The sequence below is a fragment of the Haliotis rufescens genome, unplaced genomic scaffold, assembly GCF_023055435.1.
Source record: "Haliotis rufescens isolate VD_foot unplaced genomic scaffold, xgHalRufe1.0.p SCAF_2, whole genome shotgun sequence".
Classification (NCBI taxonomy): Eukaryota; Metazoa; Mollusca; class Gastropoda; order Lepetellida; family Haliotidae; genus Haliotis; species Haliotis rufescens.
In genome coordinates, this window is record NW_025963890.1 from 11,793,982 (window position 1) to 11,901,130 (window position 107,149).

At 40.8% G+C, this 107,149-nt stretch overlaps 6 protein-coding genes across 20 annotated transcripts in view; 3 read left to right on the forward strand and 3 right to left on the reverse strand.

The window, feature by feature from the left end:
* Positions 1–2,451, reverse strand: part of LOC124111603 (RNA 3'-terminal phosphate cyclase-like) — a 15,249-nt gene extending 12,798 nt beyond the window's left edge. For both annotated transcript variants that reach the window (XM_046471363.2, XM_048399643.1), the window contains exons 1-2: positions 2,267–2,451; positions 499–599 (exon numbers count right to left, since the gene is read on the reverse strand). In XM_046471363.2, coding sequence (XP_046327319.1) covers positions 499–599; positions 2,267–2,317 — 152 coding nt within the window. In that variant the 5' untranslated portion in view covers positions 2,318–2,451. The remainder of the gene's footprint in view (positions 1–498; positions 600–2,266) is intronic.
* Positions 2,452–4,024: 1,573 nt separating this feature from the next.
* LOC124111592 (iron-sulfur cluster assembly 1 homolog, mitochondrial-like) lies at positions 4,025–10,695 on the forward strand. The gene is made up of 4 exons (XM_048399644.1): positions 4,025–4,130; positions 5,535–5,588; positions 6,388–6,493; positions 8,948–10,695. The coding sequence occupies exons 1-4, from the start codon at positions 4,047–4,049 to the stop codon at positions 9,094–9,096; spliced, it is 393 nt and encodes a 130-aa protein (XP_048255601.1). The 5' UTR covers positions 4,025–4,046; the 3' UTR covers positions 9,097–10,695.
* A 2,943-nt stretch (positions 10,696–13,638) lies between these two features.
* On the reverse strand, positions 13,639–19,550 carry LOC124111602 (exosome complex component RRP40-like). The gene is made up of 4 exons (XM_046471362.2): positions 19,358–19,550; positions 17,794–17,943; positions 16,340–16,491; positions 13,639–15,018 (listed from the first exon to the last, which is right to left on the reverse strand). The coding sequence occupies exons 1-4, from the start codon at positions 19,547–19,549 to the stop codon at positions 14,805–14,807; spliced, it is 708 nt and encodes a 235-aa protein (XP_046327318.1). The 5' UTR covers position 19,550; the 3' UTR covers positions 13,639–14,804.
* Positions 19,551–24,061: 4,511 nt separating this feature from the next.
* LOC124111601 (histone-arginine methyltransferase CARM1-like) lies at positions 24,062–54,962 on the forward strand. Of its 8 annotated transcripts, none has more exons than XR_006857465.2 (14): positions 24,062–24,197; positions 27,955–28,077; positions 29,249–29,349; positions 29,793–29,897; positions 30,588–30,698; positions 31,342–31,519; positions 32,711–32,801; positions 33,869–33,950; positions 34,077–34,252; positions 35,241–35,378; positions 36,164–36,411; positions 43,203–43,303; positions 45,970–46,094; positions 48,979–49,113. XR_006857465.2 is itself a non-coding variant. In XM_046471355.2 (14 exons), the coding sequence occupies exons 1-14, from the start codon at positions 24,065–24,067 to the stop codon at positions 49,093–49,095; spliced, it is 1,833 nt and encodes a 610-aa protein (XP_046327311.1). In that variant the 5' UTR covers positions 24,062–24,064; the 3' UTR covers positions 49,096–54,962. The 8 variants fall into 8 exon arrangements, 6 of the variants coding, with proteins under 6 accessions (XP_046327311.1, XP_046327313.1, XP_046327316.1 ...); XR_006857466.2 differs by having other exon boundaries at positions 36,164–36,336; XM_046471355.2 differs by having other exon boundaries at positions 43,203–43,307; positions 48,979–54,962.
* Positions 54,963–56,190: 1,228 nt separating this feature from the next.
* On the reverse strand, positions 56,191–67,855 carry LOC124111600 (mediator of RNA polymerase II transcription subunit 8-like). The gene is made up of 7 exons (XM_046471354.1): positions 67,748–67,855; positions 63,969–64,087; positions 61,876–62,020; positions 61,297–61,437; positions 59,005–59,089; positions 58,079–58,252; positions 56,191–57,012 (listed from the first exon to the last, which is right to left on the reverse strand). The coding sequence occupies exons 1-7, from the start codon at positions 67,751–67,753 to the stop codon at positions 56,933–56,935; spliced, it is 750 nt and encodes a 249-aa protein (XP_046327310.1). The 5' UTR covers positions 67,754–67,855; the 3' UTR covers positions 56,191–56,932.
* A 7-nt stretch (positions 67,856–67,862) lies between these two features.
* LOC124111598 (nuclear transcription factor Y subunit gamma-like) lies at positions 67,863–83,843 on the forward strand. 7 transcript variants are annotated; one of them, XR_007222160.1, is made up of 11 exons: positions 67,865–67,957; positions 71,217–71,349; positions 72,641–72,712; positions 73,901–74,014; positions 74,638–74,733; positions 75,240–75,519; positions 76,173–76,207; positions 76,660–76,908; positions 77,987–78,133; positions 79,027–82,653; positions 82,958–83,843. XR_007222160.1 is itself a non-coding variant. In XM_046471351.2 (10 exons), exons 2-10 carry the CDS (start codon positions 71,224–71,226, stop codon positions 79,129–79,131), a joined length of 1,224 nt encoding a protein of 407 aa, XP_046327307.2. In that variant the 5' UTR covers positions 67,865–67,957; positions 71,217–71,223; the 3' UTR covers positions 79,132–83,843. The 7 variants fall into 7 exon arrangements, 2 of the variants coding, with proteins under 2 accessions (XP_048255602.1, XP_046327307.2); XR_007222161.1 differs by having other exon boundaries at positions 82,993–83,843; XR_007222162.1 differs by having other exon boundaries at positions 79,027–82,441.
* Positions 83,844–107,149: the final 23,306 nt, after the last annotated feature.

Consider the following 107,149-nt stretch of genomic DNA (forward strand, 5'->3'; position numbering starts at 1 on the left):
TTTTTTGGGTTGAGTCCCGTCCGGGATTCGAACCCACACTTGCCAGTGTGAGGCACCTAATCGCCAGCACACAAAGTCAGCGATCTAACCCACTCAGCCACCGAGGCTTCCACAAAATGAAAGTCCGACGACTGGTAGTCTAGATCACGTACTTTGAGTACCCCTCTGACAAGTAAAAACTGGCACGGCTCCCATGGCCGAAAGCTATGAATACACAATGCCATTTAGAAAGTGGGCAAATGTAACAAATGTTATATTTGGGATAACACTTTCTTAGTAAAGTGCAGATTCTCGTACTTTTTTGGGTTGAGTCCCGTCCGGGATTCCAACCCACACTTTCCAGAGTGAGGCACCTAATCGCCAGCACACAAAGTCAGCGATCTAACCCAAACGGCAACCGAGTGTAATGTGCATTCAAACAATTGGAATATCATCATCACTTCATATACATGCTATTCATCGATGCAGCAAGACAATTCTGCAAAGTTGTTCTCTTACCGAAGCCCCGGAGTGCTCCTCCCAGCTCGGATGTTGTTGATAGTCACGGGCTGACCGAGCAAACAACTCAGTGCAGCAGAGTTACGCAGGATCTGACCGCCCTGGTAAAACAAGCAGACATCTTTATATCAGGGCACTGTTAACAACAACAACAACGACAACAACAGTCCATTTGTATGGCACTGTACTCCATGCTGGAGCACCCTCTAAGCGCTTAGACATTATTACCCTGGTCAATGGACCAGTGTGCACTCAACAAACATTCTCAACTCCCTGGGGAGTATACAACCCAAGCTGCCTGTTAGGCGCTAACAACAACCAGATTGCCATCTCATCCTACCGGGTACCCATTCACTGCTGGGTGAACAGAGGCACATTTCAAACACTTGCATCATTGTGGGGCAGGGCTGAAGCCCGACAAACTCTCAGGAGCCAAACTGCCAAAACGGGGGTCACTCATCCAAGGACATGGCTTAAGTTCACCTGATTTGTGACCTGTGTGCTGTGCATGGGACCATGTGCCACCATGTAATCATGTTAATTACATTTACTAAACTACTCTCAAGTTATATGTGCTAATGTCTGTGGGCTAGGTGTCAGGTTCTGATGTCTTTTTCAGACAAAATATCAGACATTATAAAAGTTCAAGATAAAAGATCGTATTTTCAAGTCTAATTTTTCATATGGGTAAAAAAGCCTTAAACATGACATTCATTACTGTGGTTACTATGCCTGTGTGAAAGCATTATGCCGCAGATAAAAGGGAAAAACCCAACACGGCTGTCAGACAAAAATAATTATCAGTTCACAAATGAATCCCCTTTTTACCAGCACTAGACACAATTAGCTGCATCCAATTGGTCCACAGGTCAATCCAGACTGATAGTTTTATGTAAATAGTAGATATGTATGATACACGATACATGTGAAGTTGACACTTGATGGGTTAATGTGACATTTTTATTATGAATGGATATGAATAGTAACCTAATTAAGATGTAATTCTTAGGTTTAACTTAATTAATAAAACAGTGGCTCTTGTACATACAAGGAGAAACAGTAAACATGTGTATGTTACAATCATGGATTCATCCTCCAAACTAAGAGCTAAGTGGCAGGCAATTTGGGGAAAACTTGTTTTACATGTATTGCTCAAATTGGTTGTGAAATACATGTCACTTCTACAAAGCCATAACATTAGCTATCAATATATAATATGAATTGGGAATTTGTAAATACAATTTGGGGCTGAACATCAGCCTCTAAGCAGGTCTGGATAAGTCCTGACAATATTATTTCATCCACTTCCACACAGCATTGTTATGTAGATACAAACTTGTGTTGTGTAACTTGTGTTGTATTGATATACATCTCCTGCCAATATGATGCTTTTATCATCATGATGCACCTAACATTTGGTGCATTGTTACACACCTATTTGTTTGTTGCCTTACGCCACAGTTAAAAATATTCCAGCTGTATCATTGCCACACTCAGAATTATTCACGTTACCCAACTGCAGTCTGTGAATCATCAGGTCTGTATGTGGTTAACATTATGACTTATGGACTAGTGTCCAGGTCTTACCTAATCTGCTCTACACTTCCGGAAACACATACAGAAATATTCCTTTACGTCTACAGTCAAGGCAAAGTGTAAACATGGCCAGAAATTAAACTGTTAATGAGGGTCTGAGAATCAATACTCACTCCTATTCAGATAATGCCAAGACATCAGAAAATGACTTGTCAAAATTCATTTTGCTTACCCCTTCCAACATGCCCCCATCTATAACAATGACATCTTGACATCCTGCCATAGTTATTCTTGACACGCTGTACAGTTTGTGGAAAAAATTACTTCTAGTCAGTGTGCCGAATTTGTGGTGTATTGTGTCACGAATGTGCAATCACCACAGCAGACAGAAAACGTGGACCTCGACTTCCTGTTTACTTGGGCATGCGTGGATAAAAATAATACAGTACTCGTTTATAGCTTACATCTGTCCTCCTACTAAACGTTATACGAATCTAGAATTCACAACACTAATATTAAAAATTGAAAGCGGACAATATCATATCAAGTTACCTGCAATAACGATAAAAGCTTACGTCGAATTGTTCGAGAAATTGTGTTTTCTACAGTTGGGTTGTATCGGAGACCATATAATAGAGGGACGACTATTATATGGTCTCTGGTTGTATCTTTCAGTTTGAAGTTTTCATACGTTTATACCAATTATTTGTTCGGACACTTGTCTGCAAGTAGACGGCACATTATTTGTTTCCAACAATGCGAGGTTTACGTTAAAATATAAGTACAACAGAGCCTTGATTATCTTTTCAGAATAAAATTCACGTCTGTACACTTTGGTGAATTTGGCGCAATTACACTCGCAATACTATACATATACATCTATACGTGTCTTCGTGTGTCAAGCTGACGTCGAAACATTTGGTTCCCGTGTTGACCTGGGGACAGAAAAGAATTCAAGCCCCATCACCAGCTGTTGTTTGAGCCGACTATATACGTGGTCACAATGGTTACCTGGCTGATTGTGTATCGGGTGGTCATAATAGGTTACCTGAATGATTGTGTATCGGGGGTTAAAATGGATAATCTGGCTTACTGTGTATCGGGGGGGGGGGGGGGGGGGGGGGGGGGGGGGGGGGGCACAAAGGGTTACCTTGCTGACTGTGTGCCGGGTGGTCACAATGGATCACCTGGCTTGTTGTGTATCGGGTGGTCACAATGGGTTACAAGGCTGATTGTGTGTGACTGTGTGCCGGGTGGTCACAAAGGGTTATACCTGGCTGATTGTGTATCGGGGGTCAAAATGGATCATCTGGCTTATTGTGTATCGGTTGGTCACAAAGGGTCACCTGTCTGACTGTGTGCCGGGTGGTCACAAAGGGTTACCTGGCTGACTGTGTGTCGGGTGGTCACGATGGATCACCTGGCTGATTGTGTGTCGGGTGGTTACAATGGGTTACATGGCTGGTGTGTGGTAATTAATAATGAAACCTAATTATGTATCGGGATAAGATATTAACAGCCACAGTTAGAAAACCAGATACATGTATTTACATTGATAAGCCTGATTTAAAAAAAAGAAAAAAGAAAAAAGAAAGAATGTTATTTTTGTGGCAGGCAACTTCGGTTTGTTTTCAGAAGTCTGAAACATAATTATTTCGATAAAATCCAAGCCCACCTCGCTGCAGTGTCTATAAGAGTCACATAAACGTCTCGTCTCTCGTGCAGACCCTAAAACAAAAACATCCGAAATCTCCAAGCATGTCTACAATGACTAGATTTCATCAGACTCTGAAATTGAAGAGATTCCCTTTCTGTTATAGATTTTATCAATAGACAATGAAACAAACAAAATCAGCCTGGTAGAATCCATTTCTCATAGCTATAAAGCATATGCTATCTGCATCAGTCCTATTCGGCATCGACAAAGATGCCGTATTGTTTGGTTAGAGTTTATAGTTGTAATAAAAAGTCTCTGTAGCAAAGTGCTTTGCCCTTCGCTCAACAGAAACAAGATGGCCGCCAGGGCGATTGGTAGGGCCACAGTGAGAGCTGTCACGTCAAAACGGCTAATCCCACAACGGGTACCGCTTGTTTTGGTAAGACAGAAATCTTGTACTTAAACATTTCTTCAGTTTAGATTGCTTTTTATTTTCATTTATCACCAAGAGCGTTTACAGCATGCTTCGATGGGGTCAAAATTTTGTTCTCGTTTATTATGCCTGGGGAAAAGTTTTACGTAACAATAACATGACATACCAGATCAAGATTTAATTTTAAAGTTTGACACAGAAATGTCAGTTTTGTTTTTTAGTCTCCTAAACCAGTAAGCAATACCACTTTATGGACCAACTGGCATGAAATTAGGCATGATCATAATGATGTAAACAACGCAATAAATTTATCATTGTTTCATCATTTTCTTTTCCACAAACTTGCAAGTGAAAGTAATGAGTAAATGTCTCATAATAGAAACTAAATGACAACAGTCCTTCCAGGATTTGATTAAAATGGGTCATATGGTCCGATGGAATTTTAAAACGGTGATGGGCATTTTTACAAATTCGAACATGAGACCCTTGTCTCCCATTTGACATTATTATTATATTAATCATCATTTAATAAGTCAGATAGGCCAAAGCCAAAGTGACGGCTATTGATAGCCCCATACTGATCCTTTGTATTAATTGTTATTTTGTTTGGTGTTATATAATAACAATACTTTTGAAGTACTTCTGGAAGAGTGGGGCTCCAAATTGTTTAGGGCCTTTTGCTCTATAACCCTTTAACATGTTTAAAACACAGATTTTTATTTATAAAGTGGGGCCCTCCAATATCTGCACAAAAATAGCCATAGTTTACTGGATTGATGATTTATATAGGTTTATGATGAATACATGACATTTTTTTATGGATAGCAACTTCTTGTATTCTTTATCATCATGATCATTTGTTTATGCCCATTATGAGAGATTGCTGTGCTTGTTTACAATCAATGAGCATACCAACACTTTATACATTTTGGAAAAAGATTCCAGATTGAAAACAAATAGATCTACATCATGTACATGTACCTGCAAAAAAATGTTTTCAATTTGAAGTCCTTATTCAAAGTTCACATTTGATGAAATAGAGTATGTATCGGGGGTAAGTATTAGGAAGAAATTGTACAAAAGATTTTGAAATTATTTTATGATCTAAGCAAAATCCTTTGTTGCCAATGGGAGATGCAGACATTATAGAAGTGCACATTAAATCCTATAATGTCACATTGGCACATTTTTCTGATGGGTTCCAATTGTGAGACATTGAAAATTTGAGTTGTGTTTAACAATAAGCAGATGAAGGGATGCAGTTGCCTCAGCTACAGTGAATACTACTAATATTTAAGTGTTATATGACAGAGCCTTGATGTGTAGGTATTACTGTCATAATAACAATATTTATCGTGTTTTGAGATTGCATTGAAGATAAATAAGCCTCTATTGTTTACTATGCTTCAGACACAGTCTGCTGTCGGCAAGCTGAAACAACTTATGGAGAACAAGCCAGAAATGGTAAGATGCTCTGAATTCATCGTTGATAGTCCTTGAATGTTGACACAGTTTGAACTGTCAAATTAGTACTTGCATAAACATGATAAATATTTGCCCCAAAAAAGAAGAAAGGGATTGTTTTGGTTGTATTTCAGAATGACAAACTTGCAGGGCCTATCACTCAAGTCTATAAGGCGTTGAACAAGGTTAAAAACATTCACAAATCCTAGTTTGAAAACTTGTAATGTTACATGTTACATTAACACATTCATAAGTCCTTGTTTGAGGACTAGTAATGTTATATGTTACATTAACACACCAACAAGTCCTAGTTTTAGGACTAGTAATGTTACTTAAACAACATCTTTGAATATCCAGTGTATCATCAGTGATCATTTCTTTGTTTTGTTATTTATTATAATTATTCTCTTGATCAGTTGACCCACATGTCACCATAGCTTTATCTCGGAAATAATATCACCATCTCAGTCTCTTAAATTACTAACTTTGCACAGAATGTCTTTCTCTCATCACACTCATGAGCTTAAACAAAATGCTCGTATGTGTGTGAGATACCATGCCACAGTTTAACATGAATACCCCACACAAACACAGTATACTGACTCCGAGCCAACCAGGCCTTCTTTTATCCCCTAAGTGCCGAACGCCAGCCAGGGTAAGAACAAGTTCCATCTCTTACCGTCTTTTGGTGTGATGTGGCTGGGGATCGAACCCCGACCTTCCGCGGTACTGAAATGAGTTATATCCTCCAACTTGGTACACATGCTCTTCTCTCTTGACTGTGAGACCTTGATTTCAGATTGGTGTGAAGATTGGAGTGAAGACACGCGGGTGTAATGGACTATCCTATACACTAGACTATGTCAGTGAGAAGGGAAAGTTTGATGAGGAGGTGCTTCAGGATGGTAATTATTCATGTCCTTATCATAATCATGATCACCTATTCCACTGGATACAATCATATTAAAGATCCATGAAGATCTGGGTTAGAATTGGTCTTCTGCAACCCATTCTTGTCATAAGAGGCAACTAAAAGGATCAGGTTTTCAGACTCACTGACTTGGTTGATACATGTCATTTTATCCTAATTGCATAGATCAATGCCCACAATGTCAATCACTGGATTGTTTGGTCCAGACTTAATTATTTCCAGACCACTGTCATACAGCTGGAATATTGCTGAATGCATTGTCAAACAACAAACAAACAATCATTAAGAATGTTGACACAACTGTGACAAGTCAACAGTCTTGATAGGTTATTGTGGTAGGAATACAGTAATATTTTGATTACTCATGATCATCTATGAACTGAAAATTGTCCACATCTTTTCCCTTCCCTGCATAAATAAGTCACTGGTCAGTATACACCAGATGCCTTGATATTTCTCAGGACAAGTAAAGATCCGGGGTAGAATAGGTCTTTAGCAACCATGCTTCTCACAAGAGGCAACTAACGGGGATCGGGTGATCAAGCTCGCTGAATTGGTTGATGTATGTCATTGTATCCCACTTGCAAGGATCAATGCTCATGATGTCAGTCACTGGATTGTCTGGTCCAGACACCATTATTTACAGACCGCCATCATATAACTTGAATATTGGAGTGTGGCGTTAAACGACAACAAACAAACAAAAATGATATTTCTCAGGCACTGTGTTATAGGTGGAGTATTGCTGACAGGGGCAGTACTGTGATGTACTGATATATGCAATCTCATTCAAATCAGATATTTGTTGTCTCAACTTCTACACAAAGCTTCATGTAGCAGTTTCAGTCATTAGGATCTGATTTTAGTGAAATTGTGCATGTCATATATGGATTGAATGAAGTCATGGAGACAAGATTATATATCATGATATATTCAATGAAACCTGGGCTTAGCAAGATTTTGAAGATCTCCTCTACTGAAATAAAGTAACACCTGTCCTCAAACATGTATTGTTAAATAAAGTAACACCTGTCCTCAAACATGTATTGTTAAATAAAGTAACACCTGTCCTCAAACATGAATTGTTAATATTAGTGCCTGATATATGATGAATACTTCATCACACTTTGATGCACTATGAACTGTATGCATGTTTTTGTTGAGAAACATCTCCCCAAATCAATACTATACAGCTGTCTTGCCTGTTCGTGGTGTTTATGATGCTGCTACAGTATAATGAAACAGCCGCATTATTTAACAATGAGATTACAGATAAGGATATGGCATGTAGTTTATATTGAACAGACACAGCTTGTGTGGATCAGTTGTGTATGACCGTCAGTATTATATTGCATTGTAAATGTATGGGAGTATGTGTCGCAATGTGATTGGTTGAAAAAGTTAAATGTACAAGCCAGAAAATCTTGTGGATTTAATACTGGGTATGAATACTGTTCTAAATATAGATCATGACCCAAGGTTGAAAAACATGGCATTCACCATTGTTCAACCATGAATATCACATCCATGCACTGATATCCAGATGATGCACTTACTCTTGTATCAATTCACATTTTAATTCTGTATTGTGTGCAGCGATTTGCCAAAAATATTATTATCTTACCTTTTGCAGCAAGTCAGCTTGATAAGTACTTGGTTCCAAATGAAATTTCTTGACATTGAATACTTGATGACATATTGAAAATCGGATAGAAATTTAATTTAATTTAGCTTACAAACATGACCGATGACATTGTGCTACAACTACATGTTGACACGAATTTCGTCCTAAACACTCATGACCATTCTGCATATTTTCATGCGATTTTCATCCCGAACAATCATATTATTATTTTTGTCATTAGGTAATATTTATATCAGGAGGCTAAATGCTTACATAACAAATTTTTTATTCATAATATAAGTTGTAGCAGGATCACGAGGGGTACATGGGTTTTTTACATTAGGGTTTATACCACGAGCCAGAGTGATCCTGCTACGACAATTTATCTTATCATCCTTTTATCCTTTTGATATGACATTGCAAAAGAATTAAAACAAATTCGAAATTGATATAAAACAGCTGTTCTTTTGAGCTGATGTTAGATTGCCCTATGTCACATGACTTCCATTGCCTCGTCGGAGGGGTGGGGGTGGGAGGGTGTGCAGCATTTTGCTTTGAAGTTGGGTTTAAGGGATTTATGCTGTCTCTCAGACATGTACCTCCTGACTTGCTCATGGTGGAGTATAAGAGATTTATTCCCCTCCAACATGTCCAAGGCGGGATACACAATATTTTATTAAGATCATGTGGACCAACAGATCTCATCATTTTGACATGGAGGTTGATAATATGATATATGATATGAAATAGGAAACACACTCGGTTAATGAGCACAACTCGTCATGTCTCCCTCTGTATTTCCAGGTGTGAAGGTTTACATCGACTCCAAGGCTCAGCTGACGTTGCTGGGAACAGAGATGGACTTTATTGAATCAAAACTGTCTGCTGAGTTTGTGTTCAACAACCCCAACATTACGGGTACATGTGGGTGTGGGGAGAGTTTCAGTATGTAGCACTGGGACGGCGTCAGTGCCAAGGCAGGTGTATGAGGTTGCAAGGAAGGAGGCCGTGTTCTCATATGGCTGGGATCTCATTGTGCACTCAAGTCAACTGCTTGATGATTCCTTGTGGATGTCTTTCTCAAACAGTTAGTTGTTCAATAGGGGGCATTCTGGTGTGATTTTTGTATAATGGTTAGTTACTTCTGTTTTTAAGGAAAACATAGTTTGTTTGTTTCAGCTGCATAACCAAGTAGTTGAGATTTCACATCTCTTCTGCCTCAGAAATTAGTTGTTGTTTTCAAGAATAGAGGAGAAAGAAAGAGATGAAAGTGTTTACTATGTTTACTTTTTCTATCAGTTTTATTCAGCTCTAAGTTGTAGCAAAATTGAAGCATTGAGAACTGGTTCAAAATATTAGCTCTCAAATGCTACTGGTCAATAAGGATTACCAAAAGTACCATCATTGGATTTTTTCTTGTCCTTAACACAATTTAGTAGTCACTGGCTTGCAGACTAGCATGAAATTTGAAGGCACTCTTGTTATTTTATATTAAATGGTTGTACTGGTTTCAAAAAATACATAATGTTTTATAATTGTTCCAGCAATGCAGTTTTCCACAACTATTAACTGAACAGTAGTCTGAATGATTGTAAAGGCGTGATTTATTTTAGGTGTGATCAACAATTTACAGGTGAAAGCATGGTAAATTATTTCTACTTTGTAAATATGGAAAATGCATTTATGTTTTGTGAATTCAGGAAAGTGTACAGTACAAGTTGGGGTGAAGTGTGCATGTTGTTGGTAGCGTATATAGGGATACAGACAGTCCCACTAAACAGTGGCCCTCAAAGTTGGTTTACATCACCATAGAAACATGATTTTCACTATTTTAGATTTGTATATTTTATCTTAACATGAAAATGTTCATCACAAATGTTCATGTGATGTAGAACATACAAATATTGAACTTTAAAATTTTGTTTTACAGCTTATGTTTAAGATGTGTAAATTGTATTTTGAGAAAGGATGCTTGCATTTCGTTTGGGAATACCACTGCAGTCATAGGCAATATCCCAGCTATGACACAGCAGTCTGCAGGTAAATACATCTGGACAAGACCCGCCCCGCCGGAGCCTCAGGACATGATTTGTGTGTGTGATGGTGCACAGCAGGGGCTCACGTTGAACAACTCAATCCCCATTTTAGTCAGTATGTTTACCTTGTGTATGTATGCTTGAGAGAAGCTGAATGTGGTGTCTTTATGTATCCCAGATAGTTGTGGCGTTCAGGTGCATAATCATGATATTACATATGTAGAAATGTTTTGAATAGTAACTGCTGGATCGAGTTTAAAAAAACAATAAAAACCCACAAATACGAAAATATGTTTCCCAGTTTACAACTGTGCTTTTTACAAGATGTGTTTTTCGAACATTTAAATGTGCCCATGGTGAACTCAGCGGCCTGTACATATTCTCGAGTTTGAATTCCTAATTTTTGTATTTATTTGAAACTCATGTTTTAGTGCTTGGTGTGTATTATGTAGCCATCAATGAAGATTTTGTATATGTTTGCAGAGAAAAGATTTTGAAATATATGTGAAACACTGACAGTCAATTCTGTGCATGTTTTATAGTGAAACAAGCAGTGCTTGTAGACACTCTCCAGAGCATGTGGATTTGTCAAGACACCGACGCAATGTGAAGGATGGACTGCTGATTCCAGCCATTTCAGCTCATGTATTTGCCTACAGACAGTTTTCACTTTTGTGCCTCAACATGTGAGTGAGTGAATGAGTGATTTGGGTTAACATCACTTCTAACAGTATTCTAGTAATATCATGGCAGGTCTCAGAGGTTTACCACTTTGGTGAAATCCACAAGCACCATAATTGGGGTGAACCGGGATTTGAACCCACAATCATAGGTTTCTGGTGTGCCCAAGGGACTCAACTCTGCACAGCACTCAATATTAAGACAATTCAAGTGTATCTGGAAAATGTATGTGGGTGTGTGCTGCAAATCTGATTGGTTGAAAAATGTTGTTAAATTGGATTTGAAGCCCTGACATCTTGTGGACACTTATCGTTGGGTATGAATATTCTTTATAGTCTGTATTATGTCTCAAGTTTGATAAAACTTGCATTCAGCATGGAAGAGTATCACATCCACAATACATGTTATGTACAGTGTTTGATAAGTACAATAAGACAATCTTTGATTTAATTGACTGTGCACATCATTCTACTGACCCAGCTGGTTTAGTTGTCATAGCTTAGGACAACCCATAACATCATCCATCATGACACATCACATTCATGAATAAGGTCATGCACATCTCACAGCTGTTCGTGTAGAGTGTTACAGAAAATTACATATAACTCTTTCTTTACAATGTGCAGAAGTGTCAAAATTTGGAATCTCTGGCTTACGTCGTCCGTTTCAAATATAAATTCTGAGCATAAAATATTCAAAAGCAATAATCAGTCTGAAGACATATGTCTATCTCTATATAAATAAGTACAGCCCATCCTGTTTCAGGAAATGAAATCATTTGTATTTATATCTACTTAATTTACCTTCCTTAATTCACCCACTGCAAAGTCTTGTCACTGTCAGCTTTGTTACATTTGTGTTTGTTGAAGTTAAAAATGTTCATGAGTTCACCACACCAGACACGGTAGAAAGCTTACAAGATCAGTCTTGTTCAATGTGTAATTAATGGACAATTCACTTCCGACATGTGTCATCATAAAGTTGACCTTGACCTGTTTATCTCATCATAATTTGTTTGTTGTCTTCTGCCAGTGTACATCATGTTCGATATACATTATATTATATTGATGTTCCTGTCATGCTATGCTCTGGCTCGAGACATACCAGAATTTAGACACTCGTGTTGTAAACATAATATGACATTAACACGAATATAATGTTCTATATATTACCAAAGAACATTTCTACATACAGAGACGAATTTAGAAACATCTTTTGCACTGATCACCACTGCTGTCCCAGGAAACCACAATTTGTCAAATGGCGTCGTTTCTAGTGGGATGTCATTCCGACCTTACATCACAATAACATTCAAAAGATGTCAACAATGCTGTCCGGATGACGGAAACAATACACTGTTGTCTCGTGACATGATATGACCCTAGGGCACATCTGATTTTTATGAACCCTGATCTGTTTGCCCTCGTAGGTAATAAATAGTATTATTATGATGGGCTGTATATCAAGCCTGGACCATATTTTAATCAATAAGTTTACCACGTGATCCAATTTAGTCACCTCTTTAGGATGTTAAGACAAGTAAGGCAAGTTGAAATAGGGTTTAACGTCACGTTCAAAATTATTGCACTTATACATAACGACGTGCATGCATTTGTGTATTTGGCTGCATGTACTAGTCAGGCCAATGCTGGTTGCAAAGTGCTAGCCCGGCCAATGCTGGTTGCATAGTGCTAGTCTGGCCAATGCTGGTTGCATAGTGCTAGTCCGGCCAATGCTGGTTGCATAGTGCTAGTCCGGCCAATGCTGGTTGCATAGTGCTAGTCCAGCCAATGCTGGTTGCATAATGCTAGTCCGGCCAATGCTGCTTGCATAGTGCTAGTCCGGCCAATGCTGGTTGCATAGTGCTAGTCCGGCCAATGCTGGTTGCATAGTGCTAGTCCGGCCAATGCTGGTTGCATAGTGCTGGTCCGGCCAATGCTGGTTGCATAGTGCTAGCCCGGCCAATGCTGGCTGCATGTACTAGTCCGGCCAATGCTAGTTGCATAGTGCTAGTCCGGCCAATGCTGCTTGCATAGTGCTAGTGCGGCCAATGCTGGTTGCATAGTGCTAGTCCGGCTGATGCGGGCTGCATAGTGCTGGTCCGGCCAATGCTGCTGGCATGGTGCTAGTCCAGCCAATGCTGCTTGCATAGTGCTAGTCCGGCCAATGCTGGCTGCATAGTGCTAGTCCGGCCAATGCTGGTTGCATAGTGCTAGTGCGGCCAATGCTGGTTGCATAGTGCTAGTCCGGCCAATGCTGGCTGCATAATGCTAGTCTGGCCAATGCTGGTTGCATAGTGCTAGTCCGGCCAATGCTGGTTGCATAGTGCTAGTCCGGCCAATGCTGGCTGCATAGTGCTAGTCCGGCCAATGCTTGTTGTTTTGTGCAAGCCCACTGAGATAAAATGCTGCAGCTTGACATGGAAACTTTACACAGACACAGTATGCTGATGCTGAGACAACCAGTCCCTTGTTCTATCCCCCTCGTGCCGAGCGCCAGGCAGGGTAACAACAAGTACCATCATTTCATGTCTTTAGGTATTATGCGACCAGGTGATAGAACCACTGACCACGAGACCAATGAGTGCTATCAATTCAGTGCTAGGGACTTAATTCCTGTAGACATAATCCATGTCAGGTAGTTTTTTCTGAAGGGACATGATTGTCTAGTGAGTGGGGATAGTAGATTGGACACTGTCAGACCCAACGATCACAATGATCTGGGATTCAACTCTATGGACAGCAGTTTCCTCTGTGTCAAGAAACCCTACATTTTAGGTCCTGTTTGGAGAATGTTTAATTACAGTAGCAATTTCTCAAAACTATGTCAGACAATAAGCAGATGTCAATGTCATAGATCTTTGTTAAATGTTATGGACAATAAATCAAGAACATGAAATTTCAACATCAGTGCTTGGGCAAGCTTCCCAACATCTGACAACGTGATGGTCATTGCATACCAAACCAATACACCATGCAGTGAGGTCTTCATTCCACCACAAAGCAATCATGGTACTATGTTTGTCTATTTGTTGTTTAATGCCGCACTTAGCAATATTCCAGCTATATGACAGCTGCCTGTAATTGACCAGACCATCCACGCCATCAGGGTACGATATCACACCAGTAACTAAGCCGCTGAGCCAGATCCATTTGGTCGCCTCTTACAACCAGCGTAGGTTACTGGGTACCTATTCTAACCCGGAATCCCTATGGGGCCTTGGCGCTGTGACTTTATTTTAATATAGATTCATGATGGCTTCAGCAAAGTCTCAACCAGAACAAGGCCCATCTAAATTGAAAGTGTTGATAGTGAGCAGCTGAGTCAATACTTTAACTTCGGGATCACTCCACAGTCAAAATAAGCAATAACATAACAGAGATTTACTGGATGCCAATTTTTTTAAATCGATGAAAACAATATGCAATGTACATCCACTAAGATGCAGAAAATGTGTATGCATGCTGGGGAATGAATGCTGCTTTTCATAATTTGGTACCACTTCCATAAATGAATTTCCATATAAAATCATTTAAACATACAATACACAGTCGGATGCTTCACAGTCTTGGGCTAGCACTTGTTGATTCGTTTCAGCTGGTTACCTCCAGATCTAATTTTCAGTAATGGCCTCCGAGCATGCAAATCTTGCATCACTTGTTGTAGAGTACTTCATTCAATTTTTTACACTTCTCTGGGAACCCAATCTTTTATCCTTGGACCCCAACAATCAAATGCTTTGAGAACCTGACCTAAGAAATTCCGTTATTTGTTTTGTACAGTTCTCAAATAGAATCGGTGACATGTCATCCAGCCCACATGACAACCATGATGACATGTATCTTCTTTACTTATGACACCACTTGACTCTGAAACCTACACAACATTTGACATCTGGCCAGTGACACATATCAGACATGGAAGGTCTTAGAAAACAGATGAAGTCAGATTCCAGCTATGGCATCGGCCAGTCTTTTCACCATTGCTTTTATCTGTGAGTCTGCCATGTGTTCCGACGCTGCTATGGCATTACAGATGGCTATTGTTTGATTCGTGGAACGTCCTCGGACCAAGATTCGGCCATTCATGCCAACAGTCATTTCATAAGGCAGGTGTTTGCCTAGAGTCTTTGAGAGAGCACATTGTGGATTGAGAACCCTGTGGAAACAAAAGGGGAATTGTATGGATTGCATTGTGTTTGTTCGTTGTTTAACACCGCACTCAGCAATATTCCAGCTATATGACGACGGTCTGTAAATAATCGAGTCTGGACCAGACCATCCAGTGATTGACATCATGAGCATCGATCCACCCAATTGGGACACGATGACATGCATCAACCAAGTCAGCGAGCCTGACCATCCAATCCTGTTACTCACCTCTTACGACAAGAACTGTAAAGTAAGTACCACATAAACTACTGCCTTGACACAAAAAGTGACAAAAGTCAAGGCACAAAGTTAACAGCACTGTCCATGACCAACACTTTCCCAGTGAGTGAGTGAGTGAATTTGGTTTCGTGCTGCTTTAAACAATATTTCAGTTCCATCACGGCATGTCAGCTTGATGAGGAAGGAAAGCCTAAAGTGAGAAAGTGAAGCAGGTCACTATGACATTTACAGCTTTTGTGAAAGGGACAAGCATGGGTATCTTGCTGACAAACCTAGAAACATAATGAAGGTGAATCTGGGATTCGAACCCACAATCACAGGTTCCTCACACACCTCGGTGACAGAACTGTGCAGAGCCTTAGATGCTGGGCCACCCCATGTCCCTACAAAACATCCATGTTCACAGGCCAGCAGTCAGTTGGTGTCCTGGGTTCTCAGTGGTTATTATCACTGACAGAGTCGGCTCACTCTGCTATGAGGCATCTTAGAAGATTTGTAAATAATTTTTTTTTTTTTTCAATTTAAAACAAAATCAAACTTTTTTAAAAGTTTTAATTAATGCTATGAGCAAATCCCACTGTAATGCCAAATATCCCCTTCAAAGCTTAAGTACTTTGAATATGGCTTTGTTGTAAGTAAAAAACAATTTGAATTAGACATTTGATTTATTTTCTGTTAATAATATTCAGTAAACTATTTTCATAACGAACACGCTTATGATTAATTGACGGATATAACAAACTGTTTTTGCTCAGGAGCCATGTGCTGTATATATGCTTATACTATACTATGGTCATAACTTACTAAAATTTGTTATAACCGTAGTTTACTGTATACAACTCACAAGAAGCTAAAGAACACATGATTCTTTCATATTACTCTCATGCCATGACAGATTAACTATAGTATGGAAGAACCAGGTGTTCTTTAACTTCTTTTGAGAGTTACATTTCTAACTAGAAAATGTTAAGCCAAAACTCACTGTCAGCCTTGACCTAGAAAAACTCATATCCTTACCTATTATCAAACAAATGCAAGCATTATCAAAATCACAACATCAAATTTTTATGACTGAACGGAACACTCACTTTCTTACTAAGTTGAGAGAACAGCTAAACATGAAACCCTCGTTGCGGATGACGCCCATACCACTGCTCCGTCCATGGCTGTCGATACAGACGACCTCCGGCTCCATGTCCTTGTTGGCTACCAGCAGACGGCAGAACACAATGTCCCCCACCTGGAACAGGACACTCAGGGTCATTACATTTCCTTTGTTGCTTCACGCTGCTCTCAGCAATATTCCAGCGGTATGAAGATGGCCAGAGAGGAATCAAGTCTGGACCATACAATCCAGTGATTGATATTGTGAACAAAGATCCATGCCGTTGGAGTGTGATGACAAGCCTTCAACAAAGTCACCGAGTCTGACCATAGGATCCATTTGGTTGCCTCTTACAAACAGTTTAAGTTGCTGCTAACCATTTCTAACCTTGATTCTCCAAGGGAGGTGTCATTACAAAACAAACCAGGGCAATAATCCTCAGTTATGTAGTGTATTATATGTTCATACTATTATAAAAAATGCCCTGGACCATTTACTAAATAGCTCTGCTTAGGAAGTAACGTCACCATAGTGATCGATCATTAGGAGCAGACATATTTTTAAGGGCAGGGGCTGGGGGGGGGTTTCAACAAAATATTCAAGCCAGTTGTTTACTGAGAATTAATTTTTCTACATAAGGCTTGAATTGGAAGAAAGAAAATAATGTCCCCTTTTTTCGCAGACTACTGTTCTTTTTTTTCATTTTAATGTAAAAATAAAAAAAATGATCACCTGTTCATGTTGGAATAATAATAAATGCTCTTCTCAAATCAAATTTCTCCTCCTCTTCCATCCCTACCCATAATTCAAATTATTGCTCCCTAGGTAACATCCAACAGAATTTCTCCTGCAAATAAGGCTATTTCTTGTGTTTAAGTGTTCCGATTGGCACCAGAAATTTGTTCGTGTCTCTATATATCACGTATATGGCTGTAACAATGTTGATGCAATTTTAACTCTGTCACACATGGGACTCAATATGAAGCTGTGGAAATGAATGGGGCCGTGTTATTTATCAGAATAGATTGAAGATACACTATACGATAATCCAGGATGATTAAATATTTTATCCACAGTGAGTGAGTGAGTGAGCTTGGTTTACACCTCTTTCAACAGTGTTTCAGTTATATCATGGCGAGACAGCTGAATGTTGGAGGAAAGCCTCAATTGATGCAGGTCTAGGACGTTTACCACTGTGGTGAACCGCCAATCACAACCATGTAAATCGGGTATTCAGACCCCGCTGATCTAACAACAATGGGACATAACTCTGCATGACAAGCTGGAACATCTGAGTCTGTGTCCCCTTTTATTAATAGCTATCACCTGACTTTTAACCATTCACTCGATGTTTCATATCCAAGTGAAACTGCTTAACATTTGACGATACCTACTTTCTCCAAAGAAACAAACATCAGTCCATTCTGAGATTGTTACCTTGACATCTGGTCGGTTCCTCTTGGTTGCCCCTTCAAAAGATAGATAGGACAGAGTGGCAAGCTCACTGCTGCCAATGTCGACACGGAACATGTCCCCAGCTTTCGCTGTCACCACACCCACTACGGAGTCCCCCTTCACTGGAACGTACTGCAACCATGACAATGTAACATCATCATTTTTACCAATTTTGTTATCATACTGACATGAGCAAATATTATCCTGGTAGTTAAAAAGGGGTTATAGCGAAAACGGCACCTCAGCAAAACGTCACCAGGCGAAAACGGCACCGATTGGCGAAAACGGCACCTCTACTCGAGCGAAAACGGCACCTCTACTCGAGCGAGAACGGCACCTTATTTATTTTTTTTACCTTGTCAAATAAATTATATTAAACTTACATTGTAACTTGCAAGCGCCAATAATTGTGAGATGTTAAAACAAATTTTTACATTAGATATTAGCCTCTACTCCAACTATAATCCAACTTAGCTTATACGCAACTAAACTTATTGTGAAAACATAACATGCATTGAAGAAAAATAATAGAAATTAAACTCACATCGTCTCTTACAAACACAACTAATTGTGAAATAAAACAAATAAGAAATTAGCCCCCTACTCCAATTTACTCACCGACTCCGATTGGGAGGCGTAGTTAACTTATTGTGAAAACACTATACGCTTTGAAGTTTTAAGTACCAATACTCAGGATGATGATGATGATGATGATGATGATGATGATGATGAAGATGGACATGTATATATGAACATATTTACTGAAAAGAGGAAATACAATGTAAATCACCAATCAAATACTATGTTTACTTATATCTCTGAAAAGAGGAAATGTAAATACATCACTAATAAAATACCATGTAAATAAACCCTATATATTACTACAAAAATCGTTGTTATCGTTATTAAAAATAGAGGTGCCGTTTTCGCCCGACTCATAGTAGCCGTTTTCGCCAGAGAAATCGGTGACGTTTTGCTGAGGTGCCGTTTTAGCCTGCACCCGTTAAAAAGTCACATTATTTTGAGAACTTATACTTGACTATTTGTTCACAATATCAAAATTCAACACTCCTGTCAATAACAGTATTCTGACCAATACGAATGGGTCCAACGACCTCCATGCTATCATGGCTATAGAAGTGACTGATTTACAATATATTAATCAAGACAAGCTGAATGTTATCTGCCAAAATGTCTGGACAGCTAGCTTATTTGCACATTCCAACATCGTTGTATAATTACACACAATAAACACACTCACTGTGCTACGTTTCTCACAGCGATAATAGCCATGTCAATCGTCATCTAATTTAGCAAACGCGCCTGACTTGTGTTAAATGGTGAATACTGGTAATATTACCAGCATATATCTCATTACAACTGAACAAAGTGGAACAAAAGGCAGATGACGTTACAACTAATGAATCCTACGAGTACCAATTTATTAATTCGTCACATTTATGAAGCTTAACGAAACTGGAATTAGATAATGACGACAATACATATGTAGACAAGACCAAGCTAAAAAGATCATTTCAATCTTTACTCTCTTCTGGTGGCAGTCTATCCAGTATAAATGTGGTTCTCTGTATCTGAGAATTCCAGGTTTTGTGACGTAAACATTTTCTTCGTCTAATCTTAAACCTGGACCAAGATTACACTTGCCGGAAGACTCAGAATACTTTAAATTTGTTAACTGATCCCCTGGCATAAACACTGAACCCACATGGTCCCCCATGTTGATGTGGTTTGATGAAAATTATGGATCGGCATAAACACGAAATAGCTACATTCAATAAACGTTGCTTTATTCGTCAGTAAAATTAGCAAAGAGGGGGCATCATTGCATTCTTTTCACTTTTCCCGATCATGTGAAATTTTGAAGTATGTGATTTAGAAAGTTTTAATGGGAATCGGACATAATATTGTACTGAAAGTAAGTAATAAGAGCAATGTCTAAATAGGTATACAGGATTTGGTTTTTTTAAACCAATTTTAAATGACAAAATCTTAATATCGGGTAAGTATTTTTTTTTAAATTTAAAGAAACTATTTAAGCAATTTAAAATCACGTAATAAGCTTTTAATGCATTGGTGATATTTAATATTACTTCAAATTACTTCAATTCACTTTTTCAATTTACCAGAATGGATGTTATTAGGTGTCGTTACAACATACTCGAGTTCTTTGGCAATCTCATATTAATTCTACAGAAAAATAATTACAAGGTAGACACAATTTTATGGATAACAAACTTCTTTAATGCTGCAAAAAGCGACGTTTCGGTATAGATCCTCATACCGTTGTCCTTGCTTGACAACGGTATGGGGATCTATACCGAAACGCGCTTTTCACAGTATTAAAAAAGTTGTGTCTACCTTGTCATCCGTCAACTTCCAAGTAATGCCTATCAAACAATTTAGAAAAATAATTGACTTAACTATATTAAAACAACTCTTCATAATTGTGGATTATCATACGTTATTAACAATTACGGAAACGATGGCTTCACATCCACTTTAGACACGACTTTAAAAAACCAATTTATACAAACATATGGCACAGTGATATAGCTAACAGATCGAAAGGCATCAATCATAAACTGCTTAAACTGACTGCCGAAGATAACCCGGAAACTAACCACGTGATCATAACTCAGTGATGATGTTTGTCGCTAACAAAGTGGATATTTCTTGAAAAGCGCATTTTGCATTTTTTTGCATTGTAAGTAATATCCCAGATAGGCTGAATGGCTTGCTTTCACTTTATAAATATTATAATACACGCAGCCATCTTCGTTTATTAATGTGGAACAAGATGACATGCATCAAAGAGCCTGCCCACCCGACTTAGGCAAGAACTCCTTAAACTCTACAACTCGGGTTAAAGATACTAATTGTTTTTAATGTTCGTTTGGAGTTAGACAGGGTTGCCAGTTGTCACCATTTTTATTTTCATTTTTTATTAATGACATTAAAGATTTTTTTGCAATAAGATAAGAAATGGTGTATTAGTATAGGTACACTACAGTTATGTGTGCTGCTTTTGCAGATGACATTGTAGTAATAGATAGTACAGTTATTGATCTTCAAAAGAGATTAAATAAACTTTCCCAATATTGTGATAAATGGCAACTGCAAATTAATAATGTCAAGAGTAAGGTAACTGTATTTCGAAAAGGTGGTCGATTAAAGAAATATGAATTTGTCTCTCAAAATGCATGCCCACTTGAAATTGTTTCAGTGTATAAATATATAGGTGTACATTTTTCAAGCTCTGGCTCATGGTTTAATACACAGACAACTTTAACACTCCAGGCCAATAAAGTTTTGCAGTCACTAAAAACAAACATTATTGACTTTCATAAGTTACCTTTACATGTTTTTATTCATTTATTTGATGTCAAGCTGTTACCAATTTTGTTGTATGGCAGTGAAGTCTGGGGGGTTCATCCTTCACCTGATATTAATACATTCCATGACAATTTCTGTAAATAGCTTTTACATTTAAGACGGAGCACACTTAATATTGTTGCAAGGGGGGAGATAGGTCGTTATTCATTCAAAGTAAACCAATATATGAAAATTATTAAATATTGGACTAGATTAATATTTCAAACTGGTACTCCTATTTTGAAACATGTTTATGATTATCAAGTGTCCTTGGCGGATAAAGGTATTGAATGTCGGGTTTTTCATGTAAATCAATTATTATCATCATGTGGTTTTGGTTCTGTCTGGTGTAATCAAGATGTTCCAATTGTAAATAAGTTTATTGTTTGTTTTAATCAATGATGTATAGATATAGACCAGCAAACTTGGTTATGTAAATTAAAAACATTTTCCAAACTTGAAATGTATGCACAAATTAAACCATGCATTGTATTAGAAAAATATTTAACATCAATACCTGTTAGAGTATACATGTATCAATTTGCTTTTAGTTCTTTCCGTTGTTCTAGTCATAGCCTAGTGCTTGAAGAAGGTAGAACAATTGGTCTTTCTAGGGATGAACGCTTATGTCCATTTTGTGTAGTCCGTGTAATTGAAACTGAGTATCATTTTTGCATTGAATGTCAATTCTATTCAGACCTAAGAAATAGTCTTATACCTAAATATTACCATTCACAACCTTCATTTGATAAATGTTGCCCTCTAATGTCTTGCTACAATGAACATGTGATTAATAAATTAGCTAAATATATTTTTCTTGCTTTTAAGAAATGACAACAGTTTTTCAAATGTATGCAATAATTCAATTGTTTCACTATGTACATCACGTGTATTGTCTGGCGCCTGCTATTGTTGTAATCCACTGTATCCATATTGTATAATGGGCCGGTGGCCTCTTTACTGAAATAAACTCATTCATTCACTCCGGTTAAGGAAGGGTTGTATCATGTTTAGTAAGATTTGTTTGTTGTTTAACGCCGCACTCAGCAATATTCCAGCTATATGGCGGCGGTCTGTAAATAATCGAGTCTGGGCCAGACAATCCAGTGATTGACATCATGAACATCGATCCACACAATTGGGATACGATGACATGCATCCACAAAGTCGGCGAGCCTGACCATCCGATCCCGTTAGTCGCCTTTTACGACAAGCATAGTCGCCTTTTACGGCAAGTTTGGGTTGCTGGAGACTATTCTATTGCTATTCTACCCCAGGTCTTCTCGGAATGTTTAGTAAGAGATGGTGAAACTGGGCCTCAGAGATCAAAACTTAATCAATGCAATGGAAACATCAAACATCACCTCCACCTTAGAATTTCAGACTCAGTCCTCGGGGAAGATTTTGGCTACAGAAGAAGAGGAAGTTTATTCGTGAATGAAGGCCACGTGGCCCAGAGTTCATTTACAGGAATAATATATACCATGCACATGCACACATTTTCTTACAACGAACGTTCATCTCTTTTTTACATTTGTATTTAAATGTCTTTTTAAATATATGGACAGGTTTTTAATAGCACAATCATTTCTGGTAAATGGAAGACTGATTAAGTTTGGGACAGATGGTTGCACATGGTGACATTTTGGAATTAAATTTTCTCTACTACTTTTATAAAAAGGAAAAATTAACAAAAAAATGTATTCATAAACTAAACGATGACTCTGTGGTTGTATTAAATCGAGTTTTCTGTACATTTAGATTATGGCTTAAACAATGGAATTTACATAAAGCTCTAAGAAGATCTCTTTCACATGCTAAAGTAGACAGATATTTTTCTAAATCGAATAGTGATTTATAAGATGAATAAACATCAAGGAAAGAAGAATTTGTGATTTTGTAATGCCAGTTTTGGATTATGGCCACATCTTGGTTTCAAGGGGAGTGGTAATCAAACGTTTACTGCCACAAATAAACATATCTTATTAAAAGTTTGTATCCACAAAATATACAAATTTAAAATCCAACTGGAGCCCTGAACAATGCTAAACAATGAGTCAATCTAGACTTGCCCAATCATTCTACACTTGAGCTGGGCTTCTTTTTTTTCATTTATTCACTGGGGTCGTTGAGACAGACAAGGTAAGTAGTAGTTGTAGACTATCTGTCAAAGTTGCATTGACAAGTCAGAATTAGGCCAACATGTAGGTCATACTGCTTATGCAAACTTTAGTGACCTGTTTATTTAAGCAGGGACAATACACCATCTGTATGTGTTTGACTTATAGTTTCTACCTTTGTGGACTCAAACAACGTATTGTACCAATATTGCAATATATAGTTTCATTGTGTACATAATTACAGAAATTTATATATTTCGACTCTGATGAGTGACTCTAAATAAGTCTTATATAAATAATAGATATTACTTGATATATCAGTTGTGAATGCTTTATAATGGTCTATTTCAAATTTAATTTTGGGTTGGATGGCATAAATAGGTCGGTTTCCAATCGGTAGCTTAGCTAAAGGTATTTCTGAAGCTTAACTAAATGTTATGAAATTTAATTTAGTTTAATTTAGGGAGGTCGGAGACTCCTTCCTCGTGAGAATCACTTTTCTCAAGGAGTTATTGTTCTAGCATTGTTAATTGTCTTTACTAATAATCATTTAAGCTCACAGGTGTTTGGAAATTGAATGAAGTGTGCAAAATCATCACTTGCAAAAACATACATTTTATAACTGCTACAGGTAATATGCGCTTTGGTTCGTTTTCTTTTTGCCACGTCTACTTTTTATGGCAAGACTCCGGTAGTGCTATTTTTAGACATTTTACCGCGCCTCCTTTTCAATTCCAAAAATGGCGACTGTGTTTGACAACGTGCTCCTCGCAAGTTGGAGCGAAAATGGACAGTTCGACTGCACATCGGAGGTCCCCCATCGAATGGAAATATCACGGCAAACTGAAAGTTTAGCGTTATCATTTTACAATGGTAAGTACTTCCTAGTACCACGGCTTGATGAAAAACAGCCGAAAAAGTTCGAATAGCGCCACTTTGTCATCTTTTACTGCATCATTCAGAACAAAGACACTTTGGATCACACAGATATTACTATTACACAATATTGACGCATATGTCTTCGGTTAACTTGACGGTTCTGTTATTTCAGATTTGGTTTATTGAGTCATCGTGCATGTATTGCTGAATGTTAGTTATTTCCACATGTAGATCTTCATCATGGTCAGTTATTTTGGAATTAGACGCCATTTATCAATAATGTGAATGTTATTACTTTGTAATTAGTTTGCTTATTCAGATTGTTGTATTGCATGTATCATGTACATTGACTTATAGACATAATTATAAGAACGTCCATCACTATGATCCTCTGTATTTGTCATCAGTTGACTTGTTCCAGGAATCCTTGAAATCAACTAATCATGGTAATATTCTATCACAACAAACTTTGATCTGTCCAGCATACAGTAGTTCCTGAATTTGTATCATCATCAAGTACACTTTATCTTTCTGGCGTATTTATATATAATCAAACGATTGTTATGATCCTGGCTGTAGACAGGGTAGATGCTATGTTGCACGTTCAGTATTATTTTGTATCATGTGTATTAGGTTGACATCAAATACTCTTCTGGTACTGTTGCGAAATAAGAGATGCCCTTGCCCACGTGTCTAAGGTGTCTAAATTCGCTGTGCAGAGTTGAGTCCCTTGGACATGCCAGAAACCTATGATTGTTGGTGCGAATCTGGTTCGCCCCAATTTATGCTTCACGCTTTGTCAGGACCATACATGGGTTATACCAAAGTGGTAAACATCTGAGGCCTGCACCTCTTCCGGCATTCCTCCCACATTAAAGCTGATTCACTGTGAAGCCATTTGACAGCCATGGGTGTTAGATGAAGCAACGGTGCAGACCTGACCTCTCTTGTTTGATGATTTGATATTGTACCCAGATGACAATTCCCTTCCCAAATTTCTACTCATGTCACAATTTAATATCTACAACAAACACATTAACATTAACTATGACAACTGAAGTTCCTTTTGTCATCAAAAATATTGTATAAACCTAATCAACAGCAAATTATTGCGAAGATATTGTATCATGACATTTGATGATGTTATGATTAACATATTGAGCTATATTTCATTAGGATGGAAATGGCACATGTAAGTGATCATTAGGAATTTTGGTCTGAAAAATCATACAGCCACATGTACTAAGGTAATGATCAGTGATGATGGTTACCATGGTTGCAGTGGTTACATAATGTTGCAATATGCTATTAAGAATATAATATGTCATGTATATTTTCTTATCATGTTTGAATGTACTTGTATTTGCGTGAAAGGAAGGTTTTAGCCATTATGTAGATAAAACATGAATATGCTAAAATGATGTAAGCCAAAATGGTCCATCGTAAAGTTTCAAGTGACGATACGATTAAGGTTATTTCCTTCAGACGATATTCTTGCTAAAATTACTTACTAGTACTCGTTTGATGACCTCCCAGCATTTTTGTCTGTCAAATATTGCAAAATGTGTTGTAACAATCAACAAGAACAATCAAGTTAATTAAGGCCAATTATGAGCTGGGCATTTGTGAATGGATTGGAAGAGACAAGAAGGCCGGCTGTAGTTGTTTACCTCTTGAACTCCAACATCTACCTTGAGACAAGTAAAACATCCTAGCAACTAACTAGAGCTGTGTATTGTCAAAACAATGGTACAGCCACAGGTGTCTTTATTGCCATATATTGGGAGCCAAATTGGGTGACAGTGATATACACAAATTGTACATGCAGAGCCTATGTTTTAGATGTTATAGTAATCCTTTCACAGTGAATCTATACTTTGAGTCTTTGATAGGGTGCTTTGTTGGTGAATTCCTCTGCACAAGGAGAGTTACTGGGATGTGTGGGTAACAACGTGCAATTGTTGGTTGTGATGCCAGATGATAATATTCAGATGAGACAGAGGTGACACTATAGCTGGGTAATGGTGACAGATGTGCATGGTTTAGTTATGTAACCCTGTGTATTTCACCACAGCTTTATACATTTACACTCATGACAACCAGCAGAGTTTTCTTCCAGTCGATTGTCACATTTATGTTTATTTTTGCCAAGGTGGCCCCACACCCTTTGATGTTCCCCTATTATTTCATAATTGGCTGCCACTTTAAAACATTAACTTTCTATTAGTATGCACAATTTTATGTTTCTTGTGGTAGAGTACTGCCTCCATATTGATTGGGTTTAAATGTGTGCTTCAAAGCATGGCTAAACAAGATTGGTGAATGGTGTTTGGCAGGGAAAGTTTGAGTATGTTGAAATGTAAACCAGTGGTAGAAACTAACCGTTTTAGTCCACAAGTCCTTATAACATATAGCAAACCCCTTAAAATCGCAAATTTCTACCAGTCCTTATGATACCTTTATTACTGGGCAGTTTGGCAAGGACTATAGGACTAGTGTCAATTTCTAACACTGCAGACAAGCATGAGTAATATTTAAGTAAGATATTACATATTAAATAAGATAAATACAAGCAAGGAATCAAGCTAGATTACTTAAATTAAGATTGTTATTTTCAATATTTGACATATCTCTGTTACTTCTTTTATTTTTTTTTACCTTGCCTGTCCCCCCACATCCCCCTCTCCCCCCAACACACACACGCACACATGCACACACACACACAATTAAGTTCGTGAGTCGGCTGGACCCCCTAAATACATAATCCAGGTACAGTCACTTCCTGAATTTCACAGCATTAGAGTTACCTCCCTTACATCAGTCAACCAGCAGGATATAAGATCATAAGTATTTGTGTGTAAACATGATTGTATTAGGCACATGACAACAAATTTGTTGCATGCTTTTAGGTCAGGTTAACTAATTGTATATGGAGCAATTTGAAATACATATATGATCTTGATTTTGGGGTATAGAATTGCTTGCCTTGCTAACAGGTATATGATCTATCTGTATATATAAGCATGTTATTGTTTGTTATTCAATGCTGCACTCAGAAATATTCAAGCTATATGATAGGGGTCTGCAAATATTTGAGTCTTGAACTGACAATCCAGTGACTGGCATCATGATTTACACATATGAGTTACAATGACATGCAAAAATAAGTCAGCAAGCCTGACCACCCGATCCCTTTAGTTACCTCTTATGAAAAGCATGGGTGGCTAACCCGACTCTTTATGGGGAATAATACAAAAAACTCTAACAGTCAGTTAAGTAGCCAGAGCTCCAGATAACTTTTTGGGCAAATTAAGTTTTTATTCAAGGGTTTCTATTTTAATTGGGTTATTACATTCTTCATTGGGTAACCATTATTTTGTCACTCATCTATTCATCACTCTATTGGGGTTTTCCCAACATTAGCAAACACTTTAAGATTTAAAAAAATGAAATGTTTTAGTTGCATATAATAGTTATACATTTGAGTTTTTCATTATGTATGATCTATCTAAACTTCCCTAGAGGCAATATATGGCCCAAGTCTTCAGCAAATCACAGTAGTTTCCTCTGAATTTGTGAAAATAAAGTCTGATTTTGAACAATATCGTCATTCTTTCCCCAATTTGCTTGCCATGGGCAGGTAGTATGGGATCCTAGATAAGTCCCTGGATATGGTATATTTGCTGCTTGCTACCGCCATGATCACCAGATTTGAACCATGATTTGTAATATCAGCAAACTTTCTCTTCAGGCCAGGTAGAAGCATCCACAGTGCCCATCAACAAAGACACCGAGTTTTCTCGGTTGGGGAAGCTGGGAATTACTGTCACTAATGATCAGACATCACTCCTCATCCGATTCTCCAGTATACACAGTAAGTGGGACTGTATACACAATCGATATATCATATTTTCAGATAAGCTGTATTTATATAAATATGACAAATCACCATTAACCAATTTATTGTGGAGTTGCTGGTATTCAAGTATGCATGAAGAATGTCAAGACCTATTAGCATGACATCAATATGCGTTGTTATATTACTTTCCAGATCTCAATTTACTGAACAAATGGAGATAAGACAGACACAAATAATACATGAACTGCAGCGGTAGAAACTAACAGTTTTAGTCCACTAGTCCTTATAATGATAACATATAGTAAAACCCTTAAAAATGGCAAATTTTCTAACAGTCCTTATGATACCTTAACTATTGGGCAGTTTGGCAAGGACTACAGGACTAATGCCAATTTCTATTGCTGAACTGCTGCACTGAATAATGCCAAATGTTATTTCTCATATAACATTATAACAATGTTATGTACAGTAACTTAGATGTGTATATTGCTGTTTTAATCCAATGCATGTGACCACCTGGTGCAGCACAAATCAGAAATCATTTGAAACAGCATTTATGTAGGAATTTTTTTGAAAAAAGGTCTAGCGTCTTTTTGAAATACCCTGTAGACTGGACCCAAGGGAGTAAAAACATATTGAAACCCAAAGAAAAGTATCCGTGCAATTTCCCTGTCCAACAGTAAATTAGTAGCCTGTTAATTGTTTGCTCAAATACTTGACATAGCTTCACCGAAACTCCAGTGTGTGGCATTGTTCCCATGTAGCCATTAAATTGTTAACATTCCTCTCACATTTTACAAAAAATACCAAAAGGAATTTGATTTTTTAAAAATCCAACAGAGCTCCAGATAAGCTTTTGGTGTTGTGGGTATTTTACCCATGCATTTTAAAATCATTGGGTATCAGTAATTCTATCTGGGTATTCAATATTTGATACGCTTGGATTTTGTTTTACTGCGTATTTCTGCATTTCTGATGCGTATTTTACACAGATACGCAGCTGTCCAACCAGCACTTTGGTCTTACAAAAGAATAATTGATACGTAGTAATATTGAGCAAAACATAACTGTTATACCCACTGATCTAAAAGGGAAGGCCTAAGCACTTCTGCTCTTATACGTGTAGAATTAGTTGTTCTTCTGTCAGCATGGTATCCAGGTGTTAATGTTTGGCTTCTGTCTGCAGCAATGAAGGCCTGCCTACATAAACTAAATGAATACAAGAATGGGACCAAATCTGCATTTAACGACAGAACAGATGAAGCATCAGCTGTCCAGTACTTCCAGGTAGGCAAGTTGAACCGTAGAGGATGGCAGCCATGTATTTCTGCTCTTACAGTTACACATTTACAGCTTCTCTTGTCATAATTTATCATTATACCTTCCAGTTGTCTTGTAGTGCATTGTTTTCATGAATGTCGGAGACACGGCATGAATGTTGTCTAAGGCACTGCAATTTGCTGTGCAGAGTTCCAACCTTTGGGCATGCCAGAAACCTACAACTTGAATCCCGGTTCACCTTGATTCTGTTTCTAGGTTTCTGGCTTCTAGGTTTCTTTAATTATATGGCTACCTGTGTGTCTGGCTGTTTCAGTTCTATGGATACCTGTGTGTCTGTCTGTTTCAGTTCTATGGTTACCCGTGTGTCTGATTGTTTCAGTTCTATGGCTATGTGAGTGTCTGATTGTTTCAGTACTATGCCTACATGTGTGTCTGTTTTTTTTCTTCAGTTCTACGGATACCTGTCCCAGCAGCAGAACATGATGCAGGACTACATCCGCACCTCCACCTACCAGAGAGCCATGCTGGCCAACATCGCAGACTTCCAGGACAAGGTACCAGCTTACAGCATATGGAGAAAAAGATTTCATCTGTCAAAATTCTTGCAGCAAAGTGGTTAACATGTTCTGAAGTGCATATTTACTGATGATGTCCTGTTCATGTGGTAATGATATTACTACACACAGGTATGTGTAAGGCAGGGTGGGGTGGGGTGGGGTGGGGGTAGGGGGGTGGGGTTAGTGTTAGCAATATTGCAAAAAGCGGCATAAAACCATACTTGTGTGTGTGCAATGCAGCAATGGCCTTTATGATGTCAAGTTGACAAATTGTTGATGGAGATCTATCCTGTTCTATTAATACAAGTGAAAGTGAGGTGTATCGCTGGTCCTGTTGCTGGCAAGATATTTGGTTATATAGTGTAACAGGCATTTATCTGGACCTGCTTAGAGGTTCGATGTTCGGCCCCGTGTCTGCAGCAAATGACAGTCGTGCTGTTAGGTTTAACTACTGTTATGGGTTTGTAGAGCTGTCTTTTATTTCACTGGTAGCAGGACCAATAAAGAGGATAGGCTATAATGCTTGGTTTAACATTATTGCATTGAATGCAGTGTTAAAATTCAATGTTGAACAAGATAACAAGATAATGTTTTTTCCTGCCAAGGGCACGAATCCTCGATAAATCCCCATAAAACTACCAGTTTATGACATTAGCACAGTCTGTATGATGTCACTTTCTTCCACAGGTTATTCTGGATGTTGGTGCTGGGTCAGGAATTCTGTCATTTTTCGCTATCCAGGGCGGTGCTAAGAAAGTGTATGCCATTGAGGCTAGCAGTATGGCCCAACACTGTGAGGTAGGGAGAAAATGTCATAGTTTCCTTGTTGGAGACTTGCTTGATCATTAATTTGACGATGTCCCCAGCAATCTACTCTGGTCATTTGTGGTGAAACAACAAACACATAAATTGTTGCAGACCCTGGTAGCAACCAATAACTTGCCCAGTTATAAAACCGATGAACTCTGTTGTTGCAGACTCCTGGTAGCAACCAACAATTCATCCAATTATATAACCGTTGAACTCTGTTGTTGCAGACCCTGGTAGCAACCAACAACTTGTCCAATTGTATAACCGTTGAACTCTGTTGCAAACCCTGGTAGCGACCAACAATTCATCCAATTATATAACCGTTGAACTCTGTTGTTGCAGACCCTGGTAGCAACCAACAACTTGTCCAATTGTATAACCGTTGAACTCTGTTGCAAACCCTGGTAGCGACCAACAACTTGTCCAATTATATAACCGTTGAACTCTGTTGTTGCAGACCCTGGTAGCGACCAACAATTCATCCAATTATATAACCGTTGAACTCTGTTGTTGCAGATCCTGGTAGCAACCAACTTGTCCAGTTATATAACCGTTGAACTCTGTTGTTGCAGACCCTGGTAGCGACCAACAACTTGTTCAATTATATAACCGTTGAATTCTGTTGTTGCAGACCCTGGTAGCGACCAACAACTTGTCCAATCGTATAATTGTTATCCCTGGCAAAGTTGAGGAAGTGGAGGTGCCGGAGCAAGTGGACCTGATCATCTCTGAGCCCATGGGATACATGCTGTTTAATGAGAGGATGCTGGAGAGCTTTCTGCATGCCAAGAAGTGGTTGAGGCCGGGAGGTAAGGAACTCTACAAGGATAGTACTAATAGCACATGACAACTTTCCCAGTCAAAACCCTCTTTGTCTGCTAATTTGAATTTCCTTCGTGGGTAGAAACCATTGGGCATATCCAACTCATTTTGAATTTGTGGTTATGCAAAATAATTTGATTTTGGAGAGAAGGAACTAGTCTGTTTAGGTCTTTTCAATAGTTTCAGACGAATGGACTAATGGTCATCTATATCCCTGGCTTGGAACCATGCTTTAACTTGAACTCGTAAACTTTATGGAAAAATCCATGAATGTGTGTTTATAAGGCAAACTATCAGGTTTTACTGTGTCGATTTTTATCCCCCGCCGCGCGAAAGCGCGAAGCGGGGGATATAGTATTCACGACCGTCCGTCCGTACGTCCGTACGTCCGTCCGTACGTCCCACCTGTTTGTTGCCGCGATATCTCAAGAACTAAACACTGGATTGTCTTCATATTTGGAACTATGGTGTATATACAGACTCCGCAGACACCAGTCGGTTTTGGTGACCTTGATCCCATTTTCAAGGTCACAGCAGACAAATCTGCTTTTAGAGTTGGAAAACGGTGTTGCCGCGATATCTCAAGAACTAAACACTGGATTGTCTTCATATTTGGAACTATGGTGTATATACAGACTCCGCAGACACCAGTCGGTTTTGGTGACCTTGATCCCATTTTCAAGGTCACAGCAGACAAATCTGCTTTTAGAGTTGGAAAACGGTGTTGCCGCGATATCTCAAGAACTAAACACTGGATTGTCTTCATATTTGGAACTATGGTGTATATACAGACTCCGCAGACACCAGTCGGTTTTGGTGACCTTGATCCCATTTTAAAGGTCACAGCAGGCAAATCTGCTTTTGGAGTTGGAAAACGGTGTTGCCGCGATATCTCAAGAACTAAACACTGGATTGTCTTCATATTTGGAACTATGGTGTATATACAGACACCGCAGACACCAGTCGGTTTTGGTGACCTTGACCCCATTGTCAAGGTCACAGCAGGCAAATCTGCTTTTGGAGTTAGAAAACGGTGTTGCCACAATATCTCAAGAACTAATCGCTGGATTGTCTTCATATTTGGTACTATGGTGTACAGGCGGGGGATATTTCGTCACTCTGTGACAAATACTTGTTTTATATTTGATGATTTATATCATTTGATGTCTTGTTTTCAGGAAAAATGTACCCATCACAAGGAGACCTACATATAGCACCATTCACAGATGAATCGCTCTACATGGAACAATATTCAAAAGCGAATTTCTGGTAGGTGAAGGATTTTCCTGTTGGTGGTTTTAGATTTCTGTGTGAAATGTGCTAACTTTTTTTATGGAACGCCTGACTCAACAATATGTCTTCATGATGATGGTGGTCTGTGAATAATTATTCCTTGCAACGTGGTTATTTAAGGGGTGTGAGTATGTGTGTGTGTGTTAAAATGGACACTGTCAGTTGGTGTGTCTGTCTGTGCTTCCGGGGCAGATCTTGAAGACCATACAATTTTACTTCACCAAACTTGGCACATAGGTAGGTCTAGTGGGGAACTGGTGCCTTTCGATAGTTTGGGATTTTCGTGTTTCCATGGAAACAACTTTGACTTAGTCTGAAAATGGCAGTAGTGGTCGTTTCTGGAGCAGATCTTGAAAATCGTACAATATTTATACACCATACTTGGCACATAGATAGGTCTAGTGGTGAAGTGGTGCCTTTTGATAGTTTGGGATTTTCCACAAAAAAAATTGTGTTTCCATGACAACAAAATATATGTATATAACTAATTGACATATTCATGACAAATATTTACTATTGCGGGAGGTATCGATGACTTTGTTGTCTTGTTAAGTTTGCATCCTCATCCAAACCAAGTCTGACTGCCCCAATACATTTTGTCACCTTGTGGATACCGGAGACCTGCATACACGATGATGGTCTATGATGACACACAATCAAACAATGATTTAAAAACATCGGATGCAATTTAGTCGTCACCTGCATCATGTAATGGAAGTGCCAGGGACCTGTTCTAACACAGGTCTTCAGGGAGTGTCTGTTGCATAGGTCGTATTTTTCCCACTCTCTACTCATCATTCTAATTCCAGCTAATGTAAAGATGTACCATAGTGTTCTTGTTATAAAAGACATGAATCAATTTAATTTTGAAACATTCAGAATATGTATATGAGAAAAGTGTTGTTTGTCACATTGTATTTACAAAGTAATGTGTTACCGCTTTACAAGTGCAGAAACTGTAGGGTGAGTGTGTAACATGTGTAAGAACATAATGAAAGGTAAGTTTAGGTTTTTACTTACTTTGTCTATTCAACTTATTTCAGGTATCAAGAGTCATTCCATGGTGTGAACCTTACAAGTTTACGAAATGCTTCAGTAGAAGAATATTTTAAACAGCCTATTGTTGTAAGTATTGCTGAAACATGTCTGCTATTTATAACTGGCATTGTTCTACATGACATTTGATGTTCAAATGACACGATTCTCCAAAGGTTAAGTGATTGATTACTGAGACATGTTTGACTATTCCAGGATACATTTGACATCCATATATGCATGGCCAAGTCCAACAAGTACGTTGTGGACTTCCAGACAGCGGACGAGAATGACCTTCACGTGATGGAGATTCCTGTTACCTTCAGTATGATGTCTTCAGGGATGGTCCATGGGTTGGCCTTCTGGTTTGATGTGGCATTCTTCGGCTCCGAGTGAGTACACAATACTGTTCAAGTGTCTGTATGTGAAACAATGGGACTAAAGAAACAGATGCCTTGTGTTTTGGAAAGGAAATAAATATTGTTCACTGGATTCATGTTGTCGTATCCCAAATGTGCGGATCTATGCTCATGATATCAATCACTGGATTGTCTGGGCCAGGCTTGATTATTTACAGACTGCCGTCATAGGGCTTGAAAATTTGCTGAGTGGTGTGTTAAACAACAAACAAACAAACAAACACTGGATGTCGTGAAAAAACTTGTGTTGTGGATATTGGGGGGGTAATTTGTTCATGAAATATGTATTGAATGTGGAATAATGCAATAATTGGTAACAGAAAGTGATTAAGGCATTTTAGTAAATTAAGTGTGGTTCTCGTATCCCATAAGGTAGCTGCAAACATAACGGACCCCTTACAGTCTGCCACTTAGACACTTGTCTAAAGCCCAAGGGACAATGGGGTAGCACTGTGGCTAAAGTGTTCGCTCGTCACACCCAAGACGCTGGTTCGATTACCCACATGGGTACAATGTGTAAAGTCTATTTTTGGTGTCCCCATAGTCATATTGCTGGAATATTGCTAAAAGCGGCGAAGAACAATGCTCACTCACTAACTCAGTCTATAGCCCAAGTTAATTTTTGCTGTCTAGTAAGCTCAGTTTATTTTAGCCCATATGTTAACATTAAAAGCTTTTAAAGTGTTGCTAATGAAGATGTTTGAGCTGGTGGACTCCCTCCCTCCGAAGTTATATGCGCTCGACTTACATGCTTGATTGACATGTTTGAACATAGTAAGAATTGTTTGACTTTTGCACTACTCTAAGGGGGGTCAGGTGGCTGAAGACCGGGGTTCGATTCCCGACATGGGTACAATGTGTGATGCCCATTTCTGGTGTCCCCTGCCGTGATATTGCTAAAAGCGGTGTAAAACCTCACTACTTTATGGTTTGAAATACTATTTTTGTCCTCATGTTGCAGGAACACTGTATGGCTATCGACGTCTCCGACTGAGCCCCTGACTCACTGGTACCAGGTGCGTTGTCTGGTGCAATCCCCTGTCCTTGTCAAGCAGGGCCAAACCCTCACGGGGAAGGTGACACTCACTTGCAACACCAGGTGAGACAGAGCATGTACCTCATGTAATCTCATTACTCTAATACGAGACCCGTGAAGATCCAGGTTAGAATTGGTCTCCAGCAGCCAATGTTTGTCGTTGGAGGCGACTGAAAGGATCGGGTGGTCAGACTCGCTGACTTGGTTGATGCATGTCATCGTATCCCAATAGCATGGATTGATGCTCATTATGTCGATCACTGGATTGTCTGGTCCAGACTCAATTATTTACAGACCGACGTCATATAGTTGGAATATATTGCTGAGTGCGGCATTAAACAACAAACAAACTACTCTCATACGATACCTCTCTGCATCATATCCTGAAGACGCCTCCATTTAGCCAGTTAGTGTCAAGGGTTCTAGATTGGTGAGGAAAACATTCAGACAAGCATATTTGATTTCTGTATTCCGAATATAATTGAGGAGATCCAGTTGCAAAAACAGTGATGCTGCACTATTATATTGTTGTGGACATTTATGCATTCTGCCATTTCTGAGCACCATGGCATCTAAACACAAACGGGTGTATTATCAATAGTATATGTCGTCTATAGTGGTTTTCTTTCGCTGAGATTGAAATTTCTAATTCAAGGTGATAAATAAATGAATTTTGGATTGGCTGAAGACTCGTATCCCAATTGCGTAGATTGACGCCCATGATGTCAATCACTGGATTGTTTGATCCAGACTTGATTATTTACAGACCTCTGTCAATTATGTGGGTTGTAAATTCATTAGATTTGTCCAGTTGAGGAGGAAACATTTTATTGCTATTTGTGTTTCAGGCAAAGTTATGATGTTGATATTGAACTAAACATACCTGGGACTTCAAGCAAGTCAACCAACACACTAGATTTAAAGAATCCATTCTTCCGCTACACTGGCCAGCCACCGCAGCCACCACCTGGCTGTAACTCAGCATCTGCCACAGATGTGTACTGGAATTCACTCGCTACAGGTGAGTACACCTCGTCCACCTCCAGCCGTAACCCATCCTCTGCCAGAGATATGACCTGGAAAACTCTATCTGCGGGTGAGTACTCCTTCTATCACTGTATCTGCTACAGGTATGTACTCGCTACGGGTGAGTACGCCTTAACCTCCTCACACACTTTCTACACAGTAGATACTCCAGTGGGGAGTCCAGGTTAGAAGTGGTCCCAAGCAGCTTTTGCTTGTTGTTGCTTGGCGACGATGGTCAGGCTTGGTGTCTTGGTTAGTGGTAGCATACACCGACAGCATGGATTCTTGCTCACAATATCAATCACCGATTTCTCTTTTCTATCCTTGATTATTTTATATTTACTATCTGCCGTCATATATTCCGGTTAGAATTGATCCCCAGCCTCTATGCTGGACATGAGAGGCAATCCAAAGTATCTGGTGGTCAGGCTCCCTGACATAGTTGGTGGCATGTCATTGAACCCTGATGGCGTGACTGATGGCGTGTTCACAATATCAAATACTGGATTATCTGGTTCAGACTTGTTTATATACAGGCCGTCGTTATAGACAGTCAAGTCAAGTCTTGTTAATCCGACTCACGTTAAACTGACAATCTGCTTTATCCAACACTAATGATGGGAACCGATTAAATCAGTGCTAGACCCTTTATTCCGACATTTTTTGCACATTTTTTGTGCAACGAATTACCGAATTCATGTCAGAATGGCTGTTTGCGAACTTTGACCGATCAATGAAATGACCAACAGGAAGTCAACATTTGCCTCAAAGAAAGCAGCTTTCAAAAATATTTTGAATCAATCATACACCCTGTAACATTAGTTCGGAATACCCTGTGTTAAGCTTTAGAGGTAGCATGATTAGAAAACATATTCTGCTAACAATATAACATAACAATATAAATACAGTGTATATCCTTTTCATTTTTTTTATTATTACAACGTGTATGTGTTGTTATCTATCGTGTAGTTGTCTGATTTTCAATCAGGAATGTTGATACTGCTTAATTGCGTTTATTCAACAGACTTGTTTATCCGACATAATCATGTACAACCAACCATGTCGGACTGACAGGACTTGACTGTAGTTGGAATTACATTAAGTAATACGTTACCACTGTTATATCGAGGCTGTTGTCTCCCACAACTGCTGCTATAGCGAAATCTACCACAGAGATCTCAATGTGCGTAGCCACCTAGCTGCCATGTGACACCCTTCACTCTTGTCTCTTCGCTTGCTCTAGCAAGACGTACAATAAACTGCTCAAGCGTTCCTGTTTCTCCGACCATTTGGTGATATTTATTACTGTTTATTCTCTCTAATAAACTGTGCTTTTACGGGGCGTTTGCTGTAACTACGCTTGGAAATATTTTTCCCCGCCCTTTTTTTCTATATACTTGTGGGGTGTCTCGTATGCACGTTGCGTCTTATGTTCCCCTGTTCTAGTATATCTTGGGTTTTTTACATCACTTATTCCTCTATATGTTATATGTGTATGTTCTATATTCGCATTGCTCGTTTATTTTCTGGTGAAAATACTCGTTTGTGACTATTTGTGGTGCCTGTGTTGTAACCATGTTTTGCTCTTTGTTCATAGTACAAACAAAATGTCTGACATGGATGTTTCGCCGTCCTCCTACCCCTCTACCCCCGCAACCAGGAGCTGCGGGGTGTGCCGCAAGCGAGCGCTACCGGCTGTATGTGCAGTCCATTTCCACCCCTGTGGTGGCCGGCTCGCCTGGTCGGGGTCCCCTTGCGGGTACCACCACCACGGCTGCGGCGGCCCGTGGGCTGTCCGGGGATTCTGTCGCTGCATTACTTGCAAAACTTGTGGACTCCAGGCTGGCAGCCTTATCTCAGGATAGGCCACTGGCTGTTCCGTCCCCGGCCACTTCGGTGGCGGCTCCCGTGGTCAACGGTCCTTCCCCCGAACCGTTGCTCCCGCTATCGGTTAAGGACCGCTTGGCCATGGTTTATGACCTCTTTGAAGACATGCCACGGCCCCGGCCGGTACCGCGGGGAATCCACGGCTCTGGTGGTTCCTCCGAGGTATACGATGAGTCTTCCGACACGGCTTTCCACCTTGCTGCGCGGTACCAAGCCTTCCTTGGAGAACGCCTTCGCGGCGGCCTCCGGTCGGGGTCTCCCGTTGCCTCCGATGTCGTGGAGAAAGGGTTTATTCCCGGTACATGACCTTGCCTTTCCCGAGGGTGGTCCTACTGCGGAGGCCCATGTTGAGCGGTTGGGTGTCCGTGCCCCACCGGCTGCTATGGTAACGCTATCTACCTTGCACCAGCTGGACTCAATGCTCCATGCTCCATGCTCACGGAGACACTTACTTGGCTGCAGCGGCCAGTCTGGTCGAAGGTTCTCCCACGGACCGTGACCAGCGCATTTACAAATGCCTGCTCAGTTTAAATGCTTCCCTGGAGTACCTTGATGAGGACTCTCGGCGCACACACTTGCTCTTGTTGGGTCCCTGCATAGGTGCCTGGGTGCTGCTCCTAACCGGAGCGCGCCCCAGGCTGCTGCGGCCGGTAGGTCTAAGGGGTCGGGTTCTCTCTTCCTCTGGGAAGAAGCCCCGCCCTGAGGGCTCCGGTATGGGCAATCAGCTGCCCTTTCGCGGGAAGACGGGGAACTGGGGGAAGCCCAAGTCGTCTATGGACGGCAAGGGCCCCTCCAGGTGACTCTAATTGGAGGGGTTCGTATGCCGACAACGCCAACTTCGGTTGGCCCTTAGGCGAACCCGAGTCACTTGGCCCTGGACAGTTGCGCCTGCCGCAGCCTGTCAGGGCCCCCTCTCCTTCCCCAGTGGGAGCCAGACTCCAGACTTACTGGGAGAATTGGGAACAAGTGTTCGACGACCCGTGGGTGGTCAACACGATTCGGTACGGCTATCGGCTAGATCTCAAAGCGATTCCGCCGCTCACCGTTGCCCCGTTGGCAGGTTTCGATTCGGAAACCGATCTTCTCATCCTCGCCGATGCCATCGGCAGGTTGGTGGAGAAGGGGCAGTACGGGAGTTAGCTCTACCAGATATAACACCGGGGTTTTACTCCAGGATATTTCTCGTTCCCAAGTAGGACAGTGCCGAACTCAGAATGATTCACACGTCCGCTCCCTGGCTGTTCACCCGGTTCACCACCCCCATAGTGGGGTTCCTCCACAGGAGGGGTGTCCGGTACTTCGCGTACCTGGACGACTCGCTAGTTGCAAATTGAATGACGGACGTGCTGTCTCGTCAGCTCAATTTTGCACTTTGGCTCTTGGAGCAATTGGGGTGGATTGTCAATCTCCCCAAGAGCGAGTTAACCCCCTCACAGAACTTGAAGTTCTTCAGAGGTCGGTTCGACACGGTGACCCATCGCCTCTTTGTCCCCCCAGACCGGTGGCACGAGATTCAGGCGATGATTGCCAAAGTCTTAGCGGTGCCACAGACTGTTCACTTATGGGAACAGCTGTTAGGGCTACTTGTGTCCGCCCTGGACTGAACCGATCGGGGTCGTCTCCAACTCCGCCCGCTGCAATGGTTTCCAATCCAGTTGTTAGCACAGGAGGAGAACAGTGCGACCGTTGCCCTCATAGATCGGCTCCGCCCGCATCTGGAGTAGTGGACGGTCCCTTACAATGTCTTATCAGGAATCTCTATGCGGCCCTACTGGGCCACGTTGAACCTGTATACAGATGCCTCTCTGTCTGGGGGAGGTGAGCTCGGGGCTGTGGTGCGTAGACGAACTAGGTCTTCACATCAATTGTCTCGAGTTCAAGGCAGTGATAAATGCAGTCAATCACTGGAAGCATTGTCTCGTCGACGCCCGGCTCATGCTGGCGACCGACAACACGACGGTAGTGTCCTATGTGAATAAAACTGGGGGGAACCCACAGTCACTCGTTACTCAATCTCACATCCCAGGTGTGCGGAACGTACTGGCCGACGCTCTATCGAGGCCTTGGGATCCGAGCCCCACAGAGTGGATGCTGAACCCAGTAGTGTTTCAGTGGCTGTGCGAACGTTTGGGTCGTCCGATGGTCGACCTGTTCGCAACCAGGTTCAACAATCAACTCCCGTTGTTTGTATCACCAGTCCCGGACCCGAGGGCCATCGATCACGATGCTCTCGCGTTAGACTGGACGGGCATGGACGCTTATGCTTACCCACCGACGCTGTTGATACCACTCATTCTAAGCCGGCTCCGAGGAGTTCGCTGTCAAATGTAACTGATCGCGCCCATGTGGCCGAACAGATCGTGGTATCCCGACTTGCTGACCCAGGTCAAGCAGTCGCCACTCCCACTGCCTGTGAGACCGGATCTCTTGATCCACCCTCACACCCGTCAGCTTCATCCAAACGCAGGGCAGCTCAATCTGCACGTGTGGATGTTGTCACCGAGCGTCTGAGGAGTAAAGGTTTTTCTCGTCGGGCGTCTCGGGCATACGTTAGTATGCATCGTGATTCTACCCAGAAGGTGTATAATGCATGTTGGGTTATTTTCACGAAGTGCTGTTGTAAACATCACATTCATTCGCCAGATAAGGTATCTGTGCAGGATATTGCTCGTTTCATGTCTCACTTACGAGAGACCCGGAAACTCTCCGGGGGTTCCATTGCCAACTATGTCTCTTCCGTTGCTACGGTAGGGGACGTTGCTATGGGTACCAGTCTCTCATAAGAGCCGGTGATTCGGGGTATTATCAAGGGTTTCAAACAGCAAGATCTTCAGAAAGGCCGCCTTCGGGCACCGGCCTGGGATCTTTCCTTAGTGTTGAAATTACTTACGGAAGCTCCGTATGAACCCTTGAGTAGTGCTTCGTTCCGGCATGTGACTTGGTAAACAGCATTTCTCCTCTCCTTTGACATGGGCCAAACGGAGAGAGAATTCACTGTAAGATCACTCAAGGAAATCTTACATCCTGCTGATACTGAGGACAGATCGCTGTGTCCGGTTAGGGCCCTTAAGTATTATCTTAAGGCTTCGAATGAACGCAGACAAGGGCATGACCGTCTGTTCATATCGTGTAACCCTAATCGCACTGCTGACATAACTCGCAACTTGATTGCGTTATGGCTTCGTTCTGTCGTCAATCTGGCGTACCGGTCTCTAGCGGCAACATTTGCCCTACACTCGAATATCTCTGTTCGCAGAATATTACGAGGTTGTTACTGGCGTTCTGACTCGGTTTTTGCCAATCATTACCTCAAACAGGTCGCTGATGACGACGTGGAGAGTGTGCACCGTCTTGGGCCGCTGATCGCGGCGCAAGCGGTCGCCTAAGGGGTGTGCCCAGCGCAATTCCGAACTCCTCAGGCGTCAGACCTTGCACGGTGGTCAATCTGTGTCGACTCCAATGTTCCCACTGCCGTGGGTACAGGAGTTGGGGTCCCGCAAACCAGCGCACTCCAGCAAACCAGCGGCTTTTTGTGTGCTTTGTCCTTATTTGTATTTTTACAATTATGTATTTAATTGTCTGTCGTGTATCCCAACCTTGTGATGCATGCTTACAAATACTGGAATTAGGTCATGCGCCTAATGCATACTTTAAGTAGGCTTGCTCTGGGATATACGGTCCGAATGAAATTAATTTCCCTCTTTTTGACTGTTTAATCGATCTAAGATTTAGCTCACACAGATACAGTGTTCTCATCCGCTGCGGCGATGAAATACCTATCCAGTGGGGCCGTTTGGAGTCTCCAATCGTTTTGGCAATGACGATTGAGCCTTACGGTATGCGCTTGACAGTGCTTTGGTATTCCTATAGGGTAACGCCTAGCTAGGTGCATGCGCAACCATTTCCTTGCCTTGGTGTTTACTGCCGCTGGTCGGAAGGAACGCTAGCAGTCAGGATTCGGGTTGTCGGTGCTCCCCACCGCCTACTGTGGTAGTCAGCCTCGGTATAACAGTGGTAACGTATTACTTAATGTAATTTGTAGAATTTTCCTATTCGGAATATTCTATAAGTAATACGTTACCACTGGGCTGCTGCCCGCCCGTCCGTCCCCCGAGTACTTGCTCTCGCAAGAGACAAGAGTAAAGGGTGTCGCATGGCAGCTAGGTGGCTACGCACGTGCTGCATGAGGTAATTGAGATCTCTGTGGTAGATTTCGCTATAGCAGCAGTTGTGGGAGACAACAGCATCGGTATAACAGTGGTAACGTATTACTTATAGAATATTCCGAATAGGAAAATTCTACAAATATTGCTTTAAACAACAATCATGAGTAAAAAGTTATTCAAAATCAAGTCCTGAGCAGAATGTTTATGAATGTTTACCTCAGCTGATTTACATTTATGGGGGGCACCAATGACATCATCTTCCCGAGGCAAGATAGTTAACTGACTTTAAAAGTCCAGTTTCCACCCTTGCCGAACTAGGCTGGAATTCCTGGGCTCGATCGTAGCGCCACCAGTGGCTATTACAAGTTATTGTCCCTTCTATGCCTCGCCTATGGACCAATCAAATTCCACCTCTTGTACCACTTGCATTTGCTTCAAACAAAATGGTGATGCCTGGTCAAGATGATTTCATTGATAATCAAGATCTATATTGTGATAAAACAGATTTTACATTGCGAAGTGCATCAAATCACGTAAGCACCTTTATTAAATACATGAAAAAGTTAGGAAAATATGTGTTGACGAGTTGGCGGTGCACATGCTTCTCGTGGAATTTTGCGAAAAAGTGCCATTCAAGCTATTTAGTCAGGGAGCCCAAATTGACTGTTCAGGTTTCCTGTCTGCAAACTACTGAGAATAATCATGATATGACTTTGACATAGTTTTCGTACCTTAAGCTTCAAGCCTTATTTAGTCATTGTCGAAGTTGAATTTATGACTACATGGTTAAACATGCTGTTTGTTTCAGGCCAGACCTCCACGTACATGAACGGCTTGATGAATGGCGTAGTTGACCAGGGTCAGTCCTTGCCCCAGCAGGGCGGAGCCGTACAGACAAACCTTATAGCAGTATGTAAGTAATGTATGCTGTTGTCTCTTGGCAGTGATTGCAGCATACTATTTTTTATATTCTTGTGAAAGTGACCAATGTTTTACTCAAGAGGTTAGGTGTGAAGTCACTTGTATTCCTCTTCCTGACAGCGTGTGGTGTGGGTTGAAGATATGGTCGATTGCATTGTGGCAGGTTTGACAGTGAAAACGCATGAAGTATTGTTTGCAGTTCTAATTTTTTATGGAACTTTGTTTATCAGGGCCATACTCATCAAAGCGATCTTAGAACACAGACATAACTCCGTGCTGTGCAGAGTTGTGTCCCTAAGAAGTGCCAGAAACCTATGATGGTGGGTTTGCATCCCACTCTGTTTATGTTCCAAGGTTTGTTAGCACCATATTGGTGCTTTTGGGTTTCAAAAAAGATTATTAAACATCTTAGAGCCTGAATCAATTTTATCTTTCCTCCTACATGAAACAGGGGTAGATTTAATAACAAATTGTATGTCGCCAGAAGGGCTTGCTCCTTTTAAAAGTTACTGGCCCTTCTCCGAACTAATGGGCCTACAACTATATGGTGGAGGCTGCGAAGTGGCCGAACCTGAGTCACATAGCCAACTAGCAGGGCCCTAAAGTTTTTAGAGCTCCTCACACCCAGAAGTTTTTTTTCTGCACTCTGAGATGAAATCTTGGCTTCCATTTGCCTCATTTCATGGCGATTTATGAGCAAATAGAGAAGTTGTTGTATACAACATTACAAAATGGTGGGAGGCACGGGTGACCCAGTCGTCTAAGGCGCCGCATTTCGCCGTGCAGAGTTGCGTCCCTTGGGCGCGCCAGAAACCTATGATTGTGGGTTCGAATCCCGGTTTGCCCTGATTATGTTTCTAGGTTTGCTAGCACCATACCCGTGCTTGTGGGTTTCACCGAAGTGGTAAACGTCTGAGACCTGCATCACTTGGGGCTTTCCTCCCACATTAAGCTGACACGCCGCGATATAACTGGAATATTGTTAAACGCAACTCACTCACTCACTACAAAATGGTGGTCGGTTGTGTTACTACCAAGATGATTCATTTAAAAAAAATTAAACATACACGGAGAAGGGGTGAAACTTTGACTAGCCAGACTGGCCATCTACTTTGTGTTTCAGCAAGCCCTTTGTAATTTTAACTGGCCACGGCCCAATGGGCCAGCAGTTAAATCGACCCCTGTCAAACTTACACACCATGATATAACAGAAGTCACTCACTGTCTCGCCCACACATTTACATTGACCTGCAATGGTGTTTCAAGATCGCTTTATAGAATGGCGCCCTGGACACACTGGTATTACATCAGGTACTTCAGGTTTCTGACTTTCAAGCATGGACAGTGTCAGATTAGGTTATTTATTTCTGTTTGTAAATTTGGAAAGGTGAGGAATTAGCAATATTTACACACAGATTTTTGGCAGAATAGGTCTCCAGTATGCCATGCTGGTCACAGTTCTAGCTATCTATCAGGTGGTCCCAGTGGTTGCTGTGTATGAACCGAACTTGGGAAAGTGATGACATTGTGAGATAGTGTCTCGCTGTATTATGGCATGGGTCGATACTGGTTTGTCAGCTCTGGGTTTTATCATTGCAATATTGGATACAATGGTTGATGATTAGAGCTTTATATGGGTGAGTGACAGAAAGATGATACAAACTCTGGTAGTGTGTCATTATCCATTGCTATTTTGTCAGCCTCAGACATGATGACTCTTCTCTTTTTCAAAAATTGTTTATGGATACACAAACCCTTAAAAATGACATGTGTTAAAAAAATAAAATGGGACATCTCCTTTATTTTGAATCCGCCAAATTGAATCAAACTGAAATGTGAATATGTCAAACTGAATGATGGACAACAACAGTTTGACGAACATGCAGCATGTAGAACAAAAAAATCTGAAAAGTCTTTCTTTATTCAATTTTTTTTTCAGGATTTTTTAACAGTTTACAAAGAAATAAACTAAATTGGTAAATTGGTCCTTGATGCAGTAATAACAGTAAGAAGTGGAAGGTCACATGCACACAAGTAGTTCAGTGAGAGCACTGTTATCATGCCACAGATCTAAACACACCTTGAAAGGTACAAATCAGGATCACAAGCCACCCATGGATATTTTTCAACTTGTTCTTGATCATAGATTGTAGAAAATATTTGTCAGTAAATAGAAATATCGAAAGTGGTGGGTCTAAGGTGGACGATACTTTGTTAGAAAGATGTACACGTGTCAAAGACTTGTTACTGCAGAATACAGGTGTAGTTGTGAACAAATACATTGGTATGACATGATAGTATTTTATAACTCAGTTTGTGGTCTTGTTTTAGTGAAGAACGAAACTTTAAACTAAGAAAATGTAGCCTTATTTCTAGGGAAATTGTTTCAGTCGAAATATGTATTGGAAGGGTTCAAGCAGTAACACAGTATTTTCTGTCAGGTCTCCTAGTATAAACAATCTGTTGTTCTTTGTCAGTAGGAGGGTCAAATAATAGTGTACTCTATCAATGTTAGATTCTGGTCATGGTTGTAATGTATCTGTCAAAGGGTTAACTCTTTTTATCATTTGCACAAATATATGGGCAGAAATTCTAAGATGTGTATTCAAGGGAAAATTGAAAAGGAGATATTTTATGGTAAATTTTTTTTCTAGCGAATGTCGTTGCCCCTATCAACCCTGGCAGTATTCCAAGCGTAGGGAGCCAAGTGTCCAATTCTAACGCACACCGGACCTCCATTGGTGGTGGTATAAGTCCCATCAACTTCACAAACTCTCAGGTAGGCCTAGCGGTAGTGAAGATCAATAGCTCCAAGCTCTTCTAGCTTGTTTAGCCAATTGCATGACATATTCTCATTTCAATTCCCAGTTTGGTTTGGTTTGGCGTTGCTTCTTACGTATGTCACTAATTGCATGGAAGTTATTCTAAGTTGTAGTTCTTTGCCGAGTAGATTGGTTTCCATTTTTTTCCTGGTATATTTTGTGGTATTTGCTGGCTTCTTTTACTTAATTTACATTTGTTTGGTTAAAAAATGCTTTTGTGTAACCATGGTAACATCAAGCAGAAGTTCTGGTTCTAGTGCACTAACCTGACTGTATGATGATCATAGTTGCACTGACAGCGAGAGCACCGTCAAGTATTTAAAAAAGAGGCTTTGCTATGTTTTTTGGGGGGTGGGACTGGGAAAGGGTAGAACAACCACTACTAGTGTTTAGAACAACATTCTTCAAGCAACACCGATGTTATCATGCCAGGGCACAATTGTTGATCACATTTGCATTCATGCTAGTTCTCACACTGGATATTTCATGTAACAAGACAACAATGAACGAGGTGGTTTGGTTGGTGTTTGAAATGAAAACTGCTGTTACATGAGATAGCTTGTAATCAGTGCTGGAAATAGAACAAGTATTCAACATGCCTGGCAGACCAGTAATGAAAAGCTTTGGATATGAGTTGCATCTGTGATCAGAGCTCAATATTTGTCATTCTAAGCTGCTTTGTGTATGGCTTTGAAGGGTTGAACACAGCTACCAAAGATGCCAACCATAACGATTTTGGTGTAATAGTTTACTGTTTTGATTTTTAGCTTATGATTATGCTATTCCGCTTGTCCTTCCCCCCAAAATTATGATTTTTGTCATTTTTTTCATGTATTATTTACTTGCATACAATATCACTGACAGCAAGTTGTTAATGGATCTGGGACATGAAGCATTCTACAGAGAGACCAATGACAGCCATGCTTTCAATTCTCATGGTGTTAAAATACCAATTTCTCAGTGATACAAGGTCTCTGATTGTTTGTTATGTTAAGACACGAAAATGATTTTATCTAATGAACTTCTAGTTGCATGTACACCAATATTCCTTCGGAACTCTGAACACCACATTGTCTTTGTGAAAGACAGTTAGCTAGTGTCACTAGATGAACTTGATGAACGGAAGGAACTTCCACCACATGGTTTACTTAAGTCTAGGCCTTTTAAAAATATCCAAGCAAAAACCCTCATCATGGTACTGTAACATTAAGGGGCGGTAGGGTAGCCTAGTGGTTAAAGCGTTCGCTCGTCACGCCGAAAACCCAGGTTCGATTCCCAACAAGTGTACAATGTGTGAAGCCCATTTCTGGTGTCTCCCGCCATGATATTGCTGGAATCTTGCTAAAAGCAGCGTAAAACCATACTCACTCACTCGCTATTGTAACATTACTCTTTTTCACATGAAATTGATTACTTGAAAGCTTCAATTAGGGTTGGCATCTCGGCTACTAGTCCTGAAAGCATTGAACATTTGGAAGGTCTTTTTCTAATATCTGGACGCTTGTAATTCTGTGGAAATTCTGGCTTAGAATTGGTTCCTCTAGCAACCTCTGTCGTCAAGACGACTTCATGGATCGAGTTGTCAGGCTCCTAGACTTGCTTGATTTCATGTCGTTGTACCCTGTGATGTGACCTGTTATGGGATGTAGTACTCAGATCTTTGTGTAGCAGTAGTGAGCACTAAGAACAGATTTTAATGACATTGCTCTTTAATAAAACTGAAATTATCATTGTAACAGTTATAAACACTGCAAGTGATTCCATGGCCTTTAATTGGTGAACAAAGCAATTTCTTTTGCGTTTACTTCCAGATCTCTTATTTAATTCCCAGTACTTTCCTCTTCTCTCTCTCTCTCTCTCTCTCTCTCTAATTATTCCCCCCCCCCAAGCCCACACCCCCCCCCCCACCCCCCACCCCCACCCCACCCCACCCACCCCCACCCACCCCACCCCACCCCACCCCACCCCTCCCCCAAGAATAAAAAAAATAAGTAATGCCACCTAATGGACTACTGTTTCTTGATTGGCTAATAATAGAATCGGTAGGGGCTTGTGTTGCATTATTGTGCTGAGTGATGTCCGTGATAATGTATCGTTCTTTAGTTTTCTTTGGTACGATAATGATTAAGTAAGCAGTCTGTGAAGTTATTATTGTTGATAATTTTTATATAACAATTGACATCAATTTTTGTTTTGTTCATGGAGTTAACATAAGTAAATGGTGTGCACACAGTATTCACATCGGTTTTTTCTTTCATACCTCCATAATAGCAAAAATTATATTAATCAATTCTTACATATACTGAACTGATTACTCTTAATAGTAGGAGCACATTGTCTAGTTGTCTAAGACGCAGCAATTCACTGTGTATAGGTTGCCTCACTTAGACATTCCAGAAAACTATGATCCTTGGTTTAAATTCCAATTTCGCCATGATTGTTTCTTTGTTTGTTAGGACCATACCCATGCTCATAGGTTTCTTCCAAAGTTGTCAGCGTCTGAAAACTGCATCACTTCAGGCTTTTCACCCACTTCAAGTTGCATTTATGTTCAAAGAGGCTTTAAACCAGACTCGCTCACCCACTCACTACATCAGTATAATAGAATGAACATGTTAAAGTGTTCTGATAAGAAAATGAGTAGTATTTTTCATGATGCTTCATAATGCTACACTAACTTTTGATAAGGATAGTCCTATTACTCAACAGCTAACTGCTTACCTATAATACTATTTTTTGTTAATACAAAGGATCCCTATCAAAGGTTGAGTGGTATAATTTCTTGACCCTTTATGACAGAAGTTTTTGAAATGTGTGTAAATTACTCTTTGCTTTTTTCAGAACGTGATCAGTGGCGGGATGGCACACTACCCCGTCAGTCAGCAGTTCATGATTGGCGACTATGTTATGCCTGGTAACGTTGTTGTGCCCACGACTACAGCAGTGGCCTCTGTATAGTCTTCACCAGAATCCACACAACAGTGTACAGTTGAGATATCTATTTATACCACATTCTCAGGTTTTCGCCTTCTGATGGACCGATGACGGTGCGTGTTCCGAGTGTGGGGGAGGAGTCACTTGTACCAACTGAATTATCTGTGTAGAACGTGAGGAATCAAATCGAGGACAGCAGAGTTTAGAGAAGATTTGACGCTAGATACAGATTGTTTGCTACCAAGGCAGTTATTTGACTTGTATCAAGTTTCTGGTGCTGTCAGTGTACTTCTTCAGTGGAGTCCATCAGCAAACTCCATTCTTGAATGACATTTCAAGGTCATAGGAAAAAGTGTTCTTATAGCAGTCTTTGTGAATAAAGGACTGGCATGAATACAGGTTCTGAGTCTTTTGCACATCCACGCACAGAAGAAATTTACTGTAATGTTGTGGCTCCTCCAGAGATGCTTCACTCGTTCCATGAAGGAGCCATCAGAGCGATTGACTGAGGTCCTGGCTGCCCTCTCCAGTGTACATTCATACGCTTTTGTAACCCGTCTTCTGCAAATGAGCACTGTATAACAGGAAACACAGACAAGACCACCACCATTCAACCTCATTTGTGGACTCTGACAAGGATAACTGACTAGAATAAACTAGTTATGCCCATTGTGATTCGACTTGTGGTAACGGAAATGAACTGTGCTTTTTGTTCCTGTTGTATTTACTTCCTTATGACCAGTGAAGATCCGGGTTAGAATAGGTGTACAGCAACGTATGCTTGTCGTAAGAGGCGACTTGGTTGATGTGGATCATCGTATCCCAATTGTGTGGATCGATGATCATGATGTCAATCACTGGATTGTCTGGTCCAGACATGATTACATACTGACCGCTGTCATATAGCTGGAATATTGCTGAGTGCAGCATTAAACAACAAACAAACAAACAAACTTCATTTTGAGGATATGCTTGCTGTTCATGCTGCTACTTTCTGTAAGATCGACTGTGTTGCCATCCTTCACCCGATCATGCTACCCAGTACTCACCAGTTCTCTCCCTCTTTCAAGATAAAATTGAGTTACCGGTATTTGGTTTTCAAAACGTGAAATAGATGTTTTGATCCAGGGAATTTGACTTGCTTTTGACAGAAAGTATCTTTTGTGAAACATTAATCTTGTATTCTTGACAGTTTGGATAACCAAGCAGGGTGTTCAATACCAAATTTTCCTACTTGCCTTGAACCTGATTTTCAATTTGCCCTGCTAAAGCAGAGAAAAGAAGAAAACTGTAATTTCAACCACAAAACTGTATTCTGAAGCAACAGCTTATGCGGTATAGAAAAACAACCAGTCAGGTGCTTCATCTGCAGTTGACAAAATCTTTTCGAAAGCACATGATGTATCTTCTAAGTTTCATAGTTATCACCTTTGAATTTTGTACTTGCCTGATGAAAACCAAATTATGTTTTCCCACTTGCTTGGCACTTGATTTGCATGGGTCAGGCATGTCAGGCATTCTAATTGAACACCCCTGCCAAGGTAACGGACAGAAACAAGTAGAACAGATAAATTTAGCTGTGCAATGCTGTGATTAGTTGCAAGTTATTGTTGACAACCAGTTGATCTCTTTCAGTTGTTGATGTGGAATCATAATTTTGCAGATGCATGGGTGTCCCAGCTGACTAAGACGCTACAATTTGCTGAGTTTCATCTCCCTTGGGCACGCCAGAAACCTATGATTGTGGGTTCGAATCCCGGTTCACCCCCACCATATTTCTAGGTTTGTCAGCACTGAACCAATGCTCTTGGGTTTCACCAAAGTCGTAAACATCTGAGACCTGCATCACTTGGGGCTTTCCTCCCACATTAAGCTGACATGCCGTGATATAACTGGAATACTGTTGAAAACAATGTTAGACTCAACTCACTCACTCCTCTGCTGCTTTCATAACAAAGTTATCCAAGTCCAAACTCATTTGCTCATTAGATTGATAAACCAACAATTGTTGTTTGAAGGTAATGCCAGCCTGATGGTCAATGGATAGTAACCTTTGTGATTGCCAGCCCTTGTGACTTATGAAACAATACTGTATATTTCTAACACAGATCAAAAAGACGTTAAACCCAACTCTCTCTGGGATCGGGTGGTCTGGCTCGCTGACTTGGTTGATGCATGTCATCGATCCCAAATGCGTGGATCGATGCTCATGATATCAATCACTGGATTGTCTGGTCCAATCCAATTATTTTCAGACCGCCGTCATAGAGCTGGAATATTGCTGAGTGCGGCGTAAAACAACAAACAAAACCAAAACCAACTCACTCTTACTGTAAACTGTTGGACTTGTCACTTGATCAACTGGTTGTCAATGCATTGTTTAATCCATTCTTTCCTTATGAATGAGGCAGTTTAGATATTTTCATGCTTCATTTATGAAGTTCTGTACTACCTGTGTGCACTTCTCCTGCATTTGTATATACCTTTCATGACATTGTAAATAGTGGCACAAGAAATCACAGTTTCCCTTTCCGCATGTTTTGAACTGAATATTTGATTCAACAAATAAAAGATAAGGATATTGACATACTTACTTTTCGAAGAAACAAATGAAAATATGACATTGACTTGCTTGGGGGATTTTTAAAATGGCATGTGATGAGTATTTCTTCGTGGCCTGTGTGTCATGCACAGGTGTATCCTATTGTACTTAATGTTTATTTACATAGACCAAACAAAATAATGTGTGTTTCCATTTTCCAGACCAACCCTAATATGACGCGCCTGACCCTAAGCAATCTTTCCTTGTTTTCAAGAGTTGCATCATAGCTTTTATCACCATCCTGGTATTGTTTATATTTTATGCAACTGGAGTAAATTTGTTGTGCTTCACTTTGTGCCCGTCACACTGACGACCCGGGCTTTATTCCCCCCCACATGGCGTACAATGTGTGAAGCCCATTTCTGGTGTCCCCTGCCCTGATATTGCTGGAATTTTGTGAAAAGCAGCGTAAAACAATCCTCACTTACTCATTTGCTTTAGAATAACCAGTCAATTTATCAATATATTCATCTGAAATAGGCATATTTTTTCAAAAAAGGAAAATCAAAAGTTCCTACCTACCTAATTTGGGATTGGCTGAATTAGGAAACACACGTTTTGTTTGGCCCATCAAGCATGACAAGGGGAGGCACAGTGGTCCAGTCATGCAGAGTGGTGTCCCTTATGTGCCAGGATTTGCTCTTTCTGGTTTTATTCCCCCAACTAGGAACCTTTATTGGTCATCATCATACTCCTCACTTGGACCATGGTCACTCGAGGCTCTCATGACATGATATGACTGAAATATGTACTTATCAAAATGATGTGGAACTTACTGAAGCGTTAAAATTTAGATAAGGAGTTACCGGCTTATTGTCTATGTACATGGTGTCTAGAATTTTGCCTGGTTTTAGAAATATGGTTGTGTGACAACTTACAATATTGCTTTAAAAAAATGTTAGAATGTTTTTGTTATTACCTGTCAACATGATCAACTTCAGTGCAGGTTTTGAAAAGAGATTTTCTTAGTTTGGTGATTATAAATCTTGGAATAAAATGTAGACTAAAACCTGTAAAAAGAACCTAGACGTACTTGTATATTTATGATTTTAAAGGTGTAACCATTTGAACATATGTACATATGCCATAGATGCTCAGCAAAAGCACAGTTGCTGAACATGCTGAAGGCTTTGTTATTTGGCTTGATTTGAGTGTTTTCAGTGAAAATAATCATTTTGGTCATGTGTTTATAGTCATAAAGAGTTCATTTCACCAGAGGATTACAATATCTGTTGAAATGTTTATGTTAAATCCTTTGCATTTTACGCAAAGATAGCCAGACGTGTGAGATCACAACTCGCAGTTTTAACTGTATTGGGAGAGGTAGATCATTGGCTCTCTGTAGAATGAAAAGGTTAATTTGGGGTTAATTCTGGCATTTCATTTGGCATTATTTTTATTTGTTTTAGCCTTCTTTCCCAGAGTAATTTGGATGTGCATTCCTACAGTGGAATAGCTCATCCTGTTCAGGTGTAATAAATGATGAATCCGGCAAATTAGTGATATTGGTTGTCTGTTAAGAAGTCATGACTGCACTGAAGATGACTTTGTTTGTATGTAGTGCTGTATGAGAGGTCAGTGTTTTGCCTACCGCGAGATATCTTATGAAGTTAGTGCACCTGTGACTATCTGATCAGACAATCTGATACCAGTAAGTATAAGGTCATTAGCATTGAGAGACACAGGGAGCCATTTCTATGAAAACATGGAGTGTTTGATATTCAAAGTCAAAACTGCAGTTGTCTGACATCATAAAGGTAATATATTACATTGATCTTGAAGAATTGACAATATTTAGTTTTAAAGAAATATCTTGGTCTCAGGTTAAAGTACTTTAAGTTGTGTAATGGAAGGTTGTCAGTCGGCAGTATAAATTTGATTTAAGTCAGACTGTCAGACTTTTTGCTGTCATGAGTTTTTGATATTGATTCCATGCAGACTACTTTGAAAACACGACCTGGCTTATAAGGCATGCATATTTCTCTTAGAAAGGTCTGTGTTTGCTGTACTTTTCCAGGTGTTCCAAAGTATGTCAGAGACTAAACCAACAGTCCACATCACAAAAGCACACATCACAAAAAGCACAATAACCTGACACTCTAATATTAATAGGCCAACCATGCTTATGAATTTTTGTTGCATGTTTATTTAAAGCATACAGACGAGGTTTGTGAAGTTGTTAGGGTGCCCAGTGTCACATGTTTGCAGAAGGCAATAGTGGGATCATTTGTTTGTTTGGGTACCATTGGTGAACTGATTTTGTGAGATTGGTTTATCTGTACCTGGAAATTCTTATGGGCTGAAAGAGCTGTTGCAAATAACATTCACTCTCTCCTCTGAGTGCCTCCGTGGTATAGTGGAGAGAGTCTACCCGGAAGGTCGGTGGTTTGATTGCCGGTGGTGTCATACCAAAATTAAGGGGATAAAACAAGGACAGTTTGGCAAAACAAGGACAGTTTGGCGTAAGTGTCCGAGTCAGTTATCAGGGTTAAACTATGGGATGGTATCTCAGTGGGCTAGCACAATACAACCAGCATTAGTCTAGAATAGGAATACTCCCCGATTATGTTTCTAGGTTTGTCAGCACCATACCCGTGCTCGTTGGTTTCACCGAAGTGGCAAATCTGCATCATTAAGCTGACATGCCGTGATATAACTGGAATACTGTTAAAAGGGGCGTTAAATACAACTCGCTCACTAGAATAGGAAAATAATAAACACATACAGTGTACATGCATGTCGCTATGTAAGTGCTATAATCTTGAACGTGACGTTAAACCCTTTCTCACCTAACTTCACTGCATAGAAAACATTTTTCATATGCTCACCAAATATGTTTTAAAAATATTTATCCCAGCAGCTTCTCCTGCAGACATTTAGGAGTCTTATGATTGTTTCTTGTGCATCCAATATTGATCATATTATGATAGAGGGTTACATAAAAAAAGGCAGAATTAATGTGAAAGACTCATCATGGCTTCCTTTGATTCCTTTTTAGTCCAGTTGCATCCTCCACTCATGACTGTTTCATACTGAAACAGATTCATTTCAACTAACTTTGGATAAGCAATAGGTGTTTGTTGTGATGTATATTACAGTGACTAGTACTACAATATATCAAATAGTGTATTTGGCATATCATGTGTACAGAGGCTGATAAAGTCAGTGGTAATAATAATGTTTTAATTCAAGGTGTTAGGAACCACAGGCTTCTAGATCATGATAGTTGGTTATTTCACGATAACTGTGTCAGATTTAAGATCCATGTTTGAATAAATATTCTTGACTACTCATTCACTCTGTTGTTTGTTTGATCTTTATTCTTTAGGGGCGGTCTGGTATTCTAGTGGTAAAGGCGTTCGCTCGTCACGCCGAAGACCCGGGTTCGATTCCCGACATGGGTACAAAGTGTGAAGCCCATTTCTGGTGTCCCCCAGTTGTGATATTGCTGGAATATCGCTAGAAGTGGCGTAAAACCATACTCACTTTTTGTTCTTTACTTCAGTTTGTTTTGGGGGCGATGGTATAGCCTTGTGGTTAAAGCATTCGCTTGTCGTGCCAAAGATGCAGGTTTAATTTCCCACATGGGTACAATGTGTGAGTGAGTTGGGTTTAACGCCGCTTTTAACAGTATTCCAGTTATATCACGGCGTCTCAGCTTAATGTGGGAGGAAAGCCCGAAGTGATGCAGGTCTCAGACGTTTACCACTTCGATGAAACCCACGAGCACGGGTATGTTGCTGACAAACCTAGAAATAATTGGGGCGAACCGGGATTCAAACCCACAATCATAGGTTTCTGGCGTGCCCAAGGGACGCAACTCTGCACAACGAATTGCGGCGCCTTAGACACTGGGCCACCCTTGCTTGTACAATGGGTGAAACCTATTGCTAAATGTGGCGTAAAACAATACTCACACAGTTTGTGTTTTAAGACACAGATAATATTGGATTACTATTATTATTATTGAATGACTTAATTATATTCAGAGTCCATAATTTATAGAATTCCTTTTTTGACAATTCACAGCATAATATTTCCTGAATTTTAGCCAGGTTTTAAAAGTGACCTTGATCTTATCTGGAGGTCAGCCAAAAGTTGATGCTGTCAAGACCCTGTCTCGGAGATGTATACCAAGTTTTGTAAAATTCCATTCATAAATACTGAAGTTACTTACACAAGGTTTTCATACTAGTTCATTCTGAGCGACCTTGACCATCACTCATCCAATCAGAATTCTGCAGAGGTATATCAGGTATGATGTCTGTTAAAGCATAGTGTGGAGAAAAACATGAAATAAAAGCTGCTTAATTAGCCAATAACTGCCAATAGTTACTGACAATGTAACGGCTTCCTCTGTGATGGATGGCCTGGCATGTTGTTTATTCAAGACAAGAGTTTTTCAGTCACTTCTTCAAAACGTGCGACATCATGCAAGTCTGGTGAACAATTTATATTTGCAAAACTTGAAATTGTTTTGAAAAAATAATCATGTTAATCAACTACCAACACTCATATTGGAATAAACTGTTTATTTACACAGTCATACATGAGATGTTCACTAAATTCACTCGTAACACTTTTGACAATCACATCAGAATGGTAGCAAGATTTATTTTTTTGCTTCTTGTTAAACGCTGCACTCAGTAATATTTCAGCTGTAGGACAGCAATCTGTCAATAATCAAGTCTGGACCAGACAATCCAGTGATTGACATGAGCATTGATCTACGCAACTGGGATACGATGACATACATCAATCAAGGCAGTGGGTCTGACCACCCAATCCCATTAGTCGTCTCTTACGACAAGCATAGTAGAGTAAACAAGGTAAGTAAATGATCCAGCCACTCTCCGTCAAAGGTCAAGACTTAAAAAATTCCATGAATTGCTGATAGGATTGACATTGTGTGTGGCTGATTTTGCACATATTGGACATCTGTATAGTCAAACACTTGAATGACATCATGATGTGGCTTTCTGGGCGATGAATCTAGCGCATGACATGGATTCCTCATGGCTGTTTTTGCCTTATTGATGATGTCTTCTGAGGGATGAATCACATTAGACATTGAATCATGACCTGATGTCTTCTGAGGGATGACTCGCACTTGACATTGAATCATGACCTGATGTCTTCTGACGGATGAATCACATTTGATATTGAATCATGACCTGATGTCTTCTGATGGATGAATCACATTAGACATTGAATCATGACCTGATGTCTTCTGACGGATGAATCGCACTTGACATTGAATCATGACCTCTGATAAGGATGTGATGTGTTAGCAGCCTTGATGTTGGTCTTGATAATACTGGGGGCTTTTCCAAGTGAACCTGCAATTTAACACATTATTCTTTATACTTTTTTCAACTTGATAAACAAAGGCAACCAATGTTTCATTAAGAAACAAGCATAAAATACTCACATCCCCCAGCCATGATGTATATATATATGTATAATGTCAAATATATGAAGTTTCAGCAACAGAAGCAACACTGTACTTCATGCATCAAACAAGGCAAGGTGAAATGGGGTTTAACGTCGCGTCCAAGATTATTGTTAATAATGAATACCCCACTCAGACACAGTATACTGACTCCGAGCCGACCACTCCTTGTTTTAGCCCCTTAATGTCGAGCGCCAGACAGGGTAACAACAAGTACCATCTTTTAACTTCTTTTGGTATGATGCGGCTGGGGATCGAACCCCGGACATTCCGCTCTCCGGGCGGACGCTCTACCATTATCATCATGCATCAAACAAACAACGACACAGTTCATATATACTACTCTACTTTTGACGTCATTATATCTTAAAATACACTTGACATATGAGAATCTGTTTTGTATCATTGAAAGCTAAACATATCCCTATCAAAAAGTGGAGTAGTATATAAAACTACAAGCCAATTTCAGCCAAGCCTCATGGACTTTCATTCATATACAGTAGAATACGTGAACAGAAGAGAACAGTTGTTCTCGGTTTGTTTTGGTATAGCTGGCCCAAATACACTCGATTAACATGGAAGTGCTCACCCAAACACACCCGTTGCTATACCACTTGTGCATGTTTTTTTTTGTAAATCTTGTGATGTTCATGCTCTGTATGTGACAGACCACTACATTTCTTCATTGTGGGATGAAGACATTCTTAGAACTCCAGTCAGGAGATTGCTTTTGAATGAACTTCCATTATCAGGAAGTTAAAACCACTTTGTGGCCATTTGCTGTATATATTCTGTATATATGCTTATAACGAACTACGGTTATAATGAACTAAAATTAGTGGCCCCTTTGAGTTTGTTATAACCGTAGTTTACCATCTATATATTCGCACAGGCCAGTGATAAACTACCTCCTTGGCAATGTTCACCCATATAGAAGCCACTACAGTTGTTACCTTGTGCCTTCTGTTGAACCTTCTGCTGTGCACCCGTTGGCTGGCCGGGCATTGGTGGGGTGGAGGTGGTCGGCGGGCTGGGTCGCATCCTCAACCCCTTCCCCACCAGCGTCGCTGCGATCAGTGTGTGAGTGTCTGACTGTATTGATGTCTGCGGCTGGGCTGTCTTTTGTACTGGAAGAGAATTATCATGATCATAGGCACAAGCTAGAACGGTGTTTGCATTATATAAAAACAAAACACAAATAGATACTTCAAAACTTGAAACAACATTAATAACTATATCATGTTCCTGAATAAACATAAGTATATGAAATCACTAGTTTGATGATTTATTTGGTTCAATTCTCAAAACAAATTCTTATATTTTATGGGGGCACAGGCGGAATTTGCTGTGCAGAGATGCATGCCTTAGGGATGCCAGAAACGTGTTTCTAGGCTTGTCAGCACCATACTCGTGCTTGTGGGTTTCATTGAGAGGAGAGCAATGAGATTAAGGGGGAAGTCATTAAAAATGGCAGTGAAAGGGAGGAAGGAGAGGCCGAGGAGCATAACACACCACATTTTCACCATCATGAGAGTAACTTTATATTTTCTGAAAAACAAACAAAAAAACCTTTTCTGTTCATGGCCTTTGTCTTGTTCTAATTTACATGCTTAGTTTAGATTAGAGAGAGATATTAGATCTCAGGGCCAACTTGCACAAAGCGATCTTAGCGCTAAGATTATCGTAACTCCCATACTTTAACATAGGCTTACAATAGTCACAGCGCTAAGATCGCTTTGTGTAAATGGGCCCTGGACAAGTCTGGACAGGGAATGATTACAGATGGATAGAGAGACAAATGGGCAGATATTCACACCAAAATATCTCAATATCAACAAATGCAGGGTATGAAATGAATATTTAATAACAGTGAACTAACCTGTCTCTTTCTCCCACTCATCTCTGGCAGAATTCAAGATGTCCAGAATATTGCTGGTGATTTTATTCAGTGTGTTGAGTTGTTTCTGTGAAAAAGACACAGGTTCATATCACCCATAATAAACAATTTCTGTTCAAATCTGGACCAGACAAACCAGTGACTGATATTATGAACACACACCCAACCACGTCACTGAACCTGACCACCAGATCCATGTGGTCACCTCTTCCAACCCAAATAGATATCTGGGGACCAATTCTAACAAGGAATCCCCATGGTTATATCAAAGTGAATGGCTGCTACCTATATATTATCAACTTATCTGACAGAACAGCTCACACAACAAATGAACAAACATTTGGACACACATTTTAAGCTCACTTCAGGATCAACCATTTTGTTTTCATTCATGAAAAGGGTTTTGAGCGTACATAACCTCTGCCCCACAATGTTCTGTCATATCATACTCTCATATTAAATATCATTTCTTAATTATGATCTAAATATTTGATGTGATTTTGTAAAATACAAACGTAAGGCCATAATAAATTAATTGCCAGATTATCATCTGCTTTGTTTTCAAAAGTGGGGAGGGAGGCATTTTAAAAAAAAATTCTATTAAAGTCTCTAAGTTGAAGACTGGACACTATGGAATGGACCGCCTCCGTGGTCTTGTGGTAGAGCGTCCGCCCGGAGAGCGGAAGGTCCAGGGTTCGATACCGGGCCGCGTCATACAAAAAGACGTTAAAAGATTGTACTTGTTGTTACCCTGTCTGGCGCTCGGCATTAAGGGGCTAAAACAAGGACTGGTCGGCTCGGAGTCAGTATACTGTGTCTGAGTGGGGTATTCATGTTAAACTGCGGCATGGTATCTCAGTGAGCTAGCACTATAAATCGGCATCAGTCCGGACTAGTACAAGCAGCCACACACACACATACACGTGCATGCACGTCGCTATATAAGTGCAATAATCTTGGACGCGACGTTAAACCCAATTTCACCTCACCTCACCTATGGAATGAGTGAGTGAGTGAGTTTGGTTTTACGCCGCTTTTAACAATATTCCAGCAATATCACGGCGGGGGACACCAGAAATGGGCTTCACACATTGTACCCATGTCGGGATTCGAACCCGAGTCTTCGGCGTGACGAGCGAACGCTTTAACCACTAGGCTACCAGACCGCCCCCACTATGGAATGAACAATACATGATTGAAATAACAAAGACAATAAATAAACATTAAAATCCCAATCGGACATTTGCATTTAGGCCACGCCCCCTTCAAATAGCGTATTTTAGTACGACTTTTCACACACATTACAAGTTTACGTATTCATAATATGATTAATTATGAATTGTCTATTAAATTGTTTAATTCACCGGACAATTAATAACAAATAATATCATTTTAGATATACATGGAAAACATACGTTTGTTTCTGTTATAATAATGATCTGTTAACGTAGTAAACGATCTAATTAATATTCATGAGTTATATTCATGAGTCTGCTCAAGTGTACACGTTGTAACATTTGGATCGAGACTATTATCCCATATTTGGTTATCATGTGACCTCACGGGAAAAGTTTTTTTTTAAACTAAAGATTTTTTTAAAACAAGACAGATAATTTTATCAATACAATACTTTTTAAAATGTCCGGTAAGCAATATTTTAAACCGGACATTTGAGATTCCCAATCGGACATGTCCGGCGCATATGACGGTTTCCGGACCCCTGATTTCAACAGTAGCAGTTGGATGTATCTGTGTCAAACCTATTTTCGATTTCCATGCCCCAACTTGTACTTGTGCATTTATGAATTGATCATCAATTGACGTCAACTTGTCAAGTTCCCCACAAGCAAACATTTTGAAGATTTCCATAAAAGTCATAGACAGGCACACCAGTCTTAAATGGTTTGCACACCTCTTGTATTTTCAAAATAGTGAGCACCATCTTGACAGCTGATGGAAAGCAGCTGATGCCGGCATGCACTGAGAGTCAGTTGAAGACCAGTTTACAGCATGTTATAAACATGAAATCGCCATTTGACAGCTGATGATGTTACAGTGCTCTAAACATTTCACTCCGGCAAATACAACTAATTTGTCGGGGGGTTTAGTGGTGAGTCGGGCAGAGATGATTATCTAGCAATTAATTAATTACGGCCTTACAAAAAGCCACCAGGAAGAAACATGGTGACCGCTACATTTAAGAATCTTTACAATAGTGTCTTTTTAAAATATCAACTTCAATTTAAAGCCAGCCAGTACAATAAAAGAACTAACCGTTGCATTTTCAGGAACCACTGAGGAAGCCTTGGCACTGAGATTGTTAATCTTCTCCTCCACCTCGGCGTCAGGCTTTGTACGCAGGTAATCAGGCACGACTTCATGATTAAATGCCAGCACACGCTCCTCCGTCAATTTCTGTAAACATAATCATTCTACGTAAACTCACAATTCAGAATAAGTAATATACATGTAGTTGATACAGCCATATGCCATTCATAAAAATCAGGGGGTAAAATATCTGCAAAAAGTTTACTGGACCAAGGGAGGAAATCCACAAGCAAGGGTATGATGTGACACAACAAGGGTATATAACTGATTCTTTCACATTACTACAGTTAATCAGTCAATAGTAGTAGAAAAGAATCAGGTGCTTCTTTTGAGTAGTATGTGTTTATTTCTATGATTAATTTTGCTATTTCACAGAAAAAATATTTGCCCCCAGCAAAAATAGTCAAATGGTTGTGGCATCACAGAAACCGAAGCTCTATCACTCCATTCAATGTAAGGTAACCAATCACTTATTGGAAAATCATTTGAGTGAAGAAAAGAATATGGAACATTGGGTGTGATTACCTCAAGTTCTAGGTCTCTCTCTGGGGAGAGCAGCACAGGAAACAGCACATAGTTTCTCAGTGTTGTGATCTTGTCTCCCTTCAGCTGTTTCCCCAGGGAGTTCAGCTGACCAGACAGCAGAGCAAAGTTGTCCAACACATTTGGCCTGGAACAAATATTTCAGGAGAACCATGTTAACACAGGCATAAGACTTAATTCATCAAAGGTTTTGCCAACAGAACACTGCTACCACAGATGAGGAAGAAATCACGCCAATCCAACAGGAACACAATCATTTAGTTTGAACTGAATTCAGTGTGTGTTTGTTGTTTAACGTCGCACTCAACCATATTCCATGTATATGATGTCTGTCTGTAAATAATTAAGTCTGAACCAGATAATCCAGATATGGACATTATAGTGAGTGAGTGAGTGAGTGAGTGAGTGAGTGAGTGAGTGAGTGAGTATGGTTTTACGCCGCTTTTAGCAATATTCCAGCAATATCACTGCGGGAGACACCAGAAATGGGCTTCACACATTGTACCCATGTCGGGATTCAAACCAGGGTCTTCGGCATGACGAGTGAACGCTTTAACCACTAGGCTACCCGACCACCCCTATGGACATTATAAGCAATGATCCATGGCACTGAGGTACATTGACAAGCCATCAACCAAGTCTACAAGCCAGACCGTCCAATCCAAGTTAGGTGATGATTTGAATGACCACCTCCCTTATTTCAGTCATATCTTTAGAGGCGCCTCCACATGCCTACCTCATGTACTGATACATAACGTGATACTTTGACTCACGATACAAAACTTGTCATTTTATTATTGAAATTTTCCATGTACCATGTGGCCCGACAAACAAGAGGTAATGATATCAACGTTTGTAAATACCATATATTACTCTTTCATAATCAATTAAGAAATAGAACAGGAATTAAACACACTGGTTGTAACATACAGATCTAGTGGGCACTGTGTAGCAGATTACATGCCATTGCACCCATACAATGTCGGTTGTTCATTGTTGCTGCTGTCAGAAACTTTTTTCAATAATTCACAAAATTTCAATTATTCACAACTAATCACAAGCCTCTTTGATATGCAGTCAAATCCTGTTGTGTCTAACTCGTGCGGACCTGGGATGATGTTAGAGTTTTCCAGGGTTCAAGACTACCAGCAAAGTGAAAATCAAATATTGTGTTATGATAGAATATAACCAGGTCTGCACACAACACTAGATTTCAAGGCATAGGTAAATTTCAGTGTTGCGTCTGCTGGTAGTGAAAGTGGCGGCAACTCAGGCATATCATCCATCTCACTGTCATCTCAATCCAGTGATTGACATCATGAGCATTGATCCAAGCAATTGGGATATGATGACATGTGTCAACAAAGTCAGCGAGCTTGACCACCCGATCTCGTTAGTCGCCTCTCATGACAAGCTTAGTCACCTTTTACGGCAAGCATGGGTTGTTGAAGACCTATTCTACCCGGATCTTCACGGGTTAGGTTCAACTGGCTATTGACAGGATGTTAGAAGGTGTCATGTCTGTGATGCATTTGTGTCTATCGCAGTGAGGTCAGTTTATTCTGAGTGAAGTGAAGTGAGTTGAAAATTGAAAGTTTGATGAGTGTGGGTATGTGGACATTATTTTCATATTTTGAACTCTTCGGATCAACAGGGGAATTTTATGCTTAATTTGGATAGTTGGGACTCCAAAATGAGTTTGAAACAACCAGGAATTTGGCACATCCAGTTCGACAGATATAAGTATTAATGATGATAAATATTGAAGGAATTTGCAGGGGAAGAAAGGTGAGTTCGAGACAACTGGGAATTTGACACAACCAAGTTTGACACATTGAGGCTCAACTGTAGCAGACATGCTGTTGACAGCAGTGAAAAAGGAAGTTCACTTGCCCTTTTCTGCATAATATACATGTATATTACAAGAAAATCAAGCTAATCATGAATACACGGACAAATATACAAATCATGCAGATATTTGAGGTAAAAGTTTTAATTATTCTTAAAAACTGCCTGACATTATCATCAAGATCATGGTCATAGGAACCACCAAATTATAGTTCTTAGTCACTTACCAGCTCAGATGGTCATACTCATGCTCAAGTTTCTGTAGGAAAGAGGCGATCGAGTTCTTCAAATCTTTCACATTTTGAATCAACACATCAACTGATGATTCAAGCTGTTTCTCTTCTTTCTGAAAAGAGAATGACAAAGAATTATGAATTTACAGGAATAAGTTTCACCAGCAGATAACTATGACCACATTTAAAACATTGTTGTCATCATACATGGACAGTTCATGGAATCATGAATGAGAAGGGCTTTGCAGATATGTTCCTTGAAACATTCTATCTTTCAAAGGGACATCCAGATTAATAGAGTTATTGAATTACAAAACGTTTAGAGGTTTTGCCTGTCTCAACCACTGTTCTTATGTGGGTCCGAATCCGGATTAGCCCCGATTATGCTTCTAGGTTTGTCAGCACCATACCAAAGTGATTAATGTCTAAAACCCGCATCACGCCGTGATAAAACAGCAATACTTTTCAAAGAGGTGATAAACCAAAGAGGTGTTAAAACAACATCACTCACTAAATGTCATAATGCAAGAGGTTCTAAACTTTTTAAAGGCTGATCTGATTAATACCTGCTGTGGTACATTGCTGTGGAAATCTTCAATCAACAGGCATACCAGTCATACATGTTGCGTTTGTAAGTGACCAAGGTCTATGGCAGAATATAACACTTCACTTCCAGGTCAAATTCAAATAAAACACATTTTGTTAACCTTAATTACTTCACGTCATATGGTAGACATTTCATTATTCTTTTCAAAGGAATTACGACCTTGCATGACTGTCTGTTGACGGTTAATAAGTGCATCAATGTACCACAACAGACATAAAAAAACAGCTTGACAGGAGGTAGTTGAGAATTTATACAATATGGCGGTCACACAGTAACGCAAAGATAGCTGTAATTGAAGACTAAAATCTACAATGTGGCAAATTAGGAATAACTGTATTTGGAACCTGGGATAAAAATGTTGATGGTCAAATGTTGATTGCCTTGGTTCTCAGGCACTGCTGCATCATCACAAAGGCTGCACCATGTTTTGTATTTATTCCCATTTAAACAAAAATAAACAAGAGTCATCAGAAGTTTTATCCAATCTGTCTGTCTGTATACAAGAGTAGTTATTGAGCTATCAAAACTATACCATGGAATTGGGATTCAGAACTGTGTATTTCTATGTCAGGTACATTTGTACACACACCAATATGAACAGAATCAAAGTCAAACTTGTTGCCATGGAAATGGAAAAAAAATAAAATTCTAAAAATCCCTAAATAGCAAAAAGCACCATTTGACAATCTGGTGTTTGTGTGTGTGCAGTTTCAAGAAAGAGAGGCTATTAGTTTTAGAGATATGGTCCGGACAAACACACTACTATGAGTCAAAGTCAAACTTGTTGCCATGGAACAGAAAACAGCGATGAGCAGCTGATGGGGTCTATCTGCAAAATACACCACGGGAAAATGTCTTCTCTGACGTTACAAATTCAGTTTTATGGATGGATGTCGCTGTATCTATTGATGTAGGGGAGAACGCTTTGCTAACAACTGTGTTTTGCAAAGGGATTGCTTTGGAGGACGCGTGTAATGGTATGGGGTGTCATCAATGCTCGTTTCCGGTCACAGTTAGTGGTTATCAACCATGATTATGCTCAAGGTTATGTGAACAATATCCTTCGTCTAGCAATATTGTCATTGCTGGCTCCACATGGCGCCCGACATCAGCTTGTCTTCCAGCATGACAATGCACGTCCACAGACAGCAAGGGTCACGGGAGACTTTCTGACCAGAAACAACATCCGTGTGATGAACTGGCCTGCCATGCCACCTGACTGAATCCCGTTGAACACTTGTGAGTGAGTGAGTTGGGTTTAACGCCGCTTTTAACAGTATTCCAGTTATATCATTGCGTATCAGCTTAATGTGTGAGGAAAGCCCGAAGTGATGCAGGTCTTAGACGTTTACCACTTCGGTGAAACCTACGAGCACGGGTATGGTGCTGACAAACCTAGAAACATAATCGGGGCGAACCAGGATTCGAACCCACAATCATAGGTTTCTGGCGTGCCCAAGGGACGCAACTCTGCACAGCGAATCGCGGCGCCTTAGACGACTGGGCCACCCGTGCCCCCTTGAACACTTGTGGGACGAGCTTGGTCAGAGGGTTCGAAGTCAACAGCAACCACCTCAGACAGTGGCAGAGTTGACACGGTACCTACATCACTGGCAGGGCATCCCACAAAGCTTCCTGAGGCATCTGTGTCAGTTCAAGTGTCAGAGCACAAGGTGGACATACCCACTACTGATCCTCAGGCACCAAGGCTTTCTTCTGAGCCTCTGTGATTTCATCCACGGGCGTGTTTCACACAGACTTTATTGTAAACATTTCATGTGATGGTTATGTTTGTCATTTTTGCTGTTTAATGTAATAAAATACACACCATCTGAACATTGAATTGCATTTTCAATGGCTTTGAGTATAGCATGCAGTTACTTCCCTTTACATGCGCACTGCTTTACTCTGCGCATTTCGGGTAATGGTCATGGCAGCAAAATAGGAGTTTGTGTGCTTGTTTTGCCGTTTGCAAATTTAGTCAATGAATACATGAAATTTATGATAAAACATCACTGGACATGATGATTTACAAATTCAATGGCATTTGAGTACTGTATGTTTCATACGCAGAGATTAATATTGCGTGTGTATTTGTCTTATTGTAAAATAAGCCTGAAATAGCAAACAGATGACCATTTTCTACCTGATCTATGGGAGATTTAGTTTAAAAAATACTAAAAATTATCATGGCCAATATCAAAACTGAAAATGACTTTGTTTCTCTAATGACTAATGTTCAAGGCAAGCTCATGGTGAGCTGATGTGATGTGTGCTGATTAGTTCATACATGATTTCGTCAAAAATAATGTAAACAAAATGAAACAAAATCTTGGGTAAAAGTAATATAATATCATCAATGGATTACAGATGTAAGTCCACATACACAATGAACACTTTTATAGCCAGACAGTGTAATAACAGGACCAACTTGCATACTTCAGTACAGATTTGTTGACATGTTAGTTCTGTTGTGTGCTCATGATAAAATCTTCATGTTGTGAAATAAAATTGAAGCTCATTGTAGCCGTGAATTATGCACACGTGAATTATGCACACAATGGTAGTCAGTCAGTAGTCAAATACTGTATTCCAGTATTTTACTCATCAAGGAAGAATACATTAATGTGGGGAGGCCCTTTACCAGACTGCTTGTACACAAATGTTTATTTGGTTACATATTAGTTTGAACAACCAAAAAAGTGCTGCCAACCCGCATATGTACAGTGTATGTGTGTATGTGTGTGTGTGTGTGTGTGTGTGTTCAAATAATATTTATCAGCATGGCTAACTCTGTTCGTCTGACATAAAAAGGTTAACTGTCAGGCAGCCTGTCCAACAAGAGCGCAATCTGAATGAATGACATCTTCTTGGAAAGAATTACGTTTAGTCTTTTGAAACCGAAATTATCCAGAGCAATTGTTTAACATGCCAATATGTTCCTCTAAGATGACAAAGAGACCGTGTATTTCTCAATGCCCCGTTAGTATGACATGTTAAGCCGAAGAAAAGACAATAATCATTTAATCAATATATATATAGGATGATCCAGTTTTCGCTCACGAAGAAGTTTCCCTCAAAGATTATCGAGTGTGTTTTATTTGGCGTTTACGCCGTGTCATTTGGGTCCTAAAATTATACATTTGTAAGATAAACTTTAATTTACCTGCATAATTAGCCTTTGTACAAGAAATATACTCAAGAACGAATGTCTGAACCGTTAGCAGGTGCTTGCACTGGTATAAACAGGAAGTATAAGTTATAGTCGATAATGCGCATGTCGAGTTCATTGTGAGGTCATTCATCCAATCAGAAAAGCCGCCATCTTAGGAAAGTATTTCTTTCTAGGTTGTGTTTGCAAAAAATATTTAATAAGGTAAGTTTATATTCTCAATTTATTGACTGGTAATAGTACTTTTAGTGTCATGATGTTAAGCGATGTGGTGTTTTGGCTTATCGCACACCTAAAGCCGCCTCCTTTGTTCTCATTGGCGGGGGCCTGGGTAAAATGATTGGGTGGCACATCTAACCAAGTTATTGGTCCGATTCTCCCTGTCCTAGCCATTCATTCTAATCAAATGTCCAGTCAGATTTCGGCTTACGTTTTCTTCATTAGAAGTTACTCTTATTCGCGCGAAAAATATTGCCAACGAAAGAAACGCAAACCCACGTATTCTTTATTCATAACGGGAGACATCCGAGAAGCCCCACATTCTGGCATCTAGTCTAGATATATTTAACCACGATGTGCTTTCTAAATCTTAAGCAATCTCGCCCGGGAGTTGTTGAGATGTTCAGACATGAGATAGTCTATCATCTACCGAAGTATACAACTCTTTTTTATCGATGTTCTTTTAGTAAGCAAATTATTTCCTGAATATCATTGCAATTTCACTTCCCCGAACAGACAACAAAAGGTCAAGGTCATTCCTCAGACCTGAAACTTTATCCTGTTCTGATAGATCTATGCCTTGACCATGGTCTTATGTTCTCTCGCCATAATCTAGATCTACAATCTTTTGACATATTCAAGATATTCATGTACGAAAGCTTAGGTTCTAGTCTTGCCGTTTTTGTTGGGTAAAATAAGAAATAAATCATGTAATTGCTACTTTTTCCCTTGTAATTGTGAATGTGAACCCATAACAGGGGTGGATGAGATCTGTTCATAATTAAATAACCAATTTGATATGAGTGATTATGGAAAATTTATGAAATTAATGTTTATTAATGAGTAACAGTTTCCACATTTCCTCGCAATACATTTCTTTAAGACGGCTTACCTATCGGAGATCATATGTTACCTATTGTTATGTGATGTCGTTACATTACAAAGTGTTCTCATTCAATTTATTCGGTTTAAATTGTCATTTTTAACTGACTAATCAGCATTTACCATCTCCAGAACACCTCACTGCGAAAACATTCAAATTCCACTTATTTGAACAATATTCATCCTGTCACCACATTTTTGTAGTTATATTACATAAAATACATACATTTTCAATTTGAAATTTCTTACCACGTTTTGAGACTTCTTGAATCTATATCTGAATAGTTTGAGACAAACTCTGAATGTTTCAGTCAGATAACGGCCTACTTTGTTTGTATACTGCATACACCCAGCTGCCTCAGCAATGGCATAGAGTAAAATTTAAAAATTGTAAATTTCCTTTTTCATTTTGCAATCCAATTTTAATCAAACTCCCCGAGCAATAACTTGGTAAATTTTAGTATTTTGTTACTACCAGCTGGTTTTGAAAGGGTAACTAATTAACTTGGACCGGCTGCTTTTCACTAGTGGTGGTGGGCCTGTGAAACGAAAAGTAAAAAATGTTTGGCCTAGTGTTATAATTGTACGTCGGATGTTACAATGGTTAATTTTAACTATGTTACGACATATGTTAAAAACCAAGAAACATTGCAACAATCTAAAATATTTAACATTATTTCCATTAATGTAATTCAGGTAATTCCAGTCTGTATACTATTGGAGAAATGCCAGATTGAACTTTAATTCATCATGTTCATCATGTATAAACTTTATTATCACACCTCCTGGTCCATTGCCAAGTGATGAGATCTGATTGGTTCACATGAACTTGATAAAATACTATGTATTTGGGCATGTTGGGAGGAAGTAAATTTCTGAGCTGGAGAATAAATCCTCAATACCCCACCACGAAGACAGACTGCACATGGAATTCTGAGTGGGAAAATTAACTCCTGATACCCAGCTTCAAAGCAAAAACATGCACAATTTTTTGAGTCAATGAAAGTCATGTGACATAGCCCAAGTTAAATTCAGCTCAATCGAATAGCTGTTTTTAATCAATTTTGAATTTGTGTTAATTCTCTTACAATGGCAGATTAAAACATGACAGTAAGATACATTCATTGTAGCAGCATCACGAGGGGTACAAGTGGTTTTATGCGTCCCTCATTAGGTGGTATAAATACCACATGCACCCCTTGTGATACTGCTACAACTGACCCGTTAAGTGTAGATTCACTGTTATGGCCATAAAAAAGAGTTGCTTAAGAATAGTTGCAGTTTTACTTCAAAATTAGACCCGTGAAGATCCGATTTAGAAAAGGTCTTCAGCAACCCATGCTTGCCATAAAAGGCGTCTATGCTCGTGATTGGGTGGTCAGGCTCGCTGACTTGGTTGATGTATGTCATTGTATCCCAATTGCGTGGATCATTGCTCATGATGTCAATCACTGGATTGTCTGGTCCAGACACGTTTATTTACAGACTGCCGTCATATAGCTGGAATATTGCTGAGTGCGTCATTAAACAAACAAACATAACAAAACAAAAGTTTTCGGCACAGACAGTAATCAATAGACACTGAATAAAAATATATTTTAACAAGTGTATCATTTTGTATCAGTACAAAAATAACCTATCATGTATTGTATCGTCACATGAAAACTCAAGATGCACTAGTGCACTGTTTCACCCTGAACATGCTGAATACCTGTGTTTATTGTAAAAGCAATAGACATGATAGATAGCCAACCATCTTTTATATAATATGACAGCAGATATCTGGATTACTTTCTTATAATATTAACATTGATCATGTTGATAACAAAATTAGCTGTTACTAGTATTATATCTGTCTATCACAGCTGTGGTGTAATATACCCCTCACGTAATATAATCAATTGGCACAAGCTGTGACAGCCGATGAATAATATGTGGTATGTGTGCCAAACAGTGTAAAGATGGATTACACAGGGATCAGTCCTTAGCAGTGTTTGCTTGTTTAAGGCTGTATGCCGATTCAGTTCCGTTATGGACCAATGAAGATCCGGGGTAGAAAAGGTCTTCAGCAACCCATGCTTGCCTTAAAAGGTGACTGTGCATGTCATAAGAGTCGACCAACGGTATAGGGTGGTCAGGCTTGCTGACTTGGTTGATGCATGTCATTGTATCCCAATTGTGTGGATTGATGCTCATAATGTCAGTCACTGGATTGTCTGGTCCCGACTTGATTATTTACAGACAGCCGTCATATAGCAGGAATATTGTTGAGAACAGCATTAAACAACCAACAACCAAACGAAACTTAATGTGATAAATAGACACCAGTGCTTGATGTTTGTGCACTGTGGTTATGTTTTAGCACATAGATGACCATGGCGTCGGATCCCAACTTCCAAGCCTCCATGCAGATGTCTGGCATCACAGAACAAGCACAGCTGATGTTGACAGAATTCTGGCCCAAGACACTGGAAAATATACAGAACCTCCAATATGTAAGTCATGGGAAACACAGAATACACAGAGGCTGAAATGTCCACCATGAGTACAGTCAAACACTGTTGTGTCAAACTTATGTTTGTCTTGAAGTAAGAGCTTGGTCCCTGCTTATTACCGTATTCGACGTAATAAGCGCCCAGGACGCTCTCAAAATTAGAAACAGGAGGCGCTTATAAGAATATTATTTTGATGGAAAAACAGAGTTGAAAGATAAATTTCGACATATATAAATAGGACAGATATATTTTTCCAGAATTTTATTGATCATAATTAAGGGTGCATATAACACATGCGTGCGTATTATACACGAATATATAAGTCATGTGTACATTGATCAATTGGAAGGGGTGCTAATTGGTATTGTTCACTTATATATATTATAATATATGTGATCAAATATCGCGGTGGGCGCTTATTAGAGCGGGGCGCTTTTCTGTTGTGTCGTACCTCAGATAACTTGAAGTATTTACATAGGCCCCTTCAACTTTGTCACAACAGGGACGGTGGGGTAGCCTAGTGGTTAAAGCTTTGGCTCATCACTTTGAAGGCCTGGGTTCAATGGATACAATGTGTGAAGCCCATTTTCCGGTGTCCCCTGATGGGATATTGCTGAAATATTGCTAAAAGCGGCGTAAAACCATACTCACTCACTCACTCACTCACTCGAGACCGCCTCCGTGGTCTTGTGGTAGAGCGTCCACCCGGAGAGCGGAAGGTCCAGGGTTCGATCCCGGGCCGCGTCATACAAAAAGACGTTAAAAGATTGTACTTGTTGTTACCCTGTCTGACGCTCGGCATTAAGGGGCTAAAACAAGGACTGGTCTGCTCGGAGTCAGTATACTGTGTCTGAGTGGGGTATTCATGTTAAACTGCGGCATGGTATCTCAGTGAGCTAGCACTATAAATCGGCATCAGTCCGGACTAGTACAAGCAGCCACACACACACATACACGTGCATGTGGCTATATAAGTGCAATAATCTTGGACGCGACGTTAAACCCAATTTCACCTCACCTCACCTCACTCACTCGACACAACAGTGTTTGACTGTATTTGTCTGGGGATATTGATATGTTCATTATGCACCACTATTTTAGGCTAGGCTATTTCTTTATCAGATTGTTAACAGATTGGTTCCAATCAACTTATAAGCCTTTTTACCTGAAGACACTCATACTGGACACTTAGATCAGATTGGTAATGATTATGTTATCAATTATTTGTTGCCATGGTTACTAAGAAGTTATGACTTTATTTCATCTTATTGGAATTAAATCTTTGTTCCAGAATGATTTTAAGGGGCAGGAACTCCCCCTTGCTAGAATAAAAAAGATCATGAAACTTGATGAAGATGTAAAGGTAAGTTGAGCATGTTGAGAAGTCACTACAACATATACTATTTAGGAGATAAACATACTGTGTTTTCAATGTAGAGCTGGGTTACCTGTAGGTTTAACCGTGCTAAATTGAATTTGGGATCGAACGCGCAATGTGAGGTTTCAAATGTTAAATTTAGCGCGGTTAAATCTACAGGTAACCAGCTCTACATTGAAAACACAGCATGTTTATCTCCATTCTACCATGACTAAATCAAACGTGAACTCTTTGGTGTTAGCAAATGTATTGAGTGAAGCGGCATGGGTTGAGTCCAGTGTTTTGAGTGGGTTGACGATCTGAATTACGGAATGACGGACAACAGCATTTAAAGAAACTATGCTCAAGCAGTTTGTTTACGCCGTAAAACTTAACTCAAACATATGACAGGCATTGAAAGCATAGAAGCACATCAACTTGTAAAGCTTACATCGGGTGGGCACCACTAAAGAAAACTAAGCAAGCTTTGTCAAGTTTTCTTGCTACACCGCATGTCGCCATTATGACGTCATATCGAATATAGTGATACAAAAGATATGACATCACAGTCATATATAGAAAAGTGCCAAATTCCATGCTCTCTGTTGTCCCCAAAACTTAAAATACATTCTCTTTGTAGATTTCTATTGTGTTTTCTGCACGAAATGGATTGCCACACATCCTTTGAATATTGTAGTAACAGCAACTATAGATATAAGTATTAAATATGCCTATGGACAATGTACTACAAGTACTATTCTATATTATATTCCGTGGTGATGCGGTCGTCAAATTTGCTGTTTCAATCAGAGTGGCTTTATTGTGATTTAACAACCTGTGATTGAGCAATCAGAATCGAGTAATTTACTTATCCAAGCATATGGTCTCTGCTTCGTCTTATTGCTTTGTCATACTTATACGCTTTGCTGGCTCAACAGTATTTGTAACAAATGTCCAGTTGCTTATGGGTTATCCTTGACTTCAATTTTGCTACATATTGTGATTGAATAAAACTGACAGAAAATGTAAGCAGTAAATTGTTTTGTCTTTTTCAATTAGGACCAGCTAGGTACCCTGAGGACCAGTGTAATTAGGTTAGCACTAATCCTTGGGCTAGTCTTTGAGAAAAACAAGATTCTAAGGCTGTACAGACCTGTTTGCTGTGCATTGAGTGTGCTTTGTTCTGTATTCTAGATGATAAGTGCGGAGGCTCCAGTGTTGTTTGCCAAGGCAGCGGAGATATTTATAAGTGAGCTGTCACTTAGAGCCTGGATCCACACCGAGGACAACAAGAGGAGGACACTGCAGGTTGGTGGGTGGTCCCTCTGGGAGCTCCTTAGGAGAGATAGTTCTTTTGGGAAAAAGAAAAATAGTTTGGCTCTGGTTTTTGGCTTCCAGAACTGGTTTCCACAGGAGATATCGCTTGGGCGATATGAAGTGATACCTCCTGGGAGGTATCTCTACAAAGAAAATACATCACAATGATTTCCAAGCCATTGTGACATCATCGGCAACCCTCTGTGTTATAAACTTTTATTGACTCGTGTTGATATATTTGATATCAAAAGACACGTTGGTGAGATTTTCTATTTAGCCCTTCACATTGGGGGCAGCCGGTGACAAAGCAAGAGTAGTACTATAACTAACATACTATGCAGTTTCATCCCTGCTTTGTATGTTATTCATAGTGCTAGGCTTGCTTGAATTGTTTGTCTTATGTTTTTGGTGTGGTATCCCGAAGGCTGGTTATAATTCCAGGCTTTGTAAGAGGTGTCCTCATATGTTGTCACTATTTGGGCATGTGAAAGTTTCAGGTTCAGTGGCAACCTAGGACTATGTGTATGTTAAAGTAGCTGTGCTGAATCAGTGAATGTTCAGTTTGAGATCTATGAAATTTTCAAGAAATGGCTGATATTGTGTTTTTATTTCAGAGAAATGACATAGCAATGGCCATTTCAAAGTTTGACCAATTCGATTTCTTGATTGACATCGTGCCCAGAGATGAACTGAAACCGCCAAAGAGACCAGTAAGTATATATAAACATTGTTTGTAAGAACCTTATTTGCAGCTTATGCTATGCCAAGACTTTTAATGACATCAGAACATTGCCCATGCTCTGAAGCCCAATGCTACTTAAAAGTTGTGTTTTTTCTTATCTTAAACATTAAGTGAAGAAAATGCGAAATGAAGTCTGTTTGCTTTTTCATCCTTGATATGCGTTTGCTTTAAAATGTTAAAAATGGTATTGGTATCTCAAACAAGGTTCTTTCTGGGAAAGTCTTAAATATTGATGGTAATAAATCTACAGTTATCATCGTTACTCTAATGCTTCAAGTTGACTTGACAAGAGGGTAGACATGGTCACTAATCGATAGTTTGAAATATGCTTGATGGACTAGTTGTTTTCTTCTAAAATTTAGTTATTTTACATAAACCTCTCACCCTTAATAGCAGTAGTCTTGTTGGATATGACAAATCCTTGCTTTGGTTGAGGTTTCATGAGAAAGTAAACTCACTTTGTTCCACCATCAGGAGGATTCTTCTCGAGTGTCCAATAACCTCCCGGATCAAATCAACTACTATCTCCAACTAGCGCAGCAACAGTCTCAACAACAACAGCAGCAGCAGCAACAACAGCAGCAACAACAGCAACAGCAGCAGCAACAACAACAACAACAACAACAGCAGCAGCAGCAGACTGTTGTAGCACAGCCAGCCCCTGCAACTCAACCCGCAGCACAGGTGGTGACGGCAGCAGCAGCAACAACACAGGCAGTGGCGCAACCCAATGTTATGGCAATACAGCTGCCATGTAGGTGCCCTTTAGTTGTATAATGATTAGGAATATACAGGTGTTTCATTGTCAACTTTCAATGGATGTATTTGTGGCAAATGTTGTGAAGGTCCTGAGTTGTGGCCCTTTCCTACCAGGATCTGCTGGTCTTTTCAAATCCAAGAATTGTTGCAATTTTGGTTCTGTGATCTGTCAGCACCATACCCACACCCTTGGGTTTCACAATAATCTGTCTACGACAAGCATCACTTTGAGTTCTGCTCCATAATGAGTGAGTTAATGAGCTCCATAATGAATGTAACTGAATACTGTGGCATTTCACCCAAATGCATGTAATAATAATAATGATAATAACCATAGGTATTAAAGATGTAGTGCATGTGCAGCCTTTTATGCGAGTACTTCTAAGGAAGTCAGGTGGCTCCTTTTGAAAAGTTTCGTGAGACTTGGTAATATACTTCTCAAAGGAAGTTGTTACATTATGACCATGGCAATGACAGATTGACTATAGTCAAATAAAAAAATCAGGTGTTCTTTAACTTCTTTTGAACAGTATATTTTGGAGCCATATTCAAGTCTCCTGATGAACATTTACCCACTTTCTAATCAATATAATACCAGCTGGCCAAGTGTTCTGCAGTGTACTTTCAACATTGTCCTTCTTGTTTCAGCGGGTCAGATCATACAACAGCCTCTACAGTTCCAGGTAGGATACTTCCTTCCTTCATAGTTTAACGCGTTGAGTCCTGGGGAAGCTAATTCCATATCATGTCATCGATTAGCGGCAGATGCAGCTCCATTCCTCCTTGTACCTCAATGGATGGAGCTAAAGCTTGATGGTGTAGATTGTTAACTTAAGGCTCTCAAGTTGGATGAAAGCCCTCAAGTTGGTGCAAATGCCATTATTTACAGGCTGTTGTCTTGAAGCTGGAATAGTGCTTGCATAGGTCCCAAGCAACTAAAGTAGTTGTAAGAGCAGACTTCAATGAGGATTGGGTATAATGAGTGGCATGCTCTGATGGTATGGATTATTACTCCTGCTGTCAAACGTTAGGTTTGCCTAGCACAGATGTTTTACAAGCGAATTTTTCTGACATGTGTAAAAGAACGTCCTCTAGATCAGTAGAGATTGACAATGTCCCTTTATTTCAAAACCAGGCTCAGCCCCAGGTGATCCAAGTACAAGCACCTCAACAGGTGCAGCAAGTACAGCAAGTACAACAACTACAGCAGGTGCAACAGATGCAGCAGCAGCAACAACAGCAACAGCAGGTGCTTGTACAGCAGGCACAAACAGCAGTAGCACCAGCCCAGCCGCAGCAGCAACAGCAGCAGCAACAGCAGCAGCCACAGACACAAGTGTATCAGCAGGTGCTCACACCCTCGGGGGAGCTGCAGACTGTACCTGTGAGTAACACTCAAATATAGCGGATTGACAGTTGTATCAATGTTGGTTGGACTTTTCCTTTCTTACTTTTTCATTTGAAAAATAAAAAGACTCGATTTTCGTAGTTGATTGACTGTTTGATTACATTACCACATGGTCAGAGCAAAGGTCAGTTGTCATATATCTCAGTACACTTAACAGTTTCATATTTAACATTCTACCGCAACAAACCATGTCTGCAGAGAACACATTCCTAGGTGAGGTCTAAATCTAATGGGCTTCAGGCCACGCATTTACCAGTTCATTGTCTGTGTCAGTGAGATGTTATGTGGTCTGTTTAGGTGACGTTATCGTCCGCCCAGCTTCGGGCCGTGCAGATACCAGTTCATTGTCTGTGTCAGTGAGATGTCATGTGGTCTGTTTAGGTGACGTTATCGTCCGCCCAGCTTCCGGCCGTGCAGATACCAGTTCATTGTCTGTGTCAGTGAGATGTCAGGTGGTCTGTTTAGGTGACGTTATCGTCCGCCCAGCTTCGGGCCGTGCAGATACCAGTTCATTGTCTGTGTCAGTGAGATGTTGTATGGTCTGTTTAGGGGACGTTATCGTCCGCCCAGCTTCGGGCCGTGCAGATACCAGTTCATTGTCTGTGTCAGTGAGATGTTATGTCGTCTGTTTAGGTGACGTTATCGTCCGCCCAGCTTCGGGCCGTGCAGATACCAGTTCATTGTCTGTGTCAGTGAGATGTTATGTGGTCTGTTTAGGTGACGTTATCGTCCGCCCAGCTTCGGGCCGTGCAGATACCAGTTCATTGTCTGTGTCAGTGAGATGTCATGTGGTCTGTTTAGGTGACGTTATCGTCCGCCCAGCTTCGGGCCGTGCAGATACCAGTTCATTGTCTGTGTCAGTGAGATGTTATGTGGTCTGTTTAGGTGACGTTATCGTCCGCCCAGCTTCGGGCCGTGCAGATACCAGTTCATTGTCTGTATCAGTGAGATGTCATGTGGTCTGTTTAGGTGACGTTATCGTCTGCCCAGGCTTCAGGCCGTGCATTTACCAGTTCATTGTCTGTATCAGTGAGATGTTGTATGGTCTGTTTAGGTGACGTTATCGTCCGCCCAGCTTCAGGCCATCCAGATGCAGCTGCAGGGCAAGCAGGGGGACCAGCCAATCATCATTCAGATGAATCAGGGCTTGCAGTCGGGAGCAACAGCACAGCCCCAGCAGACACAACAGACTTTCACACAGGTAGGAGAACACTGCGACTTCATTGGGTCCTCTCTAATCCCATTCGTGTTATAGTGTTAACTTTGCTACATTTGTTATCTTTGTACTCTCTGTAACCATATCAGAATGTGTGTATATTAACTCATATACACTTTCTCGGTTTTCATGTGATGAAGGGGTAAGACTATGCCCTGAACATTGTTTCAAACAAGGATGAAGGTACCTTCAATGCTTCATGAAGTACAAGAGTTCATCACTGCTTTCTGATTTGTTTTTTGCAAAACGAGTGCCAAACGCTTCCTGAAGTATAAGAATTTCACACTGCTTCCTGAAGTACATTGGTTTAAGATTACTTCCTAAAGTACTTTTGTCAGACAAGGAATGTATTTCTCTGTCACTTCAGTACATGCAATTTCTTTCTATAAAAGAGTGCTGTGTGGACTCACAACTAATCAACATATCCAGTGAATGATTCAGGCATCATAGTTTCTTGATTAAAAACTTTTGTCAGGGATCTGTCCCTTAGGCTAAAAAAAATTAATAGTCTTGGTCTTAGTCATTATCATAAAGTTTGCCGCATGTTTCATTTTTGATTCAATTTAAAAAAATATATATATATAAGAAATCCTTAAATATTTCAAGTCCAACTTGTATGCCGGAAATTTACTCATCAAGGAATACATTTATGTACGGAGGCCCTTTCCCAGGTTGATTCTACACAATTGTTTTATTGATTACACAACTGTTTGTTGGTTATATACTAGTTTGTACAACCCAAAAAAAAAAAAAGACCCGTCTGCCTGCACTATATTTTCAAAAACCATTGCCTGAGAACCAATTCCTTTATTTTTTTAAGCCTTATGTGCCTTGTTTATGAGTTGCCTCACTCAGTCATTTGATGTGTGTATTTGCAGCCGATGTACCAGATTCAGCAGGTGGGCCAGGGGGGCCAGCAGATTGTCATACATCAAGGAGGTGGAGACTCGGACAACCAGGCTGATGGGCAGGAAACATCATAACACTTGCAGTGTACACTGTAGCAGCCATCTAGCACACCTGTGTGTTCCGTCACACCGCCTCAGGAGCCAGTGTGAATAGTGGGACATTAGGCCATAAGGGAACACCAGACATTTGACTTTGGGATGTGTTCAGAACATGACGCCACAAATGACATGAGAAAAAAACAGACATGTGGACTTCACTTACTTTTGAACATACTGATATGTGGATATCAAGGATATGTGAACATACGCAAGTGGATATCAAGGATATGTGAACACACAGATCTGTGAATATCATGAACATGGGCCTATACAGATGTGCAAATATCAATGACATGAACATTCAGATATGTGAATATCGAGGACATGCGAACATCATAAATATGAATTTGAATGTATGTCATTTTAGAAGAACAAAACAGCTCATGAGACTGAAAGACTCTTTTTGTTTAATACATGATAGTGATGTTGAAGTACTTAATATTGTGACATCACAAACACTATGACAACTGGGATCTGCATGTCATTGTCAAGATTAATGACACAGTCAGATGATGCCAAAATATTTCTTTGTACTTTGTGATGGTAACTTTTATGTTATTTTTGTATTGTATTCCTTAGCCTATTAGGATTCTGGGTCCTTGCATGCTTAGTCTTGAATTTGTTCCGTGACATTTTCTTACAGGTGAATCAAGATTGTACAATTGTTGGTAACCCTGTGAGAACTTTGTGTTGTTTTTACTGTGTTTGCAGACTTGAAAACCATAAATGTGTTGCATTGTTCATCTGACTAAGCAAGTTCACATCTCCTAATGGTGCAGTTGGTGGGTAAGGGATGTTTTGTTGACTCATCAGCAATTCAGGGGAAATGGGTGTCCAAGTCGTCTAAATATGCCACAATTCACTGTACAGAGTTGTGTTTCTTAGGTATGCCAGACCTATGATTGTGGGTTCGAATCCCAGTTGGCCCTAATTATGAGTCTAGGTTTGTCAGCACCATACCCTGCTTGTTGGTTTCACCAAATGGTAAACATCAAAGACCTGCATCACTTTGGACTTTCCGTGATATAACTGCAATACTGTTCAAAGCGACGTTAAACCCAACTCACTCATATATGTCGCATCACTGATACAAACAGTTGTTATAGAATACCTTCATATTATTGTTTTATTTATTACTTTTGTGTTCTAGGGAACATCCTATCGTAGTCTGTAAACCATGAAATGGTTATTCAGAATAGGCAGCTATTGCTAGAAATTGACCATGTTTTTGCTACTTTAATTTTACAACATTGTTATTGACATTGTCCATGTTCATAAGTTCAAAGCTTCATCCACCTGACATTATCAGAGAGTTTATTGTACTGAGAGTTTGCACAGATATTGAATGTCTTACATTAATAAAGGCTTCACCAAGGCCGTCAATCAGAATATCTCTGTTATGGACACAGTGATGTATATTCACTCCCCGTTTGGGGGCGGTCGGGTAGCCTGCTGGTTAAAGTGTTCGCTCGTCATGCCAAAGACCGGGTTCGATTCCCAACATTGGTACAATGTGTGAAGCCCATTTCTGGTGTCGGACGCCGTGATATTGCTGGAATATTGCTAAAAGCGGCGTAAAACCATATTCACTCACTCACTCCCCATTTGGGTGTGTAGGAGTTCAGATAATTGAGCTCTAGAAATTCGTTTATCAGAGTGCTTACTTTAGAAAAAGAGTACATTCATGTGTAATTAATGTAATAGCAGAAACAGTAGCTGCAAAAAATGTTTGTTTCTTATCTAGATTTCTGATATTGAAAGTGACTTCTGTCAGTGTGTGTAATTAATGAAATTGCAGAAAAAGTAGCCTGTCTATTACCATTGTGGTTGTTTTTTTCTGGGCTTCTGATATTGAATATGACTTCTGTCAATGTGAGTGAGAGTTATTAAGCCTAAGATAGTCTCAGTAGGGTTATAAAATCTGTAAATATGAGACCTTAACCACTGCTTTGTTGTCTGTGTTAAGAAGTAGAAGACTTCTTGTTTGCGGGAAGGTAAGCCAAACTAGTATTGGAATTGAATATATATTTTGTTGTGTTTAGAAATTCTGTGCAGAAGGAAGCTCTGTAACTTGATAATCAGCAGCATTTGGATGAGGACTGCGCGTCCTTGTCATGAAAGTATTAAGAGGGTCCTGATGCTGTACACTGTTTAGCATAAAACAACTAAAGAAAACTATGGTATAGTAAGATGAATCCGATTTTTTATCATTAAAGATTAATGTTAAATGTAAAACAAAAACCCTGCTTAGCATACAGTAAACCTTTCCTGTTTATTGAATTGCATAAATTCTTGAAAAAGAATGATTTAACTGGACCTAATGACCCAGCAAAATTTGGTATTTTCAAAACAAATTGCAGTAATGAAAGGAACGCAGATCCAGTTGTCCCTTGGTTTCCCTACATACAGGCTGATGTTCCCATTCCCATAGAGATGATTTTGCGTTTTAGGTTCAGCTGGACAGCTTGTCCACTTTTCCAGTATTTGTTTTTACTCAGATGAAAAAATAATGACTGCTGACTAAAGGGCCCACATTTTACTGACTTGTAACAACCCCCCCCCCCCCATCAAGACCCTCTATTAATGCAGTTGTTGGTGATGTAATCATGCTGAAGATTTTCTCTGTCGTTTCATGAACTGCAAATATGTTAAATAGTTTATGATCATCAGATAATGTGTGAAGTATTCCCCAACATTGCAAAATATCTATTCTATTTTCTGTGTTTCAAATGTTCTTTAACCATGTCAGCATATTGTTGTTTTCAAATATGAGTATTACTAGTTAATAGAAATCAAGGCCTGGCCTCAAATGCAGAAATTCTTACACAAAAACCAATATCCTGTCAGAGACCAACATGATAACATGATGTAACCATGGTAACATCTGCATCTTGCCTCTCACAGGACTTGTGTCCTTTGGTTAAAGTCTTCCAGGGGCATATCGGTGTAATGTTACCACATGTAGATGAGTTGGAGGTCATGTAATATTACCAGCTGTAGATGAGTTTGGAGGCCGTGTAATGTTACCACCTGTAGATGAGTTGGGGGTCGTGTAATGTTACCACCTGTAGATGAGTTGGAGGTCGTGTAATGTTACCACATGAGTTGGAGGTCGTGTAATGTTACCGCCTGTAGATGAGTTGGAGGTTGTGTAATGTTACCACCTGTGGATGAGTTGGAGGTCGTGTAATGTTACCACCTGCAGATGAGTTGGAGGTCGTGTAATGTTACCACCTGCAGATGAGTTGGAGGTCGTGTAATGTTACCACCTGTAGATGAGTTGGAGGTCGTGTAATGTTACCACCTGTGGATGAGTTGGAGGTGGTGTAATGTTACCACCTGCAGATGAGTTGGAGGTGGTGTAATGTTACCACCTGTAGATGAGTTGGAGGTCGTGTAATGTTACCACCTGTGGATGAGTTTTGAGGCCCTGTAATGTTACCACCTGCAGATGAATTTGGAGGCAGTGTAATGTTACCACCTGTAGATGAGTTGGAGGTGGTGTAATGTTACCACCTGTAGATGAGTTGGAGGTCGTGTAATGTTACCACCTGCAGATGAGTTTGGAGGCAGTGTAATGTTACCACCTGCAGATTAGTTGGAGGTCGTGTAATGTTACCACCTGCAGATGAGTTGGAGGTCGTGTAATGTTACCACCTGCAGATGAGTTGGAGGTCGTGTAATGTTACCACATGTAGATGAGTTGGAAGTCGTGTAATGTTACCACATGAGTTGGAGGTTGTGTAATGTTACCACCTGTAGATGAGTTGGAGGTCGTGTAATGTAACCACATGAGTTGGAGGTGGTGTAATGTTACCACCTGTAGATGAGTTGGAGGTGGTGTAATGTTACCACCTGTAGATGAGTTGGAGGTCGTGTAATGTTACCACCTGCAGATGAGTTGGAGGTCGTGTAATGTTACCACCTGAAGATGAGTTGGAGGTGGTGTAATGTTACCACCTGCAGATGAGTTGGAGGTCGGGTCATGTTACCACCTGCAGATGAGTTGGAGGCTGTGTAATGTTACCACCTGCAGATGAGTTGGAGGTCGTGTAATGTTACCACCTGCAGATGAGTTGGAGGTCGTGTAATGTTACCACCTGCAGATGAGTTTGGAGGCCCTGTAATGTTACCACCTGCAGATGAGTTTGGAGGCAGTGTAATGTTACCTCCTGTAGAAGAGCTTCGAGGCTGTGTAATGTTACCACCTGCAGATGAGTTGGAGGTCGTGTAATGTTACCACCTGCAGATGAGTTTGGAGGCCCTGTAATGTTACCACCTGCAGATGAGTTTGGAGGCAGTGTAATGTTACCTCCTGTAGATGAGTTGGAGGCTGTGTAATGTTACCACCTGTAGATGAGTTTGGAGGCTTCATGCATTTGTTACTATATCATTATCGGGTTTGTTGGGCTGTCCTGATACAGCTGGAATATAGCTGACCTCAGCATTAAACAACATTCACGAACTCTATTATGTCAAATCTTTAAACTTGGTTAGAATACTTGCAATATTTATGTACTTTTACTATAGAGATTGAAACTGTAAGCAAAGAAAAAATAAACAATCCTGGTGACATGGTGCTGATGCTGTTTGTGACAGGCACCTCCGTGTGAAGGTTGTAGCCCAGCATGTAGGACATGTAACTCATTGTTGAATTCATCTGACAAATAAAACAAATATATCCTTAACTGCACTTGTTCTGGTTTCTTTACTTCCAATGTTCCTATTTGAGATTCGAGTTAGAATTGGTCCTGAGCATCCTTTGCTGGCCTTAAGAGGTGATTTAAGGGATCAGGTGGTCAAGCTTGGTGACTTAGTTGATAGCTTGTACTGCGATGGCATGGATGGTTGCTCACAATATCAATCACTGGATTGTCTGGTCAAGACTCAATTATTTTCAGATGGAATATTGCTGATTGCACCATCAAACAAGAACCCACACTGCTATGTCCTCAACAGAGTTGGTCACTTGTAGGTTAAAGGTTTACTGGTTAAAGTGTAAACTGATTAGTTTTCCACAAGGGTTTGGTTGGTTATTCCCATCCCAACCCTAAAACATGTAACACTGCAACAGGCAGGGTAGACATAATTAACATGGCACATAACCAGTTTATTTATCAGGATCCCATGGACTTTCATTAGTTCTTTCTGCATTCAGAGTGCCTGGCGAATCTGGTTTAGGATTGGTCCCCAGATAACTGTGCTGTTCTTAAGAGTTGACTAAAATGGATTGGATATGCTGATCCAGTGGCATCATGCCCGATGGATTGGATTCTTGGCTATGCTTTCAGTCACTTTTAGCAAGCTTTCCTTGTCCAGAGCCAATTATTTATAGGCCACAGTTACATAGATGAATTTTTTATGATGGCGCTATCAAACAGAATCCTCACCTGTAATTCTGATTTGTAATATACTGAACAACAAAAGTTCCTGTGACATTGAATAAGATTTAATGCAAATCTGGAACAATTTCGGTTTGCAACAGATACATGAGTCCTGTAAATGTTCAAATGGTTTAATTTGCCATAGTGACTTCAGAAAATGCGTGATTTCATAAAAAAACCATGAACATGCCAAAATGTCAATTTACAAATCAATAGCGTGTGTGTCCACCTCTGGTTGCGATGCAAGGAACACATCTTCGTCTCATGGAATGGACCAGGCGTCGCAAAAAGTCCTGTGGGATATCTGTCCATATCTGCTGGAGCATGTTTCGAAGTTCCTGGAGTGTTTGACGTCGCAGGCGCCGATCCGTCTCATCCCACATGTGCTCGATTGGTGAGAGATCAGGGGAGCGAGCCGGCCAGGGGATGACATTCACGTTGTTTTGTTGAAGAGAATTCTGAACAAGTCGAGCATTTTGAGGCCGGGCGTTTTCATGTTGAAAGGAAATCCCTTAGCTATGACGACACAAAAACGGTAGACCAACAGGGCCGATGATCTCGTCGCGGTAGCGCTGTCCATTAAGATATCCCTCTACCACTATCAAACGGGTCCTCTATCTTGCTGTAATCCCACCCCATACCATAACGCTGCCGCCCCCGAACCGATCTTCTTTCATGACACAATGATTGACGTAACGTTCACCTCGACGTCGGTACACTCAAATCCGTCCATCGTTGTGGCTGAGGTGAAAATGAGGCTCGTCAGTGAATAGAACTTGTCCCCACTGCATGGCCGTCCATGCAGACGCAGACGCTCATTTTCGGACAGGCGTGGCATTTCGTAATGTTGAATAATTGCGTAATTTTGTTGTTTTTCTGACAGGTTGTTGTCAGCACGATGCTAAACAATGCATATGGAATCCCGTTAACGCACATGTTTTTATACCCATTCTTGGGTAGTGAAATGCATGGGTCTCTCTGTTGCAGTTGCGTTTTTGTTACTTGATTCCATACATGTACTACAATATTGAAAACCAAACTTTACTTGTTTGAAAAAAAGTCCGACATACTGGACTGTTAACGTCTACATCGTGCCTTCACCAAGAAACATGAAGAAAGATGCTAGAAGACTGACCAAAGTGACTTGTCAAGGCTGTTAACCTTCCTTGTGCGTTTTGGAATGTGAGTGGGTGAGTTTGGTTTTACTCCAATTTAAACAGTATTTCAGGGCTTGTGTTTGGAAAGGAAGCTCTAAGTGATACATTTATACATTCTTGCCTTCCCGTGGGGACCCTCTCCAGGTAAGCTAACCAGATTTATACATTCTTGCCTCACCTTTGGGACCCCTCTCCAGATAAGCTAACCAGATTTATACATTCTTGCCTCACCTTTGGGACCCCTCTCCAGATAAGCTAACCAGATTTATACATTCTTGCCTCCTTGGGGACCCCTTTCCAGGTAAGCTAACCAGATTTATACATTCTTGCCTCCCCTTGGGGACCCCTCTGCAGGTAAGCTGGCCAGATTGATACATTCTTGCTTCCCCTTGGGGACCCCTCTGGAGGTAAGCTGGCCAGATTTATACATTCTTGCCTCCCCTTGGGGACCCCTCTGCAGGTAAGCTGGCCAGATTAATACATTCTTGCCTTCCCGTGGGGACCCCTCTCCAGATAAGCTGGCCATATTTATACATTCTTGCCTTCCCGTGGGGACTGCTCTGCGGGTAAGCTGGCCATATTTATACATTCTTGCCTTCCCGTGGGGACCCCTCTGCAGGTAAGCTGGCCAGATTTATACACACTTGCCTTCCCGTGGGGACCCCTCTGCAGGTAAGCTGGCCAGATTTATAATAGCAGTCCGCAAACGGCCCAGGAGATCGGAGTAGTACTCTCCAGTAATAATCTGGCCACGTGGCAAGTAGTCAATGAGCAAGACCCCTTTGGTATCCCAAAAGATGGTTGCCATGACTTTGCCAGCCGATGGTTGAGTCTTAAACTTTTTGGGACGGGGTGAAGCAAAGCCAGTCCACTGCTTACTCTGTTCTTTGGTTTCTGGGTCATAGTGGTGTACCCAGAATTCATCACCATAACAATTCTCTCTATAAAGTTGTCTGCATCCCGACTGCATTGCGTCAAAAGTGCCTGACACATTGACGCACGTACAGCCTTCTGATCATCACTCAGACATTTCGGGACCCATCGGGGAGACAGCTTCCTCATACCCAGACGATCATGCAAAATGGTATGGACACTTCCCTCTGAAATGTCCAAGGCCTCGGCCATTTCTGACACCTTCATTCGCCTGTCTTTGACAACCATCTTCCCGAGGCAAGAGAGTTAACTGACTTTCAAAGTCCAGTTTCCACCCTTGCCAAGCTAGGCTGGAATTCCTGGGCTCGATCGTAGCGCCACAAGTGGCTATTAAGAGTTATGGCCTTTCTATGCCTCTTCTATTGACCAATCAGATTCAACCTCTGGTATCACTTGCATTTGCTTCAAACAAAACGGTGGCGCCCAGTCAAGACGATCTGAACGATAATCAAGATCAATATTGTGATAAAACGAGTCTTACATCGCGAAGTGCATGAAATCTCGTCAGCGACTTGATTAAAAACATGAAAAGATTTAGAAAATGTCTGTTGACAACGAGCTAGCCGTGCATGTGCTTTGCAAATCCTGCAGTCGACCGAAATCTGCATGACAGTTTACGAACCGGATTTCGATTTCGGTGCGCGATTTTGATTGGACTATGCATAGACTCGTTAGCCCAGCCAAAATGTAACTCCATAATACCAGCCTAGTTCGGCAAGGGTGGAAACTGGACTTTTATAGTCAGTTAACTCACTTGCCTCGGGAAGATGTTGACAACCAGTTGTCTCACAGCTTCACTGGTTTGGTCATTGGTCATCTCTACAGGCCTGCCAGGGCGTGCCTCATCTTCCAGGTTCACCCGACCCCTCTTAAATTCTGCAACCCAGAATTTGACCTGTGCATACGAAGGTGCACTGTCTCCATAAACATCTGACAATTCATCATGTATCTCCTTTCACGGTTTCCCTTTTAAGTAGAGGTACCTAATAACAGCCCTGTATTCAACCTTTGACGAAAGTTTGGCAGAATCTACCCTTACCATCTTTATAGATCACGTGTGTGACTTCAAATACAATTTCCTCAGTGAAACTTTGTCTATGCACGTGACATACATTGGTGCACAGCACGTGACAAGCGTGCAACCGTTAAGATCTGATAAATAGCTTAGGCTGGGTATATATTGAATGGCCCTCGTACATTCTTGCCATCCCTTGGGGACTGCTCTGCAGGTAAGCTGGCCAGATTTATACGTACTTGCCTTCCCGTGGGGACCCCTCTGCAGGTAAGCTGGCCAGATTTATACATTCTTGCCTCACCGTGGGGACTGCTTTGCAGGCAAGCTTACCAGATTTATACATACTTGCCATCCCGTGGGGACCCCTCTGCAGGTAAGCTTACCAGATTTATGCATTCTTGCCATCCCGTGGCGACCCCTCTGCAGGTAAGCTGACCAGATTTATGCATTCTTGCCTTCCCGTGGGGACCCCTCTGCAGGTAAGCTGACCAGATTTATACATTCTTGCCATCCCGTGGCGACCCCTCTGCAGGTAAGCTGGCCAGATTTATACATTCTTGCCATCCCGTGGCGACCCCTCTGCAGGTAAGCTGGCCAGATTTATACATACTTGCCTTCCCGTGGGGACCCCTCTGCAGGTCAGCTGACCAGATTTATACATTCTTGCCTCACCGTGGGGACTGCTCTGCAGGTAAACTGGCCAGATTTATACATTCTTGCCTTCCCATGGGGACCCCTCTCCAGATAAGCTGGCCAAATTAATACATTCTTGCCTCACCGCGGGGACTGCTCTGCAGGTAAACTTGCCAGATTGATACATTCTTGCCTTCCCATGGGGACCCCTCTCCAGATAAGCTTACCAGATTTATACATTCTTGCCTCACCGCGGGGACTGCTCTGCAGGTAAACTTGCCAGATTGATACATTCTTGCCTTCCCATGGGGACCCCTCTCCAGATAAGCTTACCAGATTTATACATTCTTGCCTCACCGTGGGGACTGCTCTGCAGGTAAGCTGGCCAGATTTATACATTCTTGCCTTCCCGTGGGGACCCCTCTGCAGGTAAGCTGGCCAGATTTATACATTCTTGCCTTCCCGTAGGGACCCCTCTGCAGGTAAGCTGGCCAGACTTATACATACTTGCCATCCCGTAGGGACCCCTCTGCAGGTAAGCTGGCCAGATTTATACATACTTGCCTTCCCGTGGGGACTGCTCTGCAGGTAAGCTGGCCAGATATATACATTCTTGCCTTCCCGTGGGGACCCCTCTGCAGGTAAGTTAACAAGATTTATACATTCTTGCCTCACCTTGGGGACCCCTCTGCAGGTCAGCTGGCCAGATTTATACATACTTGCCTTCCCGTGGGGACTGCTCTGCGGGTAAGCTGACCAGGTTTATACATACTTGGCTCTGAGTGGGGACCTCTCCTCAGATAAGCTGACCCAACTTAAACATACCAGCCTCCCTGTGGAGATCCCTTTGCAGATAAACTGACAAGACTTATAATACTTGCCTTCCCCTGGAGACCTCACTGCAGATACGCTTGTCTCAAGGGCCGACTTCGCGCGCGTACCTCACACAATCAATGCGTGTGACCACTTGGGGTCACAAGTACGAAATAAGTGCCCATATGAGTATCTCCGGGGCAGACCACTATGTATATGCTTGTCACCCTTTGGGGTTTCGGGGGCAGACTAAGTGCCCACACCTTACCAATGCATGCTTGTGGCCCCTTGGGATCACTGGGTCAGACGGGCCGCCCATACCTTACACGATGCATGTTTGTCACCCCTTGGGGTCTCCGAGACAGCGTAGGTGCTCCTACCTTACACAATATATGCCTGTCACCCCTTGGGGTCTCCGAGACAGCGTAGGTGCTCCTGCCTTACACAATTTATGCCTGTCACCCCTTGGGGTCACCAAGGCAGCGGAGAAGCTCCTGCCTTACACAATGCATGCTTGTCACCCCTTGGGGTCTCCGAGACAGCGGAGGTGCTCCTGCCTTACACAATGCATGCGTGTCACCCCTTGGGGTCTCCGAGACAGCGGAGGTGCTCCTGCCTTACACAATGCATGCTTGTCACCCCTTGGGGTCTCCGAGACAGCGGAGGTGCTCCTGCCTTACGCAATGCATGCTTGTCACCCCTTGGGGTCTCCGAGACAGCTGAGGTGCTCCTGCCTTACGCAATGCATGCTTGTCACCCCTTGGGGTCTCCGAGACAGCGGAGGTGCTCCTGCCTTACACAATGCATGCTTGTCACCCCTTGGGGTCTCCGAGACAGCGGAGGTGCTCCTGCCTTACACGACCCGTGAATATCCTGGGGTAGAACAGGTCTTCAGCAACCCATGCTTGTCGTAAAAGGCGACGAACGGGATCGGGTGGTCAGGCTCGCTGATTTGGTTGATACATGTCATCGATCACAATTGCGCGGATCGATGCTCATGATGTCAATCACTGGATTGTCTGGTCCAGACTCGATTATTTACAGACCGCCGTCATATAGCTGGAATATTGCTGAGTGCGGCGTTAAACAACAAACAAACAAACAAACAAACAAAAAACAAACAAAATCCTGCCTTACACAATGCATGCTTGTCACCCTTTAGGGTCTCCGAGACAGCGGAGAAGCTCCTGCCTTACACAATGTATGCTTGTCACCCCTTGGGGTCTCCGAAGCATAGTTGTTCCTGCCTTACATAATGCATGCTTGTCACCCCTTGGGGTCTCCGAGACAGCGGAAGTGCTCCTGGCTTACACAATGCATGCTTGTCACCCCTTGGGGTCTCCGAGACAGCGGAAGTGCTCCTGGCTTACACAATGCATGCTTGTCACCCCTTGGGGTCTCCGAGACAGCGGAAGTGCTCCTGGCTTACACAATGCATGCTTGTCACCCTTTGGGGTCTCCGAGACAGCGGAAGTGCTCCTGGCTTACACAATGCATGCTTGTCACCCCTTGGGGTCTCCGAAGCATAGTTGTTCCTGCCTTACACAATGCATGCTTGTCACCCCTTGGGGTCTCCGAGACAGCGGAGAAGCTCCTGCCTTATACAATGCGTGCTTGTCACCCCTTGGGGTCTCCGAGACAGCGGAGAAGCTCCTGCCTTACACAATGCATGCTTGTCACCCCTTTGGGTCTCCGAGACAGCGCAGTTGCTCCTGCCTTACACAATGCACGCTTGTCACCCCTTGGGGTCTCCGAGACAGCGGAGAAGCTCCTGCCTTACACAATGCGTGCTTGTCACCCCTTGGGGTCTCCGAGACAGCGGAGAAGCTCCTGCCTTACACAATGCATGCTTGTCACCCCTTGGGGTCTCCGAGACAGCGCAGTTGCTCCTGCCTTACACAATGCACGCTTGTCACCCCTTGGGGTCTCCGAGACAGCGCAGTTGCTCCTGCCTTACATAATGCATGCGTGTCACCCCTTGGGGTCTCCGAGACAGCGCAGTTGCTCCTGCCTTACACAATGCACGCTTGTCGCCCCTTGGGGTCTCCGAGACAGCGCAGTTGCTCCTGCCTTACATAATGCATGCTTGTCACCCCTTGGGGTCTCCGAGACAGCGCAGTTGCTCCTGCCTTACACAATGCATGCTTGTCACCCCTTGGGGTCTCCGAGACAGCGCAGTTGCTCCTGCCTTACATAATGCACGCTTGTCACTCCGAGTTTGACCTCCTACCCTAGAGGTTCAAATCAAACTATTTTAGTTTTGGGTTGTCATTTAAATGTCCATCATCTCTACAAACTACCGTTTTGCTAAAGTTTTGCAATGACGATCCAAGCAATTGCGTCTCTACAGCTGAGACGATCAATAACAAGCGAGGCTGAAGTCTACCCGATGGTTACATATACGTCTATATCCGTACGCAACCCTGGGCAGATCATTACTGGGACAACTAAGGCAATAATCAAAGGCACGCCAGTCAACACCTGAATGGCCTTGCCGGGTTTATCATCCTTAATCATAGGTTAGCAGTGTACTCATCATCCACGGTCGCGGCAGATGAAGAGAAGACACGAAATGTTAAAAGGGACATCTCATCAATTAGAAAAAAATCTTCCAAGGTGTATATCCGTAATTTATGCCAGCTATGCTGACAGTCGACGGTACTGGCAGGAGACAGAAAGACGGTGAAGTAGCAAGACGTTAACAGGTGAGTTCAACATGTCTCTTAATCAACATTACGATGTTGGCACGTTTCGTGTTCAGGTGTTCTAGCATCAATAGCTTATGCAGATATTGTACATACTACTAAAATAGGTGTATTTAATTTGCAAACATTTAATGAAGAAAGGTTTTAACCACTTCACTGTATGTTTTGACACTGTGAAACCCTGCTATAGCCCGGAAACACTGCATTAACGGGGCTCCACTGTGTATTCAAAACTTTACTGAAGAAATGCAATTAGCTCTCTGCATCATCTGTTGTTTACAGGACCACGCTGTTGTCCAGTGACATATCGGCTTTGATCGCTTGGCGGTCAGTTTTGTCACCACACTTCACAGTACTGTGCTGCAGGTGCAGTTCGTGTAAATGGGATATTTGAGATATTTCACAATGCATGGTTCAGTTTCAAAATCATTAGGTGTAGTTCTCATACAACAAATTAAATAAAATCTCCCCTGTTTTACAAAGGTTAGGTGAGGTGAAATTGGGTTTAACGTCGCGTCCAAGATTATTGCACCTATATAGCGACGTGCATGTACGTGTGTGTGTTTGTGTGGCTGCTTGTACTAGTCCGGACTGATGCCGATTTATAGTGCTAGCTCATTGAGATACCATGCCGCAGTTTAACATGAATGTATACTGACTCCGAGCCGACCAGTCCTTGTTTTAGTCCCTTAATGCCGAGCGCCAGACAGGGTAACAACAAGTACCATCTTTTAACGTCTTTTGGTATGACGCAGCCGGGGATCGAACCCCGGACCTTCCGCTCTCCGGGCGGACGCTCTACCACTAGACCACGGAGGCAGTTGTTTTACAAAGGACATAGACGTTCACATTGTAACATCTGGACACCGTCAATACCAGCAAGCCAAGGAATTATACCTGATATTTGTAACTTTTTTTTTATCAGGAAACAAAGGTTTCATTTGTTTGTTGTTTAACGCCGCACTCAGCAATATTCCAGCCATATGGCGGCGGTCTGTAAATAATCGAGTCTGGACCAGACAATCCAATGACTGACATCATGAACATCTATGCAATTGAGATACCATGGCATGCATCAACCAAGTCATTGAGCCTGACCACCCGATTCTATTAGTCGCCTCTTTCAACAAACAGTCACCTTTTACGACAAGCATAAGTTGCTAAAGACCTACTCTAACCCGGAACTTCACGGGTAAGTAAACAAAGTATGGTATAGCATAGGCCATTAAATGAGTAACATTTGGTAGACGCTCTCCACTCCGTAAGTTGGGATTAAAATAGATAATGTGCAACTTAGAGGCAATGATGCGAATGCGTCCTGCCTCTCGTTATCGATGTTTCTTATCCATTGAATGCTTTCTTAATGTTCAACGTCACGATATTTGTCTGTTACACTGTTGTTCCCGGAGCTCACAACATGATCCGCGGAAGGGCGATGGACATCTAACTAATGGCTTTTGCGGTCAATAATCTATACAAAGGGAGCATCATTTTGTTTTTACTTCTCAGTATTTTTTCTCACACCTTCATATGATATTTATGATTCGCTTATGATTAAAACGCATGAAAATGCAGCTATCGACTGTTATTAGATATTTTGGCGGATGTTTTTGTCAAACACCATCAGCGTCAGACATACATTTGAATGCTGTTATTGATTGTAGAGGACAGGCTGTGGTCTACACTCAAATATCTTCAAGTACATACGATCGGAGAACAAGGCTAATTGGAAATGCATGTCTGATGTTGTTATTTGGAAAATAATCATCACATCTAGGCTCCTAGAATAAAGGTTACTCAATTCAATCAAGTATTTGTACAGTAACAATACTTGCAAGTCCTGAATGCAACATTGTCGCGTTTGTCGAGCATAACCTTAGGTGTTGATTTGATATCGTTTATGAATGTATGCAGTCTCCAAAACTACCATGCACATATACAGTAAACTACGGTTATAACGAACACGCTTATAACAAACTAACGGATATAACGAACTAACTTTTTAGTCCCGACTATTTGCTGTAGTTATTATGTATATATGCTTATAACGAATTACGGTTATAACGAACTAAAATCAGTTGTCCCTTTGAGTTCGTTATAACCGTAGTTTACTGTATTTGGAACACCCCTTGCACTTCATCCACCATCCTTTCAACTGTCTGGGTTGTTATTCAGCCTTGGGACCAACAATGTTTACAGGTGTTTACAGTGTTGTCACTACCCCTCGTGTACAGTACATTCACCCTGTGCACTCAAACGAACCCACTCGTCGGATGGTAGATGACTAGATGGTGGAAACACGAATACGTACATACACCCAAAACACAAGTGTAAACACGTGTGGTGTCACCCAGGGCAAGTGACTTAATTCAAATGTGCCTCTGTGCACCCAGCAGGGAATGGGTACCCGATATGTGAGGTGGATGTAAAAACCTTCTAGCGCCTCTGGGAAGCTTGGGTTGTATACTCCCCAGGGAGTTGAGAATGATAACTGGAATGCAAATGGATCCACTGCTCGGGGAACAAATAAAACCCCATTTGAGCAGATACTAGTACCTGGATACCTGCGGTATATAAATCTGTAGTTTAGTTAAATAGTTCAATTAACTATGAATGTGCAAAGAAGGCTATCCAGTCGCCAAGTACATGTTATCATTTGGGCCTCAACACCAAATGCTTGTTCAATTTTTGGTCATCTGATGTTTCATTTCAAATCGTATGTCCGTCCTTCCTTCCTATATTGTGATAAAACGGGTCTTACTTCGCGAAGTGCATCAAATCACGTGAGCACCTTGATTAAAAACATAAAAAGATTTGGAAAATATCTGTTGACAACGAGTTGGCGGTGCACATGCTTTGCAAATCCTGCAATCGACTGAAATCTGCATCACAGTTTACGAACCGGATTTCGATTTCGTTGCACGATTTTGATTGGACTATGCATAAACTCGCTACTCCAGCCAAAATGTAACTCCATAATACCAGCCTAGTTCGGCAAGGGTGGAAACTGGTCTTTTATAGTCAGTTATATCTCTTGCCTCGGCAAGATGGTTAAAAAATTTCAGAGACATATGAAAGGACCATATACACAATATATCAGGTTTTGAGATATGATGTAGAAATGCAGTGAAACTGGGTAAACGGGGATAGACACTTGGATCAAATATAAATATGCAAAATAAGGTAAAACCAATATTTTTCCTCACACCACATACCTTCTGCATATATACCCGTGAAAATCAGGGTTAGAATAGGTCTTCAGCAACCCATGCTTGCCGTAAAAGGCTACTATGCTTGTTGCAAGAGGCGACTAACGGGATCGGGTGGTCAGGCTCGCTGACTTGGTTGATGCATGTCATCGTATCTCAATTGCGTGGATCGATGTCACTGGATTGTCTGGTCTCGACTCGATTATTTATAGACCGCCGTCATATAGCTGGAGTGCGGCGTTAAACGACAAACAAACCGTGTGCATATGCAATTTCATGTAAAATAATAATTGCAAGTGTGGTATTGCTACGCGGGGGCATACTTGATCACACACAGTGTTAATATGGGATAGTATACTGAGGGTGAAATATAATCAAAGCGTGTGTGTCCACCTCTGGTTGCGATGCAAGAAACACATCTTCGTCTCATGGAATGGACCAGGCGTCGCAAAAAGTCCCGTGGGATATCTGTCCATATCTGCTGGAGCATGTTTCGAAGTTCCTGGAGTGTCTGTGGTTGACGTCGAAGGCGCATGTGCTCGATTGGTGAGAGATCAGGGGAGTGAGCCGGCCAGGGGATGACATTCACGTTGTTTTGTTGAAGAGAATTCTGAACATGTCGAGCAATATGAGGCCGGTAAAGGGAATGCCTTGGCAATGACGAAGCAAAAACGGTAGAACAACAGGGCCGATGATCTCGTCGCGGTAGCGCTGTCCATTGAGATTTCCCTCTACCACTATCAAACGGGTCCTCTGTAATCCCACCCCATACCATAACGCTGCCGCCCCCGAACCGATCTTCTGCCATGACAATGATTGACGTAACGTTCACCTCGACGTCGGTAAACTCGAATCCGTCCATTGCTGAGGTGAAAACGAGACTCGTCAGTGACTAGAACTTGTCCCCACTGCATGGCCGTCCAGCATAGACGCTGTCTGCACCACTGTAGACGTGCTTGACGGTGGTTTCCTGTCAAAATGGGACGTCTGGTGGGTCTTCTGGCGACAATCCCTGCACATCTGAGGCGACGACGTACGGTTTGTGAAGATATTCGTCGAAGGCCAGGGATGCTTCTTGCAGTCACTGTTGCTGGCTGGAATCGATTTCTTTACTTGTTTGAAAAATACACTAAGATATTGGTGTCCAAGGAACTTTTGTTGTTGAGTATATGACAAGGGGAAATAACCTTAGAAGAGCCACATTAAATATGGCAGGTTTGTTGGGTGGGACACGCCGCAAAATAGGTGTATTGTGATTAAAACATTCATGGTATATAGCTAAAATAATTTCACTTTAGCAAACTCTTTCGGCAATTATGTGTTCTTTGTCGGGCGTGTGGAAAAAGGAAAGCCACAAGGCTCTGAAGCTCACCTGATTATTTCCGGAATATCGTCAGCATTCTATCATCTGAGCGTCCAACCCGGTTCAAACGTAATGTCCAACCATAATGCATTAGGGGCTGGTCACGTCACCCCTTTTGGAGACCATACCATGTGTTATATATATATATAAAGCTAATGGAAGTTTGCATTCGACAGTATCACTAAAATAAACCAAAACCAAAATAATGATTTCATGGCCATTTGAAGTTATGAAAAATAAATCGGTGATTTAATTTAATTTCAGCAATCCCTTATACTTCACGACCAATGTCGAAAACAGTATGGTGTCTGCGGAAAAAGCAGACCTTGGGCGGTAATCTCAATACAGACAAAGAAAGGGGTGGGGGATTGGACAAAGAGTTAAAAAATGAAATCCACGCGCTTACATTTAAGCTGGCTGTTTTGAGATAGTTAGGGTATTACCTCTGTGACTGCACACTAGAAACCAGTAATTTGACCTATTTCAAGGGATTCATCCGGGTACTTCCGATACGACCCTAATTCCCAAACTGTCCTAAGGATATAATAAAGGCAATAACAATAAAATGATTTACAGGAATATGCAGAAATAAGCAAGAAACGTTATATCAAAACAAAGCAGCATGAACATTTCTTAACGACACAAGCAGAAATGTGTGCATACTTCCACGTTTAAAATAGGTTCAGAATTCCGTAAGCAAATGCATATGGACGTCAATATGTCATGTGACCGGCCACTTGTCCAATCAAAAACCAGTATATCTTTAAACTTCGAAATAAAAGATCATTTAATTGTGAACCATTTTTGGACATATCTAAAACAACACACAACATCAGTTGCATTTTCAACCAAAGGCATTTTTTAATGTTCTGATGTCCTGCTCTCTCCATACGGATGGTCACCATGGACCTTGATTAATGAGCAGAAGGGTAACAAGTACATTATAATTATATATCTGACCGTGCTATCTTAAACAAAATCTGATTTTGTTGCACTTAATTCTGCTAGTTAAAACTGGTTGATGCATGTCAACGTATCCCAACTGCCTTAGATCGATGTTTATGATGTCAATCCCTGGATCGTCTGGTCCAGATTCGTTTAAATACAGACCCCCGTCAAATAGCTGGAATATTGCTGAGTGCGGCGTTAAACAATTAGCAAACTAAAACAAAAATGAATTCCATTATGACATATTTAAAGGTTTAGATCTTCTAGCCTTTCGAGGGGCGGTCGGGTAGCCACGTGGTTAAAGCGTTCGCTCGTCACGCCGAAGACCTGGGTTCGATTCCCGACATGGGTACAATGTGTGAAGCCCATTTCTGGTCTCCCCCGCCGTGATATTGCTGGAATAGTGCTAAAACTGGCGTAAAACCATAATCACTCACTCACTCTAGCCTTTAGACATCGCTTTATGGCGTCCGTTAATTAAAACCACGAGAAACTATATCAGTCTACATCTTCAGTTCACTGGCCTAGTACTCAACCCCAACAGACCGGCTGACATTATTCAACGTCAGATATTCCTTTAAATTAGTCGAAGTTATAAAACACCTGAAGCATACAGATACATTTGCAGGTCTACAGACAACTGCCCGTTTAAGGTGGACAAACCGATCGAGCAAATATTTCATTTAATCATTTTTATTGCATAAACATATTACATATTTCCGTTTTTTAAGTGTTTTAAGGGCAAATCGTAGATGAGAAGAATGGGACTTTACGTCGCTTTTAGAAATATCGATTTCACACTTTACCTGAACGAGGCAAAAATCCCGGTCGTGCCGAGCGATGGCTTTCACCTCTTAGCAACCCCGACCGCCCCGTACCAGAAGAGAACTACCCTTTTTATCCTCATGCAGAAAAATATATTAAAACGTCGTTTCTGATAATTTTATATTTGACCCTGCTATTGTCTTTGGCCTTAATATTGCCTCGTTTATCTAGTTTCACTGCATTTCGATGGCAAAAAGAGCATGCCATTTCCATCTGTGCGGTCTTGATTTAATCAACATCGGCTCTCACTCAACTCATTCCACACAATTAAAATCTGAAACAGTCATTCATGAATGACAGTGCCTTTCCTTGGGATGACTTAATCACAGCAATAGAGACACAGTGTGTTCAACCCCGCTTAATGAGCACTTTGAGGGGAAAAAGAATGGCTGTAAATAAAACCTGGAAGCTGAGATTATTATTGATTTGATGAGCCATTAGTGATGTCGGGGTTGTTTGAAATTATTTCCCCAGGCTTCACAAATGAAGATAGAAATGCGTGCACGTCATATAATTAGCGCACCTTGATAATTATTATGATCAATGTGAGAATATGCCATAGTTCTTCGTTCGTCGTTCTTCGTCCGTCGTCTTTTCTTCTCACACTCCACTCAGCATGTTAATACCATTTTCATATAAAATCGTCTTCAACGAACACAATTTCAACATACTATAGGCTGAATTGGGAAAATTCAAAATGGCCGCTATAGTGAAAGTTACAGCCTTCTCGGCAGTCTCTTCCCCTCATCAATCGTATTGTTTTGAAATGTCAAAGGTAATTCATGAGATCCTTCAATGAAGTAAAGTTTTATTTTAGAAATTCAGATGTCAGAAATGGGTTTATAATCAGTTGCATATTCAAGTTTGTCTATCACGACCTTACTGACTGCCCAGACAAAGACAAAAGTTGAATAAACTTGGGTTTTAAAACAAAAAAAATATCATAAAAAAATATCCGATCATTTGTGCTTATTAAATAATGGATAAATGAAAAGAACCCACAACTTATATAGCTGGAATCGTGGATCGGATGCAATTCTGTATGACTATATCATGAGATGTAACCACTTAATTAAGATGAATTTATTTAGATTTAATTACAATGTATTTTAATTGAAATGGTCAATAACTAACTTATCAAATCTATTATTTAGAGATAGTACTTGTAGCTGGTTCCCTTCTGAACACCATGGCAACAGAAATCAACAATGAAACAACAATTGTGCAATGTGGAACCGGTTAGAAACGGTTTTCAAAAATCTTTTGAAGTGTCTGACAATGTCTTGAATTCGATATTAATATTGTATGTTATATCTTTATGACGTGGATCAGCCAAACGTTGATTATTAATATGACAATAGAACCATGAAGAATGCCACTTATAATGAACTTATCGTTTAATATCTTCATTGAAGGGTCCCTAGAACGGACGTATTGGTAGTTGGTATGTAATCTTTACAATCACTAAATGATCGGGGCATGTATTGGGACATAATATCTAACCTGTGTTAAATATTTCGTTAAATTTCATATCATTATTGAACAAGTAATAACATATTTAACTAGATATGTATTATGTCAACAGATCCATCATGAATACTACTACAACTCCAAAACCTGCTACGAAGTTTGATCTTGGGTCCGCCAAGGGAACTAACTCTCACATCTTTAACTTCCTCGTGCCTCTAATTGCTTCATTGATAATCGTCACGTATATCATCATCCTCGTCATCTTCAGACGTCACTGGGGACGACAACGCACACGCTGCCTGGAGAAGGTCGTGGACGACACTCGGCTGATCGGCTGTATAGTGACGATGTGTGCGGCCTCTCACCAACATCTCGCCTTGGCCAAAGAATGTCTTTGTCGTGACTCTCTAACATGGCCAACCCCTCCTGATTATTTTACAATTGTCTTTTAATGAATACTCCTGCGGGAGCGTTGGGGTGGTCTAGTTGTTAAGACCAGAATGAACATACTACAATGCTATAATGAATCAGTCCAGTTCGTGTACCAAAATACGTGCAGTTCCAATATACCAATATATCGAGTCGAGACCAGACAATCCAGTGAATGACATTATGAGCATCTATCCACGCAATTGGGATACGATGACATGCATCAACCAAGTCAGTGAGCCTGACCACCGGATCCCGTTAGTCGCCTCTTACGACAAGCACGAAATCACTTGGACAAGAACAAAAAAGGTCAAACAATCTCGATAAATTCACATCTTTTACTCTCTGCAGAGAGGTTTCGTATTGGAGGAAAAGATTTCGTCTTAATGACTTTGGGACAAACGGACCGTTGTTATTAGACCATATTGGTCATACAGATTAAGTAAAAACAATTACGGTTTTTTTCTGTGGTGAGGAGATTCAAGATTAGTGCAGTTATATACAGTCTGGTGCTTGTACTAGCCGGGACTTATGCCGGTTTTACTTTCCTTACCCTCTGAGATACACCGTATATTGACTCCGAGCCGATGTGTCTTTATTTCATAGGGATCGAATATCAAATGGTCAAAACGGCGAGTTAATGGGCGTCGAGTTAACGATGTTTCATTGTAGGTATAATCGGTGTAATCCCCACAGTTTATCGATTAGGCAAACATGCAGCATGTGCTCGCTGAATATAATTTGTTTGGTTAGCAGTGGCCTTTGTATCACGTTATTGTTTATTTGTGGATACATAGCTAAACATTATGTGTACAGTTAATCCCTGTTAAATTGGACCACGTTAATCCAGACACGCAACTCAAGACTATATCTCTGGGTAATGTTTACAGATAAGCTGCCAGGCAAAATAACGTTTACACCTATGTAACGCCATGTTTGATGGTGGCTACAAATGAACAAAAAAAAAAAGGTTATATTTTTGTGTTTGTACCGTACGTTTATTTGTTGTTTATCCCCGCACTCAGCAATATTCCAGCTATATGATGGCGGTCTGATAATAATCGAGTCTGGACCCATCTGCCCGAGGCAAGAAGCACTACTTCATGTCTGTAATACGTCTGAGACCTGCATCACCTCGAGCTTTCCTCCCACATTAAGCTGACACGCCGTGATATAACTGGAATACTGTTAAAAACGGCGTTAAACCCAACTAACTCGCTCATATCTATAATTCCTTTATCCAGAGCGAATGCCTTACAATGTACAGGTTCATCATATAAGTGACAGCATTTATTTCATGGAATTGTATCGCTATAGTGAATCATGATGCTTTCTTGTGTCATAACAGTCGTATATTTTGCAAAAAAATATGTTATTGATGTAGCCATAATTGCAATAATTGATTTTTCATTTTCAAAGACTCTTTCATAGCTTATGTATACACAGGGCGGTACAAAATGGACGGTCCACGCATGCGCGAGTGTATAATTGTTTCAGTAAATAGTACTTTCACTCTGCATGCTTGCCCTTAAGTTATTTTAGCATTATTAAAATATTATCACAGTGCGATAATGAAACCAATCGAAATGCAATTATAACGAGCCAAACATTTCATCGCCCTTGAAGATTTTCATTACAATAAATATTAAGGTTATTGTTAAGATTTATCCTTTTTGTGAACAATATATGCTGATGGAAACATATATGGGAACGTGCTGTGGTAGAAAGTAATGGATTTGCACCATTTTCAATGAAAATGCTTCCTATCAGCAAGATAAGACACAGACGTAGTTCGTAAAAGTCGAGTTCTTCACTTTATAACTAACCACCCGTCATATTAGGGGTAACTGCGGGAATTCGACATTCTTACTTTTATACCGCTTGTTTCTTTACATGAGTATATATTGACTTTCAGGGAAACAACACTCCAACTGTCAAGTCTCATTGGTCAGCTGATATAGCACACGTTCTTCATTGTGTCGCTGTGCAGAGTTGCGTCCCTTGGGCACGCCAGAAACCTATGATTCTGGTTCGAATCCCGGTTCGCCCATATTATGTGTCTAGGTTTGTCAGCACCATACCCGTGCTCGTGGGTTAAACCAAAGTAGTTAACGTCTAAGACCTGCATCACTTCGGGCTTTCCTCCCACATTAAGCTGACACGCCGTGATATAACTGGAATACTGTTAAATGCGGCGTTCAACCCAACTCACTCACTCGCTGTCAACAAGGTGTCAATTGCCCTCTTGCTGGTCCGAAGCCCAGGCAGACTTGGTCTATACCAGTACATCTTCTTACGTACATTTAATAGTTTATTTTATGGGGCGACGTAATTTTACCTAGGGTTAACTTCGTCTACTTTCTACAGTGCAGCCTGCATTGTTGTCAAAACAAGTTTATCCACCAGGGATTTATGTTATTTAAACGTCGATACAACGAATAGCTGAACGTCACAGTAACGTTTAGCACTCTGCTGTGTCAACGCCATTATACTCCTATTCATACATGTATATACAAGATCCCTTTATGTTGTCAACTTGTAAAGTGTATGTGTTAATATTTGATTGTCATGCTGTATGATGTCGACGAAATCAAAGTAGCGATTTCGCCTTTACCAAAATCCTATATAACAAAACCCAAGATATGACAATATCTACACTGGGTTTAGATGTATTTGTAATGTTTTTAAAGAAAACTTGTTTTTAGAAACATGACGTCTTTGAACAGAATATAGATATATAAAAAAAACAACCAACAGACAAACACATACTTCTTGTTAAAGAAAGGTTGTTAAAAATGCATAGTAATAAACACATATCCAAGATCATTGAGTTTGAACGTTTGTTTTGGTATGGTTGATTCAAATATTTTAACCAGAAAAATAGCCGACTGCATTTATAGGAGACACTTGTAAAGACAGGCTGAGTATTGTTTCCTAGGGCGTGGTTTGTTGGGATTTCCAAACTGCTTCCTCCTCCAGGAAAAGCTGGACAAACCTATTTTCAGATGAAAGAAACGTGGTTCTTATGTATAATGGAAGCTAATTTGTTTTGCCTGACTAAGAAACATTCCGTCCATCCTGACCCCGATAGTGTGCTAAGTGTTTGTTTGAACATATGTTCGGGTTAAGGGCGTGAAGAAACTACACAGTCATGTCCTCTAGGCCACAAGTGAAATTGGGTTTAACGTCGCGTCCAAGATAATTGCACTTATATAGCGACGTGCATGCACGCGTGTGTCGGGTGTGTGTGTGTGTGTGTGTGTGTGTGTGGCTGCTTGTACTGGACCGGACTGATGCCGATTTATAGTGCTAGCTCACTGAGATACCATGCCGAAGTTTAACATGAATACCCCACTCAGACACAGTATACTAACTCCGAGCCGACCAGTCCTTGCTTTAACACCTTAATGCCAAGCGCCAGACAGGGTAACAACAAGTACCATATTTTAAGGTCTTTTGGGATCGAACCCCGGACCTTCCGCTCTCCGGGTGGACGCTCTACCACTAGACCACGGAGGCGGTCTTCTTGGCCACAATGTGTAGTGAGTTTGGTTTAACGCCGCTGAGTGCCGTACTCCATTTAACCGAAGTAACGCAGGCCTCTGACGTGTACCTCTTTGGTGAAACCCTCGAGAACTGCGGCGGCGATGACAAACCGAGACATATATTCAGATTGAATCTGTGATTCGAACCCACAGTGACAGCTATCTTGCATGTTAGAGACGTAACTCAAAGAAATGACAAATATCAGCATCAGATTTTGTTTGTTTGTTTGTTTGTTGTTTAACGCCGCACTCAACAGTATTCCAGCTATATGACGTCGGTCTGTAAATAATCAAGTCTGGGCCAGACAACCCAGTGATTGACATCATGTGCTTCAATCTACGCAACCGGGATACGATGACATGCATTAACCACGTCTGCGAGCCTGACCACCCGATCCCGTTAATCGCCTCTTACAACAAGCATAGTCGCCTTTCACATTAGAACGTGGTTTTGATACACGATGGTAGATCTAGCCGGGGGTGAATAATGGTACATATTTTGCAGCAAATAGTGAACCTTTCAATTATGAACAGCCGGGCAAAAGAAAGTATACATGTACATTATATGTGATGAGAACATTACACACGTTATCAAAGCGTTGCTCGGCTGAAAACGATCGCCGAAACACTCCAAACTTGTAAAGGTCCAAATAACAACTATGATACCCCCATCAAATACATCACCATCGAAAAAACATTACTTGTTTGTTTCAATTTTAGCTACCTTCAAACAAAGGTGTATACTTTCTCTTGCTCGGCAATACTGAACACACACAAACGTATTTTACAAAATATATATTTGATGTCAATCGTTATCTTTTTTTGGCGATATGGATACTAATAAAATATCAATTTGTAACTTTATTAACGATCGAGATAAATCTTGTTCACGGCATGTGCCATCGGACAAATTAGAAGCTATTGTTATTGCTGTTAGGTATATACTGACCGTGAATTTTGTTTGTACTGAATATATTGACAGATAAAATAGCGCCTGGAGGAACACCCTCAACTTGATCCGACAGGGTGGAACCCACAGGAACGTGAAACTGCATGTTTGTTAATAACAGGGATTTATAATGAGGCAGTTGGCCTCTGAATCTCTCCACCTTGTTTATTGGCAATGCAAGTGTTAATTGTACTTCTGCTTTTATGGAATCCGCTCTGGATGTTATTAATAAGATAATTCCTTTTCCCAGCACTAATTGATCAATATCTTTACAACCACTGCTACTTGATTGCACAGGAGGGCACACAGGACGGTAATTAATGCTACACATTGATTGGTGTGAGCAGCAAGATAATACAATATATGAGTATCCAAAGCGAAGACTTCCTAGGCTGGGGCCAAGGCTACACATTGATTGCTGCCAACGACAAGAGAATACATGCGGTACAGAGTATTGCAAATGAAAAGGGCGGCTAGGGAGAGTTGGAAGCAATCTGCCAACAGAGGGCGCTGGCATGACCGGGCTTGACGGAACTAGCCGAACGTGAGATTGAGTTGGAAGTACCAGCAAATTTGGCTCATGGCTTTCAAGAATGTAGGTCAATATAGCATTCTGGACAATGTGGTATGTTCATCCCCCAAAATGACGTGACGATGTGTTGTAGACAATTGTGACGTAATCGTTACTATGGCGTCACAAGCAAATGACCTCACTAATCTCCTTGCCATTGAATATATATAATACGCTTGATTATCGAGGATTATTACCCATATGGGCTCAAATATGCAGTGTAATAACTTTTTGATATTTGCACAGTGTGCAATTAGTGATTCTCGAAGCTGATTGGTCAGTTAAACAAATGTCAATTTTCATTGGTCGACGGGACTATTTTTCTCTCATTGAGTTCATTCACAAATCCAGAGCATTCATTCACATGTTTTCCGTGCTACAATCTCACTTAATCGAGATTTATAAGACTAGAACATAGTTTCATATCAACCACATGATTTCACAGTATAATGAATAAAGCATTTATTTCGCACGAGTTTTAGTTTACAATAAGCGTAATTACAAAAAACAAAACTACGTCTGCATTGTTTGTAAACGAACATGGCTGACCATTTGACACCTGTCAAACTAAATGACCTCGTTAAAGTAGACGGAGATCTGACAGGAAGAGTTTTCGCATAATTCAACCTCTGAACACATTTCATGTCTTTGTTGTCAAAACTGCATATGGCCAGATTGAAGTTCCAAGTTTCAGATTGTGATGTTGCCAGAAACTGTTTCTAGTGCGCTAAAACTCAACACCACCAAGTCCGGATTTGCGTCTGTGTTAGAGGACTTGCTGTTTGGCGAATATTTCGACCACACGAATCCCCAAAACCGGACTTTGTATAGACAGGTTTGCCTTTGTGAACGATGATGACATCGATAACTGCCAATGAAAAGGAAAACACAATGAAAAAGACTAAATTTGACAAGTTGACATGAACTTAGTTCAAATTTATAGGCTACTGGTAAGAAAAACACGAAAAATAAGACTACTCACACTATCAATGATGGCATAAGAATAAAAACAAATTCCTTTTGCAACAACAGTTAGACTTTCCGAAAGACATTATAAACATACGCCATTTCGTAGAATTTAAGTTTGTAACATTGTGTGAAGAAATAAGAACGCGACACTTTTTTATACAATGTATACTATACGTTTTTGTAACCGCGACGTCAGCACAGTACGGCGCTGAGCGGTATGTAGGCTGACTGACGTCCGGGCACCATAAGACTATGAGGTTAATGACACAGGAAAGGTGCAACTAAACATTATTCTTTGCAAATTTATCATTTCGGCATGCACATCAGACGGTTCAGAATTCGAAATGCGTACTTTGAAGGAGATCAAGGGTAGCACCGAGTGCTACCTTAGCGACAAGATTACCAACATCTGGTTGCGAAATCGATGCACTTTGCTGAACTCAAATAGGTTTTGAAATCAAAACAAAAATAATTAAAAATACAAGGAAAAGAAAACTTACCCCAGCGAGGTGATCCTGTGTCCGACATTGAACTAAATGAACTCCGTGAATGCGGACAGCTTGTCACCAAGTCTCCAGATACCGTGTTAGTCTATCAACAGGTATTCGACCATATTATGAATCACATCAAAATATCAACAAACTCCCGTTATCTGACTGTGTCCACTCCACAAGCGCGTTTGACTCAGACAAGTCCTCCTAAAATCCCACATGCACATGTTTCCCATCAGTCACACTTGTCTCAAATCACAAACGATGTTCATTAAACTTGTTGTCCGGATTAAACTGTAACGCCGGTTCTCTTGTCATTCCTGGTTTCGGCTGTCTCATATCTGGGTCAAGTCGGGTCATTCTTTCCGACACTGACAGCAATCGTATTTTTCAAAGTTTACCTACTTGTCGTAACTTTTCTCAATCAAACATGACTTCTGTAAATTCCTTCTATGTTGTTGATACAGGTTTTTGCATTTTTACCGAATGACACATGAAAAAATTGACAGGTTTTCCGTGTTTCCTCTTCTCAATGTAAAAATTCATGTCCATGGTGATGCACGACGGCTATTGTCTTGTCAATGA

Coding starts and splice junctions, on each gene's coding strand:
- LOC124111592 (XM_048399644.1), top strand. CDS start 4,047: ATGGCCGCCAGGGCGATTGGTAGGGCCACAGTGAGAGCTGTCACGTCA. Junction 4,131..5,534: donor AACGGGTACCGCTTGTTTTG/GTAAGACAGAAA, acceptor ACTATGCTTCAG/ACACAGTCTGCTGTCGGCAA. Junction 6,494..8,947: donor TGAGGAGGTGCTTCAGGATG/GTAATTATTCAT, acceptor CTGTATTTCCAG/GTGTGAAGGTTTACATCGAC.
- LOC124111602 (XM_046471362.2), bottom strand. CDS start 19,549: ATGGGGGACCATGTGGGTTCAGTGTTTATGCCAGGGGATCAGTTAACA. Junction 17,944..19,357: donor TAGACTGCCACCAGAAGAGA/GTAAAGATTGAA, acceptor TCATGGTTGCAG/TACGTTCCAGTGAAGGGGGA. Junction 15,019..16,339: donor TCTCTCAACTTAGTAAGAAA/GTGAGTGTTCCG, acceptor TTGTTTCCACAG/GGTTCTCAATCCACAATGTG.
- LOC124111601 (XM_046471355.2), top strand. CDS start 24,065: ATGGCGACTGTGTTTGACAACGTGCTCCTCGCAAGTTGGAGCGAAAAT. Junction 29,898..30,587: donor TCGCAGACTTCCAGGACAAG/GTACCAGCTTAC, acceptor TTTCTTCCACAG/GTTATTCTGGATGTTGGTGC. Junction 46,095..48,978: donor TCAACTTCACAAACTCTCAG/GTAGGCCTAGCG, acceptor TGCTTTTTTCAG/AACGTGATCAGTGGCGGGAT.
- LOC124111600 (XM_046471354.1), bottom strand. Junction 62,021..63,968: donor GAGTATGACCATCTGAGCTG/GTAAGTGACTAA, acceptor TATTTGTTCCAG/GCCAAATGTGTTGGACAACT. Junction 58,253..59,004: donor TGAGTGGGAGAAAGAGACAG/GTTAGTTCACTG, acceptor ATTCTCTTCCAG/TACAAAAGACAGCCCAGCCG.
- LOC124111598 (XM_046471351.2), top strand. CDS start 71,224: ATGACCATGGCGTCGGATCCCAACTTCCAAGCCTCCATGCAGATGTCT. Junction 71,350..72,640: donor ATATACAGAACCTCCAATAT/GTAAGTCATGGG, acceptor TCTTTGTTCCAG/AATGATTTTAAGGGGCAGGA. Junction 74,734..75,239: donor TGAAACCGCCAAAGAGACCA/GTAAGTATATAT, acceptor TTCCACCATCAG/GAGGATTCTTCTCGAGTGTC.